Genomic DNA, 134,524 nt, shown 5'->3' on the forward strand with positions numbered 1-134,524 from the left:
CCATTTCTAGTTTTCCTGTGATTTCTTCTTATTGCCTTCCTCTTCCCTCAAGTCACTTTTTATCCTTTGTTGAAAAGCTGTTCTTACTGTAGTCTAGAAGCACTGGACAAATGCCAACTGTCTTCCATAGTTTCTAGAATATTCTACATCATTCCTTCTTTTAATATCATTTCTTTTTTGTATGGTTCCTTACTTCTCATTAACAATGTTGTTCTTTTATATAAATTCTATGATATGTAGTAAGGTGTTTTCACCTAGGCCATTACAATTTTCTTAATTGTCAACACTTGGAAATCTCTAGTCATTCATCCAGAGCTTTTATTTTGGCCTCTGGCACTGTGCAGAAAGAGATTCAGGCTGTCACATGTAATTATGATTAACCCTTAGTAGACCCAACAAAACTGAGTTAATGTTGTAATTTAAGAAAAGTGATGCTTGGGAGACAGATGCCATGTGACAAGGTTCAAGCAGAGGGTTTTTTTTATTAGGGAAAGGGGAAAGGGAAGAGGTGAGATCAGTCTCTGGAAACAGGAGCCAGAGAAGAGAGGAGAAAGGAAAGAGGGGAAGAGAGAAGAAAGAGAGGAAAAGAGAGGGAGAGGGGGGAGAAAGAAAGAGAAAAGGATGGGAGCTAGGCAGGGTCCTTTTAAAAGGGAACATAGTGAATGTGCACAGGTGGTGCTTTAGTGGCTGTTGGTGAGGGTGTATTCTGTCAGAACCCCAAGCACAGGCCAGTACAGAAGCCTGAATACTAACAAATGCCTCCTGCTTGCTTTGTAATAACAACAGAACAGTGCACCTAAATTCTCAAGGTAAATTCTAAAAGACCTTCTATACAGTTACCAAATATTTTACTCCTACTTTTATTAAACATCCAGTTTATATCTTAACACAGCACATAGTATGGGCTCTATATCATGAAGCATATCCAATTTATCCCTCCGTCCTCATAACACTTCCCAATGTCCCCTTACACACAATAGTTAGCTTCAAATGAATTTAAAAATCACCTGGAGACGATTTAAAAGGTAGATCATTGTTTATAAATTACTGAACCAATATCTGTAGTTACATCTCTTAATATTTTTTTCTTTTTTTGGAACACAGTTTACTCTGAAACTTAATTTTCTTAAGAGGATCTTGCAATAGGGACGATATAACCTTTGTCTGTCCCACCCACCCATAGGCCTATAGTCTAACAGGGTAGGGGAGCCTAGTAATTTCTTGAGACTAAAACCCTGCCAGCACTATGGCTAATACACTGCAAAGTCAGCCTTCAGAGGGCCATAAAGGGAGGCATGCCTTTTCTGATCTGTATGCTATTTTACTTATTTCTTTTCACTTATTTTACAACCTGATTACAGTTCTCTCAGTCTACTTTTGTGCAAACATTCCCAGACAGCTCTGAAATAAAATCTGCTTTTGGAACTTCTGTATAGCATAAGAACTTCCTATACCTTTGAATCTAGCTTCCTCCCAGAACCCCACTTTATTGCTTCTATATAATTAATTAAAATTAATTAGATATTTCCTCCAACCATTATCTATTATGTTTTCATTGCATCAATGCACTATCTTTTAATTGAATGAAACCATACAATTCAGTTCACTTTATAATTCAGGAGCTTTAAACATCTTTGCAATAACAGGGAGTCAATAATGCAGATACTGAATTTTCCTACAGAACCAATGGATTTTCTACACATTTCATGAATGTTTACAAGGTATCATGTTATTGTTAAATCTATTAAAATATTCACATGTTAAAATTATATTAATGAATTGAAATATTTCTTAAATTTCAAAAATAATTTCCATTTAATATATTCAAACTGAACAAAATTCAAAGGTCATTCTGATAAGTACCAGTGTATTTTAAATACATTATCAAAATTTCACTTTAAGTACCAGTGTATTTTAAATACATTATCAAAATTTCACTTTACGAGTCCTTTGTAAATACTGTCTGAATTTGCTGCCCTTTCATTTCAGGGACATACAATGAGGACATGGGAACAGAGAATGTAACACTGCTGACACAATTTGTTCTCACAGGACTCACTCATCCGCCACAGTGGAGAATCCCCCTGTTCCTACTGTTCTTAGTGATCTATCTCATTACCATCGTGGGGAACCTTGGTCTAATTGCTCTCATATGGAATGACTCTAGCCTTCACATCCCCATGTACCTATTTCTAGGGAGTTTAGCCTTTGTGGACACTTGGCTATCATCCACAGTGACACCAAAGATGCTTCTCACCTTCATAGCTAAGAGTAAACTGATCTCTCTCTCAGAATGCATGATACAGTTTTTTTCATTTGTAATGTGTGCAACCATGGAATGTTTTCTCTTGGCAGCAATGGCCTATGATCGCTATGCAGCAATATGTAAACCTTTACTTTACCCAGTGATCATGACAAACAGATTGTGCGTACGTCTGCTAGTCTTGACCTTTGTAACTGGAATTCTTCATGCTTCAATTCATGAAGGCATGTTATTCAGATTAACCTTCTGTAATTCCAACATAATACATCACTTTTACTGTGATGTTATGCCTTTGCTAAAGATTTCCTGTACCGACCCTTCTCTTAATTACTTAATTGTTTTTATTTTTTCTGGCTCAATCCAAGTATTCACCATTTCAACTATTCTAGCCTCTTACACACTTGTTCTGTGTACAGTCTTAAAAAAGAAATCTGCCAGAGGCATAAAGAAAGCCTTCTCTACCTGTGGGGCCCATCTCTTGTCGGTGTCTTTATACTATGGTTCTCTTCTCTTCATGTATCTGCTTCCTGCATCTCAAAAAGCTCAGGATGAAGACATGATGGACTCTGTATTTTACACTGTCATAATCCCTGTGATGAATCCAATTATCTACAGTCTGAGAAACAAGCAAATCAAAGATTCACTGGAAAAATTCATTAAGAGAAATGTTTAGGTCTCATGTTACTAAATATTGTCTTTTTTTCTAACTATTACAAACTTGTGTTGGCTTAACATGATTGTATTTTGTTCATGATATAAAGTATCTTCCAATTGCACCTGTTCTAGCATTTTAATGAATTAATGTGTAAATGCCAATTTCTTTCAAATATTTTTATGTGTATTTTCAATAATACAAAGATTTATAGTCAAATATTATACTATAATATAGTGGCAGCTTATCAAACTGGTTTTCATGTTCTTCTTTATGACTTTGGCTGCTATAGGAGAGTAAGACCTCTGCAATAGACTTCAATGTGATGGTGTTTCTCAGCTTGGAAGATCATATCACTTTTACCTCTATTGAAATGCAGTTTTGTGTTTCAATGACAGAAGTGTCTAGCATATGACCCAGAATATGAAATGTTAACAGTATAGCAGGAATCTTATTTACTATTAATATGTTACTGATTTATTAATTTGTATATTTAAAATGATTCATTATTTTTCTTTCTTAGTGTACATTTGTTCATATATTTTTCAGTATTCTACTTTTTAGATTATTGACAAAATTATCTTACTTCTTACAAAAGAAATAAAAAACATTATGATTTAGGTATAAATAAACAATCACTGTGTGCTGATTAGTTTTTTGCCAATAGAAGTCAGAGTCACCTGGACAGAGGAAGGCTCAATTGTAGAATTTCCTCCATGTGATTGGCCTGTGGGCATGCCTGTGGGGACATTTTCTGGATTGAAAATTGATGTGGGAGCATCCAACTCATATAGACAGTGCTACCCCTACATAGATGGTTAAGTGTTATATAAGAAAGAAAGCTGAGATGCAATTGAAAGCAGGGTAGTTAACAGTATGCCTCCATGTTCTTGGCCTCAATACCTACCTTTGCTTCACTTGACAATGGACTGTAACCTGTTAAGTTAAATTAAATCCTTTCCTCCACAAGATTCTTTTCATCATGGGTTTTATCACTGAAACGGAAAACCAGATAAGACATGAAGGGACAACAATCAGTTTTGGGTTGTGTCCAACTAAAGCGGAATGTTGTTGAACATCGTTTCAGGGATAAGTCAAGATTCTTAACTGAGTGCAGTTGATTTATTTTATTTGTTGATTTACCCTTTTAAAACAGGCTTGAAATGTTTATTGGGAGTTAAAAGACAGCAAGACAGCTGTGAAAACACAACCTAACTTGCTCTACCTTGATAGTTGTTCATAAAGTTGATCGGGGAACATATTTAGAAATATTACTACTCTAAAATAATGTTTTATAAAAATTTTATATAAAATAAGTATATGTCAATAAAATGAAGTTTTTACAAATTTTCATTAATTATTTAAATTTGACTAAGAGAATATTAAGATTTTACCATCTGCTTTTACTTTCCTATACTTGGTGAGATAGATGAGTATTCAGTATAACATCTATTTCAAAGTATCTGAAGTACAGTAGGCATTTGTTAACATTCTGGGTTTGATGTTGACAGTTTAATAGCTAGTTAAGTCCTTTGGCATTACTTAAGTATAGTTAGTATGAAGATATTATATTAATTACAAAATATTATTTAGCAAGATGAGTCAATTTTGGTTTATAGTTTTCAAAATTAATGTATAAGAATCCATTTTCTTGAAGAATATTTTTTATATTTTTATATTTTTTTATTTAGAAGCGATCTTATTTTACATATCAATGCCCCTGTCCCCTCTTCCTCCCATCCCCCGATGCCCTTCCCCCACTCCCCTAGGATAGTGATTCCATGAGGGAATCATCAAAGTCTGTCACATCATTTGTGGGTGGGCCTAGGCCCTCCTCCGTGTATCTGGGCTAACATAGTATCTCTCCAAGCGGAATGGGCTCCCAAAGTCCATTTGTGCACTAGGGATAAATACTGGCTCCACTGTTAGAGGTCCGATAGACTGCTCAGGCCTCCTAACTGGCACCCACATTCAGAGGGCTTGGTTTGGTCCAATGCTGGTTCCCCAGCTTTACGACTGGGGTCTGAGTGCTCTCACTAGGTCAGGTCAGCTGGTTCTGTGGGTTTCTCCAGCACAGTCTTGACTGCTTTGCTTCCCCCCCCAAAAAAAAACTGAATTCCAGGAGTTTGGCTCAGTGTTTAGCTGTGGGTGTCTGCTTCTGCTTCCATCAGCTACTGGATAAAGGCTCTAGGATGGCAATTAAGGTAGTCATCTATCTCATTATAGGGGAAGGGCATCAAAGGCAGCCTCTCCATTATTGCCTAGATTCTTAATTGAGATCATCTTTGTGGATCTCTGAACATTTCCTTAGTGCCAGATTTCTCTTTAAACCTACACTGGCTCCCTTTATTAAGGTATCTCTTTTCTTGCTCTCCTTTTTTTTTTTATTAGTTCAAGTTAGGGAAGAAGCTTGTTTCACATGTAAGTCCCTTCTCCCTCTCCCTCCCCTCATCCCAACCCCACCTTCCCCACCCCTGACTTACCCCCCCACCCCATCCAACCTCCACTCCCCAGGCAGGGTAGGGCCCTCAACGGGGGCTCCACAAAGTCCACCACATCATCCTGGGCCTGGCCTAGGCCCTTCCCCATGTGTCCAGGGCAAGAGTGTATCCCTTCACGTGGAATAGGCTCTAAAAGTCTCTTCTTACACCAGGGAAAAATACTAATCCACTACCAGGGGCTCCCTAGAGTGCAGAGGCCTCCTCATTGACATCCATGTTCAGGGATCTGGATCAGTCCTGTACGGGCTCCCAGACAGCAGTCTGGGGTCCATGTGCTCCCCCTTGTACAGGCCAGCTGTTTCTGTGGGTTTCACCAGCCTGGTACCCACACCTTCGATCTTCATTCCTCCCTCTCTGCAACTAAGTTCCAGAGTTCAGTTCAGTGTATATGTGTGGGTGTCTGCCTCTGCTTCCATCAGCCACTGGATGAGGGCTCTAGGATGGCATAAAAAGCAGTCATAAATTTCATTTTAGGGGAAGGGCATTTAGGTTATCCTCTCCACCATTGCCTGGATTGTCAGTTCATGTCATCCTTGTAAGTCTCTGGAAATCTCCCTAGTACCAGATCTCTCCTCGGACCTATAATGGTTCCCTTCTTGTTCTCCTTTGTTCCTCCCCTGTTTCAGTCTTCCTGATCCATCTTGTTCTCCTCCCCCTCCTCTTCTCTCCTTCTCTTTTTCCTACCTCCCTACCCTCTCTTTCTCCATGCTCCCAATTTGCTCAGGAGTTGTCGCCGTTTTCCACTTCTTTGGGGGACCATGTATTTCTCTCTTAGGGTCCTCCTTGTTTCCTAGTTTCACTGGAGGTGTGGATTGTATTATTTTTACTTCTTTAATAATTTTCATGTTGCTTGAGATTTATTTGAAGGCAGTAACTTTCAATTATATGACTTTCCTTTTCCTCAAGAGAAAAAGTTTTATCAAATATAACATGAGTTTTACATTAATTGTGGTTATGAATTTGCATATGAACTTTATATGAATATGAACTTACAAGTCCCATATTTGCTATCTACTTCCTAGATAAAAAGGAAGTCCATGTTTTGTTCAAAGTCCAGATAGTATAATAACAAATGGTGTTATCTAGTCTGAATCTGAAGGCCTGGAATGGATGTGTACCCATGAGAGGAAAATGTCAATAACTAAAATGGGTGGATAATGAACTCAACTTTTCTCTAAGTTTCTTTGTCCGAGGCAGTCAGATGACATAATGATGCCTCCACATATTTGGAGAAGGTAAAATAACTTATTTATTCCAACAATTCAAATAGGCAATACCCTTAAGAAAGAAATCCCATGACAGATACATGTAGAAATGATGTTTTACTAGTTACTCTAGGTCCTAGTCCAGTGGAAACAGAAAATTACCTGTTCTTCCCACCATACTCCTACTTCCCAAGGACTCCACATTTTGATACTGATTCAGTTTCCCCTAGTGCTTCCACAGACCATCTCAGCTTTTCTTCAGAGCCTTCTCCACTCTTTTACACTACCTACTACTGCAGAAACACTTCCTAAAAGGAGCAATGCAGCCACCACACTTGCCTAGGGCACATAGAAGGCAACAGCAAGCAAAGAACAGAACATCTACCCAACAAAGACAAAAACCAGATATTGACCCTAAGAAATGCCTCAAACATCATATTAGATGCTTAGATCCTAGAATAAAAACAAATATGTGAACAGAAAAGACAATATGTCTTCACCAGAAACCCAGTAACCCTATTCCAGTAAGCCAAGAAAGGCAATATAGCTGAAGGACCCCAAAATTAAAACTATAAATATGTACAAGGACCTTAATGAGAATATGAATAACTCCCTTAATGAAGACCCTGAAGACACAAAGAAACAGCTGAATGAATTAATGAAAAGAGTTCAAGATCTGAAAGCACAAATATAATCACTAAAGAAAACCCATAGAGACGTTGACCCAAACTGGTGGGAGCTCATGGACTCTAGACTGACATCTGGGGAGCCTACATGGGAGCAAACCAGGATCTCTACATGAAGGCCACAGTTTTGTAGCCTGGTCTATTTGTGGGACTCCTAGAAGTGGAGCTAGAATCTATCCCTAATGCATGAGCTGGCTTTTTGAAGTCCATTCCATATTGCTCAGCCTTAATGTGGGGGAGGAGGAGACTTAGTTATGTCTCAACTGAATGTTCCAGGGTTTGTTGATTCCCCATGACACATAATAATCAAAACACTAACTGTACAGAATAAAGAAAGGGTATTAAAGTTTGCAAGGGAAAAACTCTAATTTATGAATAAAGGTAGAGCTATTAGAATAATACCTAACTTCTCAATGGAGACTCTAAAAGCCAGAAGGGCCTATATAGATGTTTTTAAACTATATACCCAGACTACTATACCCAGCAAAACTATCAACCACAATCCACAGAGAAAGAAACATATTCCAGGATAAAAAACCAAATTCAAGCAATTGCTAGTTTCCAATCAAGTTCTACAGAATGTACTAGAAGGAAAACATCAGTCTGAAGAGGTTAATAACATCCAAGAACATAAAAGAAATAAATAACCCCAGATGAATAAATCAAAAAAGAGGGATACATCCACACCTTAACAACAAAGTAATGGGAATCAGTTAACACTGTTCATTAATGACTCTCAATGTTAATTGTCTCAACTGCCAAATAGCTGAGAGGATATTTCAGTCCTAAACATTTATGCACCAAATATCAGGGCACACAAGCTCATAAAAGAAACACAAATACAACTAAAATCACATACTGACCCTCACACAGTGATGGTGATAATGTGAGACTTCAATGCCCCACTCTGGCCAATAGACTGCTTATCCAGACAAAATTTAGACAGAGAAATTCTGGAGCTAAAAAATGTCATAAATCAAATGAACCTGACAAATAGCTACAGAACATTTCACCCAAACACGAAAGAATATATTTTCTCCTTAGCAGTTCATGAAACTTTATCCAAAACTGGCCACAGTTTTGAACACAATGCACGTCTCAACATATGTAAGAATATTGAAATAATACCTTGCATCCAATGTGACAAAGATGGGTCAACAACAACAAAAAGTATGCAAAACTATGGAAACAGAACAACCCACTGTTGAATGGAAAATGTGTCAAGAAAGAAATCAAGAAAGATACAAAAAAACATTTTAGAATCAAATGAAAATGAAAATACAACATACTCAAACCCATGGGATACATGGAAGGGGATTCTAAGAGGCAACTTTATACCACTAAGGGCCTGCATTAAAAAGGGTGTGGTGGGGGAACCTGTTGTAAGGTGTTTTTTTCTTTTGGGGGATCTTTTGTTCTTTTGACTTTTTGGCCCTTTTAAGGGGCCCACCACCCAGCTTTCAAGTAACTCACACACGGAGGCTAATTCTTAGTTATGAATGCTCAGCCTTAGCTTGGGCAGCTGGCCCCTGATGTCCTGCTCCCCTTGTTCTCTTGTTGCTTCTCCTGTGTATACTCTCTGACTGCCAGCCCCACCTATCCTTCCTTGCTCCTGGCTCGCTATTGGCTGTTCGATTCTTTATTATGACCACTAGGTATTTTACGCAGGCAGAGTAACACAGCTTCACAGAGTTAAACAAATGCAGCATAAACAAAAGTCACACATCTTAAAATAATATTAGTAACATTAGTAACACAAGGGACCTGTGGGTGGAGGCAGGTATAGTGGGGCTGGGATAGACACGAAAGAAAGGTGTCGGATATATGGTTGGATGGATGGAGAAATGACCTGTGGGTTGTGGCAGATACAGTGGATCCAGGGTAGACACCGGAGAAGGTTGTGGGATGTATGACTAGATGGGTAGGTTGGGTACTGAGAAGAAAGGACCTGTGAGTGGTAGCAGGCAGGGCAGGTCCACACTAGATTCTATAGGATGCAGAAGGGAGTGGCCAGACTAGGCTGAGATACTCACTTTTGCCAGCCTGGGCCTATAAGAAGGAATTGTCAGGTCTCTAAATTTTTTCAATAGTTAATATTCAAATCTCTTATAGCATTGGAAATTTATGATGTTTAAGTGTGTGATACTCTGTGGGACCAATTTGGGCATTTCATAGGAGTCCAAATCTACGGTGGCCAGTAGAGCAGACTTACCTAGTTCTCTAGGGAGCCTTTAGTCCAAATGGGAATTTCAGGTCTCTAATCGATCTTCTAGAAAAACCTTGCAGGGGTATAATCTGATTCTTGTATTGAAGGATGGAGTTCATATAAACAATATATTTTGTGCTTGGGCAGTTAAACTTCCAAAATGAATCACCGTGAGAAGACTTGATATCCATATTACTGCCTTGCTACAGCTGTGCTACTGCATTCCTTTATGATTTAGATAGCACAACACATTTTAAGCTTCTCAGCAGATTTTTTCAAGATATGTGTAAGTGAGAAATGAGTTCAATAATATCCAGTATCCTGTCCATAGATGTTCAAGAATACTTTTTATTCCATTATAATTTTATATTTGCCTTTGGATTCTTGCATAACTAGATACAAATGAAAACAACAAACAGCAAAGAATAGCCTGTGTTTTTTAAAACATCGTTACTAAATATATGAGTAAGCAAAGTAACTTGAGCTGTTCTCTTTAATGGTAGTTTTTCAAATGTTTTAATCTTGCCATAATGACTTTTAAGGTCTCATGAAGCTAGTGCTTCAATCCATTTCTCCCTGGTCTGGGATTTATGTATGTTCTTTGTGTAACAACAGGATGTTGCTGTGAAAGTCTGGAGGGTCCTGAGAGTGATGGGCCTAAGGGTTTATTTTTTTTCCGGGGGGGGGGGTGCGGTGTCTATGTGACCTTACTAGCAAACAATTCAAAACAGAGATTTTTATTTGCTAGCTTGTGGTGTCTGGGATTTTGTGCCCTCCCTACTTTAGGATAACTCTATTAATCATGTCTGTCTGTCTGTCTGTCTGTCTGTCTGTCTGTCTGTCTGTCTATCTGTGTGCTTTCTTGCACTTATATTTCTTGTGTTTTTATCACCATAATGTCCACTCCTTCCCCTTATAATCTCCACTTGTTTAGCCTTAGTGGAAAATTAGTGGAAAAGCTCTCTACAGATAATAGGTTACAGCAGCCTATGGGTACTTAATAAATGCCGATTGTCCTCCATATTTCTTAGACTATTTACAGCATTCCTGTGCCATGTAGCCACTTACTGCTGTTTATTTCCTCTAATTTTCTATCATGTGCAGGAAATTGTTTTCACCAAAGCCATTAAAAATTCTTAATATCCAACTTGCAGGGAACTATAGTCAGCTGTACTTCATAATTTTCTTCTATTACCTTTTCTTTTTTTTGTTCCCTATTTTTTGTTTGTTTTTTCCCTCTTATTTTTATTAGAAAGAAAATTATTTTACATGTCAATCCCAGTTCCCTCTACCTCCCCTTCTCCCCTGCCCCCCCCAACTAATGCCCTACCTATCCCATACCCTTTCTGCTCCCCAGGGAGGGTGAGGCCTTCCATGGGGGGGTCTTCAGAGTCTGTCATATTCTTTGGGATAGGGCCTAGGCCACCCCCCTTGTGTCTAGGCTCATGAAGTATCCCTCCATGTGGGATGGGCTCCCAAAGTCCATTCCTTTGCAAGGGATAAGTACTGATCCACTACAAGAGGCCCCATAGATTTCCAAGGTCTCCTCACTGACACCCACATTCAGGTGGTCTGTATCAGTCCCATACTGGCTTCCCAGCTATCAGTCTGGGAAACAAGATCTCTCCCTTGTTCAGGTCAGCTGTTTCTGTGGGTTTCACTAGCCTGGTATGGACCCCTATGCTCATCTGTCCTTCTTCTGTCCATCTGGATTTCAGTTCAGTTGAAGGTTTAGCTGTGGGTGTCTGCTTCTACTTCCACCAGCTGCTGGATGAAGGCTATACAATGGCATATGAATTAGTCATTAATCTCATTATTAGGAGAGGGCATTGAGATCCCTCATTTCAGAGCCTCTCCTCTGTTGCTTAGGTTACCTTTTCTTTCTTAGCAAGCACAACCTTAAACTATCTTTTTTCTTTATTCATAATCTACAACTTAAATACAATTTTTTTACTGAGACAAATGATATTTCTACACATTTTTACAAATGTTCGGAGACATCTGGTTTTCATTCATCTGTTGGTACATTCACATTTACAATTTGGGTAATGAATTTGCATCATTCCTCAATCTCAAGGGTAGTTTCTATCTATCATGATAACTTTAGGTACAATAAAGGGGCATTTTTTATAAGTTTATGGCTGCATCTATAAGTTCCAACACCAAGAAATTCACCTTTCACACTCATAGTGAATGTTGTGTGACTTGCAATGCTTTTCATTTCAGGGACATCCAGTGAGGACATGGGAACAAAGAACATAACACTGCTGACCCAATTTGTTCTAACAGGACTCACTCATCCACCACAGTGGAAAGTCCCCCTGTTCCTGCTGTTCTTGGTCATCTATCTCATTACCATCGTGGGGAACCTTGGTCTGATTGCTCTCATATGTAATGACCCTGGACTTCACATCCCCATGTACCTATTTCTAGGGAGTTTAGCATTTGTGGATACTTGGTTGTCATCCACAGTGACACCAAAGATGCTGCTAGACTTTTTTGCCAAGAGTAAACTGATGTCTCTCTCCGAATGCATGATACAGTTTTTTTCGTTTGGAATCAGTGCAACTACGGAATGTTTTCTCTTGGCAGCAATGGCCTATGACCGCTACATAGCCATATGCAAACCTTTACTCTACCCAGTGATTATGACAAATAGACTCTGTATACGTCTGCTAATTTTGTCCTTTGTGGGTGGATTTATTCACGTTTTGCTTCATGAAGGCTTTTTATACAGATTAACATTTTGTAATTCAAACATAATACACCACTTCTACTGTGACGTTATGCCACTCTTAAAGATTTCATGTACTGACCCTTCTCTCAATTACCTAATGCTTTTTATTTTCTCTGGCTCAATTCAGGTATTTAGTATTTTGACTATTCTTATCTCTTATACACTTGTTCTGCTTTCAATCTTAAAGCAGAAATCTATCAAAGGCATAAAGAAAGCCTTCTCCACCTGCGGAGCCCACCTCTTGTCTGTGTCTTTGTACTATGGCTCTCTTCTTTTCATGTATGTGCGTCCTGCATCTCCACAGGTAGATGACGTTGATATGATGGACTCTGTATTTTACACTGTCATAATTCCTGTACTGAATCCAATTATCTACAGTTTGAGAAATAAGCAAGTAAAAAATTCACTGCAAAAAATTTTAAGGAGAAATGCTTAGGTCTCATATTATCATCAACTATGTTTTTATTAAAACACCACAAAATACTGCATCCTTTGTGTATCTAAAATTTTGTTTACTGTCTAAATTATTTTGTTACTGGTTTGTGTGTATATGAATGTATGGGGTATATATGTATGGTGTATGCACACTTATGTACATAGTTACGTTTGGCAATGCATATATATGGGAAGACCAAAGTAGTTCAACAGGCACCCTGCCTATCGAAGTACTTTCTTGAAAGAGATCTTTCCCTATAGCTAAGTTTGTATCCTGCTAACCCCAGAAATATTCCTATCAGCATCCTGCACCAGTGATATAACAGGCATATGTGAGATGTGATCTTCGCAACACTGAAATCTGCTGCTTTTTCTTACTGACATTTGTATGGTATATTGTGGGGGATGTAAACACAGTTATTCATCGTGTGCAGTAAGTACGCTTACCCACTCAACACATCCCTATTCCCCAGAACTAGCATCCAAAACATTGTCTTTATACTCATTTCCATACAAATATTTGAAATCACATAAAGACTTTTAATAAAATACACCAGTATAAGAAAGTAAATACAGCAGAAATAGAATTAAGACTCTTTAATAACAAATTTGTACTTTATTCATTATGACACTATAAATATATTAGCTATTGTAGTAGTGTAGTCCCTAAGAAAAAGACAGGAATATGATGTCATTGATAGCATGAAGACTCAGAGCACATAGCACAGTTTCATGTGATGAGGAAGTGCTGCATTTCTGTAAGCAGACATAAACTCTGGGGGTATTGCTAGAAATTTGAACAGGTCTTTCACTAAATTCTATTGGGAAATGATGACTTCATTTCTTATAGCAATTCAACTTGCAGTTCCCATGGAGAAGGAAAAGAGACATGAGATTGCAAGAGCAATATTTATGACAATGGGTAGACAGTCAAAAGTTGCTCTGTGCTCAGAGCACTGGACATGCTAAACCACTGGCTAGGCTGCCTCTGAGGCTCTCTCTGGTTCCCCTTATTTTATCACCATCCAAAATGCTTCACCAAATAGGGAAGCTAACCATTTTCATGAAAGAATTAAGTTGGGTAGTTTTACTGTGGAAATATAATTATAAGATCAAGGAAAGGTCTCAATAGCCTATATTTTATAATAGTGAAACGATTTATGTTAAAATCAGTTTGTCTGGGAGTTACTAGAGTGTATAGTTAAGAAAAACCATGCTTTAAATTCTAAATGCACACTACCTAAGACCAAATAGATGCAACATATTGTGAATGTTCATAGGGCCTGGTGACTTTTTGGAACAGACGGGAAAAGGAGCAAAAAATGAGGATTACAGTTAAATCAAGGAAATGGAAATAGGGGAGACTTCTTTAGGAGGGAAGAAGAAAGTGGAAAGAAGATAAAAGGGAATTGAAAGATATAAGTGATCTGACAGGGGGAATAGAAAAGGGGCTAGTTAGCACTGAGGGAGGGAGAGGGAAGTGGTAAAATAACAATACTGATATCTTAAAAAGTGACAAGGAATCATACTATTAACTATTCACCTAAAAAGCTATAACACACACACACCCACGCACGCACGCACGCATGCACGCACGCACACACGCACACACAAACAATTTTAATGAACATTTCTCATCTCAGTGATGGTACTTTTTCTAAGAGCTGAAGAGCACCTAACCAAGACCCCAAAGCCAGGCATGAGAACTCCTTTCCAGAATTGTGGGACAGAACTAAAAGACTCCCAAAACATATAGTCTAGGGCTATTGCTCTTGATTAACCCTGAGAGATAGAAGGTAAGTGGATCATGCTGCAGATACCATACATTCCATAAACATGGCTCAAAACACCTGAGGTGAAACTGACCTAAATGCCTCTTCCCCAAAGACTAGTTTTCGTGGTACCAGAAGATGCCGTAAAAGCTTTCAAAGGAGGGAAGCAGCCAGCAGTCCTACTTAGTTATGATGACTGTGATCCACATCAACAACCAGCGTGGCACGATCATGATAAGGGTGCAGTAATAGCACACATACCTTGGTGGTAACCAGTAGCTCTCTAGTTGGACTTAGCACCTGCTCAACAGGAGGGCAGTCTAGTTAACTACTCAGTGCTAGTGAAGTCATGCTTATTGGAGGAGAATCTAAAACCTCTAATTTACTAAACCAGCAAACACCTAGCAATAATCTATAAAAATCTGTCTTTATGCACACAGATATGCATAGTCTTCACCCCTCATCAAGGAAACTTCTCTCTTTTTATTGTTTTTGTTTCCTTTTTTATACCATTTTTTATTTAAATTAGAAACAAGCCTACTTCACATGTCAATCCCAGCTCCTTCTCCCTCCCCTCCTCCCCCACTCCCCACTAAACCCCCACTCCATCCCCCGTCTGCTCCCCAGGAAGGGTAAGGCACTCCATGGGGGATCCCCAAAGTCTGTCATATTATCCAGGGCAGGGCCTAGACCCTCCCCCATGTGTCTAGGTGAGAGTCTCCCAAAGTCCATTCATAAGCCAGGGATAAGTACTGATCTACTACCTGAGTCCTCATAGATTGTCTAGGCCTTGAAACTTCTCCTTTTTTTAAAAAAACAGACAAAGATCACTACAGGAAACCACAACTAATAAAAAAAATGCAGAGTTTTGTAGCTTTGCTTCTTTTGGTTTTACTGGTGTGACATTATTTATTTCCTGTGTTGTCTTGAGTGTAATTAAGTTCCTTGGGTTGGAGTTTTCCTTCTAGCACCTCTGTAGAGGTGGATTTGCAGATAAATATTGTTTAAACTTGACTGTGTCATAGAATATCTTGTTTTCTCCGTCTATGGTGATTTAAAATTTTGTTGGGTAAAGTAGTCTGGCTGGCATCTGTGGTCTTTTAGATTCTGCAGGACATCTGTCCAGGCCCTTCTGGCTTTTAGAATCAAAGGACCAGGATTGTACTAGAGATAGTCTCTTTTCTAAAAAAAAAAAGTGGGAAGAGACAGAACATAAATTGGGAAGGAGTAGGAAAAGGAGGTAGGTATGGGTTGAATGTGGGTCAGAGTTTTGGAAAATATGATCAAAGTAAGTTGAATAGAATTATCAAAGAATTAATAAAAAATTTTTGCTGAAGTGGATGAAGATGGTTCAAGTGGAAAAATTCTTCCCAAAGAAGTATGAAGACCTGAGGTACAATGCCAGTATCCACTTATAAATCTGTGTGTGCCTGGCAGTGGTGGAACATAGCCTTAAATCCAGCATTTGGAAGGCAGAGACAGGCAGATCTCTTTGAGTTTGAGGCTAGCCTTGTCTACAGTATGAGTTCCAGGACAGCCAGGGCTATTACTCAGAGAAACCCTGTCTTGAAAACAAAACAAAACACAATTAATTAATTAGTTAATTAATTAAATTACAAAAAACTGTGTGAGACAGAACTTACCAATGTGGTAATGGCAGCCATACAAGAATCCAGGGGCTTGCTATCTATCTAGTCCAATCAATCTGTGAACTTCCATATGCATATGCACACATATGTAAGCTCATCCCCCCAAAAATAAAACAGGTATGAACACACACAAACACACAAATAAATATTTCCTTCTTGGTAATGGAATGAAAAATAAGGACAATTTGCTTTTTTTCCCCCATTAGTGTATCAATTTGAAATCCACTAGGACAGGGATATGGGATGCTGACTCTCTTCTCTTTCTTAGAATCATATATTTATCTGTATAAAGTTGCGTATGAACTGAAACTGTCTTGTCTTGCTTGTTGATACATGACCCAAGACCATGCCCATGGTGTGATGGACTTCTACCTGTGACCTCAAAAGACCTATGGGGCAAACTGGGTCTGGGGGAATAGAGAGTGGAGAAGTTTGGCTGGCAGCCTACCTGGTCATATGGCATGGGTGGCCTGGGATTGAGCAAAGGGATCCTATCCCCCTGAATTAGGGGCTAAGATGCAATGATGAGAAGGGGAGGGAACGTAAGTGGGGGATGGTCTGTAGGATCCACAGGAGGCATGGACAGGGAGGAGGGGATGCTGCAGCTGATTTTCTGATGGTCAACCCAGACGGTAGCAAAAAAAGAGTGGAGAAAGTCATTGGGCTGCCTACCTGTGCTACTGGCAGGCATTGTTTGTGTGTCTCCCAAGTTTTCTTACTGGAATTTTGAATTTGTACATTCCATGTTCATTTCGGCTTCAGTCTTCTTGAATATTTTTCTTTTAATGAATTCAGCATTCAAATCCTGAATTATCTGTTTTCTTTTTTTATGATGAAGAGTTTTCACTTTTATTTCAAATTTAAAATTATTTTTAACTTTTTTCAATTATTTTACATACCACTTAGTTTCCCTTCCCTCCTATCCTTCTGTCCCTTCCCCTTTCCCACTACCCTGTCCCCATCCACCCTTACTCTATCCCCATTCAGGAAGGGACAGGCTCTCAATGGACTTATACAAAGCATGGCACATCAAATTGATGACAGACTGAGCCCCTCCCCTTACATTGAGGTAGGTTCAGGTAATCTAGCATGGGGAGCAGGTTACTAAAAGCCTGCTAAGCACCAGAGAGAGGTCCTGCCCTCACTGTTAGAGGCCTTACTAAGAGACCAAGCAACTCGATTGTCACACACATGCAGAGTACCTAGGGTAGGTTCCATTCAGACTCCCTGGCGGTTGGTCCAGCATCCATGAACTCCTGCAGGCTCAGGTCAGCTGTCTCTGTGGGTTCCCCATCATCACTCCTCTGCCTGGTACAGTCCCTCCTCTCTTCTGCAAGACTCTTAGAGCTCAGTGCAGTGCTTGTCTGTGGATCGCTGCCTCTGCTTCCATCAGTTACTGGATAGAGAATCTCTAATGGCAATTAAGGAAATCACCAGTCTGCTTACAGTAGATGACCAATTCAGGCACCCTCTCCACCATTGTTAGGAGTCTTAGTTAGGGTCATTTTTGTTGGTTCTTCTGGCACCAGATTTCTCCCAAACCCCAAAATGCCCCCCATAAAGACATCTCTTTTGTTACTCTCCTGCTCCATCCTGCACCCTGCCTGCCCTACTCATTCCCGACTGATTCCCCATCCTCCCAACCCCCACCCCCAGTTTACCCAGAAGATCTTTTCTACTTCCCCTTCCCAGGAAAATCCATGAATCTTTGGGCCCTCCTTGTTGTCTACCCTCTCTGAACCTTTTTCATTTCATTCAGCCATATATTTTCATTTTTCTTGGACATCACTCAAACATTTATTATCCTCCTCTTGGAGTTCAGTGAAATGTTTGGTTCTTCATTTAATTTCCTGAATTCTTGGATAAAATTTGTGATTATTCTTTTAAATTCTATGTTCTAGGGTTCATAGGTAGTTCTCATTAGAGACTACTTCTATAAGATTAATGAGTTCAACAGGAGTAATGCTGTCTTGGTCATTCATGTTGCTTTGATTTTGCAATTTGACATAGAAATGTTGGCTCCCTTCTTTGGTTGTGTATCTGATGTAATAATATGGCCTTCCTTACATTGGGCCAGTTCATTAGATGAATGACCTGAGCTAGGCCAGGTAAAGCTAGTAAGTGAGCTGTTTAGCTTGGATCAGGAAAAGGTGTCTCTAAAACCATGGGTCTGGAGCCAGGTCTGTAGGCTCAGAGATGGCAGTGAGCATAGGTAGAAGAAAAGGAGTGACTTGCCACTCAAAGAGAGTTCTTGACAAAAGCAGGTTTGAAGGCCACCTGTCTGAAGCTAAGCCTGTGGGTGTTGAGACAGGCATGGCCGATTGGAAGACATGGGGGATGTATAGAAAAGGGAAGAAGAAGCTGCTTACCCAGCACATAAAATGTAGAATTAGTAAAAACAAAAAAGTCACTTGGATAAGTTATTTTGGAAGTGTCCAGTTCTTGTTCTTGGGAGGAATTATAGAAACTCAGAAACAGGTTCTTATGGCTGAGAGCTAGAAGTGTGTCAGAAACTATTGAGATAATAGCAGAGTGACTCAGTAACAGACTTGGAGTTCTCCAGTTGAGTTCCCACTAGTCAAGGAATAATAGATAATGCTTAAGTTGATAAAACATGTTAAATTCCAGGAATTTATAGTGATCATTTTAAAATATATATATAATGAATATATATTCATTAGCATTTTATATATTATATTAATAGAACCAATTTATTCCAAAAGTTGGGAAAAAAACTTGGTACAGTCAATTTATCTAGGTGAGAGGTGTGTATTTTACACCTACAAGGTTTTCCTCATTGAGTAAATAGAGGTTTAAATATTTAAAGAGAAAGGAGAAAGGGAAGGAGGGGAGAGAAAGGGAGACAAGAAGAAAAGAATGAAAGGGGGAGACAGAGTGGAAAAGCAAAAAGGGGAAGAGGAAGGGGAAGCAAAGGAAATGCAAGAGAGGGAGTGAGGGGAGGAGAGGAGGGGAAAGAGGAAAAGGAGACTAGAAAAGGGGAGGCCAGAGGAAGGAAGGGAGGGGAGAGTCAGGAAGACAGGGAATGAGGGGAAGGAAAAGAGGGCAAGGAAAAGAAAAAAGAAGAGAGAAGAGGGAGGGTAGAGAAGAGGCAGGAAGAGAGGGGAGGAAAGACAGGGAGAGGAGAGGAGGGAGGGAAGAGAAGAAGGGGAGGGAGGGGAGAGAAAAAGACAGGAGGAGAGAAAAACGAGGAGAGGAAACAAGGAAGGAGAGGAAAGTATCAAAATTGATAAAAATAAGTGAAAATATCAAAAATTTGCTCTATGCTTCAGTAAGGCACAGCACAAGGGGAATTCCTCACCATCCTCGCAGAGATAAGCACCATAATAAAGACCAGTTGTTAAAAGCAAGCATGGCTTCCAACCTTAAGGGAAGGACAGTCTTCTAAACAGATTCCACTGCTGTTCTGTCTAGTGCTCACCCACAGGCCCCATTCCCACAGATGCACTCACTTCCCCAAAGACTGAATCGAGTGTGCATTTTATGTCTGATGTTACTAAAAAATCAAGTCCCTTTCAAAATATTTTTGAGATTATAATATTGTTTCATCATTTTCCTTTTCCTTTCCTCCATTCAAACCCTCTCATGTATACCACACTGCTATCTTTCAATTTCAGATCCTGTTTTTTCATTAATAGTTGTCACGTTATTTGCTATCAATCTGTCTATTTATCTATCATCTATCTATCCATTCATCCAACTCTCATCTAACCATCTAATCTATCTAATCTTTCATCTATCTTTCTATCCATCCATCCATCATCTAACCATATATCATCTAGCTATCGAATCTACCCACCTATCATCTATCTGCCATCAATTTATCCATTCATCCATCTATCATCTGTCTGTTTGTCATCTATTTATCATACATCAATTGATTGGTCTGTTTATCAGTATATCATCTATCTCTGCATACATGTGTTGAGAACTATGACTATGTGTATTCTTAAGTATATAATTTAAGGTGCTTAGTTTGTTTACATTTGTGTGTATATGCACATTTGTTATTGTGTGTGTGTGTATGTATGTGTGTTCATATAATTTTCTTTCAGGACTGACCATTTGGTCCTGGAAAACCAATTGGTGTCTTCTTCTGTAGGGAAGACAATTTCTCCTGTTCTCAGCTTTTCTTAGTTGCCTGTAGTTCTTTGTATAGGTTTGAAACATTTAAAGAAAATCTCCATTTTCCCAGATTTCAAGCATCTAGAGGAAAGGCAATAGTGACTCAAACTTTTGAAAGCTCAAACACTCAGTAAAAAATAAATATCAAAAGCTTAGTACAATCAGTAGTACATTTTGTGCAATTCTTTTCTGGTGAGTAGATTTTTTTTTATTAGTTCAAGTTAGGGAACAAGCTTGTTTCACATGTAAGTCTCTTCTCCTGTCCCTCCCCTCCCCTCCATCTCTCCTCCCCCACCCCCAACCTACCCCCACCCCATCCACCCACCACTCCCCAGGCAGGGTAGGGCCCTCAATGGGGGCTCTGCAAAGTCCACCAAATCTTCCTGTGCTGGGCCTGGGCCCTTCCCCATGTGTCCAGGGCCAGAGTGTATTTCTTCATGTGAAATGGGCTCTCAAAGTCCCTTCTTACACCAGAGAAAAATACTAATCCACTACCAGAGGCTCCCTGGAGTACAGGGGCCTCCTTATTGACATCCATGTTCAAAAAGCCCTTCCCCTAAAATGAGATTGATGACTACTCTTTATGCCATCCTAGAGCCCTCATCCAGTGGTTGATGGAAGCAGAGACAGACATCCACAGATATACACTGAGCTGAAATCTGGAATTTAGTTGAAGAGAGGGAGGAATGAAGATCAAAGGGGTCTGTACCAGGCTGGAGAAACCCACAGAAACAGTTGGCCTGAACAAGGGAGAGGTCATCCACCCCAGATGCTGTCTGGGAGGCCAGTACAAGGCTATTTTTATTTATTTAGAGTCTTCATTAGTTTTCTGCTCTGACAGGCTTGAATGACATTTGATTTTAAAATTACAAACATATCAATTATTTTCATTTGAGTTGGTGAAGGGGTGGTTATTCCTAACAACCAACAAACAATAATAATATCATGGAGGAAAAAAAATCTTAATTTAATGGATATATTTGGGAGTTGAAGGGCCGTACATGATGGATGAATGACCAAATGAAGGAAAAATCAAAATACATAGATATTTCACTGCAGTAGAATCATTCTGAAGCACAGACTGATAAGCCTTACATATATACTATGGTTCAGAAAATGTGAGAGTAAAAATTACTAATATTGAATATGAAAATATGCTTGCTAGTGAATACCTTTTTGATGAATACATATTAAATTATAATATCTTGAAAGAATTGAAAATCAAGTTGAGCCATAAAGATTTTCTTCCACTGATGGAATTGATTATTATAAATAAAAGCTTGTAATTTCCTTGAAATTTTAATGTCTGAAAATGAAAAACTTGCAAATTTATTAAATGGATACTATCATTAGTAATAACAACTTAATTCCTAAAATTAATTAAATGTATTGAAAACTGTGTCTAGATATATTCCAATACTTCAGCAGTTCTTTAACTTAATACCGAGAATTTCAAACATATTTTAACACAATTTATTTATTATGAACTAATTATATTCAAATGTTCTTAGACTTTGATAAAATTATCAAGTTTTTTTTTTTTTTACATTTTACCATATTTTTTATTGTGTGTGTGCGTTTAGGAAAGGGCATTTTCAGCTTTAAATCTGTTTTCCAAAGAAGATGGTCCTTGTTTTCTAATGTTGCAGAATCATCTCTTCTTTATAAGTCTCTTCATCACATTTATTACTTCCTTGTTTCTCAGACTGTAAATGAAAGGGTTTAATAAAGGAATTACTAGGGTATAAAAAATAGCTACAGGTATATCTTTATCTCCTTCATTGACTGAATGTGGTTGAGCATACATGAAGAGAAGAGACCCATAGAACATTGCTACAGACAAAAAGTGGGATGCACAAGTTGATAAGGCTTTGCCTCTACCATCTTTAGATTTCATTGTGAATATAGTGAAAAGAATATAGAAATAAGACACTAGAACAATGGTAATAGTAAAGATTTGAATTGACCCTGCCAAAGTAAATAATATTAGCTCATTGATATGTGGATTGGTACAGGAGATTCTATATAACGGAAGGACATCACAAAAAAAATGCTTGATTACATTAGACCTACAGAAAGTTAACCTCAACAACAGCCCCACTTCAATCATAGGATGCAGGTTTCCTGCTATGTAGGCTCCTGCGGTCATCTGAAGGCAGAGCTTCTTGGACATCATGGTGTGGTACTGCAGTGGGTTGCATATGGCCACATAGCGGTCATAGGCCATTGCTGCCAGAAGGAAGCAGTCTGTAGTTTCAGCAAGACAAAGAAAATAGAACTGTACCATGCATTCATAGAGAGAAATCCTTCTGTCCACAGAAAAGAAGTTCTGTAGCATCTTGGGAGTGATGGCACAGGAGCAGCAGGAATCCATGAGAGCCAGGTTGCCCAGAAAGATGTACATGGGTGTGTGAAGACGGCGCTCCATGTAGATCAAGACCACCAGCCCGAGATTTCCCACCATGGTGACCAGATAGATAACAAAGAACACCAGGAACAGGAGGGTGTTCAGGTCTGGGTGATCTGAGAATCCCACCAGGATGAATTCATTTGTCACAGAGTAGTTATTCTCAGCCATCTTGGCTTGTCTGTGGCCACTGTAATTACAAAGATAAAATTGTAATGCTGAGAATATAACTTTCTCTTTATGTTTTCTTGTATATGAGGGAAATTTCTTCTTTGTAAAGCTGCTCTTTTCTCTGGGATGCAGCTAACTATGCTTCTTTATAGTAATTAATCACATACAGTGTTGGCATCTATGACCTCCAAGTTTAACTCAATTTTACAGAGATACTTTTATTATTACAAAACTGAACTTTTTAATTTGGAAGAGGTTTTTATTTATGAATTTACATAATTATATCAAAATTTAGGGCACGCGCATTTGACTTATTACTCAAAAACAATTTTGATGTCAGGTTTGTTAACGATCATTGAAATAAATTTAGAATAAAATTTTCTATAAATGTGTTTTATTTAACTAAAACTTTTAAATATTTCTTCAGCGGAAGAAGAAATGCTTTTGAAAATATATTGTCAACATTAAATTTACTTTTATGAATTGAATAAAGATTACTAATAACTAATGAATGTATAGTTATCTGTGAATAAAATTACCCCAAATTTAAAGAAATAACATATTTGTAAACAATGAGTTATCTACGCCATTGTTTCCATTTAGTTTTTGAAATATTTAATACCTTCCTCTGCTTCATAAGGATAGTTTATATATGATGTTAATTACAGTTGTACCCAACTGTCTTATCCACCACTGAGCTGTTTTTCCCAGTCCATTATTTTTTAAATGAACCCTGAATTTTGAGACAATCTCATTGGTATCCCTTCTTTCCTTGAAGATTCCCTTAAGCTCAAATGAACTTTCAATTTTCAATCCTCATGCCTTAGTTTCCTATATATCAAGGATTACTGACCCACACCAGAAGGCTCACCTAAAATTCACATTTTATTATATATAATCTACATTGCTTTATTTAGCTATTTGTATTTGGACACTTCTACCATTTGAAAGCATTTTGAGCTTAGGTGTATACTACTTCTGTGAAACATGGTATTGAATGTTTGAGGAGAGATAGGATTATTTACATTCCCAACCGCACCCTGATGACCTGGCATGGGTGATTTTTCTTTTAGTATCCTAATGGACTTTTATCAATTCTTTGTTTCTGCATAGTCTCTAATGTGAGGAAGTATCTGCAAAGTAAATCTTGATTTCACTATCTTGTCAAAAATGTTACCTTAATGATTTTTATCTTGATTCTCTAAAACCCATGCAAAGTCTTAGACTTTGTGTGAAGCAAAAAAGTTCACCTTGTGTACCAAAAGGTACAAAAAACTAGAACATGAAATAGAATAGAATATAAAAGTTTTGTTAATATAAGGCCAACTGTTCAAGTCCACCTTGGAAAGCTATAATGGATACTTAAATAATACATGAAAAGGCATCTTTAATATTCTTTTTAAAATCATTTGAAGTGATTAGCTATGAGCGTGTGTAAAAAAATTCCCTTTCAGGTCACCTTGTCATTTGAAGGAGGAAGGGTGATGGGGAGGCAGACAGGCCACATGGTTTAGGCTTCAGCCAAGGGTAGGCTTTGATGGAGGGCTTTCTGAGGTGGCCATAGCCATATAGGAGCTCCTCCCAGGCTTCATTGTCTTAGGAGGCAATAGTTATGAGGAAAGCAAGTCACCAATGCGGTGCAGTTTGAAGTCTGACTTAGCTTTGTATTTAAATAGCAAGCAAAACTTGAAATTATCTTGAAACTTACTTGTCATCATGAGAAACTAAAAATAAAATATTAAAAAATTAACTTTACTTTTCTGATTTTCTGTTTCCTTAGAAAATTATGCTCTCTAATATGGGCTATGTCACATTAGAGTCTCAGAAAGATAGATTTATTGTTTTGAAACCTTAAAAATAAAAAAGCTTAGATTCTAGAATTTTGAATCCAAATTTGATTTTGCCTATGAGTGCTACTAACTCTCAGTACTTAAATGATTCACTAGGACACATTGACTGACAGATTGAATTATATACCTCTATGGCCAAAGGGATTTTGTTTTCCAGTAATCAAAACATTGAAAGAAGATAATATAAATTCTTAAGACTATTTTATATGACATGTTTGAGTCATTACTGAAAATTACTTTAACATGTGCCTGAATTATTTAAGTGATTCATTTGCTATCTTACCTATATATTTTGACATTCTACCTTATAATCATAAAGTAAGGAGGATTGTAGTATGGTACTTCAAATTGGTTCCATGTTTCTTTGAATTTTGAGATGGGCTACATTGTCAAAAGGAGTCCAGATTTATGAGAAATTAATGCTCATTTAAAAATCAGAAAAGCAGACATTTGACATGCAGATATTTAAGGTTAAAAGTTAGAGTAGTTGTCTTACCTGGATTTCACTGAGGAGCATGTTCTGAAAGAGCATATTAGCCCTATAGTCAAGGTCTCAGAATTTAAGAATACTTATGTACCTTGATCTTACAACAACTGAGATGGTAGAAATGAAGATCATTCATTGACTACCCACAGGAAATAATAGCTATGTACCTTGCACTGCAAACTTAAAGCCCTCTGTCAAATCCTGAGAGGATTTTCCATCACTGACATCAGTATTTTTCTGTAGAGAATTTAAGTCCTAACAAAAATGAACCCTATGAAATTAATTAAGACTGCCCAATAAGAACATGGTCTTTACTAAAGTGAGCTTGAAGATTATCTTGCTAGTTTGAGTGTAACTGACCTAACTCTTAAAATTCTCCTCAACTTGGTGCATATAATCTAATATATAGGATAAGAAATAGTCTGGAGGATACTTTAATGGAGGATATAAAATTAATGTGAGTTATGAAAATAATTAGCACTGAACAGAATAAATGTTTCAGCAGCAAAAGTGTTGCCTAAGTATGGGGATCTGAGTTCAAATCCAGAACCCACATTTAAAAGGTGGGTGTGCCCTCATGCACTTGTAATCCTATATTGTGGGGAGGAGTAGAGACAGGAGGATAACTAGAACTTTCTGGACATCAGCATAGCTCCTAGGATGAAGAGTGATAGAACAGGGCAGCCAATGTCCTTTGCTGTCCTGTGTGTGCAAGTATGTGTTCACACAAAGAATTAATGAAATTTTGGTAGAAGTGGACAATGGCGGTAAAGATGGTTCCTGTGGAAAAATTCTTGCCAAAGAAGTATGAAGATTTTAGCTCAGATGCCAATATCCAAGCAATAAGGAGGACTCTAAAAGAGACATACATGGTCCCCTGGAGAAGGGGAAAGGCACAAGATACCCTGAACAAATTGGGAGCATGGGGGGAGGGGAGAGGAAGTAGGAGAATGAGAAGGGGAGAAGAGGAGTGATGAGGAGGACATGAAGGAGCACAAAGGTTGAGTCCAGGGAAGAATTGAAGAAAACAAGATAAGAGATACCATTATAGAAGGAGACATTTTAGGTTTAAAGAGACATCAGGCATTCGGGAAATGTCTGGAGATCTACAAAGATGACAACAACTAACAATCTAAGCAACAGAGGAGATTGATGACTGACTTATATGCCATCCTATAGCCTTCATCTAGCAGCTGGTGGAAGTAGAAGCAGACTCCCATAGCTAAACACTGAACTGAACTGGAATCCAGTTGCAGAGAAGGAGGAGTGATGAGCAAAGGGGTCCAAAATACAATGGTGAAACCCACAGAAACAGATGACCTGAACAAGGGGGAGCCCTTGGCCTCCAGACTGATCACTGGGAAACCAGCATGGAACAGTTCTAGATCCCATAAATGTGGGTGTCAGTGAGGAGGCCTCAGAAAGCTATGGGGCTGTTTGTAGTAGATCAGTGCTTAACCCTAGTGTAGGAATGGACTTTGGGAGCCCATTTCACATAGAGGGATACTCCCTCAGCCTAGACACGAGGGGGAGGGCCTAGGCCCCATCCCAACGGATATGACAGACTCTGAAGACCTCCCCATGGAAGGCCACACTCTCCCAGGGGAGCAGAAATGGTATCGGATAGATAGGGTGTTGGTGGGGGGCAGGGGAGGAGGGGAGGGAGAGGGAACTGGGATTGATATGTAAAACAATCTTGTTTCTAATTTAAATAAAAAAATTAAAAGAAAAAGCTGTGTGGGTCCGACAGTGGTGACACACACCCTTAATCCCAGCATTTTTGGAGGCAGAGGCAGGCTGATCTCTGTGAGTTCAAGGCTAGCCTGGTCTAAGGTGTGTTCCAGGACAGGCAGGGTTTTTATACAGAGAACCCTTTCTTGAAAAAACAAAACAAATCAATCAATTAGTTGATTTATTAATTTAAATTATTTAATTTAATTTATTAATTAAAAACTGTTTGGGACAGAACATGCCTGTAGTTAATACCAATGTTGAAATGGCAGCTATAGAAAAATCCTGGGGCTTGCTTTTTAGCTAGTCTAACCAATCTGTGAACTTCCACATGCATATGAGCACATATATAAGCTTATTCCTCCCCCCCAAACACAGGTATGAACACAAATGCACAAATATTTCCTTCTTGGTAAGGGAATGAAAAATAAAGACAATTTGCTTTTTTCCCACAATTGTATTGCTTTGAAATCCACCAGGACAGGAATGTGGGATGCTGACTCACTTTCTCAGAATCATACATTTACCTGTATAAGGCTGCATATGAACCAAGCCTGTCTTGTCTTGCTTGTTGATGCATGACCCAAGACCATGCCCACTCTCGTGATGGACTTCTACCAGTGACCTCCAGGGACCTTTGGGGCAAACTGCATCTGTGGGAACAGAGAGTTAAAGCTGATTATTGAGGGTTCAGCTCCCCTCAGTATCTGGGTATGTAAAAAACTAATCCAGGAATTCAGGAATATCTTAGGAAAAGTTCTTAACTATAAAATAGTTGGACCTTTTTTGTTTCTTTTTAATCTGAGGGGAAAAATAAAGAACAAATGATTTCTGTTGGCAACTTTCTCTAATTCATCTGGAAAAAAAATCCTCTCTGAATAATCTCTCCTGCTCTCCTCCCAAAAGCTCTGTTTAACAGTTTCCTTCTAATTAGTGCCACATTTTTCTCTCTCTGCCTTTGGACTGCGGCCCTGCTGCTTCTACCTTTTGCTCTCTGCCTCCCTCCATTGCTGCCCTCTGCTCTCTCACTCTCTTCTGCTGCCTTCCCTTCTTTGCTCTCTCTCTTTCTCACAGACACACTCTGGAATTCATAATCCAACCACAAAGAAGGCTCAAACATCCGAAATCTTTGAGCTCTAGACAGAGGACACTTCAGGAAGGAGCTGTGAGATACAGCAGTCTGGGAGAAGAGTGTGCAAGATGTGTGCATACTACACACATGTGTGAAATTCCCTCCTACTAGGACCAACTTCTAGCTCCCACATTGCAACAAGGTTACAGATTTCTCAATGGTAACTTAAAAGATAGGATAGTTACTCAGTGTGTGTGTGTGTGTGTGTGTGTGTGTGTGTGTGTGTGTGTGTGTGTGTGTGTGTGTAGTCTAGACAAAAAACAAACTGAGCTTGGAGTAGAGAAAAGAGAAAGCTTGCATGTAGCAAAAGGGGATCTCTTTTCATCTCCCCTATTGCTCTCAGTAGTTGTAAAGGTCCCCAAAATATTGTATCTATGGTGCCATTACACAGCCATTTGGATTATCTAAGTGGTATTGTGGTCAAATTTCATTGCAAAAGTGAGTAAGTTTAGGACCCTTCAGGTCAGGTGCCAGGTGTAGAGGTTGGAGGTTTCTAAGAGGCATCAAGGAGAGAATGAGAGGGTTAGGAGGACACCATTCCCATGATGAGACAGGAGAAGGAAAATTCCACTGCTGACTATACTCCTGGATGTCTCCAGGTCTCAGAGAGAACAGTTGTTCATTGGATCATCACCACACTCAGCATAGTGCATGATGTGAAATTCCCAAAGAATAAATAAAAATGTGTTAAAAACAATGGTCATTGTTTGGTTTACCTTCAAAAATATTTTAGTTTTTAGAAACTTTTTTTAACAAAATAAAATATAATGGTAAAACAAAATATAATGGTAAAACAAAAATTATCACATTGGAGAAGGCAAGCTAACAGAAATGAAAGAGCCCCAAAATATGGCACTAAAATCAAAGACCTACTAATTCACACACACAAGAATCTCATAAAAACACAAAACTTAAATCTATAATACATAAGCAGAGTTACTGGTTCAGACCTGTGTTGGTTCTGTGCTTATAGCCTCACACAGTGCCTGCAGATATAATGTATTCAATAAGTTACCTTTATTTTATACTTGCAACATTGATGACTAAATACTGTGTTTTAAATCAATCCACTAATTTCCTGCCTCATCAATTATTTGAACATGGCATCACTATCTTGAACTCATGCTATCAACATAGCAATATTTCCTGCCAGTTTTATGTTCTTTTAATCACAGGAATAAAAAGAATCAGTAATAACAGCAGAAAATTTTTTGTTAATTATTATATTTAATAAATGGAATGCCACTACAGGAAAAATAAAGTCCTTAGGAATTTCATCATAAAGAGCATCGTGCGTGACTGCGTGTGTACATGCGTGCGTGCGTGCGTGCGTGCGTGCGCGCGCGCGCGTGTGTGTGTGTGTGTGTGTTGAGGGGGGGTTAACAAACCAGGCTGTCTGGATTCTAGAACCCCACTAGGGTGAGAGGGAAGCGGGATCTCATCACATCTTATGTGTGACTCCACCGAGCCCTTACGTTTTAGGATGCCTTCCAGTTCTGCTTAGCATTCCTATGTCTGGAGACTATCACAGGTTTGCCTCTCAGTCATTTGCTAGCATGGAGAGACAGATTGTCACCCATCTGTGTCAGCTAAGCCAGAGGTCCAGGGGCAGAGGTTTAGCTGCTTTATAGATATTTAACCAAAGCCTTTCTGTCACAGATTCAGCCTTCTTCTGGCTTTTATTATAGGGTCTTGCTGGCTCCTGTTAGGGCAGCACTGCCTTGCAATTTCTGCATGTGGCGGGGCATTGGTTAGAACAGCAGTGTTTAAGATGTGGTCTTGGAATCTCTGGGGTCTGGAAAGTCAAAAAAATTTATAGTAATAGTAAACCACTTTTCATTCATTTAAGTTTTATTTTCCTATGAGTATACTAGGGAACATGACATGCGCTATCACCACAGATGGAACGCAGAAGTACAGGTGAGACTCTAGCTTGCTTCTGTTAAAGAAGGTATTTGAAACCTCTGCTCTGGTACAGTCCCCACCAGCCTGCAAGCAGGTGAGAGACTTGCCTCCAGCCTTTCCACCTCCTCTTCCATGGAGTTCCTTGAGTTCCAAGGGGAGGAATTTGATGGAGAAATTCCACTTCCAGGTGTGTTTAAATGTCCGCCCCTCTCTATATTATGTCTGGCTGTGGGACTCTGTATGTGTTCCCATCTGCTACAGGAGGTAGCTTCTCTGATGAAGGCTGAATAAGGCATTGTTATATGGGTATAATATAATAACACTAAGAGTCATTTTATTATTGTTACTATTTTTTTACATAAATAGTATTTGCTTTTATACATATATCAGGGCTATTTGGTCTCTGGTTCTGGCCATTTAAGCAGGTTTGGGTATGAGTTCCAAATTGTGGAATGGATCTTAGGACAAACTAGACATTGACTGGTTACTCTCACAAGCTTTGTGCAAATTAATGGTTAATTATTAAATGCAAAAGGTTGAGCCCTCAACAACAGAAAGGAGGAATCTGTATAAACAAGAGTTTCCTTTTATCTTTGGTATGGATTTTATTTTTAAGATTTAAGATTTTCTTTGTCTGGGTGATAGAAATGTGAGTGTTTGGTAAAGGATTTCTGTTAACTAGCTGTTGTCAAGAGGAGCCAAAATGAAATGCTGACTTACAGTGGTTTCAAAGATGAGATGACAGAGCAGAAGAAAATTATACACAAAACATTGAAACATTGAAGTCTACTAGTACAAACTTCATAAAATAACATTGTCTTGCAATATCAAGTATGTTAGTGTGATTGTTAATAGCATGGGAAAAATGAATATATATATATATATATATATATATATATATATATATATATATAATTGCCTGTGGGAATTTAAATTTGAAAGCTTATTTTGAGTGAAAGTTCTGTTGTAGAATGAAGCCAGGTTATTTGGGAGACAATGACAATGTTCCATTTCCAATTTTGATGTTTACTTCGAACAGGTTTCCTAAAAGGAGCTTATCAACACAGATGAAAAGCATTGGGACCCAGATAATTCACACACTTTCAATATGTCACCTTTTAGACTAATTTTTGGTCAACCAGAAAACAAAATGTCATTTTGAACTGTGAATATCCAATTAGCAGCATATTAAGAATGATTAAGAAACAGGATTGCCACTAACAGGATGAATAGATCTTATGAGTTGCTATAGATACAAATGGACAACAATTTTCCTAGCATTACAGAAAAATTAACTTTATCAAATCATGAGGAAATGTCAGAAAACTCAGGTCAAAATATTTTAGAAGATATGTGAACTATATGTATATAAACATGTATAGTATGTATTTATAATATTATATGTAAATATGGCTTGTATTATAGGTATGTAGTTTAACTTATGGATCTTAACAAATTAATCAAATTGGATATTAAAACTCTGAACTGAAAAAAATCTTAGTTGGGTTTAATTAACATTTATTAATCAAACACATATCAGAATTACAAAAAAATTTCAGAAAACTCCTGACATGCTAAATGTTAAAGCATTCATGTTCAGAAAACATGATATGCAGAAATAGGTTAATTCATTACAACTCAGTATTTCATGTAATTTAATCAGTTTGATGCCTGTGAATCAATGAATGTTAGTAGTTATAGCTAACAACAATAGATATTTGCAGTGGAAGTGTAACCCTAAGTTAGCCGCAGGGGCTCCACAAAGCTCTTCTGGTTATGGCTATTGCTATTGGTTGTTCTCCAGAACTGCATAGATAGAAACACCAGGTTGCCGAACAAAGGGAAACCATGCTGGAAGTGTTTTTGTTTGGTTGATTTTTTTTTTTTTTAATTTTTGTTCCCAGCCATCTAACTTTCATAGTGACAGAATTTTCTATACAGGTATCTAGTGTCAAAAAGCTTGCAAAAATAGCCTTTCTGAGATTTGACCCTTCCATGCTATAATACCAAGTTTCCAAATAAGATGTATCTCCTAGTAGAGTAGTGGCTGGCCTGTGATTAGGTCAGCAAACAGCTGATTGGGACTGAGGCTCATTGTGTTAAAGGGAATTCATCCCTAGTAGTGTGGATCTATTCAAAGGCCCATGGGTGGTCATAGAAAACTGTTTCATTTTGTGTGAGTTTAGAAAAGGGCATTTGCAGCTTTAAATCTCTTTTCCAAAGGAAATGGTCCTTATTTTCTAATGTTGCTTACTAATCCCTTCTTCATGGTTCTTTTCATCACATTTATTACTTCTTTATTTCTCAGACTGTAAATGAAAGGGTTTAATAGAGGAATTATTACAGTGTAAAAAATAGCTACAGGTATATCTTTATCTCCTTCATTGAATGAATGTGGTTGAACATACATGTAGAGAAGAGACCCATAGAATATTGACACAGACAGAAAGTGGGATGCACAAGTTGATAAGGTTTTGCCTCTACCATCTTTAGATTTCATGGTGAATATAGTGAAAAGGATATACAAATAAGATACCAGGACTACAGTAATGGTAAAGGTTTGAATTAAACCAGCAAAGATGAGTATCATCAATTCATTGAGATAAGGGTCAACACAGGAGAGTCTATATAATGGGAGGAAATCACAAAAAAAGTGTTTGATTACATGAGACCTACAGAAAGTTAACCTGAACAAGAATCCTATGTGAATCATGGAATGCAGGTTTCCTGCTATGTAAGCTCCTGCGGTCATCTGAAGGCAGAGCTTCTTGGACATCATGGTGTGGTACTGCAGTGGGTTGCATATGGCCACATAGCGGTCATAGGCCATTGCTGCCAGGAGGAAGCAGTCTGCAGTTTCAGCAAGACAGAGAAGATAGAACTGTGCCATGCATTCATAGAGAGAAATCCTTCTGTCCACAGAAAAGAAGTTCTGTAGCATCTTGGGAGTGATGGCACAGGAGCAGCAGGAATCCATGAGAGCCAGGTTGCCCAGAAAGATGTACATGGGTGTATGGAGACGGCGCTCCATGTAGATCAAGACCACCAGCCCGAGATTCCCCACCATGGTGACCAGATAGATAACAAAGAACACCAGGAACAGGAGGGTGTTTAGGTCTGGGTGATCTGAGAATCCTACCAGGATGAATTCATTTGTCACAGAGTAGTTATTCTCAGCCATCTCGGCTTGTTTGTGGCCACTGCAATTACAAAGATATAAAATTATAATTCTGAGAATATAATTTTCTCTTTATGTTTTCTTAGTATAAGAGGGAAGTTTCTTCTTTCACCTACTGTTGTCTCTGGAATGCAGCTAGCTATGCTTCTTGAGAGTAATTAATCACATGCAGTGTTAGTATCTGTGATCTCCAAGTTTAACTCAATTTTACAATAATACTTTTATTAATATAAAACCTAATTTTTAATTTGGAATAGGTTTTCCTTTATGAATTTATGCAATTAAATATCATAAAATTTATGGCACACACATTTGATTTATTACTCCAAAATAATTTTGATGTCAGATTTGGTAAAGAGCATTGAAATAAATTTAGAATAAAATTTTCTATAAATGTGTTTTATTTAACTAAAACTTTTAATATATCCATCAGGAATAAGAAATGGTATTGCAAATATACTGTCAATATATTAAATTTACTATTATGAATTACATAAAGTTTACTAAGGACTAATGAATGTATAGTTATCTGTAAATAAAATTACCTAAACGTTAAAGAAATGAATTTTTTGTAAACACTGAATTGTCTATGCCATTGTTTCCTTTGAGCATTTGAAATATTTAAAACCTTCCTCTGCTTTGTATGGGTCATTTGCATATTATGTTAATTACAATTGTACCTGATTCTCTTGTCCACCACTGAGCTATTTTTCCCAGTATTTTAATTTTTAAAAAGAACCCTGAGTTTTAAGACAATCTCATTGGTATCCCTTCTTTCCTTGAAGACTCTGTGAAGCTCAGGTAAACTTTCAATTTTCTACCTTCATGCTTTGGTTTCCTAAGTAACAATGATTATTGACATGAACTAGAAGTATTACCTAATTTTACAAATTCTTGTGTATAATCTACATTGCTTTAATTTCTATTTGTATTTTGATACTTTTACTATTTGAAAGCATTTTGAGCTTAGGTGTATACTACTTCTGTGAAACATGTTATTGAATGTTTGAGGAAAGATAGGATTATTTACATTCCCAACTTCATCCTGATGACCTGGCATGGGTGATTTTCTTTTAGTATCCTAATGGGACTTTTATCGGTTCTTTGTTTCTGCATAGTCTCTAATGTGAGGAAGTATCTACAAAGTAAATCTTGATGTCACTATCTTATCAAAAATGTTACCTTAAAGTTTTATCTTGATTTTCTAAAACATGTGCAAAATTTTAGTCTTCGTGGGAAGCACAAAAGTTCACCCTGCTTGCAAAAGGTACAAAAAGCTGGAATATGAAATAGAATAGAATATAAAAGGTTTGTCAGTATAAGGCCATCTGTTCAAGTCCACCTTGGAAAGCTATAAGAGATATTTAAATACTATGTGAAAAGGCATCTTTAATATTAATTTTAAAATACTTGAAGTAATTAGCTATGAGTAAGTGTGTAAAAAATTTTTTCTCCTTCAGGTCACCTTGTCATTTGAAGGAGGTAGGCTGGTGGGAAAGCAGGGAGGCTATACAGTTAAGGTTTCAGCCAAGGGTAGGCTTTGATGGAGGGTTTCTGAGGTGGGCATAGTCACATAGGAGCTCTTCCCGATCTACAATGTCTAAGGAGGCGATGATTATGAAGAAGGAAAGCCACCAATTCCATGCAGTTTGCAGTTTGGTATTCCAGTTCCCTTGTTTACAGAGACTTGAGTCAGGGTTGTAGGGGACAGTGTAAGCCACACGTGCTAGAAGATGTCTACATGTCTGCCTGACCATGCCCTGGAGTGGCTTACACTGTCCCTTACACAGGGTGGGCAGTCAGACTGGAGGAGGGCCAAGAAGAAACATTCTTCTGCCCTAGTCTCTTGAAACTTCACTCATTCAGTATAGAATTTTGAATCCAAATTTGATTTTGCCTTAGAATGCTACTAACTCTCAGTGCTTAAATGATTCACTAGGACATGTTGACTGACAGATTGAATTATATACCTCTATGGCCAAAGTGATTTTGTTTTCCAGTAATCAAAACACTGAAAGAAGATAATAGAAATTAATCCCAACACTCGGGAGGCAGAGGCAGGCGGATTTCTGTGAATTCGAGGCCGGCCTGGTCTCCAGAGCAAGTGCCAGGATAGGCTCCAAAGCTACACAGAGAAAACCTGTCTCGAAAAACCAAAAAAAAAAAAAAAAGAAATTCAGTATGTTCAAAAATATTTTATATGACATGTCTGAGTCATTATTGAAAATTACTTTAACATGGGCCTGAATTACTTAAGTGATTCATTTGCTATCTTATCTATATGTTTTGGCATTGTACCTTATTAATCATAAAATGAGGTGGATTGCAGTATTGTACTTCAACTTAGTTCCACGTATCTTTGAATTTTGAGATGGCTACATGACCAAGAAAGGAGTCAATATTTAGGAGAAATTATACTCATTTAAAAATTAGGAAAGCAGACATTTGCCATGCAGATATTTAAGGTTAAAAGTTAGAATAGTTGTCTTACCTGGATTTCACTGAGGAGCATGTTCTGAAAGAGCATATTAGCCCTATAGTCAAGGTCTCAGAATTTAAGAATACTTATGTACCTTGATCTCACAACAAATGAGATGGAAGAAATGAAGATCATTGGCTACCCACAGGATATAATAATTATGTACCTTGTACTGCAAACTTAAAGCCTTCTGTCAAATCCTGAGGGGATTTTTCAGCACTGACATCAGTATTTTTCTGTAGAGAATTTAAGTCCTAACAAAAATGAACCCTATGAAATTAATTAAGACTGCCCAATAAGAACATGGTCTTTACTAAAGTGAGCTTGAAGATTATCTTGTTAGTTTGAGTGTAACTGACCTAACTCTTAAAATTCTCCTCAACTTGGTGCATATAATCTAACATATAGGATAGGAAATAGTCTGGAGGATACTTTAATAGAGGATGTAAAATTAATGTCAGTTATGAAAATAATTAGCACTGGACAGAATAAATGGCTCAGCAACAAAAGTGTTGCCTATTTATGAGGATCTGAGTTCAAATCCCCAGAACCCACATTTAAAAGGTGGGTGTGCCCTCAGGAACTTGTAATTATAGCATTGTGGGGAGGAATGGAGACAGAAGGATAGCTAGAAATTGCTGGACATCAGCATAGCTCCAGGTTAGGTGACAGAGTTTGTCTCAAGCACATACAATGGAGAGTGACAGAACAGGACAGCCAATGTCCTTGGCTGTCCTGTGTGTGCAAATATGTGTTCACACAAAGAATTAATAGAAATTTTGTTGAAGTGGACAATGGTTGTGAAGATGGTTGAAGTGGAAAACATTCTTGACAAAGAGGTGTAAAGATCTGAGCTCAGATGCCAATATCCATTTAAAAAGCTGTGTGGGCCTGACAATGGTGGCATATACCTTTAATCCCAGCATTTTTGGAGGCAGAGGCAGGCTGGTATCTGTGAGTTTGAGGGTAGCCTGGTCTAAGGTGTGAGTTCCAGGACTCACAGTGCTGTTATACAGAGAACCCTTTCTTGAACAAACAAGAAAAAATCAATCAATTAGTTGATCGATTCATGAATTAATTAAAATTAATTTATTAATTAAAAACTGTTTGGGACAGAACATGCCTGTAGTTATTACCATTTTTGTGATGGCAGCTATAGATGGTTGCTTTTTAGCTAGTCTAGCCAATATGTGAGCTTCCACATGCATATATGAACCTCTGTAAGTCATATGAACCTCAAGCAAACACAGGTATGAACACAAATGAACAAATATTTCCTTCTTGGTAAGGGAATGAAAAGTAAAGACACTTAGGTTTTTTTTTTTTTCACAAGTGTGTCACTTTGAAATCCACCAGGTCAGGGATGTGGGATACTGATTCACTTCTCTTTCTCAAAATTATACATTTATCTGTATAAGGCTGCATATGAACCTAGCCTGTCTTGTCTTGTTGATGCATGACCCAAGACCATGCCCACTCTTGTGATGGACTTCTACCAGTGATCTCCAGGGACCTATGGAGCAAACTGCATGTGTGGGAATGGGGAGTTATAACTAAATATTGAGGGTTCAGCTCCCAGTCAGTATCAGGGTACATAAAAAATCCAGGAATTTGTTAATACCTCAGGAAAACATTATTATTTATGTAATAGTTGGAATTTTTTAATCTGAGGGGAAAAATAAAGAACAGATGATTTCTGCCGGAAACTTTCTTTTTATTTCATCTGGAAAAATCCTCTTTGAATAATCTCTCTTGCTCCCCTTCCAAATGCTCTGTTCAACAGTTTCTCCCTAATTAGTTCTATATCTTTCTCTCTCTGCCTCTGGGCTGCGGCCCTGCTGCCTCGGCCCTTCACTCTCTGCCTCCCTCCATTGCTGCCCTTTGCTCTCTCACTCTCTTCTGCAGCCTTCCCTTCTTTGCTCTCTCTCTTTCTCACACACACACTCTGGAATTCATAAGCTAACAAAGAAGAAGGCTCAAACATAAGAAATCTTTGAGCCATAGACACCGACAGAGGACACTTCAGGAAGGAGCTGTGAGATGCACCCGTCTGGGAGAAGAGTGTGCAAGATGTGTGCATACTATAGCTGGCATACTCCTCTTCCTCCCCTCCGACTAGGACCAACTTCTAGCTCCCACATTGCAACAAGGTTACAGATTTCTCAATGGTAACTTAAAAGATGAGATAGTTACTCAGTGTGTGTGTGTGTGTGTGTGTGTGTGTGTGTGTGTGTGTGTGTGTGTGTGTGAAGTCTAGACAAAAAACAAACAGGGCTTAGAATGGAGAAAGGAGAAAGCTTGCATGTACAGAAAGGGAATCTCTTGGATCTCTTTTCATTTCCCCTATCACTCACAGTAGTTGTAAAGGTCCCCAAAATATTGCATCTATGGTGCCATTACACAGCCATTTGGATTATCTAAGGGGTATTGCGGCCAAATTTCATTGCAAAGGTGAATAAGTTTAGGGCACTTCAGGTCAGGTGCCAGGAGTAGAGGTTGGGGTTTCTAAGAGGCATCAAGGAAGAATGAGAGGGTTAGGAGGACACCGTTCCCATGATGAGACTGGAGAAGGAAAATTCCACTGCTGACTATACTCCTGGATGTCTCCAGGTCTCAGGGAGGACAGAGTGAGGACCAAGTTGTTCATTGGATCATCACCACACTCAACATAGTGCATGATGTGAAATTCTCAAAGAAGCAATAAAAAAATTGTGTTAAAACAATGGCCATTGTTTGGTTCTCTTTCAAAAATCATTTCATTTTTTAACAAAATAAAATATAATGGTAAAACAAAATTATCCCATTGACGTTGGAGAAGGCAAACAAACAAAGTAAAAGAGGCCCAAATATGGCACTAAAATAAAAAACCTAGTTATTCACATACACAGGGATCTCTTAAAAGTAGGAAAGTTAAAGCTATAATACATAAGCAGAGTAACAGGTTCAGACCTGTGTTGATCCTGTGCTTGAGGCATCTAGGAGGTCATATGAATGTTGGTCAGTTGATTCCCAGGGCTTTTCTCTCCCGGTGTCCTCCATGGCCTCTGAGTCTTACACTCTTTCCATCTCCTCTTCCAAGGAGTTCCCTGAGCTTCAAGAGGAGGAATTTGATGGAGAAATTCCATTTACAGGTGTGTTCCAATGTCTGTCCATCTCTGTATTTTGTCTGGCTGTGGGTCTCTGTATGCATTTCCATCTGCTGAGAAGGAGGCGTCTCTGATAAAGGCTGAATAAGTAATCCGTATATGGGTATAACATAGTATGAATAAGAGTCATGCTATTATTGTTACTATTTTTTATATAAATAGTATTTGGTTTCATACTATGTATCAGTGTTACCTGGTCTCTGGTTCTGGCAGGTTTGGGTATGAGTTCTGAATTGTGGAATGGATCTTAGGACAAATCAGACACTGGCTGGTGGCTCCCACAAGCTTTGTGAAAATTAATGGTTAATTATTAAATGCAAAATGTTGAGTCCTCTGAAAATAGCACCCCCTGCTCCCCTACAAACACATGCACAAATTCCCAGAAGTTATGCAATAGAAATTTATGGCTTTGTGATTGAAGTAGTTAGACTAGTCTCAAAACTTAGCTACATGCAAGCTCTAAAATCAGACTCCCATTGGTTTTGATACATTCATAGAAGGAGAAAGTCAATTGGCTCATGATTATCTGGATCTCTAGAAGAAAATGAAACAAAACAACAGGGCAGAAACAGTTTTCTCCTCCACAGAATCATCAACTCTCCTCCAAGGAAGCAATATCCTTAATGCTAGAAAACATTCAAAAGCTGAAACTGAAAAAAAGAGGGACATGAAACATACTTGAAAAAACACAGTCCCTCAACAACAGAAAGGAGGAATCTGTATAAACAAGAGTTTCCTTTTAAACAGAGACCCTGCAACCAGGGAGGAGGAAGTGAAACACAGACATGGAGACTTCAGCTGGGCTGCTGTGTGTCCCATGCTGTAATCCTGGGAATTCTTCATTTACTCCAGATCTTCTGTCTATACAATGTGATATCAATATCTGAAAACAATGAAGAGATGAATCTGCAAAAAAGGGGAACATTTGAGAGGGAAATAAGCAAATTATACAATTAAAATCGAGCCTCTAAACTCTTCAAGGGGTATAGGAAATTCTTAAGATATTCCCAGGGAAGGAAAAAGGCCATATGAGCTGTTTAGAAGGAAAATTCAATGGCATAGTGAAACTTCTTAAGAGGTGGTGAACTAATGGGAGTGACTGCAGTTACCTGTCAAAGCTATTCCTGTAAATTGGAATTGGCCATGGAAGAAATATGCCATTCATTTACTGTAGTCTGGGTATATGAATCCACTCATAAGAATAGAATATAGAAGAGAAAAAAGTGCACTGTGGTGTAGAACCAAATGCAAGCCAGCTGATTTCTTCTACTATGAAGAGTTATGAGCCACGTTGATGATATTTACGGTTGATATACAGTGAATAAAATGGTAGTTTACTTCATGCTGTTCCAACCCTCAAACCTGTAATGAAATCATCAGAAAAATACACTTGATGAGTGTATGCCCATTTCTTATAAAAATTTTCAAGGCCACAAAAATATTTTTAATGTGTAAAGGTGTAGTGTCTCTCAAAAGCCACCATCTGAAGACCTGGTTTTCAATTTCTGGTGATGTGATGAGACTGCTGAACATTTCCGAGGCCCAGTGAGAGGAAGGGAGAGCATTGCAAATGGCCTTGAAAGGAACATTGAGTTTCCCGGAGTCATCTCTTCTCCCTCTGTTCCCTGGCTCCCACAAAAGAAACTTTCTAATATATAATTTATCCATGATGCATTGCATCATGACTCCACTAAAGCAAACTGGGTTAGCTGACTATGGGTTAGAAAAAAATAACTTTGTTTATCTTTGGTATAGTTTTTATTTTTAAGATTTAAGATTTTATTTGTCTGAGTGATAGAAATGTGAGTGTTTGGTAAGGGACATCTGATAACTAGTTGTTGTCAAGAGGAGCCAAAATGAAACACTGAGTTACAGTGGTTTCAATGGTGAGATCACAGATCAGAAGAACTTTATACACAAAGCTTTGAAATTCACGAGTACAAACTTCATAACATAACATTGTCTTGCAATATCAAATATGTTAGTGTGATTAGTAAGGTGTTAATAGCATGGGAAAATGACTATATATTTTATTATATATTAATTATATATATTATTAAGTTCCCAATATATATAGTCATTGGGAACTTAATTTGAAAGCTTACTTTTAAAACACAAGATTTTGAGTTAAAGTTCTATTTTAGAATGAAGCCTGGTTATCTGGGGGACAATGACAACTTTCCACAGATTTATTAAAATACTCTGATCACCATAGATAAAAAGCTTTGGGATCCAGAGAATTCACACACTTTCAACATGTCATCTTCTAGACTAATTTTTGGTTAGCCAGAAAACAAAATGTTATTTTGGAATGTGAATATCCAATTAAAGCATATTTAAAAAGATTTAAAAACAGCATTGATCTAGGTGTTGGTATCAAATGACTTTAATCCCAGTAACTCAGGATGCAGAGGCAGGCAGATCTCTCTGAGTTTGATACCAGCCTGGTCTACAAGAGCTAGTCCAGGACAGCCTCCAAAGTCACAGAGAAACACTGTACTGTCTGGAAAAAAAAAACAACAACAAAAAGCTTTGCCTCAACAGGATGAATAGAATATAAATGGACAACAATTTTCCTAGCATAACAGAAAAATTAACTTTATCAAATCATGAGTAAGCATCAGAAAATTCAGATAGAAATATTTTAGAAGATATGTGATATATATGTATATATGTTTTTATAATATTATATATATATGGACTGTATTACAATATGTAGTTTAACTTATGGATCTTAACAAATTAAACAAAGTGGATATTAAAATCTGAACTGAAAAATCTTAATTAATTTTAATTAACATTTCTTAATCAAGCACATATCAGAGTTACAAAAAGAAATTCAGATAACTCCTGAGTTGCAAAATGTTGAAGCATTCATGTTCAGAAAACAGTTGTGATATGCAGAAACAGATTAACTCATTACAACTCAGGGTTTCACATAATTTAATTAGTTTGATACCTGTGAGTCAATGAATATTAGTAGTTATAGCTGACTAGTATAGCTATTTGCTGTGGAAGTGTATGCCTAATTTAGCACCAGGGCTCCACCAAGCTATTGCCCTTGGTTGTTCTCCAGAACTGCATAGAGACATCAGGTTGCAGAACACAGGGAAACCTTGCTAAAAGTGTTGGTTTTTTTTTTCTTTTGTTTTGTTCCCAGCCATCTAGCTTTCATAGTGACAGAATTTGATATATAGGTAGTTAGTGTCAAAAATTAGCAAAAATAGCCTATCTGAGATTGACCCTTCCATGCTATATTACCAAGTTGCCAAATAAGATGTATCTCCTAGTATAGTGTGGCAGGGCTGTGATTACAATAGCAAACAGCTGATTGGGACTGAGGCTCTTTGTGTTAAAGGCACTTCATCCCTAGTAGTGTGGATCTATTCAAAGGCCCATGGGTGGTCATAGAAAACTTTTTCATTGAGTATGGCTTTAGAAAAGGGCATTTTCAGCTTTGTATCTTTTTTCCAAAGGAGACGGTCCTTGTTTTCTAATGTTGCTGAAAAATCTCTTCATGATTCTTTTCATCACATTTATTACTTCTTTATTTCTCAGACTGTAAATGAAAGGGTTTAATAAAGGAATTATTACAGTGTAAAAAATAGCTACAGGTATATCTTTATCTCCTTCATTGAATGAATGTGGTTGAACATACATGTAGAGAAGAGACCCATAGAATATTGACACAGACAGAAAGTGGGATGCACAAGTTGATAAGGTTTTGCCTCTACCATCTTTAGATTTCATTGTGAATATAGTGAAAAGGACATACAAATAAGATACCAGGACTACAGTAATGGTAAAGACTTGAATTAAACCAGCAAAGATGAGTATCATCAATTCATTGAGATAAGGGTCAACACAGGAGAGTCTATATAATGGGAGGAAATCACAAAAAAAGTGTTTGATTACATGAGACCTACAGAAAGTTAACCTGAACAAGAATCCTATGTGAATCATGGAATGCAGGTTTCCTGCTATGTAAGCTCCTACAGTCATCTGAAGGCAGAGCTTCTTGGACATCATGGTGTGGTACTGCAGTGGGTTGCATATGGCCACATAGCGGTCATAGGCCATTGCTGCCAGGAGGAAGCAGTCTGCAGTTTCAGCAAGACAGAGAAGATAGAACTGTACCATGCATTCATAGAGAGAAATCCTTCTGTCCACAGAAAAGAAGTTCTGTAGCATCTTGGGAGTGATGGCACAGGAGCAGCAGGAATCCATGAGAGCCAGGTTGCCCAGAAAGATGTACATGGGTGTGTGAAGACGGTGCTCCATGTAGATCAAGACCACCAGCCCGAGATTCCCCACCATGGTGACCAGATAGATAACAAAGAACACCAGGAACAGGAGGGTGTTCAGGTCTGGGTGATCTGAGAATCCTACCAGGATGAATTCATTTGTCACAGAGTAGTTATTCTCAGCCATCTCGGCTTATTTATGGCCACTGCAATTACAAAGATATAAAATTATAATTCTGAGAATATAATTTTCTCTTTATGTTTTCTTTGTATTAGAGGAAACTTTCTTCTTTGTTCACCTACTGTTGTCTCTGGAATGCAGCTAGCTATGCTTCTTGAGAGTAATTAATCACATGCAGTGTTAGTAACTGTGATCTCCAAGTTTAACTCAATTTTACAATAATACTTTTATTAATATAAAACCTAATTTTTAATTAGGAAGAGGTTTTCCTTTATGAATTTAGGCAATTACATATCATAAAATTTAGGGCACACACATTTGATTTATTACTCCAAAATAATTTTGATGTCAGATTTGGTAAAGAGCATTGAAATAAATTTAGAATAAAATTTTCTATAAATGTGTTTTATTTAACTAAAATTTTTAATATATCCATCAGGAATAAGAAATGGTATTGCAAATTTATTGTCAATATATTAAATTTACTTTTATGAATTACATAAAGATTACTAAGGAGTAATGAATGTATAGTTATCTGTAAATAAAATTACCTAAACGTTAAAGAAATGAATTTTTTGTAAACACTGAATTGTCTATGCCATTGTTTCCTTTGAGTATTTGAAATATTTAAAACCTTCCTCTGCTTTGTATGGGTCATTTACATATTATGTTAATTACAATTGTACCTGATTCTCTTGTCTACCACTGAGCTATTTTTCCCAGTATTTTAATTTTTAAAAAGAACCCTGAGGTTTAAGACAATCTCATTGGTATCCCTTCTTTCCTTGAAGACTCTGTGAAGCTCAGATAAACTTCCAATTTTCTATCTTCATGCTTTGGTTTCCTAAATAACAGTGATTATTGACATGAACTAGAAGTATTACCTAATTTTACAAATTCTTGTGTATAATCTACATTGCTTTAATTTCTATTTGTATTTTGATACTTTTACTATTTGAAAGCATTTTGAGCTTAGGTGTATACTACTTCTGTGAAACATGTTATTGAATGTTTGAGGAAAGATAGGATTATTTACATTCCCAACTTCATCCTGATGACCTGGCATGGGTGATTTTCTTTTAGTATCCTAATGGGACTTTTATCGGTTCTTTGTTTCTGCATAGTCTCTAATGTGAGGAAGTATCTACAAAGTAAATCTTGATGTCACTATCTTATCAAAAATGTTACCTTAAAGTTTTATCTTGATTTTCTAAAACATGTGCAAAATTTTAGTCTTCGTGGGAAGCACAAAAGTTCACCCTGCTTGCAAAAGGTACAAAAAGCTGGAATATGAAATAGAATAGAATATAAAAGGTTTGTCAGTATAAGGCCATCTGTTCAAGTCCACCTTGGAAAGCTATAAGAGATATTTAAATACTATGTGAAAAGGCATCTTTAATATTAATTTTAAAATACTTGAAGTAATTAGCTATGAGTAAGTGTGTAAAAAATTTTTTCTCCTTCAGGTCACCTTGTCATTTGAAGGAGGTAGGCTGGTGGGAAAGCAGGGAGGCTATACAGTTAAGGTTTCAACCAAGGGTAGGCTTTGATGGAGGGTTTCTGAGGTGGGCATAGTCACATAGGAGCTCTTCCTGAGCTGCAATGTCTAAGGAGGCGATGATTATGAAGAAGGAAAGCCACCAATTCCATGCAGTTTGCAGTTTGGTATTCCAGTTCCCTTGTTTACAGAGACTTGAGTCAGGGTTGTAGGGGACAGTGTAAGCCACACATGCTAGAAGATGTCTACATGTCTGCCTGACCATGCCCTGGAGTGGCTTACACTGTCCCTTACACAGGGTGGGCAGTCAGACTGGAGGAGGGCCAAGAAGAAACATTCTTCTGCCCTAGTCTCTTGAAACTTCACTCATTCAGTATAGAATTTTGAATCCAAATTTGATTTTGCCTTAGAATGCTACTAACTCTCAGTACTTAAATGATTCACTGGGACATGTTGACTGACAGATTGAATTATATACCTCTATGGCCAAAGTGATTTTGTTTTCCAGTAATCAAAACACTGAAAGAAGATAATAGAAATTAATCCCAACACTTGGGAGGCAGAGGCAGGCGGATTTCTGTGAATTCGAGGCCGGCCTGGTCTCCAGAGCAAGTGCCAGGATAGGCTCCAAAGCTACACAGAGAAAACCTGTCTCGAAAAACCAAAAAAAAAAAAAAAAGAAATTCAGTATGTTCAAAAATATCTTATATGACATGTCTGAGTCATTATTGAAAATTACTTTAACATGGGCCTGAATTATTTAAGTGATTCATTTGCTATCTTATCTATATGTTTTGGCTTTGTACCTTATTAATCATAAAGTGAGGTGGATTGTAGTATTGTACTTCAACTTAGTTCCACATATCTTTGAATTTTGAGATGGCTACATGACCAAGAAAGGAGTCAATATTTAGGAGAAATTATACTCATTTAAAAATTAGGAAAGCAGACATTTGCCATGCAGATATTTAAGGTTAAAAGTTAGAATAGTTGTCTTACCTGGATTTCACTGAGGAGCATGTTCTGAAAGAGCATATTAGCCCTATAGTCAAGGTCTCAGAATTTAAGAATACTTATGTACCTTGATCTCACAACAACTGAGATGGAAGAAATGAAGATCATTGGCTACCCACAGGATATAATAGGTATGTACCTTGTACTGCAAATTTAAAGCCTTCTGTCAAATCCTGAGGGGATTTTTCAGCACTGACATCAGTATTTTTCTGTAGAGAATTTAAGTCCTAACAAAAATGAACCCTATGAAATTAATTAAGACTGCCCAATAAGAACATGGTCTTTACTAAAGTGAGCTTGAAGATTATCTTGCTAGTTTGAGTGTAACTGACCTAACTCTTAAAATTCTCCTCAACTTGGTGCATATAATCTAACATATAGGATAGGAAATAGTCTGGAGGATACTTTAATAGAGGATGTAAAATTAATGTCAGTTATGAAAATAATTAGCACTGGACAGAATAAATGGCTCAGCAACAAAAGTGTTGCCTATTTATGAGGATCTGAGTTCAAATCCCCAGAACCCACATTTAAAAGGAGGGTGTGCCCTCAGGAACTTGTAATTATAGCATTGTGGGGAGGAATGGAGACAGAAGGATAGCTAGAAATTGCTGGACATCAGCATAGCTCCAGGTTAGGTGACAGAGTTTGTCTCAAGCACATACAATGGAGAGTGACAGAACAGGACAGCCAATGTCCTTGGCTGTCCTGTGTGTGCAAATATGTGTTCACACAAAGAATTAATAGAAATTTTGTTGAAGTGGACAATGGTTGTGAAGATGGTTGAAGTGGAAAACATTCTTGACAAAGAGGTGTAAAGATCTGAGCTCAGATGCCAATATCCATTTAAAAAGCTGTGTGGGCCTGACAATGGTGGCATATACCTTTAATCCCAGCATTTTTGGAGGCAGAGGCAGGCTGGTATCTGTGAGTTTGAGGGTAGCCTGGTCTAAGGTGTGAGTTCCAGGACTCACAGTGCTGTTATACAGAGAACCCTTTCTTGAACAAACAAGAAAAAAATCAATCAATTAGTTGATCGATTCATGAATTAATTAAAATTAATTTATTAATTAAAAACTGTTTGGGACAGAACATGCCTGTAGTTATTACCAGTTTTGTGATGGCAGCTATAGATGGTTGCTTTTTAGCTAGTCTAGCCAATATGTGAGCTTCCACATGCATGTATGAACCTCTGTAAGTCATATGAACCTCAAGCAAACACAGGTATGAACACAAATGAACAAATATTTCCTTCTTGGTAAGGGAATGAAAAGTAAAGACACTTAGTTTTTTTTTTTTCACAAGTGTGTCACTTTGAAATCCACCAGGTCAGGGATGTGGGATGCTGACTCACTTCTCTTTCTCAAAATTATACATTTATCTGTATAAGGCTGCATATGAACCTAGCCTGTCTTGTCTTGCTTGTTGATACATGACCCAAGACCATGCCCACTCTTGTGATGGACTTCTACCAGTGACCTCCAGGGACCTTTGGATCAAACTGCATCTGTGGGAATGGGGAGTTATAACTAAATATTGAGGGTTCAGCTCCCAGTCAGTATCAGGGTACATAAAAAAATCCAGGAATTTGTTAATACCTCAGGAAACGTTCTTATCGATGTAATTGTTGGACTTTTTTTAATCTGAGGGGAAAAATAAAGAACAGATAATTTCTGCCTGAAACTTTCTTTTTATTTCATCTGGAAAAATCCTCTTTGAATAATCTCTCTTGCTCCCCTTCCAAATGCTCTGTTCAACAGTTTCTCCCTAATTAGTTCTACATCTTTCTCTCTCTGCCTCTGGGCTGCGGCCCTGCTGCCTTGGCCCTTCACTCTCTGCCTCCCTCCATTGCTGCCCTCTGCTCTCTCACTCTCTTCTGCAGCCTTCCCTTCTTTGCTCTCTCTCTTTCTCACACACACACTCTGGAATTCATAAGCTAACAACGAAGAAGGCTCAAACATAAGAAATCATTGAGCCATAGACACCGACAGAGGACACTTCAGGAAGGAGCTGTGAGATGCACCCGTCTGGGAGAAGAGTGTGCAAGATGTGTGCATACTATAGCTGGCATACTCCTCTTCCTCCCCTCCGACTAGGACCAACTTCTAGCTCCCACATTGCAACAAGGTTACAGATTTCTCAATGGTAACTTAAAAGATGAGATAGTTACTCAGTGTGTGTGTGTGTGTGTGTGTGTGTGTGTGTGTGTGTGTGTGTGTGTGAAGTCTAGACAAAAAACAAACTGGGCTTAGAATGGAGAAAGGAGAAAGCTTGCATGTACAGAAAGGGAATCTCTTGGATCTCCTTGCATTTCCCCTATCACTCACAGTAGTTGTAAAGGTCCCCAAAATATTGCATCTATGGTGCCATTACACAGCCATTTGGATTATCTAAGGGGTATTGCGGCCAAATTTCATTGCAAAGGTAAATAAGTTTAGGGCACTTCAGGTCAGGTGCCAGGAGTAGAGGTTGGGGGTTTCTAAGAGGCCTCAAGGAAGAATGAGAGGGTTAGGAGGACACCGTTCCCATGATGAGACTGGAGAAGGAAAATTCCACTGTTGACTATACTCCCGGATGTCTCCAGGTCTCAGGGAGGACAGAATGAGGACCAAGTTGTTCATTGGATCATCACCACACTCAACATAGTGCATGACGTGAAATTCTCAAAGAAGCAATAAAAAAAATTGTGTTAAAACAATGGTCATTGTTTGGTTCTCCTTCAAAAATCATTTCATTTTTAACAAAATAAAATATAATGGTAAAACAAAATTATCCCATTGACGTTGGAGAAGGCAAACAAACAAAGTAAAAGAGGCCCAAATATGGCACTAAAATAAAAAACCTAGTTATTCACATACACAGGGATCTCTTAAAAGTAGGAAAGTTAAAGCTATAATACATAAGCAGAGTAACAGGTTCAGACCTGTGTTGATCCTGTGCTTGAGGCATCAGTATCTGGGAGGTCATATGAATGTTGGTCAGTTGATTCCCAGGGCTTTTCTCTCCTGGTGTCCTCCATGGCCTCTGGGTCTTACACTCTTTCCATCTCCTCTTTCAAGGTGTTCCCTGAGCTTCAAGAGGAGGAATTTGATGGAGAAATTCCATTTACAGGTGTTTTCCAATGTCTGTCCATCTCTGTACTTTGTCTGGCTTGGGTCTCTGTATGCATTTCCATCTGCTGAGAAGGAGGCATCTCTGATAAAGGCTGAATAAGGAATCCGTATATGGGTATAACATAGTATGAATAAGAGTCATGTTATTATTGTTACTAATTTTCTTTATATAAATAGTATTTGGTTTCATACTATGTATCAGTGTTACCTGGTCTCTGGTTCTGGCAGGTTTGGGTATGAGTTCTGAATTGTGGAATGGATCTTAGGACAAATCAGACACTGGCTGGTGGCTCCCACAAGCTTTGTGAAAATTAATGGTTAATTATTAAATGCAAAATGTGGAGTCCTCTGAAAATAGCACCCCCTGCTCCCCTACAAACACATGCACAAATTCCCAGAAGTTATGCAATAGAAATTTATGGCTTTGTGATTGAAGTAGTTAGACTAGTCTCAAAACTTAGCTACATGCAAGCTCTAAAATCAGACTCCCATTGGTGTTGATACATTCATAGAAGGAGAAAGTCAATTGGCTCATGATTATCTGGATCTCTAGAAGAAAATGAAACAAAACAACAGGGCAGAAACAGTTTTCTCCTCCACAGAATCATCAACTCTCCTCCAAGGAAGCAATATCCTTAATGCTAGAAAACATTCAAAAGCTGAAACTGAAAAAAAGAGGGACATGAAACATACTTGAAAAAACAGTCCCTCAACAACAGAAAGGAGGAATCTGTATAAACAAGAGTTTCCTTTTAAACAGAGACCCTGCAACCAGGGAGGAGGAAGTGAAACACAGACATGGAGACTTCAGCTGGGCTGCTGTGTGTCCCATGCTGTAATCCTGGGAATTCTTCATTTACTCCAGATCTTCTGTCTATACGATGTGATATCAATATCTGAAAACAATGTAGAGATGAATCTGCAAAAAAGGGGAACATTTGAGAGGGAAATAAGCAAATTATACAATTAAAATGGAGCCTCTAAACTCTTCAAGGTGTATAGGAAAGTCTTAAGATATTCCCAGGGAAGGAAAAAGGCCATATGAGCTGTTTAGAAGGAACATTCAATGGCATAGTGAAACTTCTTAAGAGGTGGTGAACTAATGGGAGTGACTGCAGTTACCTGTCAAAGCTATTCCTGTAAATTGGAATTGGCCATGGAAGAAATATGCCATTCATTTACTGTAGTCTGGGTATATGAATCCACTCATAAGAATAGAATATAGAAGAGAAAAAAGTGCACTGTGGTGTAGAACCAAATGCAAGCCAGCTGATTTCTCCTACTATGAAGAGTTATGAGCCACGTTGATGATATTTACTGTTGATAAATAGTGAATAAAATGGTAGTTTACTTCATGCTGTTCCAACCCTCAAACCTGTAATGAAATCATCAGAAAAATACACTTGATGAGTGTATGCCCATTTCTTATAAAAATTTTCAAGGCCACAAAAATATTTTTAATGTGTAAAGGTGTAGTGTCTCTCAAAAGCCACCATCTGAAGACCTGGTTTTCAATTTCTGGTGATGTGATGAGACTGCTGAACATTTCCGAGGCCCAGTGAGAGGAAGGGAGAGCATTGCAAATGGCCTTGAAAGGAATATTGAGTTTCCCGGAGTCATCTCTTCTCCCTCTGTTCCCTGGCTCCCACAAAAGAAACTTTCTAATATATAATTTATCCATGATGCATTGCATCATGACTCCACTAAAGCAAACTGGGTTAGCTGACTATGGGTTAGAAAAAAATAACTTTGTTTATCTTTGGTATAGTTTTTATTTTTAAGATTTAAGATTTTATTTGTCTGAGTGATAGAAATGTGAGTGTTTGGTAAGGGACATCTGATAACTAGTTGTTGTCAAGAGGAGCCAAAATGAAACACTGAGTTACAGTGGTTTCAATGGTGAGATCACAGATCAGAAGAACTTTATACACAAAGCTTTGAAATTCACGAGTACAAACTTCATAACATAACATTGTCTTGCAATATCAAATATGTTAGTGTGATTAGTAAGGTGTTAATAGCATGGGAAAATGACTATATATTTTATTATATATTAATTATATATATTATTAAGTTCCCAATATATATAGTCATTGGGAACTTAATTTGAAAGCTTACTTTTAAAACACAAGATTTTGAGTTAAAGTTCTATTTTAGAATGAAGCCTGGTTATCTGGGGGACAATGACAACTTTCCACAGATTTATTAAAATACTCTGATCACCATAGATAAAAAGCTTTGGGATCCAGAGAATTCACACACTTTCAACATGTCATCTTCTAGACTAATTTTTGGTTAGCCAGAAAACAAAATGTTATTTTGGAATGTGAATATCCAATTAAAGCATTTTTAGAAAGATTTAAAAACAGCATTGATCTAGGTGTTGATATCAAATGTCTTTAATCCCAGAACTCAGGATGCAGAGGCAGGCAGATCTCTCTGAGTTTGATAACTGCCTGGTCTACAAGAGCTAGTTCCAGGACAGCCTCCAAAGTCACAGAGAAACACTGTACTGTCTGGAAAAAACAACAACAACAAAAAGCTTTGCCTCAACAGGATGAATAGAATATAAATGGACAACAATTTTCCTAGCATAACAGAAAAATTAACTTTATCAAGTCATGAGTAAGCATCAGAAAATTCAGATAGAAATATTTTAGAAGATATGTGATATATATGTATATATATTATGTTTTTATAATATTATATATATATATATGTGGACTGTATTACAATATGTAGTTTAACTTATGGATCTTAACAAATTAAACAAAATGGATATTAAGAATCTGAATTGAAAAATCTTACTTAGTTTTAATTAACATTTCTTAATCAAGCACATATCAGAGTTACAAAAAGAAATTCAGATAACTCCTGAGTTGCAAAATGTTGAAGCATTCATGTTCAGAAAACAGTTGTGATATGCAGAAACCGATTAACTTGTTACAACTCAGGGTTTCACGTAATTTAATTAGTTTGATGCCTGTGAGTCAATGAATATTAGTAGTTATAGCTGACTAGTATAGCTATTTGCTGTGGAAGTGTATGCCTAATTTAGTGCCAGGGGCTCCACCAAGCTATTGCCCTTGGTTGTTCTCCAGAACTGCATAGAGACATCAGGTTGCAGAACACAGGGAAACCTTGCTAAAAGTGTTGGTTTTTTTGTTTGTTTGTTTGTTTTTTGGTTTTTAATTTTGTTTTGTTCCCAGCCATCTAGCTTTCATAGTGACAGAATTTGATATATAGGTAGTTAGTGTCAAAAATTAGCAAAAATAGCCTTTCTGAGATTTGACCCTTCCATGCTATAATACCAAGTTGCCAAATAAGATGTATCTCCTAGTAGAGTAGTGGCTGGCCTGTGATTAGGTCATCAAACAGCTGATTGGGACTGAGGCTCATTGTGTTAAAGGGAATTCATCCCTAGTAGTGTGGATCTATTCAAAGGCCCATGGGTGGTCATAGAAAACATTTTCATTGAGTATGGGTTTAGAAAAGGGCATTTTCAGCTTTGTATCTTTTTTCCAAAGGAGATGGTCCTTGTTTTCTAATGTTGCTGAAAAATCTCTTCATGATTCTTTTCATGACATTTATTACTTCTTTATTTCTCAGACTGTAAATGAAAGGGTTTAATAAAGGAATTACTACAGTGTAAAAGATAGCTACAGGGATATCTTTATCTCCTTCATTGACTGAACTTGGTCGAATATACATGTAGAGAAGAGACCCATAGAATATTGACACAGACAGAAAGTGGGATGCACAAGTTGATAAGGTTTTGCCTCTACCATCTTTAGATTTCATTGTGAATACAGTGAAAAGGATATACAAATAAGATACCAGGACTATAGTAATGGTAAAGGTTTGAATTGAACCAGAAAAGATGAGTATCATCAATTCATTGAGATAAGGGTCAACACACGAGCGTCTGTATAATGGAAGAACATCACAAAAAAAGTGCTTGATTACATGAGACCTACAGAAAGTTAACCTGAACAAGAATCCTATGTGAATTATGGAGTGCAGGTTTCCTGCTATGTAGGCTCCTACAGTCATCTGAAGGCAGAGCTTCTTGGACATCATGGTGTGGTACTGCAGTGGGTTGCATATGGCCAAATAGCGGTCATAGGCCATTGCTGCCAGGAGGAAGCAGTCTGCAGTTTCAGCAAGACAGAGAAAATAGAACTGTGCCATGCATTCATAGAGAGAAATCCTTCTGTCCACAGAAAAGAAGTTCTGTAGCATCTTGGGAGTGATGGCACAGGAGCAGCAGGAATCCATGAGAGCCAGGTTGCCCAGAAAGATGTACATGGTGTGTGAAGACGGTGCTCCATGTAGATCAAGACCACCAGCCCCAGATTCCCCACCATGGTGACCAGATAGATAACAAAGAACACCAGGAACAGGAGGGTGTTCAGGTCTGGGTGATCTGAGAATCCCACCAGGATGAATTCATTTGTCACAGAGTAGTTATTCTCAGCCATCTCAGCTTGTCCATTGACACTGTAATGACAAAGATATAAAATTGTAATTCTTAGAATATAGTTTTCTCTTTATGCTTTCTTTGTATAAGAGGGAAAATTCCTCAGTGGAAAAAAACAATGGAATCTTGAAATTTGCATGAAAATGGATGGAACTACAAGAAACCATTCTGAGCGAGGTAACCCAATCACAAAAAGACAAACATGATATGTACTCACTCACATGTGGATTTTAGACCTAGAGTAAAGGATTACCAGCCTACAACCCACACTGCCAGAGAGTCAAGTAAACAAAGAGGACCGGAAAAGAGACAAACATTGTCTCCTGGAGAAGGGGAAAGGGTCACCATTCCCTGAGCAAATTGAGAGCTGGGGGAAGAGGAGGGGGGCAAGGAGCTTCGAGAATGAGAAGGGAAGAAGAGGAAGGATGCAGAGGTCATGAGGAAGCAGAAAGGTTGAGTCAGGTGAAGAAGAAAGGATATGTGATAGGTAGGGTTTTAGTTGGGCGGTGATAGGGGAGGATGGGAGGGAGAAGGGAACTGGGATTGTCATGTAAATCAATCCTGTTTCTAATTCAAATAAAAAAAAGATAAAAAAAGATTCACAGAGTATAATGAAATAAACAATTAAAATATTACATAGTAAAAAAGGGGAAATTTCTTCTTTGTTGCTTTTAACTTAAAATTTTTACTGTATTCACCCAGAATAAGGAAGTATTTTTAGAAATATATTCTCAATATATTAAATTCACTTTTGTGAATTGTGCAAAGAATACTAAGGACTGATGAATGTGTAGTTATATTTAAATAGAATAACCCAAAAGTTAGGATGGGATAGGGGGGCAGTGGGGGACAGGGGAGGAGGGAAGGGAGACCAAACTGGGATTGACATGTAAAACAGAAATGTTTATAATTTAAATAAAACTTACTTAAAAATTCAAAAAGGGAATAACCCAAAATTTAAAGAAATAATGGTTTTCACTTTTTAAAGCCATGTTCATACACATTTTTGTATTGAATTTGTTTATGCCATTATTCCCATTGAGTTTTTCAAATATTTAAATCCTTCCTCTGTTTTGTAAAGCTAGTTTACATGCAATACTAATTACAGCTTGCCTAACACTGGGCTGTTCTTCCAGTCCTTTATTTAAAAAACAAAACAAAACTATGCATTTTGAGACAATCTCACTGTTATCCATTCTTTCCTTGAAGTCTCTCTGAAGCCCAGTTAAACTTTCAATTTTCAATCCTCATGCCTTAATGTCCAAAATAGTGAGGATTTCAGTCCTGCCCTGAAAGTCTTACCTAAAATTCATAGCTTGTGTGTATAATTGATATTACTTTATTTCCCAATACATATTTGAACACTTTTGCTACATTGAAAGCCTTCTGAGGATAGATAAGATTATTCATACTCCAGACTTGATCATGATGATCTGGGGTGGGTGACTTTACTTCCAATATGCTGATGAACTTTTTATTAACTTTTTGTTTCTGCATAGGCTCTAATGTGAGTGATTATCTACAAAGTAAATCTTGATGACACCACCTTTTGAAAGAGCTATCTTAAGAAAGTGATTTTGACTTTTTGATTTCTATTTCCCTGAAAATATATGCTATCTAAAGTGTGCTATGGCACATTAGAGCCACATTAAGATAGATTCTCTTCAGATGTTTTAAACCTCAAAAGTATAAGAGCTTAAACCCTAGAAATCACTTCTTTTTTTTCGAGACAGCGTTTCTCTGTTGCTTTGGAGGCTGTCCTGGAAGTAGCTCTTGTAGACCAGGCTGGTCTCGAACTCATAGATATCCACTTGCCTCTACCTCCAGAGTGCTGGGATTAAAGGTGTGTTCCACCAACGCCTGGTTTAGAATTCCCTTTTTTAAAAACAAAAATATTATTATTGGCTTGGCTGGCTGGTTTGTGTAGATTTGAGATGATACTCTATTCTAATCAAAAGGTTTCGTAGTGGGACCAGAAATTAGGTAGCCTATGCTATCCCCTCCCCAAATATCTCTACCTGTTGACAAGATTCCTTGGAATCTCATGACGATGCTGCATCCCAGGACCACCACCAGATCAGACATCAGACTTGTTTGGCACTGGTGTACCTGTCAGCTAGCAAGGCTTAGGAGCCAGAGAACCACGATGGTGGTTAATTTTTACCTGTGATAGCAAGAGTAGGTGGCTTCCTTCTGCCTCCATGGGGAGGACTAATTCTCACCCTTCACCTTCAGTCCAGGGACTGGCGCTCAGGAGCCAGATATGCCAACCTATCATTTTCTCAATACCTCTGTCCATCCCCCAGCCTTGAGATGAGCTACCCGAGAAAGTCTTCCCCTTAATAATCCAGTCAACGGTCAGATGTAGTGGAGCATCCAACAGGATAGTGTAACTCTGAGACAGAATGTCTTGGATGTAGCTGTTTGGGGCTATGTTTGTATTTAAGTGGCAAACAAGAAAAGGAAATAAAATCGAAGCTTATTTGTCATCATAAAAATAAAGCAAAAATTTAAAATACTAAAAATCTTGACTTTCCTGATTTTTCTGTTTCCTTAGAAAATTATGCTCGCTAAGGACCATGGCACCTTAGAGCCTCGTGAAGATGTATTTACTTCTTTTGGTTTTAAATCTTAAAGACAAAAAGCTTAAATTCTAGAATTTTGAATCCAAATTTCATTTTTCTTTAGAATGCTACTAGCTCTCAATGCTCACTGACTCATTGGGACACAGTGACTGAGAGATTGAATTATATACCTCTATGGCCTAAATGATTTTGATTCCCAGTAATAGCAGTAGCTATTCACTTTTTTCAAGAATATTAATTATATTGTATGTCTGTTTCATTACTAGAAATTATTTTCAACATATTCCTGAATTATCTAAGTGATTAATTTGCCCTCTTACCTATATTTGGGGGTTCTACCTTACAATCACAAAGGGAAATGGATTACATCATTGTACTTCAACTTGTTTCCACAAATCTTTGAATTTTGAATGTGCTGCATGGTCAAGAGAGGAGTCATGATTCAGGACAAATGAAAATTTATTTAATAATTAGAAAAGCAAATATTTGTTCTCTTACCTGGATTTTGCTGAGGAGCACATTCTGAAAGTGCTTATTTGTCTTATAGTCAAGATCTCAATTTAAGAATACCTATGTACCTAGATCTCACAACAATTGAGATGGAATAAGCAAAGATCATAGGCTACCCGGAGGAAATAATAGCTATGTACCTTGTGTTGCAAACTTAAGCTTTCTGTCAAATCCTGAGAGAATTTCTCAGCACTGACATCAGTATTTTTCTGTAGAGAATTTAAGTCCCTACAAAAAATGAATCATTTGAAATTAATTAAGACTGTTCAATAAGAACATGGTCTTTACTAGGGTGAGCTTAAGATTATCTTGCTAGATTGAGTGTAACTGACCTAACTCTTAAAATTCTCAACTTTTGCGCATACAATATAGGAAATAGTCTGGAGAATACTTTAATGGAGGATGTAAAATTAATGTGAGTTATGAAAATAATTAGCACTGGGCAGACGAAATGACTCAGCAGCCAATGTGCTGCCTAAGTATGAGGATCTGAGTTCAAATCCCCAGAACTTGAATTTAAAAGGTGGGTGTGCCCTCGTGTATTTGTAATCCTAGTGTTGTGAAGAGGTGTGGAGACAGGAGGATTGCTAGAGTTTGATGACCATAAGCATAGCTCCAGGTTTAGTGAAAGACAGTCTCAAGCATGTAGTATGGGGAATGATAGGATAGCCAATGTGTCCCTCTGCCCTCTGTGTGCATATATGTCTTCACATACTCCTGTAAAATAAGTAGATGTAAGTGGAAAATGAGTGGAAAAATTTTTTGCCAAAAAGTGTGAAGATAGGAGTTCACATGCCCAACATCCATTTGAAAAGCTCTGTGCAGATGCAGCATAAAAGAATGCAAAAAAAAGGTCTGTGTGGGATACCAATGCTGGAGAGGCAGCCATAGAAGGACTAGAAGGATCTTAGGACTTTCTATCTAGCTGGTCTAGCCTATTTCTGAACTTTAGTTTCCGTGAAAGATACTGACACAAAAATAGGGTGAAGAGGTGTTTGAAGAGACAGCACTTGCATACATGTGTATGCTCAGCCTCTACCCCCTACAAAACACAGATATGAACAGACAAATGTTTCCTTCTTGGTAAGGGAATAAAAAATTGCCTCACTTTGAAATCCACTAGGACAGGGATGTGGGATGCTGACTCACTTCTCTTTCTCAGAATCATCCATTTACCTGTAAAAAGCTGCATATGGACTTAGCCTGTCTTGTCTTGCTTGTTGACACATGACCCAGACAATGTCCACTCTTGTGATGGACTTCTATCATTGATCTCCACTGCCCTATGGACCAAATATCAGATATTTCCTCCAACAAGAGGCACTGTTCCTTGGTTTCTTCTTCCTCTGTGGATTTTCAGAGAGTGTGTTGGTTGTGTATTGCTTGTTTTACTGGCTGCCTGGCTGGTGTGTTCAAGGGGATTTATTGCTGGATTAAAGGCTGTTAGAAGAGGAGGCCAGTGGGAGAGTATCCCTTGCAGAGCTATGAGATATCCTGAGAATTGGGTCTTGGGGAACAGAGAGTGGGGAGAGGGTTCTTTGGTCAGCTTAACGGGTCACCTAGCAGAAGTGGCCTGTGGTTGAGCAAGGTATGCCCACCTGAGTAGGGGTTGCGACACAGTAGCAAGTAGAAGAGGGGAGATGAAGAGGATGGTCTGTGAATTCCACAAGAGATGTGGACGGGAGAGGGGAGGTTGAAGCAGTGTCCTGTTTTTGCCCTAGGGGCAACCCCTGAGGGTCTGGAGGAACAGAGAGGGTAGAAAAGGACCATAGTACCCTACCCAGTCTTCTGGCAGGTATGGCCTCATATACAAATAATTTCAAATATTATTTTTGATAACTTCAACAAGATTAATATACCTCACTCCACAAAAGCACTAAAACATTTTCTTATTGTCCCTACATCATATCTTAACTTGCACATTTTCATTTTGACTTTTTTTTTTTACAAAATGAAGTCGTAGATGCTTACTATACTTTGCAAAGTACAAGCTATAAAACAGTGATTTTATATGAAGATGGTTTCAGACAATTCAACTGAATCTTCCAGCAAAAGTATATAGAATACAATAAATATTCTGCTTCTAATTATGCAGAAAACCCAGAGTTTACCCTCTAGGAATGAATGGATCCTGCCTATCACTTTGAATCGCTTTCAAAACAATCAAAAGTATCACAACCTGAAACTCGTATTCTCTTAATTAGACCAGTTGTTTTATATGCCGACTGCAGCCAATATCAGACAAACTACTTATTTCTGACTATCAAAGATTAATACACATATATTTAAAAATATTGATGTCATGTGAATTTGAAATGCCATATTCATATGATTAGAGCAGATCCTATGGTTCTTAAGTGATATCCTCTGAACCATAGGAATGAATGGATCACAGTCCGCCTGTTATTATTTTTCTATCCAAAAGCTTGTCACTACATATGTCTGTTGTTTTCTAAGTGTCAGAGATAGACAACAAGCCTGTTAATGAGGTGATTTCTTTACGACAGTCTAGACATTTAGTTTATTCATTCAATGTTATGATCTTAATCATTGACCCTATAAATAAAAATAAGGAATATATATTTGCCATAAAAAGTTTGTTACCTATCCTATATTCATCACTTAATAAATGAGATATAAAGGCTATTTATGAAGGATCCTTTATGATACAAAGGTGGATAAGGTATAGAAATGTTTACCTAATTATTTCAAGAATTTCATATGCTGAATTAAACCACTAGCAAGAATATTAAAAGCATAGTGAAAATAGTATTTACTATAAAGGTATCTATGTTACTAACATGGATATATGGATAATTCACAATTGTTCTTTGTATGCAAATATAATTTTCAACATTCTACTTTTTAGGATTGTTGACAAAATTATCTCATGCCTTACTAAGGGATCAAAACATGATTAGAATTTAAGAAAATAAACATCAATCAAAGCAACAATTGTGTGTGTGTGTGTGTGTGTGTGTGTGTGTGTGTTGTGAATTAGCTTTTGTAGAATGTTATTTCAAAATGATATACCTGTATGTAAAAAATTCTTTTTTGATCATAACCTTTACTCTCCCCAAATATCTCCACTCATATAACTATGTTCTTTCTTTCTTTCAGTAAAAAACCCACTAAACTAAATAAAATCACAAAAACATGGAGTTCATTTTGTTTTGGACTAGTAATGCTGAGCATGAAGCCTGCTCTAGAGGGTGACTTATAAACTCAGAATTGCTCCATTGGAAAAAGCTGTTTTCATTCCCAGGTAGCTATAAATTAAAAACAGCTTCTTAGTTACACATGGAACATTTAGTCACTTCCCCATCTCCATGCAGGGATTTGATCTTGATTAAACTGGTGAAGGCTCTGTGCATGCTGCCATAATCTCTGTGAATGCACATGAATATCAGTCTTCTTGTGTGTAGAACACCACATTTTCTTGTAGACATTTATCACCTCTGGCTTTTACAATCTTTCCACCTTGGCAATCCCTGGGTCTTAAAAAGAGGGATTTGATAAAGACATATCATTTAGGGATGAGTGCTCCATGGTGTCTCACTGTCAGGATGCTCTCTACTTGTTGGTCTCTCTGTTAATCAATAGCTATGATGAGTGATGAGTGATGAGTGATATTAGGAGTTTTTTTTTCAGTGTTCACTTAACAGAATAGTTGTAGGTTTTTCCCTTCAGGCCCACAACCTATCTAGTATCAGGTTCTTGCCTCACTAACAGTGTCAAATGTTGGTTCCATCACATGGAGTAGGTCTTAAATCTAATCCAAAAGTGTTTGGTTACTCCCATAGCATTTGGGCCATTATTTTACCAGTATATATGAATCTTGTTGTCAGATAATTGTAAGTCATAGGCTTCATAGCTGATTGAGATTGATTATTATTTTCTACATAAGTAGCATTTATAGTACCTTTCAGCATTATGAATGCTAATCAGTAGGGGCAAAACTTCTACTTGGGAAGCAGCTCCATATCTCCATGTTCCATGGAATAAGCAAGTTGTAACTTTGGCAATAGGTCTTTGAGTCAGATTTTTGAGGGTCACCAATCACATTGGCAATGTATTCTATGTCGGGGGCCAAATATTGATTATGATATTTTGGGTACAGGCCTCAGCTTGATTCCAGGAGCTTGAATCTCCCATTGTCTTTTAGATGTTGGTTGGTTACCCCTAGATGGCTTGACCACAGTGGAGAATAGCTTCTAGTTTGTGTAACAATAAACCTAGGACCCTGGGTGGACCCATGCCTATCTTGGGGGCTGATGGGACATGCCTAGGGACTAGTGAGACATGCCATTGTGGAATGTCTGAGGGCTTGTGCATGTGCCCATTCTGGGACCATTCCCTAGTATTAAAGGAAGCATTTCCTAGTTAGCCCTTTATATATGATAATAGATGTCTTCTGTTATTACTCCCGTTTTTGGAAAACTACTTAAGAGGATACTTCAATAAACTGTGACTTCTCAGTATTTACTGGGTGCCCTCCTGAGATGATCTGGTGTTCCTGTCTCATCTTTACGTCATTGAGTAATTAGCTTCCCTGAGTCCACACACACCCCCACTCAGAATAGGACCCAGGGCTGCTCTGGTTCCATTCATAGCCCTGAAGACAGCAGTCAGGAAAAACTGTAATGTTTGGGGGAATCTATGTATCAACTTTGGCCAAAGATTCAACAAGAAGTAATACATTTCTTCAAAGAATTGAAAAAAAAAAACAATATTTGCTTCATATGGAAACACATTTACATACTCACTCACCAGAAAAGGGTAGATAAAATGATCCTGAATAACAAAAGGATTGCTAGAGATATGAACATCCCAGATTACAAGTTGTGTTATGAAGAAATAGCTTGGCAATGGCATAAAAAGACACATTGACCAATCAAATCAAATTACAGATTCACATATAATTCAATACATCCAAAGATACCTGTTTTTTGACAAAGAAGTATAAAATATACAGTGGGAAAAAGGTATCATCTTCAGCAAATGGTGCTGGCTGTACTGGATATCTGTATGCAGTGTGAAAAAAACATTCATTTCCATAACCTTACATAAAACTGAACTCCAAATAGATCTAGGTCCTTAATATAAGATCAGATACCCAAATCCTGATGGAAGAAAAGGAGGATACTATCCTTGAAGTCATTGGCACAGGAAGACTCTCTGAACAGAACACTGATAACACAGGAAGTAAGATCATAATTAAGAAATGTGACCCTGTGAAGCTGAGAACCTTCAGGATTCCAACAATCCCCATCACTTGGGAAAAATGGCCACATGCAGAAACAGAAAAGATCTTTCTGAATTATACCTTGTGTAGAGAGTTAATATCTAAAATGTATGAAGAATGTAAAGAAACATCTGAAACACCAAGAAAAAATAACCCAAATTTAAAATGGAGTACAGAACTAAGCAGAGAGTTCTCAACAGATGTAGCACAAATACCCGAGGAACACTTAAATGCTCAAATCCTTAGGCATCAGAGCAATCAAAGAAGAGCAAATTAAAATTGCTTTAGGGGTTTTATCTTACCCCAGTCATGATGGCCAAGATTGATATGACAAAGGACAGCACATGGAAGGGAGGGTGTGGGGAAGGGGAAACACTTATTCATTGCTAGTAGCAATGTAAACGTGTAAATCCTTCTATTTCCAGGAGTAGCAGAATCCATAGATGTGCTCTATGTTACAGAGACAGTCAGTTAATTTGTATCATCGATGATACTCTCATCGATATTCTATTACCCCTTACTATCTGCAAAGCTCTCTTTGTCATCATGGGCATTTGATGGTCAGAGAACCTCATATCCAAGTATATATATATATATATATATATATATATATATATATATATATATATATCACAAACAGGATATGATGGGTAAAATCAAAGAAAAAAGAACACAAAATTAGATGAAGTTGAGTGAATAGCAATGGGGAAAGGAACTGAGGAACTGAGAGGAGTTGGAGGAAAGGTTTGACTATCATTAAAACATGCTGCATGAAATTCTTGAAGAACTTATAAAACATATTTAAGAAGAAAAAAAAGTATCAGAATGCATTACTGCTCAGTTAATCTTCCACTAGAACAGACTTCTAAATTAGGAACTCATACACACTGCGACCTGCCTCCAAGTCCTGTGTGATCGCAAATACACTGACTCACTGACCACATCTTCCTCCTTTCTTTCACTGCAAGAAATTCACATTTACAACTTTGGCTTCTCTGATAATGTTTCTCTTTCAGTAATGGCCTGTGCGCAGACCACAGGTTTCTTCAGCCCACCCACAGCTACTTAGCAGAATGAGCATTTTAACAAAGTCTATGGGGAATTTAGATTCCAGGCTTTGATGTTTGGGAACCACAGTTATAATCCTCTCTCTACTGCAATCCTGTGTTTTTATTTTCCTTTCTTCATTTATATTTCTTTCCTTTCTCATCCAATTTTAATAAGCCACTATTGTATTTGTTTTAAACATATCTTTGATATGCATGAAGTTTTATGAATTATTAAAGAAGAAAGCAAAGTTCACTAATGATGAGATGGGCATACTTGATTGCTTTATAAGTGTTGGCTGAATATTTACAACTGCAATGTGTAGATCATCTTCAACACTTTTCAGAATTCAGAATTACTATTTTGATTGTATCACCTTCAGTGCAGGGGAATGTCAGTTTGAGCAACCATGTAATCCAAAATGGCAAAAGTATGTTTAGGGTCATTTCAGAAACTGATGGAAATTCTATCATAATTCCAAGGAAAAGTTTATTTAATAATTTTCATGAGAGTAGTGCTAGTGACAACATTTTTAAGTCTTCAAATTCCCAATTTTAAAAATGCTACACAAAGACAGAATACTATGATATTGTTGCAAAATGACAATAAGAAAAATTTTATTGTCATTGGCTTTATCTATTTTAACCAGTGTGTTCATGCAAACTCAAAGAAAAAAAGTATTGTGTATACAGGAAAAAGTGCAATTCACAACCCACAGTAACCTGGATTCTGAATCAGATATTTGAAACAGTGTTGTATTGCTTAAAGCAATGGCATTTGCAGTGCAAACTGCACTTGTGTGCTCACCAAAACTGCAGTGAAGTCCAAGTGCAAGAGGGTTAAGGATGCCAGAGCCACCTCAGATTCATCACATTCTATTCTCAGTGAATTTTATGGTTTTTATACAAACCATTATCACCACCAAATACTTCACAAACCCACTTGGGAATCACAAGTCAGAGTTGAAGAAATTGACACTTGATCATTGACATTAATAAAGTCATGTTTGATGAGCTCAGAAAAAGCATACCATTCAAATCCCTCAAGGTATAAAATTGTGTATTAGTTTGGCTGACACTGTCAGAAATTTTAATATATTTACTTATGTTTAATATATTGTTATTTTATACAATCAGAAATAGTATGCTATCATAATATCTATAGTTAAAATTAGAGTCTCTAACAGCAGATGATTACTTATGGTTGGGAAGTCTGCAGTGCCCCATGGAACCAATTTAGACTTCTATCCAAACCTACAGTGTCCAGTTGAGAAACCTTTTCTTTACCTCCAGTGGAACCTGAGGCTCCTGTGGGAATTCCAGTTCTTCAGCCCTTCCCTCTATGGAAAAGGCAGATCAGGGTATAAAGGTTCTTGCATTGAAGGAGATGTCACATAAACTGAATTTGCTGTGCTTAGACATGAGACTTCCAAAGGAATTGTCATGAACAGAATCAACACATGTGGTCCTGCAGTCTTGTAGCATTGTACTCTTCCTGCTTTAGACCACTGATGCTTTTTAAGGATCTCTGCATTTTTTCCTGATATAGGTAAGAAGCAAATGAGGCCTGTAGTATCCATCATGCTTTCAGCAGAAATTAAATAATGTTCTTAATTAATAATTATATATATATATATATATATATATATATATATATATCTGGGTATAAATGAAAATAGCAATGACAAAAAAATTGCCTGTATATTTTCATTCATGGCTAAATATAAATGGGCAAACATATCTAGAATTATTATGTTTAAGAATGTTTCATAATGTAATTTCTTTATTGGGAATTTCATATCATGCACCCCAATTCTAATCATCTCCCAGCCCCACCATACTCACACTTGAACTGTATCCCCCAAAAGAAAATTAAAAAAAAAAGAAAAAATTAAAACAAAGTCAAACAAAACCAACCAAACAAAAGCCCTCTTTGCTCCTCTGTCTCCCCATCTCTCCAACACCTGTTCATTCATCCTAGTAGCACTGGGAGCTGTGGTGTGTCATGCTGTATAAAACCTTTGTACCTTACAATAATGGTTTTAGATAAGTCCAGCATTTAACAGCTGGACTATATTTCCAGCCTTGACATTAATGCCTTTTATGTTCTCCTGAACTACAGTGTTAATTCTAAATTCAGTATGAAACCTTAATGATCCAAATAATAGAAATTACTCTAATGATGTCAGTAGAAAGACAATTCTTTAGTCACATTCCTTCATAAGACTTCTAAGAGCAGTCACTTAGAAGTAAAAGACTAAATTATATCTTCTACTTATAAAGAAATACTTATATTTTTCCTATTTATATTTGCATATTTTATATAATTTATAAATGTATGCAGAATAGACTGCAGGTATATATTATGATTCATTGAGGACAATACCTTGATATATATCTAGATATATGTTTAAGTACCTAAAAGTAAAAACATATTGAAATATGTCAAAGATGTTCCCATTACTCTTTTTTGTGTTAATGGTTTGGTACATCTCCACATCTAATGTAATATAAGAATTTGCATTTCTTGTGTGTTTTGGTTTCTGTGGAAGGAAAAGCATTCCCATTAAATTTGCCTTAAATATGAAATATTGGCATGGTGTATATCACAAAATTGATCTGACCATTTTATTCTACTAATGTAAAACAAAGTGGAATGTAACCTAGACAATTGTTAGAGAGCTATATGAATATGTGTTCTCAAACTGAGCCAGTGATATTTGCATTAAAATATTTTATAATTGTTTTGACATAAAAATGCATCATAGAAATATAGGAGTAAATGCAGGATATATATATATATATATATATATATATATATATATATATATATATATATCCACAATAGATAATAAACTAGAAAGTTAAGACAAACATTTAAAGCAAACACAGAAACTTGTTCTTGTTTCTAGTGTAAATTTAAATAAACTTTTATTTACTTATTAATTTTTAATGTGGGAAGATTTTATTCATACAATCTCTCTCCTTCCCTCTCTCCAAACAGTCCCAATCATTCAGGTTTGTATATAACAACTATATTAAAGAAAGAGCTGTTCTAGATTTTTCAAATTTCTTTGCTACTTCCTTTCTATTCTTTCTCTTTCTTTTCCTTCATGAATCTGTATGTCTTTGCTCAGCACTACCTGCTTTGCTTCCTCTCTTTTATTGCTTTTTATGTACCAAAGTTTCCCATTTCATGTTGATTGTGCCTTCTCCTTTTAGTGTGTTATATATTTCTCCTCTCACTTTTTAATACTTTGCTTAAAAGCTTTTCCTTAAATGTTTTACAGGTAAGAGACTATGATAGTCTATGACCACAAAACAAGCATCAACCTTACCCCACAATTCTCAGAAAAACACCCAATGTCACTGTGTGGCTTCCCTTCCCGTCATTTCCTGTTACTTTCTAATTACATGCATGGAACTATTTTCACCAAGACATTAAAATTTTCTAAATTTCAACACCCAGAGAACTGTTGTCATTTATCCCCAGAAATCCTTTATTTTGCCTTCTGGAATTATATTAGTTGGTTTCCTTCCCATTATCTTTCCCCCATTAAAACCACAAACCTCAAATATCTGGTTGCATCAATACTTGCCTTTCCTTTGTATTTCTTTGAAATAACATAGGTTCTTGAAGTGACTGTTTTTAACACAGAAATTCTGAGAGTATCAGAAAAATAAGCTGGAAAAGCATGGTTGTAAAAGGAAGGGGGTTAAGCAGTCATACATGGTCATTAGTGTTAAGCCTACAATAGACCAATACTATTAAGTATGTACTTTGGAGGTTCAGGGACCAACAGACTAGTGTATCTTCATTGCAAAAAAAATTGAAAAACCATATCTGTAGTCAACAAATGATACTTTCATTCCATTGAACACCACTTCCAACTGTGAAGATCACTATACAATAGTCGCTCAATATTACAAATCCTATCCAATTTATATCTGTCTTCCTAGTATTGTCAATGTCCAGTCACACATGTTTCAATAACTTCATTTGCATTGAATATTATCTGGGAAAATTTTGTAAAGTTTGTCCATTAGATTCTTCTTGATAAACTCCTATGCCAATTATACCTAATTCTTATGATCTACAGTTTGAACAAATGTTTCCAGACAATTCTGCTGTACATAGGACACTCAGGGTACATTAAGAGTTTTCTATATCATGACTCCTGTTTACCCTACCAGAAACTGAATTCATCCACTTCTGCATAATAACTTTTGAAAAAAATTCCAGGGCCACTCTGTACAGTAATATTTCATTTTATTAAATTAGGGCATTTGAATTGACTAAGACTCTTCTGTTGAATTCACTGTATAAAGTAGATGCTTAAAATATCTTTTACCTTTATTTGGATATGTAACACAGATAAAGAATTTTCACACCAATTTGTAATTTCATTTTTTTCACACAAATTTGCAAGTATCTTTTCTTTAAATATGCTAATGCATACCCAATGTTTATTGGAATAATGAATTGAAATAATTTCTTCACTCTGAAGAGATGTTTTTATCTTATATAGGGATATTAAGTGAAATTTGTGGTTGATTTGATGAATACATAGTTGTGTTTTAAATTCTACTACTCAAAATTTTACTTCACAAGTTTTCATGAATGCTGTTGTGACATAAATTATTTCTCATCTCAGGGACATTCAGTGAGGACATGGAAACAAAGAACGTAACTCTGCTTACACAATTTGTACTCACAGGACTCACTCATCCGCCACAATGGAGAATCCCCCTGTTCCTGCTGTTCTTGGTGATCTATCTCATCACCATGTTGGGAAATATTGGTCTTATTACTCTTATCTGTAATGACCCTGGCCTTCACATCCCCATGTACCTATTTCTAGGGAGTTTAGCATTTGTGGATACTTGGTTATCATCCACAGTGACACCAAAGATGCTATTAGACTTTTTTGACAGGAGTAAGATGATCTCTCTTTCAGAATGCATGCTACAGTTTTTTTCATTTGTAGTAAGTGCAACCACAGAATGTTTTCTCTTGGCAGCAATGGCCTATGACCGATACATAGCCATATGCAAACCTTTACTCTATCCAGTGATTATGACGAATAAACTCTGTACATGTCTGTTAACATTGTCATTTGTAGGTGGATTTATTCATGCTTTAATTCATGAAAGCTTTTTATTAAGACTAACATTCTGCAACTCTAATGTAATATATCATTTTTACTGTGACGTTATGCCACTGTTAAAGATTTCCTGTACTGACCCTTCTCTCAATTACCTAATGCTTTTTATTTTCTCTGGCTCAATTCAAGTATTCACTATTACAACTATTCTTGTCTCTTATACACTTGTTCTGCTTTCAATCTTAAAGCAGAAGTCTATCAAAGGCATTAAGAAAGCCTTCTCCACCTGCGGAGCCCACCTCTTGTCTGTGTCTTTATACTATGGTCCCCTTCTTTTCATGTATGTGCGTCCTGCATCTCCACAGGTAGATGATGATGACATGATGGACTCTGTATTTTACACTGTCATAATTCCTGTACTGAATCCAATTATCTACAGTTTGAGAAATAAGCAAGTAAAAAAGTCACTGCAAAAATTCTTAAAGAGAAATGCTTAGGTCCCATATAATTATCTGTTGGATTTTTTGTTGTTTTTATGGTCTTATGAACTTTTTTATAATTTAGTTATTCTTTTAATTTTCATTTTACATTCCAACCAAAATTCTACCTCCTACCCCTCCTCCCACCCCCTCACTTCCCCTTCAGCCCACTATCACAATATTATGTACTCTTATTGTGGCTGTATTTTGTACACTGCTAAAAAAACATTTTGAAAATTAACCTAACCGAGAATTGTGTTGTTTTTGTCGCATTGTGCGTATATGTTTCTGGTGTATGCAAACTTATGTATGATTAGTTACATTTTGTCATGCAAACTTTGCAGAGGCCAGAGGGTGCCAAGTGTCCTGCTTAAACACTCTTCAACTTATTTTCTTGAAAGAGTGACTTTTACTGAACATGGAGCTAGGATTTTAAACTGTTAAACTCAACAATCCCTTTTCTGCACCCCACCCCACCCCACATTACTGATATTACAAGCATTTGTGGGGTCATGACCTTCTCAACAGGGGAATTTGAAGACCTTTCCTTCTGACATTTGATTGCTGTATTGCTGGGGCAGCAAACACAGCTATTCATCTTTTGCCCCAACTGATCTTACCCACTGAACATATCCCTGTTATCCAGAGCTAGCATTGAAATGGGCTGTTGTCTATGCACTCTTTTCCAAATTTTAAATTATATAAATGCTTTTATGAAAGCGTTTCAATGTAATATAATAAATACAGCAGAAATCAAGCTAAAACGGGTTTCTATGTCATTCATTATGTCATTGCAAATACATTAGCTGTTATGGTAATGTAGTTTTTATAAAAAGAAAATGAATATGATGCCGTTGTTAGCTTGGAGAATCATAGCCCATTTACCTGTTCTGGTGAGGCTGTAGTCTATTTCTCTAAATAGACACACTTTGGAAATTCTTAGAAATATATTTCTTTTATTGAATTCACTTGTGTGAAATAATGATTCTCACAGCATGTAAAAAAAAAAGACATGGGAGTGCAAGTGCAAGATTAATCCAGCGGGAAGACTGTCAAAGAATGCTCTGTGGTCAGTGTGCTTCTGAGAGTGAGGAGAGGTAGAGGTCCATTACACTCACCATCTAGACTGAGTTTGTGCTTCTTTCTAGTTCTACTTTGTGATTTCTGGCCATACAAAAAGTGTCAGTAAATCAAGATGTTAACAATATTTATGAAATAAATCAATTGGGGATCAGGAAGTAGTTCTCCACAGCCTAGATTTTTTAAGTGAGATGATTGGGGATTAAACGGATTATTAAGATTTATTATTAGAGTATGTATTTGAATAAACTGTGTTTTAAATATATATAACATAAGCTCAAATAGTATTATTAAGTTTTTGTGATGTCCCCGTCCCTGGTTATTTTCTGGGACACATGTGAAAAAGAGCAAATTCTGTGTGCATCTATTTGGGGTGGCCTTGACTGCAGACTTCACGCACAGGATGAGTGCAGAATCTTCAGCTCCACCTACGTTTCTTCTCCATATACTGAAATTGGCTGTTGAGAATCCCACGCTAGACACTACTGCAATCGTGTATACATTGCAAAGCTTTTTCTATATTCTCTTCCTTTCTAAAACTTTTCACCATGTGGTTTTGGGACTAAACCTTTCTTGAAATGTTAATGGAATATTATTGCTAGTATCTTATATGTTGAGAGATATAAAGATATACATGTACATTCGCATGTATTTGTGTGAATTCATAGTTTATATGTGATGTGAGTTCATCTGTGTGTATGATTGTATTTGTAGACATATTAAAACATATTGTTTTCCCACATCCCATATTAGTTTACCCTGGCATTATTTGAGGTCCTTTTATAAAACATAAAGGCTCGTTATGCCTTTTGGGACTATTGAAGGGATTTCAAACATTAACATGTAGGTTATGTGGGAGATTTTGTCAATAGAGGCATCCTTTAAAAAAGATTGGGAGACTCTGATCCCATCTTCTTGCCATGTTTTTTGTCCTTTAGACCAGAAATGATAAGTTTTGTTCTACAATGCAGTTTACAATGATTACAATAATACACTATGACCTTTAAATTGTGAGCCACATAGAGCCTTTCTCTTTTTATGAGTTGACTTATCTGGACATTTTTTTTATGCATGTGAAAAATGGAGTCTAATTTACAACTGAAATTGTACACATTTTAAAATAAATAACCAATTTGATGAATTTTGTACTATTTAGTATAATCTCAGAGAAAAATACTAATCTAGAATCTTTAAAAGCCATTCATTGTTCTTGGATCACATTTGAACTTGTATAATACTTAATTTTGGCTACACACTTGTTTTTCTTTTTGAGACAGGGGTTCTCTGTATTGTTTTTGGAAGCTGTCCTGAAACTTGCTCTGTAGACCAGGTTGGCCTCACACTCACAGAGATCTGCCTGCCTCTGCCTCTTGAGTGCGGAGATTAAAGGCATTCACCACCAACACCCAGCCTGGCCACACACTTGTTAACATTACAGTTTAAGTCTTATTTCACTTCATCTCTTTTACAATAGACAGCAAGGTTGTTTTTAGACAAGAAGCACAAAAGAAGAATTTGTAAAATTGAAAAGAATCTTAAAGCAAAACATATACAGAATGAAGTGAGGATGGATTACTCCTCATAAACATACAATGAACTCAGAATGACTGTTTGCTTTCAGTAGATGCTTCCAGTCAACTCATCTTTAGTCTTCATGGCAATCAAAAGCAGCATACACTAATAAAATGATGTTGCACTTATAATTAGATGTGGCTTCTTGTATTTAGATTATTTGAAAATATAATAAGAAACCATTTGATCTTGAATATTGAATAATAAACAATATTTTAATCAACACTATTTTTGTCTTTAATTTGGAATTCAGGTTCACAGATTAGAGCAGGTCTTCTAGTCCCTAATAGAAGCCCCATCAAAGGAATATCCATACTGCTATGAATTCATATGTGCAACTTCCTTGTGTTCAGAAAATACTGTGACCTTGAAGTCATCCACCACCTCTGGCTCTTTAGTCTACTTGATAATTATTATTGTTTATTAAATATTATGTAATGATAATAATAATGATAATAATGTCTCTGCAAACCAAGAAAGGAATAGAAATCCTGGAAGCAATACCATTCACAATTGTCTCAATTATTGCCACTCTCTTATGGAAATTTTGGCATATATTTCCATAAATAATACCAATAACCTAAATATCCCTTAGCCCAGATGTAGCACCTCATTACAATGTGCAACTTATGTCTTGTGTGTCAGACAACCCCTGATTCATGAGTGGACTCAGGTCACATGGTCACATGGTTGCCTAAGTTTGTACATTTAGCCTCTGTGAAGGTACATTATGCGTGAATGTAATATTTATCAAAATCTGAGCATTCCTATGGAGGATTTCAAGACTTTGCTTCAAAGTTTTAACAACCTAGACTGTTCTTTATTTAGAGACTTGTAAATAACCTCAAATAGTGCTTCCTTCAGTTGTGCCCTTTCGTAGTAACAATGGAGTTGCTAAGCCACAGGATCACAACAGTTTGCAAAGCAGGTTATGCTTGTTCTACACTTGTTTTCTGAGCTGTATATGAAAACAGTGGCTTTTCTATCACTTTTCAACTGGCCCAGTGTAACAAGAACAATTGTGTTTCCATATTTAGTACCACTTCTGTGGACTCTGTTCCTTCTTGACTCTAGGAATTGCTAAATGCAGTATGCTATCTTCCCCCTTAGGACAGTGGCTCTGTCTCTGTCTCTACCCCTGTCTCTTTCTGTCTCTGTCTCTGTATCTATCTCTTTCCTTCTCCCCCTCTTTTTCTTCTTGCTCTCCCTTCAATCCCCACTCCTCTCTTTCTTCTCTTTGACTCCCTCACTCCTTTTCTCTCTTTTCCTTCCTCCCTTTCTTCCCTCTTGAGTTCTTGACTACAAATATGTAATAATAAACTTCTGTCTGCAGTATATGTTTTTGTTCTCTGAATTTCATTCTTTGAATTTACCAGCCCCACACCTGAAAGATCAAGGCAGATTTGGGGAGCATCAAGATCTCTGTGATGCTAGACCCTCAAACCAGGCTCAACAGGGGCTGAGAAGGTTCCTTGCCTCATATAGACACACCATGATTACCACATCATTTCTAAAATGACCTCAAAAATAAATTGTTTGCCTGAACTTGTCAGAAGTGTAACTTGTGATCAGAAATCGTACTAGTAGAGGTAATTTTCAAGTTGGGTTTGGGTCCTGTGAGTAGACATTTAGAGTGTAAAAGTTTGTGATGCTCCACAGAGCCATCCAGACAGACTCCTCTCATGTGTCCAATCTGCATTGCCCTGCACAGCAGCTGCCCTGTGTCCTGAGGGAACACTTGTGAGCTCATGTGAGAATTTCAGTTCTACTCTCAGGGCTGCAGTTGGTTGACCTCAACTCAAAAGAAATATGCAGACACCATTTCTTCTGTGTTTCAGGGATGAAACATCCCAAACAAATCACTGCCATAAGAATTGCCACCAGCCTTCCCTCATCCCTGTAGTGCTGAGGTTTTTAATTGCTTTCAATATCCCAATACCTCTTAAGGACCTCTAAAACATATCTTACAATACAGGTAAGAGGAAAATGGTTTTTGTAATAATATGCATCTGTTCTCTGAAGAATGAAATGCTGGTTAAGTTATAGTTGTTTTATATTTAACTTACCAGATTCCTGCTTGCTGTAAAATAAAATGAAAAGAGTGTGACTAGAGTATTGGTAAGGTGTGGATAGTTGAGGACATTGTGTGGACCATGCTGCTTACTATACTAAAAGCATTTGAAGGAGCTATGTGAGAGATTTTTTAAAAGGTATATATGTCATTATATTATTAATTTCTGATGCTTTTTCTACTTCATGGATCTTGGCTACAGACATGTTCTGTCTTATAGATTTGTTCACTCAATCCCATGCAACTTAGATTTTGTTATGGAGAGATGGAAATGGAAACACATTGATTTTAAAAAAGAATAAAAAATAGTTTAACAATAATTGATTTTGCTTGTGGTGTCATATATTTAACAATGAATTTAGTTCTGTTGAACTAAAACATTGATTTAAAGACCAAACTAACAATTGTTCTTATATATGAATTTTGTCTAAAAGTTACAGTAATAATGTTAACTGTCTGTTTAATCATATTATGTAATTAAAATCTTTAAGGTTGATTACATAAATTTAATTCTTATGTATTAAATTTTGTTATATTGTACTGAGATTATTTATCTATATATATACACATATACATACACATATTAAATAATGCACATATGAGGGAAAGATAGAAAAGATGTATGTTTCATGAAGTCATAAATATTGATATATAAATATGAGCGTTCATGATTGTATGAAATAACAATCCTATATAATAATACATTTAATCACTGAAAATGTTGACAGTCTATGTATCACTTGTATAAGTATTAAATGTTTGACACCACTTTACTTTGCCAGGAAACATTAAGCTAATATAGATGAAAATGTTATCAAATAAAACCAGAAAGATGGAGAAAATTAGTTCTAATTTCAGTCATAACAAACATGAAATAAGATTTTAAGTATGCAAAGAGCTATCAGTAAAACATGCATCTGTGTTCCTGCAGCATAAAATTTGTGACATTAAATTTAAAACCAATGAGTTCAGTGTTTAGCTGTGGGTGTCTGCTTCTACTTCCACCAGCTGCTGGATGAAGGCTATAGGATGGCATATTGAAACAGGTTTGTAGGAAAAAATATATTAATGTTTCCAGAAGGGAAATAGAAACATGCAGAACTGGCAGAAAACAGGCAATCAATGAACATCAGGGAGAACACAGACTTCAACCTGGGCATGGGGGACATGCCCCCATTTAGTTTCCATCCTTTCTCTGGCAGCCCTTTCTTGTGACTTCACACTTTGTTCATTGTATATTTTCTGAGACTCTACTTCTCTTCCTCCTTTTTGTCCTCTTTGCATACCTCCTAAGTTCCCTTTCCTGTACTTTTTCTCCTCTTGATAATGTTTGTTTTCCCTTTGGATGTATTTATCAAACATGTTCCACAGAAACAGAAAATAAATTACGAATGGGCAAAAAACTGTCCACACTCCCACTATCTTTGACTCCTCCAGAATGTTTTTCTTCACTGTGGAATTCCTGCTGCCAGTCAGTTCCTGTTACTCTTTTACATCACCTTTGTCTCATTGAGGGAACCATTCTCAGCAACTTCCATAAGTTTCTTAAATACAGCACTCAGAGATCTCTATTGCTTATGTTATTAGAGCATTGATATTGACTTCTGACAGTATATTTGTCTTTGGTAATTCTTAATATTTGTCTTGTCTTTAGGATCACAGTTCTCAACTCTCTACTTGAACTTTGCTTGGTATGGCTTTCTGTTTATTTTTTAAAACAAATTTGTGACATGGTACCTTGCTACATGTTCCAGGCATGCTTTCCACGTTGCATCATTTGAGAGAGGGGATCGTGGGTATGTATGACTTTAGTCAGGAGTTTCTTTTTCTTATCTTTCCTTTAATTGCACCTCAAGCCTTTTACAGAAATTGTTAGGATGCAACAGGATGACATGAAAAGACCAAAAGGAATCACGGAGCTCATTCAAGGGAAACTACACACCTCAACTGTTAATAGATGAGAGCTGTTACTACATTTATAAAATTCCACTCTGGAAGTTGCAGTGCACAGGGGCTGGATTCTCCACATTTTTACTTGGAGGCCTTTTTGTCTATGTGTTTTCGTTTCCATCTCTCTAAAAGAAAATCTACATTGTGTGTGATTGAGTGAACACATTTCTAAGACAACACAGGTCTGTAGTCAAGTTCCAAAAGTTAGAAAATGGGTCAGAAATTAATAATATACATCTTTTAAAAATAAAGCCTTTTACATAGCTCCATCAAATGCTTCTAGACAGATACATAGTCCACAAACTGCCATCAATTATACATACCATATTAATAGTTTTGTCATGTTGTGATAGAAACATTACTTAGATGTTCAGAGGGTGCTCATACTACAAAGTTGTAAATGTGTCTACATGTTCAAGTTAAGTTTATTAGTATAAACCTAGGAGACAAGGCATGCTTCTCTCCTTTACAGACTCTCATGCCAACACTAAATATGTGGAAAAAAGCCACTAACATGGTAGTGTAAATCTTTAGAACCTTTACTTTTATTCCAATCATTACTCACAAAGTCATTTCAACTGTTGATTGGCCATTTTACTCATGTTTTAATTATATGAGCAACATTTTTTAAAAAAATATAATATTTCATCACACTTTTATTGTTAAAATCCTTGCGTATTTTAGTTTTTTTCCAAACACATTCCATAAGTTGAAGTAATAAAAATACAATTAAACTGCTATATTGATATAGTTATTATTATACATCAAATGCACTCTTCTGGTATTTGATTTATGAATCTTAGTGAACATTCTTTTTTGATGTGCTTCATTTCAGGAGACACCCAGTGAGGACTCAGAAATGAAAAATTCAACTTTGCTGACAGAGTTTGTTCTTACAGGACTCATTGGTTCTCCAGGGCCACAGGTGTCCCTTTTCTTGTTATTCCTGGTGATCTATCTCATCACTATTATAGGGAACCTTGGTCTAATCATTCTTATCTGGAATGACCCTCACTTACACATCCCAATGTACTTCTTCCTTGGTCACCTGGCCTTTGTGGATGCTTGTCTATCATCCACAGTGACGCCAAAGATGTTACTCAATTTCTTACAGATGAGTAAGATCATTTCCTTCTCTGAATGCATGATACAATTCTTTTCCTTTGCAGTCTTTGTTACTACAGAGTGTTTCCTGTTGGCAGCTATGGCTTATGATCGCTATGTAGCCATATGCAAACCTTTACTTTATCCACTGATTATGACTAATAGACTATGCATATGTCTGTTAGTCCTGTCTTTTGTAGGTGGCATTCTTCATGCTTCAGTACACGAGGGATTTTTATTTCTATTAACGTTCTGCAATTCCAACATAGTACATCACTTTTACTGTGACATTGTTCCATTGTTAAAGATTTCATGTACTGACTCTACTCTTAACTTTCAGCTGGTATTTGTTTTGGCTGGTTTAATTCAAGCCTTCACCATTATGATTGTTCTTGTGTCATACACACTGGTGCTCTTTACAATTTTGCAAAGGAAGTCTGTCCAAGGCATAAGGAAGGCTTTCTCCACCTGTGGTGCCCATCTCTTATCTGTGTCTTTATACTATGGACCTCTTCTTTTCATGTATGTCCTTCCTCCATCACAAGAAGCAGATGATCAAGATATTGTAGACTCTGTGCTTTACACAATCATAATTCCTATGTTAAATCCAATTATCTATAGTCTGAGAAACAAGCAAGTCATGGATTCCGTGAAAAAAATGTTACACAAAAAGGCTTAGAACTCATGTAATTATTTTTTTTATTTATTATTAAAATATCCAATTTTTTCTCTGTGTAAATTGTTTCTGTTTTATTACAAAATTGCCTAAAAATTTTGAATTTTACTTTTCTTGTCTTTCTTTGACTCAGTCTAAATAAAATTGTCAGTCATCACTTACAGCTTGACTTGTTTAATAAAATCGCTAAAATATTGGTTCCTCTGGTGGTTTGAATAAGAAATGTCCCTAACAGATCATGCATTTAAGGATGTGATATCCATCTGATTTGCTGCTTAAAGACAGTGTGTAATTTCTAGGACAACAGATTTGCTGGAGGAAGTACATCACTGAATATGGGTTTGGAGAGGTTACTGTCTTGTCCTACTTCCAGTGTGCTCTCTCTGTTTCCTGCTATGCTGACAAAATGCGATCAGTCAGCTTCCTGCTTCAGTTGCCTGTTATTATACCATCTAAGTCATTTATGTTATGTGACCTTTTGGAGCAATAAGCCATTTCTGTTCTGAGTCATGGTGTTTTATCACAACAGATAAGTAACGAACAGACTATGCTACCAGAAATGGGGTACCCATATAAAGAACCTGACTGTCTATATTTTGGAGAGAATATGGAAGAACTTGAAACTTTTGAATATAAAAGGGATGGAATGATCTAAGCAGAGATTAGCAGGTTATGGTGGGAGCCTGGTGCATTGATTTAACAAATTAACTCTGAGTCACCAATAATGTAGCACTGTCACATGATGGAAAGAGTTACAAGCACTTCTGCCTGGAGTTATTCAATCAAGAACAAGTCCAGATTTGAATTCTTGATGTCATGCTCCTCATGTCTTCCATCCTCTGTCTTTTGTGGGAGTTTGAATTGTCTATGTGTGTTCTGTCTAACTGTGTGTCTGTGACTATATGTCTGTGTCCATCCATCCATAACAAATGACTTCGCTTTCTTTTATATTTAACAGTGTTGAAAATATATATTACATACCAACTATAGGGAGACACTGTAACCATACTTCCTAAGGGTTGGCTACAGGTATACCCAACCAAGCCCGACAGGGTGTGGTCAAGGTGATGTCAGGGTAATGTGGGAGAGGTTTTTAAGGGACGGACAAGGCACATGGGAGCTATCTCACCTTGCTTCTTGGGCAAACTCTGGCTTGCTCTTGGCTGGCATTTATCCTAACCTTATGGACAACGTATCAGTTATTCACTGCTTTAGCTGGTGCCCAATGGACTGGGGGAAAGCCCACGGCCTTTTAAAGATAAAAGAATACTTTTATCTTTAAAGATCAGATCACCTCCACTAGAAGAATGGGTTTTGCATGCAGCCAACATTGACTATAATGTGCAAGATACTGGAACTTGGGTAGGAGAAGCCATGTGGAAAGGTTTTAAAAGGCAACAGGAGATTAAAAGTTCTAGAGGTGAGGACAAAAGGGCTTGGGAAGGAGAAGCAACTTACAGAGGTCAACATAGGTTCCAAGAGGCCAGAGTTTATCACTACTATGAACCAGAACCTCAGGTAGGAAGAGCCTTCTTCAGGAGACCACGAAGGCGCCAGGAACCTAGATGTTTCAACTGTGGTAGAATTGGGCATATTAAGAGAAATTGTAGACAAGGGAATTAATACAATGCCTTAGACAATTGTGTAGAAGATGTGGTAAAGGCAGACACTGGACCAATGAATGTAGATCGGCCAGAGATATGCAAAGAAACCTGTTAAGTCTGGGAATTCCAAGGGGGGACTCAAAAAGGCCCCCACATCGAGAAAGGTCTGGTCATTCCAATGGAAGCATAGCAGTGGAAGACAATCTCTCATGGGACGAATAGATAGTTCTTTTCCTATTGTATAAACTGATACTGCTCTAGATGGTAGTTTGGCTAGTGATGAAGAATCAAATAAGACAGGACAAGACAAGAAACACATATTTTGGCCGAACTCTATCAGTGATAAAACTGCCCATTTGAAGGTAAGGATTAATAATAAGGGGCTGAAGTGAATATTATTACACAAAAGTCCTGGCATCAGAGATGGCCTCTTAGATAGGTGAATGTACAATTTTTAGGAATTGGAACTCTATCTAGAATTCCACAGAGTAGTCACTCGGTAGTCAGCATTGGGCCAGAATGACAGAAACGGAGACTGAAACCATATGTGGCAGATATAGCTATAAATCTCTGGGGTTGTGATCTTTTACAGCAATGGAATACTCAGATTAATATTCCTCCAGTGTCAGATATGAATTATGTAAAATCTTTAGATAATAGAAAAGATCTGATAAGATGCTATGGAAAATGGTTATCAACCACCCAGGCTGTACAGAAACTAGGTACAAATGATAGACCTTCAGAGGAGCCAAAGGCCCTGCCATTGAAGTGGCTTCCAGACGAACCTGTTTGGGTAGGACAATGGCCTATGACCTCTGAGAAGCTAGAGGCTTTAGAAAAGTTAGTAGAGGAATAGCTAGAGGCTGGACACATAGAGAAACTGCCAGCCCTTGGAATTACCCTGTATTTGTTATCAAAAGAAGTCAGGTAAGGGGAGAATTCAGACAGACCTGAGAGCCATAAATAAGGTAATTCAACCAATGGGCTCTCTGCAACCTGGAATGTCATTGCCTTCCTTGATTCCTAAAGTATGGCCGATCATAATAATTGATCTAAAAGCCTTTTTTCACAATACCATTACAGGAAAATAATAGAGAAAACTTTGCATTTACTGTACTAACTCTTAATAATTCACAGCTGGTTAGGAGATATCAGGGGAAAGTTTTGCCACAAGGAATGCTAAATAGTCCTACTTTGTGTCAGCACTTTGTACAGCAACTTTGGAAGTAATTCGCAAGAAATTTTCGCAATCTCTTGTTTATCATTGCATGGATTCTAAAAAGGAGACTTTGGAATGTATGTTTGAAATGGTGAAGGAAGTTCTGCCCTGTTGGGGGTTACAGATTGCCCCAGAAAAGATACAAAGAGGAGATTCTATTAACCATTTAGGTTACAAGATAGGCTTAAAAAGAATCAGACCTCAAAAGGTACAAATTAGAAGGGATAGTTATCAAACTCTTAATAGTCTTCAGAAGCTGCAAGGGGAAAATTTTTAATTACAGAAGATTATTGGTGTAGAATGACATGACTTAGAGCATTTAAAAATGGCCCTTGAAGGTGATAATGACCTAAACAGTCAGAGAATATTATCTGCTGAGGCAGAAAATGTATTACAATGGGTAGAAAACAGAATATTGGATGTGCATGTAGATCAGAAAAATCCTGATTTAGACTGTATTCTAGTTATCTTGCTGTCCACAGAATACACTTTTGGGATTCTGATGCAGAGGGAAGATATCATATTGGAGTGGATATTTCTGCCACATAAACATAATAAAAAGTTAATGATATATATAGAAAAGATTTCTGATTTGATTCTAACGTGCAAATTAAGACTCTGTCAACTGACTAGAAAAGATCCAGCTGAAATATAGTACCTTTATCAAATGAGGAAATGTCCTCCTTATGGAAGGAGAATGAATATTGCCAAATAGCCCTTACTGACTCTTTGGGATCGATTAGCAACCATTGTCCCAAAACTGACAGAATTAAATTCATAAAAATCACAGTGTGAATTCTTCCACGTATTTTAAGACAAACTCCCATTTCTGGAGTTCTTACCTTCTACACTGATGCCAACAAATCAGGTATGGAAGGTTATAAAGCAGGTGAGGTAAGTAAAGTAGTTCAAAGTCTGTATGCATCTGTACAGAAGGCAGAATTATATGCAATTCTCATGGTACTAATGGATTTCACAGAACCTTTAGTATAGTTACTGATTCTCAATATGCAGAGAGAGTGGTGTTACACATTGAGACTGCAGAATTCATTCCTGATAATACAGAATTACCTTCACTGTTTATACAATTACAGGAAACAATCAGGAACAGAAGTAATCCTCTATACATTACACATATCAGATCCCATACGTGTCTGCCAGGCCCACTAGCAGAAGGCTATGATGAGATTGATCACTTATTAATAGGAAGTGTGCTAGAAGTCTCAGAATTTCATAAAAAACACCATGTAAATAGCAAAGGTTTAAAAAGGACTTCTCTATCACTTGGCAATAAGCCAAGGAGATAGTGAGAAACTTTCCTACTTGTTCCTTTTATAATCAGACTCCATTGCCAATCCTAGATTGGCAATCTAGGATTGTAGATTGTAATCCTAAGGGCATTCAGAGAAATGAGGTTTGGCAGATGGATGTCTTTCACTTTGCAGAATTTGGAAATTTGAAATATGTGCATCATATGATAGACACATTCTCAGGGTTCCAATGGGCTACTGCTCTCAACTCTGAAAAAGCTCATTCTGTTATTACACACCTGCTAGAAGTGATGGCAGTTATGGGTATACCTTCACAAATAAAAACTGACAATGCTCCAGCATATGTCTCCACAAATTGGAACAGTTTTTCCAATATTATTACATAAAGCATGTTACCGGTATACCACACAATCCTACAGGACAAGCAGTGGTTGAGAGATCTAATAGAACACTAATGGAGATGCTCCATAGACAGGTTTGGAAAACTAAACCCCCAAACATAGATTGCATAATACTTTATTAACACTAAACTTTCTTAATGCCAGTAAGAAGGGATAAACAGTGGCGGAAAGACACTGTACTATGGAAAATACTGCTGAACTGAATCAGCCAGTATACTTCAAAGATGTATTAACCTCTGTATGGAAACCAGGACATGTGTTATGGTGGGGTAGGGGTTTTGCATTGGTTTCCACAGGAGAAGAAAAACTTTGGATACCATCAAAGTTGATCAAGATTCGAGTTGAAAATGAAAATCCTCTCGATGAGGAGAACTGACAGGTATTCTATTAAGGTATAACTCATAAACTGAATAGACACCTCCCAAAGGAAAGGGAAGTGATTTGCTTTTATCTTTACAGGAAAATTCATCTCCAGATGTCAAAGTACACTGCATGGGTAGATACTTAAGAAGAGAATGTAGTTATAACCATAAAAAAAAGGGAACATGCCATGAGGTAAACTTTACAGCTATCTGTCAGAGAAATCTATTTCTCTTTATTTCCTAGTCCCTATTCAATTATACCAATGCTGGATTTAGAGGTGGATTTGGTTTTCCTCCTCTAAAATCCAAGAACGTTTTCTTTTTTCACTAAACTTTAGAGTTTCTGTATTGTACCAAGAAGCCAATTAATGTAATACAGAATAAGAGAAGAATTTGGGGACTGTCTTTGTCTTTCTTGGCTCTTTCCTTCAAGGTGTATACCCTTTCATAATTGTTATTTTCCCATGGTTGCCTTTCCAAGTAGGCAAACATATGCAACCAAACACTTCTCTGCTAACACTTATGTTTGATTCCCACACAGCCAATGAAGACCTGACTGACAGCAATCCCTGGATGCTCCAGAAAGAAATTGGGTCATACCTCCTCAACTGCAATGGATCCAACTTACTCTGTTTCAACTGACACTCCAACCAGAGCTTTGGGTTGAAAGACCCCCAAAGAGGTACTTTCGTAGGAGGAGACCCCCGTACTCAGGAACCAACGAGACCACGATCTTGGATGCAAAACCGCAAGAGGCTTTATTGGAGATACGGGTACCCGGGCGACTTAGCTTCTGTGAGGCCAAGCGCCCCGAGCCAAGGGAGAGGTGCCTTTTTATAGAAAAAAACGCAAGCGAGGAACAGGGATTCTATTGGATGGTTCAAATGAGGCACAGAGCCATTCCAGATCAGCATATTCTCAAGGTCTGGTGTCTGGTACAACAGACTTGATTCCTCCCTCCGCGCCCAGGTGGCTGACCTTGGGACGAAGGTTCCCCAACGGGGGGGGGGCGTGGGGGCGAGGGGTGCCCTTTTCCCGCTCGGCCCCAGCCCCGGGGCGTGGTGCCAGGGCAGCCCCGCCTGGGTGAACCGGCTTGGGAGGGAAAACGGCATCGGGGGCGTGCGGCGGCGGGGGAAGTGGAGGCCGGCGGGGGCAGGGACAGCGGGATGAAGGGGCGGCTCCGCGGCAGCTCGCAGCTCCCGGACAAGCATCGCCCGCGCTGCACTCTCCAGCCCCTGGCCACATCCTGGCTCTGCCCTGCTCAGTCCCCGACGCGCTGCCCTCGGTCAACTGCTCTTCCCAGCCCATCCCGGCTGCTCCAGAGAGAACACCCAGCATCAGCATAGGCGGGGGGAGACAGAGAGGCAGCGGGCCTTTCAGGGTAATGACTTTAATCAAGTCAAGGATTTCACCCTAGATCTTCAATCAAACAAATCCCATCTAACCTGGACTGGATACAATCCATTCAAGACTTTCACTATACCAACAATTTCTGCCTACAGGACCCCACAAGGCTATCACCATCCCACTTCAGCAGGAAGTATCTTGGAGGATGCTATACCCCCTTTCCACAATCGTTGTCACTTAGCATAGTGTATACCTACTTAGGGATAACTTCCTATTTTTTATGGTTGGGATTGGAAAGAGGTGTTCAGGCTTGGACACCTCCTTCAGATGACTTTAGGGTGTAGTTAAAATAGACATAGTTAGAATGTGACACAAGCAGATTGTTGTGTCTTCTTATATTTCACCTTTATGATTGTTAATTTTGGATACTTTACACTGTTAAGTTTTAATCCTCTCTTAGATTAAAAGGGAAATTGTAGGGAGACACCATAACCATGCCTCCTAAGTACTGGCTACAGGTGTGCCCCACCGTGCCCGTCAGGGTGTGGTCAAGGTGATGTCAGGGTGACGTGGGAGAGGTTTTAAAGGACAGACAAGGCACATGGGAGCTCTCTTGCCTTGCTGCTTTGGCACGCTCTGGCTTGCTCTTGGATGGTGTTTATCTATTAAAAGTTATCCTAACATTACAGATCTCGTATCAGTTCTTCACCACTTTAACCAACCCCTGTTTCCCCCCTTTCCCCTTCTCTATTTCCCCACATCCCACACTTTCACACCCCCATCCACTCCCCAGAGGATGTAAGGCATTCCTTGGGGAGTTAACAAAGTCTGGAATATCAAGTTGAGGCAGGATCAAGTAGTTCCTCCCTGTATCATTATTTAAGTATGAAAAACAATATAGGTGTCTGTTTGGGCAGCAGATGAAACTCTACCAGTCCTTTGAAGTTCTCTCCAGAGTTATTGAGAGCTGTTAAAACTTTTCTCTTTATTGGATGATAAGGGAAAATAATATATTAGGAAGAGGGGAAGAGAGGGGCAGAGGAGAGAGAGAGAGAGAGAGAGAGAGAGAGAGAGAGAGAGAGAGAAAGAAAGAGAGAGGATACACTTAATTCAGTCCATTTCCATGAAAAATGAAAGGCAGTGCCTTTAGATGTTTTGAATGACTTTTTCTATAGACTTTATTCATACAGTATTAGGTGATGTGTTTGTGAGGAAGGCAGAAGAAACAAATGGCAGTATAGGAAATAAATGGTTTTGATCATCTAGAAATTAAGTAAATGAAGCCAATAGGAAAAGTAAATCATTAATATGTTAATATTTACTAGAATATTTTATCATAAATAAGTAGATTTTAATGACAAGAAGTTATTGTCAAAAAAGATGTTGCTAAGGAGATATAATTTTGTAATTCCCAGTATGCATATTGAAGAGATTAAAAACAATACACGTTTTGATGTTTTATGTGTGACTCCTCATATCCATATGCCTTCAAACTGATGAATGACAGCTTAGGAAGACATTCCCAGCTCATGTGCAGGTCTAGCCAGCCAGAAGAACAGGTAGGAAACTGGCTCAGGGAACTCGCCTGCTTCCTCTTTTTGGTCCCATAGACCCAATTTGCAGTTATCCCTTCCCTACCCACTGCCATTGTTCTGTGCCAGGCCCCACCTGGAGTGGACATCCCCTGCTCAAATGCAAGACTGAAGAATAGTTAGGAGAACTTAGATGGAAACTCTAGACTGTTCCAGAGGCCAGGCCAGCTGCTAGAATACCAGGTATGGCACCAGTGTGAACCTCCTCTACTCTTTTGTTGTACCCCAACACTATCTCAGTCCCACTTTCCCTCCTGGTGTGTCCCAGCACCCATCTCAGTCGGGGAACGCCTATTCGAAAAGAGGCCATGACAACTGCCAGAAGTTCATTCTCCAAGTTGAGTAGAGAACCCCTGCTCAACCACAAGTCACAGACTAGAGCACCAAAGAAGAAAACAAACCAAGAAACAAAACACCCATCCAAATTAACATAAAACCAAGCAAATTATTATTATAATTTTTTGTTTTTTTTCTCAGACAGGGTTTCTCTGTATTGTTTTGGAGGCTGTCCTGGAACTCACTCTGTAAACCAGGCAGGCCTCAAACTCACAGAAATCTGCCCGCCTCTGCTTCCTGAGTGCTGGGATTAAAAGTGTGCGCCACCATTGCCTGGCTACCCAAGCAATTTTTAAAAAAGAAAACTTTAAACAAGAGTAAATAAATGCAACAAAATTGAAAAACACAAAGAAGAAAAGAAAGAAACGAAGGAAGGAAGAAAAGAAAACAAAGAAGAATGAAAAAATTAAACCCAAGGAGTCCAATTTGTTCTGGCCAAGTATTTCTGGTCATGAGGCTTGGCTCTGGAGTGTGGTTTATATCTTCACTATGTGTCCTCTTTTTATTCAACCTTCAAGCACAATTTACTTGTGCTGAAATTTGTAGCCCTTCAGCAGAGTATGGTTCACCTACCAGAGGAAACATCCTTAGAGAAAACTAACTCTTCCTCCCCCAGCAGTTATCAATCACCACAGTATGGACTCATATAGGATCTGTTATCTTGTCTATCCATGGGTTCTTGGCCCTATGTTGATGATAAATATAGGTTTTTTTTTCTTTTTCAGAGAAGGACTTAAATCCAATCAGACACTGGTTATTTATTTCCATGTTAAAAAGAACATCAAGCCATGAGGTCTGCACTCACATTATAATTTGATTAAGTAAGGAAACTTCACATAGAGTTTTGTGCATTTTTTATTTTTCAGTATAAACAGAGAAAATATGAACCAGAAGCTTATAAGACCATTTGGGAAACTGTCTAATTCTACTTCAAGGCTTTACACATTATCCCAAATTCCCTATATACAGGGCAAGAACTGTATAGAAAATATTGAGTTTATATTAGACACCCTTAGAAACATACAAAGTTTCAGGTTGAGTTTATCCTTACTCAAAGCATAATCATTAAAACTTATAATTTTAGAAAATATGCTAAATCCTATGACCTTATGATACTGATATTCAAAATATCAATAATTTCATATTATATTCATAAAATGATATGTTCTAAAAACTAGTAATTATATTTATATGTATAATTTTCTGTATTAGTTGCATTTGTCTTGCAACCTCAGAGTGTTCCTTTTTGAGGAAGTAAAACTTTAAAATGTTCAAAGACAAAAAAGGAATGACAGAAGGGAAGGATAAGGAAAAGGAACAACTGCTGAATAATAACTCAGTTTTTGACTGGAATTTTAAAAAGTTTTGAACAACGGAAACCTCACACCAAGGTGTTCAATTAACTAGACAATGTTAATCAAAAGATACTCTGAAACTTTCTAACATCTGATAATGACGTGGTATTAATGCACTGAAGCAATACTATTGATAGTATTGGAAAATTCCATGGAGGTAACTAGAGTCGACTGAACAGTTTTTAAATTTACATTGACTTATTAAGGTTAGATAATTCAGATGACTAATTAACAAATTACTTTGGAATTACACTAATATATTGTTTAATATGTAGCTAACGATTTAAAGACTAATACTTTATATGAACATTTTTATTTTTTGTATTTCACATTCATAAAATGATTTTAATGAATTTAATTAGTCAGCTGTAGATGTTGAAGATTTTTTTAAAGTACTGTAAGTATTTACAACTTTCTTAACAGCATTTAAAACCTCCTTATTCCTCAGGCTGTAAATAAAAGGGTTTAACAAAGGAATTATTATTGTATAAAATATAGCCACTGGTATATCTTTATTTCCTTCTTCAAATGGTCGAATATACATGAGAAGGCAGATGTAGAATATTGACACAGAAAGAAAGTGGGACCCACAAGTAGAAAACGCTTTTCCTCTCCCATCCTTGGATTTCATCTTGAAAATAGTGAAAAGAATGCAAAAGAGACCAAGACTGTGGTAATAGTAAAGACTTGAATTGGCATTGAAACAATATATATCATTAGTTCATTAATAAAAGGCTCTGTACAGGAGAGTCTAAATAGTGGAAGAACATCACAGAAGAAGTGATCAATGCGATTTGATTTACAGAAAGTTAAATTTAAGAGACAGCCTACATGAACCATAGAATTCAAGTTGCTGGCTATGAAGGTGGCTATACTCATCTGAAGGCAGAGCTTCTTGGACATCATGGTATGGTACTGCAGTGGGTTGCATATGGCCACATAGCGGTCATAGGCCATTGCTGCCAGAAGGAAGCAGTCTGCAGTTTCAGCAAGACAGAGAAAATAGAACTGTGCCATGCATTCATAGAGAGAAATCCTTCTGTCCACAGAAAAGAAGTTCTGTAGCATCTTAGGAGTGATGGCACAGGAGCAGCAGGAATCCATGAGAGCCAGGTTGCCCAGAAAGATGTACATGGGTGTGTGAAGACGGCGTTCCATGTAGATCAAGGCCACCAGCCCCAGATTCCCCACCATGGTGACCAGATAGATAACAAAGAACACCAAGAATAGGAGGATCTTCAGGTCTGGGTGATCTGAGAATCCCACCAGGATGAACTCTGTTGTCAAGGAGTTATTCACCTTCTCCATTCTCATTTCTCTGCTGAGAAAAATTTATTAACAAGTTTGATATTATAGGCAGAATATGTCTAAATCTCCCTCTCTTGTTATAGTGAGCAGCTGAGAATCTCTTCAATTTATCTGAGCAGTCAATGCCCTGAAATATGTCATGGTAGGATAAGTTATATGAGAAGAAATCACACATAGGTTGTGCATAGAAGTGCATATACACAGATTGTGCATATAAATATGAGTGTAGTCTTGAGGTTTCTGTTTAACTCCTAGATGGTTCACGTGGATTATTATGTATAAATTCATGGTTAGTGTGAGTGATTTTCTAGTTTTACATATTGAAAGAATCACTGTGTATCTTTCTTTTCAAAGAAAACTCTATAGCATCAATGTGATCTTTAAAAACAAATTTCCCTGTAAATATTTACTAACTAATTGATAAAAATGTCATAGAATAAGAGTTTGAAAACCATTTTTCTCTCTTAGTTGTTTATTCCAGTTGATATTATTATGGGATGTTTTAAATGAAGGCTCATTTAACTTTGGATAAGATTGTGTAATATTAATTTTTTCTCTTAAAATTATTTCTCTACTGATTTTAACATATTTGGAATCCCACTCTATCTTGTTAGATAAATTTTCCCAACAATGCCTCTACTCTTAATTATGCCTATATCCTCACATTTTCTGTGTAGTTTCCAGTGTTTATCACGTATTCTTTATTATGCATATTAGCTCACAGTATACACATTCATATGCAAATGTCAAATATCTGCTGCATACTCACCAATATTGTCAGAATGAAGCAATGTTTTCCATTCATTGAGTTCAATAGAGGTTTTATATTTATATGATTATTTAAACTTTAAATTATTTTCCTCCTAGTCCACATGTCAGAAATCAACAGCCACCCTACCTTGTTGGATTTTAGTTTGTTAAGTAGAACAATGAAATGTTTGAATCCAGAAACAACATATTTTTTGCTGTTATGAACACTTCATTTTCCTAGAAATTGCTACAATTCTTCTGTCTTTAATAACACTTAAGAGGATAATTTTTTAAGAACAGAATGCAATAGTTATTTTAATAGCATTGCTTTAAGACCACACTATAATTAACATTTCCTTGATTTTTATTGTTGTCTAGAAAGAGCTTAATACACTGTTTCCTTTTTCACTTCCATAACATGGAAATGTTTCCTGATGCTATTCACTAATGACTTATAAATAAATGAATAAAATACATTGCTGCTTATAATTTAAATATATAACACTATACTATCTCTCAAATTATGTTATTTTTAAAACTGCTTTTAGCCCTATAAAATGTTGCTTTTATCATCATAAACCAGCAGATCACAAAAGGTATATTCATATTATAAATGTAGCCATTGAAAATATATTTTAAAAATATTCTATCAGCACATATTATGTCAAAACAATTTTTCTCTCCAGGACTAAGCAAAAATTTTCAACCAAATCTGAAACAACTTTCCTAACCATCCTAGAATTATTTTTCAGAGTTGCAGAAAGCTTTTTTTTGCTGACAGAACTATGGTGCTTTGAGCTCAGAATGGACAGCATAACCTACCTACTGCTTCATTGTATCTTTTCAGTAGATCTTCAATTCAGAGACAAAGGAAACATAAGTGGATAAAATATAAACTAAATGCTGAAGTATTTTAGATATGCATCTCCATATTTAGAAATGAATTTGAAACACATCCACATACTGTGAACTCTCTACCCACCATCTATATAGCCAAACAGAGTCTCACCTGATGCATACAGAGGCCTTAAAGCATTGGGGAATAATTTATGGGAACCTAGGATACTCTCTATACTCAGGTCATTGGTAATTCTAAAGGGAGTGCCTTGGCATTGACATTAGGTATTTCTGCAGAGACTCTAGTTGGAGAGACTGGTTCCCCAAACACCATTAAACCGAACACCTTAATTAAAGGTAATGGAAACGAGACTTTGAGGTTAAATCTAATAGCCATCAATAAAATTGACTTTAACACCATCTTTATTGTTCACATATTTGATTACTTGTGCCTCATTCATCTTGCTTACACAGAATGATAATGTCAGATAAATAATCTGGATCATGTGGTGACAAACGAATTTGAAAAGAAATTTGGATTTCTGGATAAGACAACAAAACCTTTTCTAATCAATTGGAATCACATTCTTGTTTTTTCACAACCTACAGTAAACTTGACCACATCCAACAGATGCATTTTTGGTTTGTTTTTTGAGACAGGGTTTCTCTGTGAAGCTTTGTCAACCCAGCTGGCCCCGAATTCACAGAAATGTGCCTGCTTCTGCCTCCCAGTTGCTGGGATTAAAGGCATGCACCACACCATTTCCTTATTATCAAATTTCTAATATCGAAATCATTGAAGTCTTTATGGTATAAAAATTCTTAATTAGGTTGTATTTGTATATTCTTCCAGTTATAGGATGGAATAGGAAGAGTAATATTCCATCTTATAATAATTTCCTTTTTAATTTACATATGACAAGCCTCTCATTATTTCAGATACTCTGGGTAATTCATGACTGTTATTTAAAATTATTAAAGATATTTTAATTACATTAAATTCAAATTTTATAAAAAATTATTAAACAGAAAAGAGGAATCCTCAGTAACTACTGGGTTAATTAGAAACTTTATAAATAAACAAGAAATGTCTTCACAGTTATCCACATCAAGTATAAAATTATAAAGAGTAACATAGATTAAATATTAAAAAATAAAAATATCCATTGTACTGAGAGCAGTAAGAAGGACAGAAAAACAAGTTCTGTATGAGCTCAGTTTGGGAATCCAGTGACATCACAGAAGCTGGGAGCAGAACTGTTGTTGCCAGAGCCTGGAGAGAAAGCAGTGAGACAGTGAGAGGTGAGTGAATAGTCAGCTGAACTGAGCAGCAAGGAGTTTGGAAGGTGAATGCAGGTAACAGTCACATCTTCTAGAGTTCTAAAACTGAAAGGATCTTGAAGGTTTTCACAACATGAAAGTGAGAAAAGCTCTTGCCAGAGTGTAAGTTGAAAGGGAGCAAGTTGGATCCAGTGCAGTCTAGGAGGTGTAGCCCAGTTTCTTTCCAGAGCATCCAGGGAATGCTGTCAGGCAGTTCTTCATTGGGTGTGGGGGACTCAATTATAAATGTTAGCAGAGAAATGTTTGCTTATGTAAGTATGTATACTGGGAAGGCAACCATGGAAAAATAACAATTATGAGAGGGTGTACACCTTGAAGGAAAGAGCCAAGAAAAGACAAGGACGGTCCCCAAATTCTTCTCTTACTCTGTATTATATCAATAAGCCAATTGATGTAATATATAAACTCTAAAGTTTACTTAAACAACATGCTTGGATTTTAGAGAAGGAAAGCCAAATCCACCTCTAAATACAGGATTGATTTAATTGGATATGGACTAGGAAATAAAGAGAAATAGAGTTTTCCGAGGGACAGATGTAAAGGTAACCATATGGCACATTATTTTTGTTTGATGGTTATAACTACCTTCTCTTTTGTGTATCTACCCACGCAGTGTCCTTAGACTCGTGGAGATGAAGTTTCCTGTGGAGATAAATGGAAAACACTTCCCATTCCTTTGGGAGGTTTCTATTAAGTTTTTGAGATACATCTTAGTAGAATACCTGTCATTTTTCCTCGTCAAGAGGTTTTTCCGTTTCAACTCGAGTCTTGATCAACTTTAATGGTATCCAAAGTTTTTCTTCTCCTGCATTGGTATCCCTGAAATTATTAAGAGTTGGTACAGTAAATGCAAATTTTTCTCTATCATTTTCTTGTAATGGTATTGAGAAAAAAACAGTCAGTCTTTCAGAGCAATGACTATGATCAGCCATCCTTTAGGTATCAAGGAAGGCAATCACATTCCAGGCTGCAGAGAGCCCATTGGTTGAATTACTTTATTTATAGCTCTCACAGCTGTCAGCATTCTCCAGTTACCTGACATTTTTTCTTTTTTTTATTCAGAGATTACTTTATTATTTTTGTAATCAAACCCACGTAGATAAGACCTTACATATTTAATAGAGTGTGTTACCCCTGTACAAATGGAAAAAAAAATAAGTTCAACATTTCAAGACCAATATGGCTGTTAATTTCTGTGCAATGCCAACTCAACACAGTAAACTGGAATACTTTTTTTCCAAAGTTGACAGCACAGCTAAAGTTTCCAAAAATTATATATTATATATATATATATATATATATATATATGTTTGTATTTATATAAAAAGACCAATAATAGCAGTATGTTATGCATCAATACCAGCAACAGCTTTTCCAGGATCTGCAGTCATTCTAACAAAATTTTAGAGACATCCAGCACACTCCATTTAAAAAAAAAACGAAAAAAAGTAAAAAAACTAAGCTCAGAAAACAGCACAGTTCTGTTACTCTTGTGGTACCTGGCATCATTTTTTTAAAAATTAGCTTCTCAGTCATCATCTAGAAGGAAACCATTCTGAGTAACATCATTAAAAACAGCTATGATAAAGCACGGTCACTACTATGTATCATAAAGCAGATCCACATATGAGTGAGTACATATCATGTTTGTCTTTTTGTGATTGTGTTACCTCGCTCAGAATGGTTTCTTCGAGTTCCATCCATTCACCTGCAAATTTCAAGATTCCATTGTTTTTTTCTGCTGAGTAGTACTCCATTGTGCAAATGTATCTCATTTTTTTCTATCCATTCTTCAGTTGAGGGGCGTCTAGGCTGCTTCCAGTTTCTGGCTATTTAAATAATGCTGCTATGAACGTGATTGAACAGATGTCCTTGTTATATGAATGTGCTTCTTTTGGGAATATGCCTAGGAGTGGAATTGCTGGATCTTGTGGTAGACTCATTCTCATTTTCTTGAGGAGTCTCCATACTGATTTCCAAAGTGGTTGTACAAGTTGGCACTCCAAGTTGGGACTCCCACCAGAAGGGGAGGAGTGTTCCTCTTTCTCTGCATCCTCTCCAGCATAAACTGTCATTGGTATTTTTTATTTTATCCATTCTGACAGGAGTAAGATGGTATCTCAGAGTTGTTTTGATTTGCATTTCCCTGATGGCTAAGGACACTTTATGTGTCTTTCAGCCATTTTAGATTCCTCTATTGAGAATTGCTTATTTATTTCTGTTTCCTATTTTTTAATTGGATTGTTTGGTGTTTTCGAGAATAGCTTCTTGAGTTCTTTGTATATTTTGGAGATCCCTCTGTCAGATGTGGGGTTCGTGAATATCTTTTCCCAGTCTGTGGGCTGTCGTTTTGTCTTGCTGACTATGTCCTTTGTCTTACAGCAGCTTCTCAGTTTCAGGAGGTCCCATTTATTAACTGTTGATCTCAGTGTCTGTGCTACTGGTGTTATGTTCAGGAAGCAGTCTCCTGTACCGATTAATTCAAGGGTATTTCCCACTTTATCTCCTAGTAGGTTCAGTGTGGCTGGGTTTATGTTGAGGTCTTTGATCCATTTGGACTTAAGTTTTATGCAGGGCAAAAGGCTTGTGTCTATCTGTAGTCTTCTACATGCTTGCATCCAGTTATGCCAGCACCATTTGATGAAGATGTCCTCCTTGTTCCAGTGTATATATTTGGATTGTTTGTCAAAAATCAGGTGTTCGTAGGTGTGTGGGTTAATATCAGGGTTTTCAACTCTATTCCATTGGTCTACCTGTCTATTTTGTGCCAATACCAAGCTGTTTTCAGGATTATAGCTCTGTAATAGAGCTTAAAGTTAGGGGTGGTGATGCCTCCAGAAGTTCCTCTATTGTGCACGGTTGTTTTGGCTATCCTGAGTCTTTTGTTTCTCCATATAAAGTTGAGAATTGTTCTTTCAAGGTCAGTGAAGTATTGTGTTGGGATTTTGATGGGGATTGCATTGAATCTGTAGATTGTTTTTGGCAAGATTGCTGTTTTTACTATGTTTATCCTGCCTATCCAAGAGCACGGGAGTTCTTTCCATTTTCGGGTATCTTCATTAATTTCTTTCTTTAGAGACTCAAAATTCTTATGGTACAGGTATTTCACTTTTTTTGGTTAGTGTTACTCCAAGGTATTTTATGTTGTTTGTGGCAATTGTAAAGGGTGATGTTTCTCTGATTTCTTTCTCCACCAATGTGTCATCCGTATATAGTAGGACTACAGTTTTTTTTTTTTAGTTAATCTTGTATTCTGCCACTTTGCTGAAGGTGTTAATCAGCTGTAAGAGTTCCCTGCTTGAGTTTTTCAGGTCACTTATGTAGACTATCATATCATCTGCAAATTGTGAGAGTTTGACTTCTTCCTTTCCAATTTGTATTCCTTTGATCTTCCTGACTCCTTTTTTATAGCAAATACAGAAGAATTCTTCTATATGTCTACCCTCTAGTTGTTCCTGTACTAAGTTTTCCAAAGGCTCTAACTACTCAGATGTCATAGGCCATTGTCCTACCCAAATAGGTTCTTCTGTAAGCCACTTCAATGGTAGGGCCTTTGGCTCCGCTGAAGGTCTATCATTTGTATTTAGTTTCTGTACAGCCTGGATGGTTGACAACAGTTTTCCATAGTGTCTTACCAGATCTTTTCTACCATCTAAAGATTGTACATGATTTGAATCTGACACTGGAGGAACATAATTTTTCCATTGCTGTAAGAGATCACAACCCCAGAGATTTATAGCTATATCTGCCACATATGGTTACAGTCTCCCTTTCTGTCCTTCTGGTCCAATGCAGACCACTGAGTGAACACTCTGTCAAACTCTAGATAGACTTCCAATTCTTAAAAATTGTACATTCACCTCTCTAAGAGGCCATCTCTGAGGCCAGGACTTTTGTGTCATTATAATCATGCCATCCCTAGTGTCCAAGATCCAGTTAATAACCTTATTATTAATCCTTACCTTCAAATTGGGACTTTAATCATTGATAGAGGTCTGCCAAAATATGTGTTTCTCATCTTGAACAGTCTATTTGATTCTTCATCGCCAGCCAAACTGCCATCTAGAGCAGTATCATTTTTCACAATAGGCAAAGAACTATCTATTCATCCTTTGAGAGATTGTCTTCCACTGGTACTGCGAACGACTGGACCTTTCTCGATATGGGGGACTTCTTGAGGGCCCCTCAGAGTTTCCCAGGCATAATGGGCTCCTTTGCATGTCCCTGCTGGATCTACATTCATTGTTCCTGTGTCTGACCTTACCATGTCTTCTACACAATCCAGAAGGCAGTGGCCTTCCGTATGAGGCATTGTAAGAATTCATTTGTCTACAATTTCTCTTAGTATGTCCCATTTTACCACAGCTGAAACATCTAGGTTCCCTGGCGCCTTCGTGGTCTCCAGGGGCTCTTCCTACCCAAGGTTCTGATTCATAATAGTAGTAACCTCTAGCCTCTTGGTACCTATGTTGACCTCTGTAAGGTGCTTCTCCTTCCCAAGCCCTTGCATCCTCACCTCTAGAACTTTTAATCTCCTGTTGCCTTTTAAAAACTTTCCATACAGCTTCTCCTACCCAAGCTCCAGTATCTTGCACATTATAGTCAAGGTTGGCTGCATGCAAAATCCATTCTTCTAGTGGAGGTAATCTGATCTTTAAAGGCAAAAATATTCTTTTGCATATTGGGTTTGCATTGTCATAAGCTATTGTAAGTATAATTGAATGTCTTATTTCTGAATCTGTTACTTGTAATTCTACTGCCCTATTTAACCTTTGTAAGAAGTCCTGGAACTGTTCTGTCTGTCCCTGTTCTATTCCTGTATAACCTTCTAGTCATTCTCCTGGCTCAAATCATTATCCCAGGTGTTTAATGCTGCTTTCCTGCATAGGGACAAAATATGGTCATCATATTCAGCCTGAGCCTTCTGGGTTAGCATAAATACCCTCACCAAGAATCTTATTGAGGGAGGCTTCATAACCTTCCTTTATGCCTTGATGATCAAGGAGCATCTCCACTTCCCTGACCAATGCCTTCCACTTGATTTGGCATGAATTCTCAAGTACAGCTGCCACCAATCATTCCCAGTCTGTGAGCATCACCCTGTTAAAGGTTCCCCAAGAATGTAATAGCTGCTTTACATATGGGATATGGAGACCATATAAGACACTTGATTCTTTAATATTCTTAAGATCCTTCAGCTGTATAGGTTGCCATACATAAGCCCCTGAGGGTGTTTCTTAGAAGGTGGCTTTTCTACTATGGTAGCTGGGATCACTAATTGTTTATTCGTAGCAACCTTAGGAGATTAGTCATGATGCCTGGGTGGAGTAGGTGCCTCAGATTGGAGTGATTCTACTTCTGAGGCATCCCAATGATCTTTAAGCCTAGTAATGTTATCCTCATGAAAACTTTTTATTTTCTGCATCATAAAGGATTCCAAGCATGATGTCGAATCTGTAAATTGCTCTAACTGCTCCTCTACATATTTTTCTAGGTCTTTAATACTCTCGTCCTTAGACAGCATCTGGATGGCATGGAAATTGCCTTCTAAAATTAGAGTCTAGACTCAAGGTCATGATTTGTTGATTTTGGAGGCCGCAGCAATCGACCATATGGACCTATCTAATCTGTCAGCCCTGTTCTGTAAATTATCTTCCAAACATTCAAACCTAGACTCAAACCTAGAACCTGTTGCCTTAGAAGCTTCCATAAATGATTAAATGGCATTATCCAATTCTTCAACCATATCCTGGGTATTTTGCACCTTTGCATCTAATTTCTGGGACACAGACCCTATCTGAGTTTCTAGTTGGCTGCAGATTTTCTTTAGTTCTTCACAGTCCTCTGACAGCCAAGCCTCTAATGCCTCAGACATTGAACATCTCTCTGTGTTTATCTTATCATAAATATGCTGGATAACAGACAGCTTTGTCTTTAGTGTATTGGACAGAAAGCCAAGCTTATCATCTAATTTCTATTCCTCGTGCTGTACATATGTGGCATTACTTAATCTATTCTACAAAATCTCATTTCATAAAGCTGTTATTTCCTGCAATCAGGTGATGAGGTTATCTATGTCCCTGTTCCCAAGGACTCTGACTAGTAATGTTATTTGTACCAGCAAGCTAACTGCCATTACTGCATATAGGCAGATAATTGGCAGATTAGCATCCTCCTCGAACATTGAATTCACATAATAAGCCAAGATATTGCCAATTGAAGCAAATGATAAATATTCTGCCATGATTTTACCTGGTAGCTTCTATTCCAGAGGCAGTAACTATGTTTGACCAGCAGGTGGTGCAGGTGTTCAGCTAGTCCACACAGCTTTTGGCAGTGGCCTGTCAGGCAAGATGGCATCTGTGGTGGGGCTGAGGTCACACAGGCAGCTGTGCTTAGCTGAGAGCATGTAAGGCCTTTTGGCCTGAAACCACTGATAGATGTGGGGCTTTACAGCCACTACAGCCAGGGGAAGCCACAGATCCTGTAGAAAGCTGAGGCCTACTCCGGAGGCCTACTGGGATCAAGGGCAGGAGGCTTCCAGGTGCTGGCAGGCCACAATCCAGGCTGGTAGAGTGATCGCACAGCTAGAAACTGTGACAGTAAAACCGTGTGGAGATCTGTAGAACTCTCTTAGCTGGGCGGACTGTTCTGAGAGGATCAGAGGCAGTGGAAACACACTTGTGTCATGCAGCAGGTCAGCTCTGTAGCCTAGAGCACCTGTTGAGAGAGTGTGCTTTCCTGGCCAGCTAGTCCACTGTCCCAGTGGGACCCATGGGCACTCCCAAACAGGGCCTAGGTTTAGAAGATCCAGCTCCTGACAACCAGATAATGTGGGAACTCCCAATACAGAGTCAAGTAAAAGTACAAGGGAATTTATTAGGGAAAAGCCTTACAGAGCGACCTAGCCAGCCAGCAGGGCAGCAGTAAGTACAGCAACCCAAAGATGAAAACAGAAGAAAGGAAGTCCACATGCATACCCCTCACTCTTAAACCTTCCCTAAGTTACCTTGACCATTCCCTTGAAGGCATGGTCAGGCATGCCTGTAGCCATCCCCTAGCAGGCATGGTTAAGGTGTCCCCTACAATCTCCCTTCCACTTCCTGGTGCACCTTTATCCTCAAGTTATACATTTTGTAACTTTCCTTCCTCACCTTACTCCTTTTCATTATAGGTCTTTGAAAAAGTTAACACTAATAACCATATGACAGAGTCAATACTAGCCTGTTTTGAAATTTCTGCCAGCACAATTATCCTAAAATCCTCAAGTCAGTGTCAAGCAGACTTTTCAGACAATGGCAAAAAGCAGCCCCATTCTCTAGGCCTCCTACTAATAATTTTATCCTTGGAATCCTCTTGAACCAGGCTCCTATAGCTCAATTCACCCTTCATTCCTTCAAGCAAAATCGTAGTCAGGCCTATCACAGCAATACTGCAGTCCCTGGTACAAATCTCTGTCTTAGGGTTTCTATGGCTGTGAAGAGACACCATTACCACAACTCTTACAAAAGAAAACATTTCATTTAATTGGAGTTGGCTTACAGTTTATAAGGTTTAGTCCATTGTAATCATGGTGAAAAGCATGGTGACATGCAGGCACACATGGTGCTGGAGAAGAAACAGAGTTCTACATCTGGGTCCACAAGCATCAGGAACAGAATGCCACACTGTGTGTGGTTTGAGTTTCCGAGACCCTGAACCTATGCCCTGGGGACACACTTCTTCCAAAAAATACATACCTACTCCAACAAATCCACACCTCCTAATGGTGACACTATATATGACCAAACATTCAAACACACGAGTCATTCCTATGTAAACCAACACTAAGGCTAAACAATGAAGTTAAAAATTAAGAAACTAATAATATGACACAAAAATGCAAAGGGGATATAAAATAGGTAAGGGCAGTAAAGATTTGGGATGAAAATATCAAAATAATAGTAAGAGAATCCTAACAATAAATATATAATAAGATTTTAAAAATTAAGAACAAGTGACCAACACTTAATTCTTTATAAAGATATACAGTATAAGATACTTGGATTTTTCACCTGAAGACACTAGCTTTGAAGTTTAAAGGAACCAAAATGGGGGCGGCACAAATAACTGCTTCAATGTGCCAGGCATTAACGCAAAGAGGGATCCAAGGTAGTTAAGCCTTGCTCTGCCTGGCCTGCCTTGCCCATGAGTAAAGACAACAACCACAATAGGTATGAACTTGTATTTCCAAATATGATCCTGACAACAGAGTGAGTATAGAAGCAATTTTAAATGCATTCCTGCCAGCCAAGAGAGAGGAAGAACCTTTTGATATTCACTCAAAAAAGTGGCCTTTGGCCTGAACGGGGATGTAAGGGATGCTTGAAGAGCACAAGCTTGCATGAAAAAAATCAAAGCAATCTGTACTGGTGGTACAAGCCAGAGAAATTGAGTAATCCTGGTTGTCCAGTCATGCTGGTCTCTGCCCCTCTACTACCCACACATAGTTGAGGTCATTCATCTTCCTGCAAGTGGAGCCATTATTTCCAAATAGAAGCATCCTCCACTTTCCTCTGTTAACAGAGTCCCACTTACCACCAAATAGACTTGTGACCTTGATTCTGCATCCAAGTCTCCATTAGTTTCCTGACTTCACACTGATACTGTGTATGGTCCCATGCCTTGATACTAAGAAGCAGAGGAGATATAAAAATATACCTTTCTGACCCATTCACCCTAGCCACAACTTTGTCACTAACTCCTCGCCAGCACCAGTGAACAAGTTAACAGCCAGAGAATTCTTTCTTCAGTGCCTTCTTGCTTCAGAGAGAAATTGTAGGTCTCCCATTATTATTTTACTTTACAAAGTCAGACTCTGCTAAATGGCACTGACAGAAACCTTACTTTCTCTTTTGCTTAAGGTTCAGCTGAGGGCAGGGGTTGAGTGGAGGAGAAGAGGAGAAGGGTGATCTTCCTGCTCTGCTCTGGTGTCGAATGTTAGGTTCTGTTTTCTGTTGAAAATCTATACTGTCTTCTGTTTATTGTCTTCATAAGACTGATTTTCTTCACAAGTCTATTGTTTCTGTCTCAGAAGCATCACACACCCCACACACACAACCCCATGGAGATGACAGAATGTACTGTGTGTCTCTAATCTGGCATTTTCATTCTCACAAGCATTTTTCTTAATGGCTGATCTGTTATTTAAAAAGTTATTCTACAATGTATGATGCTCTTCCTTCTATGAAATGAGTCATATAAGTTCTTTATCTTTAACTTTTATCTATAATTGTTTTTCTTTTGCTTTCTAATGAATGGTATGGAAATTTGATAGACAACTTCTAATAGTGAAACCAAGTGTACTTACTTTTAGTCAAACAAGCTAAGCAATGAACAACAGCAGTAAGTCATGTTGATGCAACTACCCCCAAAGGAATAAGCATACTTAAATTCTGTGACATTCTTCTCCAAAAGATAAACCTAATGATGCAAAAATATGAGAAAGATCCAATTAAGAATGATATAAAATATATGGCCAGTACTCTTCTCAAGTGTCAAGGTCATTAATGACATGGACACTCTAAAACTGTCACATTCCATAAGACAGCAAATAGAGTTGAAAACTAAAGGCAAATTGGTTTCTTAAACTGAATAATTGTCAGAAATTACATTAATAGAAGATGCATTAAAATTCAAAAGTAAGTCTACAGGTAATAGTATTGTATTGATGTAAATATCTTAATAAGAATGCCATGATAGTACAAAGCTGCTCATTTTAATGAATTTTGTTGAAGTGTACCCCAATCTCTACACTATTAATTTGTTTCCTCACAGCCTAATGTCATTATTAAAACAACAAAGTTAACATGGATGTGGAAAAGGCTAGGAGACCTCAACCCTATGCAAAGAAACCATAAGCAAATAAGGAGTGATGAGAATTAAAAATTAGTTTTACAGAGATAACCAACTGGTTATCTAGTAGATGATGGCCATCCCTGAAAGCATACATGCAAGTAACGTAACAAAGACTGAACAGGATGTACTTATGTGTTTATATATATATTATATATATACCATATATATATATATATATATATCATACTAATAGATACACAGGTATGTATATCATAGGCAAACAAACTTTTATGTATGTGAAATAACAATTAATGTAAAAAGAAGCCACAAACTTAAGCTAGAAGTTTAAGTAATCTAACACAAGCTGAGAAAAAGAGTAAAAAACATATAAATTTATATGATGATTTACAAAATATTATTCATGATATTAATAATAATATTCTAAAGGAATGCAATTATGCTTATACAGTAGGTTTTCTCTATTGCATTTGCTTTAAAAAGGAGGAGGGAAGAGATGGAAATTGTTCTGAAAAAGTTAATGCCTAGAAATTTTAGATTTGGATATTCTGGAAAAATAACACAAAATTTCTTCCATTAGCTAGACAACATTAATTAAAGAAGAAACTTTCACATTAACCATTCAATTTTGGAATTTATTGGTTTATTGAGTTCAAAATTACAGTGCTAAAGAAAAATCTCTTAAGAATATTGAAAGTACATAGAAGAGTTAATTTTTTTCTTGTTTATGAAGCAGATTCATAGTTGACAAATTATTTTGGAATTGATTTGTATACTGTTTAATAAATACAATCCAACAATTTAAAGACTAATACTTCATGTAAGCCATATTTTACTTTCTATATTTCATATTCATAGAATTAATTTAATGATATGCAATTAATGTGCTGCAGATGATGAAGATTTTTTTAAAATATTATAAATTTTCATAACTTTCTTAAAAGCATTTAAAACCTCCTTGTTTCTCAAGCTGTAAATAAAAGGGTTTAGCAAAGGAATTATTACTGTATAAAATACAGCCACTGGTATATCTTTATTACCATCTTTAGATGGTCCAATATATGTAAGAAGACAGATGTAAAATATTGATACAGAAAGAAAGTGGGACGCACATGTAGAAAATGCCTTTCCTCTCCCATCCTTGGATTTCATCTTGAAAATAGTGAAAAGAATGCAAAAGTAAGAGACCAAGATAGTGGTAATTGTAAAGACTTGAATTGGCATTGAAAAAATATATATCATTAATTCATTAATAAAAGGGTCTATACAGGACAGCCTATACAGTGGAAGAATGTCACAAAAGAAGTGATCAATACGATTTGATTTACAGAAATTTAATCTTAACAGACAGCTTGTCTGAATCATGGAATGCAAGTTGCTAGCTATGAAGGTGGCTATACTCATCTGAATGGAGAGCTTCTTGGACATCATGGTGTGGTACTGCAGTGGGTTGCATATGGCCACATAGCGGTCATACGCCATTGCTGCCAGAAGGAAACAGTCTGCAGTTTCAGCAAAGCAGAGAAAATAAAACTGTGTCATACATTCATAGAGAGAAATCCTTCTGTCCACAGAAAAGAAGTTCTGTAGCATCTTGGGAGTGATGGCACAGGAGCAGCAGGAATCCATGAGAGCCAGGTTGCCCAGAAAGATGTACATGGGTGTGTGGAGACGATGCTCTATGTAGATCAAGACCACCAGCCCGAGATTCCCCACCATGGTGACCAGATAGATAACAAAGAACACCAGGAACAGGAGGGTGTTCAGGACTGGGTGATCTGAGAATCCCACCAGGATGAACTCTGTCAAAGAGTGATTTTCCTTTGTCATTCCTGATCTGTGATAAGACAAAATTAAAAAGTAATTGAGCTGCAGTTACAAGCAGAAAGTATCTTCTTATCCAACTCTAATTTCAACAGGAATATAGAAGAAGCTCATCACACCATTCTCTGCTATCTCCTGAAGAGCAGTACACCCAGCATAGGTCATTGTGAGAAGTTACTCATAGACAGTGCACAGGGCTATCCTGAAACATCCTGGCAACTCCTAGAGTGAAAGAATTAGCTGCATGCGCTAGCCGGTATCCAAGAAGAGGCCCATGGTCTGTCAATTGGCATTTCCCAACTTGATGGAATCTTGTAAGAACATTCTCTGGGCAAAATCATTCTAAGTGTTGTGTTTTGGGATCCAAGTGATGCTGAAAAATTAATTATCTCTTGAATCTAGTAGAGAATCTTTAAAATCTACACAGAATAAGGGTGGTTTGGGACAAATGAGTTTCTCTGTTTACAGTTTTCCCAGATAAAGTAAAAGTTGGATATTTTCAGAAGAATCGCTTTAAGGCAGGATAAAAATATACAGCATCATTATATCTTCTTAGTTTTGAATCACTTTTATTCTCATTTTCGCATAGTCTGGTTCCTACTCTTCTAGTCTGGCAGGCTTCCAAACTATTTACTACTCCTTAATTATTTGGCTGTCCTAAAAGTTGGTCCAGTTTTAAGCCTCTTGTAGGTATAGCTAACATGAGATTCCGTGACAAAGTGTCCATTCACCATTTAATCATTGATCATTCTAAATACCCAAATTGTATAACTCCTATTCATTCAGAAGAAATCAACACCTTCATGTTTTGGGTCTGGTTGTTAGAGGATTTCCACTTAGCTGATTATTTTAATCCTCATGTGAGGTCATCTGTTTCTAATCTGCTGTATTTCAGAATTCAATGATCACTCTGATCTATTGAATTCTGTTACAGTGTGACCAGGATAATATTGTAGTGTATCAAGTTAAGAAACCATATGGGATTCAAAAATGATGCCATTATGTTTTTCCATCAGAAGGAATAAAAGACTCTGGGTTTAGCACACCATAGGTAGAACATTTTGTAGATAAGCGTACAGTACTTACCCCACATGCATTTTACTTTTCTTATTCTACAAATTACCTAATTTTAATTAACTCACAAATAAAACCATTACACAAGTAGTGTAAGAACATTCAAACCCTTTTCCAGACCCAGACTCTACATGCCACTGACCTTCTATACATTTAGAATAACCATAGAGAAGCAAAGGTTTCTAAAATGCATTTTTAAAAAAGGAACACATTTCAGTTAGTATTTAATTGATCATTCTTCTAAAATTAACATATTATTTTTGCTGCTTATTCACATAATGTGATTTTGTTTTCTATAGTTTTATATTAAAAGATATAATCAAATGAATAAAACAAGTAGACATTTATATTTCAGATATGTAACATTTTATAATATCCCTTTGACTTAAAAAGAAGTTTGAAAATATATTTGAAGAACTTCAAATAAATATTTTTTTATTATTTAAGCACAACAGAATAGGGAAATCAACTGGAAATATTTACATGTAATTTTCAAAAGTTATTTCTCATTTAGAAGGTCTAATAGAACGTAGTAAGCCAAAACTCATTTTCCCCTCTCCACTATAAATACAATTATTTTGCTGAATCAGAAATCTATATTACTGTCCATATTCAAATTATTTTATAGAGTCATTAATATCTTACCTGGATATTTGCTGAGAAATTCTACTACATTTGAACACAGATTGACTGGATGAGTCATTTACTGTCTCATTATATCTTGTCAGGATATGTTCAGTTTAGACACAGAAAAATTAAGTAGGTAAATTGTAAAACCAACAAAAACACTGAAATGCTTTAGGGATCTGGATTTCTTCATGTTTGTAAGTAAATTAAAAATCCACACTCATATTTTGAGTTCATGAACACACATTTTATATGATTGGCTTCTCAAATGATGATTATTATTTTTAGAGAATTTGGAATAAATATTGGGTCTTTAAAACATTGGGGAATAAATTGTGAACATCTAGGACCATTAATTAGCTAGCTTCAGGGCAGGGTTCTGATGATTCTATGGAGATTTCCTGGTGTTAGACTTTGTGCATTTCTGTAGAGACTCCTTACCTGAGAGCCTGTTTCTCAAATCTTCATTGAACCAAATGGTTTTAATTGAAGATGGAAATATAAATGAATAAGATCTTGAAGAGAAATCAAACACCCATTATTAGAGTCAATTTGTAGATATTATTGGTTTGTTCCACACTTGATTACACAATCATCTCTTATTTGACCTAGTTGAGAATTGTAATGGATAAAATATATCTATATGACTCACATGAAGTAACAGATTTATAGATATCTGGATTTGTAGATGAGGAGGAAAAATCTGGTTCAATCAACTAGCATCCCTTTCATTCCTTTCACTACCTACAATGTGCCTGACCACATCCTACAGATCCATTTTCTGAAACAACTCTGATAAAGTGTTCCTTGGGACATGTGTCAGAAGATAAACAGAGTGAATTTGTAGATAGTGGAAAAAAAGACCATGGTTCTTATCAGTTTATTCCTGATCACCCCATCTAGAGAGTAAAGTCACTTATCTTATTCTTTATAGACAAACCTATATTTTAAAAATGGAACTATACTACCTTGTGTGTGAAAGAGGCTAGGCACAGAATGAGAAGGACTGTTGTTATTACTTGTAGAATCCAAAGAAGGTGATGTCACAGACGTGAACGTAGAATAGTGGTTACCAGAGGCTGGTAGAGTTTGGTATATGTGGGGAAAGTTAGATCAATGGGTAATGAGTTACAGTTAGATAGGTTCAGGAGATTCATTTTGTTATTGCAGAATGAATGGACAAAGAAAACAATATGTGCTTTAAGGTTCAGACTATGGAAGGGAATCTAAATTCTTTTTTGTTTTTTTGCTTGTTTTTTGAGGCAGGGTTTCTTTGTGTAGATTTGGCTATCCTAGAACTAGTTCTTTAGCCTAGGCTGGACTCTGACTCAAAATGGTTTACCTACCTCTGCCTTCTGAGTGCTAGAAATAAAGGCATGTGTCACCATTTCCTGGATGGGAATTTGAACTTTTTTTTGTTTTTTCGAGACAGGGTTTCTCTGTGTAGCTTTGGAGCCTATCCTGGCACTTGCTCTGGAGACCAGGCTGGCCTTGAACTCACAGAGATCCGCCTGCCTCTGCCTCACAAATACTGGGATTAAAGGTGTGCGCCACCTGGCGGGACTTTGAACTTTTAATGTATACAAATGATAAATATCTAGTATCTTTAACTTAATTTAAACATGACACATATTGAAACTCATTATGATAACCCATTAATACATGCCATTTATGTTTTATGTTAGTTAAAATAAACATTTGCCTCATTGCCATGTTGCTTTTGTACATTGTTATTGGCAATTTGTAAACCTTGCAATTTTTGAGACATGTTCTCACTATTTATATAGCTCAGTCCAGCCTCCTATTCCACCATCATCTCCCTAAGTTCTGAGGAATGGAGTACTCCTACTGAGGTCCTATCCTTGTTTTCTTTCTCCTTTTCTTTACTCCCAGGATTCTTGATCTGACTTAGAATTAGATTAAGGGATCCTGACATGTCAGTAGTTCAATCTGCAGTTTTTATGAGAACAGCTATGCGTGGCATGAATTTGAAGTAATTTAGATAGATTGACGAATCACCAGGGTGGCTTGTGTCGTTCTCACTTGATCCTTGCTTGATAAAAGCCATTGGATCTTGTTCTGACTCACTCATGTGGAATATGCCTATCAAAATCAGCTTCCCAGCACTTTGCAATCACTTCATGCTGGGACGGTGCCCACCTGCTCCTGCTCCATAGATCTGCTTCCACCAGCAACAAATCTGCTTTTTTGTTCGCTGATGGCTTTGCCTTCCGTCCAATACCAACAATTGGGTCTCTGGTGGAGCTATTGACTTCTCACAATTCCCCTGGACGAGGGGCTTCCTTTCTCAAGCACAGTCCTTTCCTCAGCTTTTCGCTTTTCTCAGAGTCCTGGTACCAGGTGACTGTCTCTCTCTCTCTCTCTCTCTCTCTCTCTCTCTCTCTCTCTCTCTCTCTCTCTCTCTCTCTCTCTGTCTCTCTCTCTGTCTGTCTGTCTCTCTCTCTCTCTCTCTCTCTCTCTCTCTCTCTCTCTCTCTCTCTCTCTCTCTCTCTCTCTCTCTCTCTCTCTCTCTCTCTGGCTCAGAGCCTTTGGCCCCCACCCTTTGAGCAACTACTCACTGGGTAGCCTGTGCCTGTCTCCTTTCTATTGACATTCATTAGTACAATTTCCCATTAGATGTAATCTTGAACTGGTGGGGTAAGCTGATTTGAACTAGTGTTTTCTGCCAGCTCCATCTGAGGTTGGCACCAGAAGGGCATCTAGAACCAGAAGGACCTTACTAAAATCACAGTTAAACTAGGCCAGAAAGAACACATTTTATACATAAATGAAAATATGTCTAAACGTTTTCTACTTAAGGTAGAAAATGTGAAAATTTGTCAAGTCTTCTTCTAATTTCTACCTTGAAGTAGAAAACAATAACAACAAGAATAATTTTATGTACCTGGGTATAAATGAAAGTAGTAACAACAAAGAATTGTCTGTATATTTTCATTCGTGGCTAAGTATAAGTGGGCAAATTATCTATTTTTTACATAGGAAGGATAGGGGAGTGGGGGAAGAGACAGAGGGAAGAAAGAAAGGGCTAGAATTATTATCTTTAAAAATGTTTCTTAATGTAATTTCTTTATTGATTCTTGGGGACTTTCATATCATGCACCCCAATTCCAATCATTTCACAGTCTCACTATACTCACTCACTCTTGCAGTGTACCTCCCAAAAGAAAGTTAAAAAAAGGAAAAAGTTTAAAACTAAATCAAATCAAACTAAATGAACAAAAGCCCTCTTTGCTCCTCTGTCTTCCCCGTCTCTCTAACACCTCTTCATTCGACCTAGTAGCACTGGGAGCTATAGTGTGTCACACTGTATACAACCTTTGTACCTTACAATAATGATTTTAGAGGTAAGTCCAGCATTTAACAGCTGGACTATATTTCCTGCCTTGACTTTAATGTCTTTTACTTTCTCCTGAACTAGAGTGTTAATTCTAAATTCAGTATGAAACCTTAGTGATCCAAATAATAGCAACTACTCTGACGATGTCAATAGAAAGACCATTATTTAGTCATGTTCCTCCATAAGACTTCTAACATCATTTACTTAGATGTTAAAGATTAAATTATGTCTTCTATTTATAAACTAGTACATCTATTTTTCCTTTTTATACATGCATGTTTTATATAATTTGTAAATGTATACAGAATAGACTGCACATATACATTATGGTTCATTGAGGATTATACCTTGACATATATTTATATATGTATTTGAGTACCTAAAAATAAAAGCATATTGAAATATGTCAAAGATGCTCCCATTACTCTTTTTGTGTGTGTTAATGATTTGTTATATCTCCACATCTCAAGTAATATAAGAATTTGCATTTCTTGGTGTGTTTTGGGTTCTGTGGAAGGAAAACCATTCCCATTAAATTTGCCTTAAAATGAAATATTGGCATGGTGTATATCACAAAATTGATCTGACTCCATTTTATTCTACTAATATAAAACAAAGTGGAATGAAACCTAGATAATTGTTAGAGAGATATATGAATATGTGTTCTCAAACCAAACTAGTGAGATTTGCATTAAAATATTAACTATATATATGTTTAAATATATCAACCACAAAACTTCAATAAAGTTAAATTTAATGTCTATTTTAAAAATGTATTTCAGTAGAAAATATATTTTGACTTTTACAAAAGGAAAATACATTTTTTCAAAATTCACAATAGTCACTAAGCAAGAAAGTTAAGACAAATACTTAAAGCAAACATCAGAAACTATATATATATATATATATATATATATATATATATATATTTCAAGTATAATTTAGAAAAACTTTTATGTACTTACTTATTAATTTATAATTTGGGAGGACTATGGTCACACAATTTTTCTTCCTTTCCTCTCTCCAAACAGTCCCACTCATTCAGGTATATATATGTAACAACTATTTTTTTTCTTTTAAATTAGAAACAAGTTTGTTTTACATGTCAATCCCAGTTCCCTCTCCCTCCACTCCTGCCCTGCCCCTCACTTACCCCCATCCCATCCCCTTTCTGCTCTACAGGGGGAATGAGGCCTTCCATGGGGGAATATGCAAAGTCTGTCATATCATTTGGAGCAGGGCTTAGAACCTCCCCGGTGTGTCTAGACTGAGAGAATATCTCTCTATGGTGAGTGGGCTCCCAAAGTCAATTCATGTACTAGGGATAAATACTGAGATCTGTTCTAGATTTTTCAAAGTTCTTTGCTACTTCCTTTCTATTCTTTCTCTTTCGTTTCCTTCATAAATCTGTATGTATGTCTTTGCTCAGTACTGCCTGCTTTGCTTCCTCTCTTTTATTGCTTTTTATGTACCAAAGTTTTCCATTTCATGTTGATTGTGCCTTCTCCTTTTAGTGTGTTACATATTTCTCTTCTCACTTTTTAATACTTTGCTTAAAAGCTTTTCCTTAAATGTTTTACAGGTAAGAGACTATGATAGTCTATGACCACAAAACAAGCATCAACCTTACCCCACAATTCTCAGAAAACCACCACCCATCACTGTGTGGCTTCCCTTCCCGTCATTTCCTGTTACTTTCTAATTACATGCAAGGAACTATTTTCACCAAGACATTAAAATTTTCTAAATTTCAACACTCAGAGAACTGTTGTCATTTACCCCCAAAGATCCTTTATTTTACCTTCGGGAATTAGATTTGTTGGTTTCCTTCTCATTAGCTTTCCCCCCCATTAAAGCCACATTTCTCAAATATCTGGTTCAGTTCTGGTTTGCATCAATACTTGCCTTTCCTTTGGTTTTCTTTGAAATAATATGGGTTCTTGAAATGACTGTTTTTAACACAGAAATTCTGAGAGTATCAGAATAATTAGCTGGAAAAGCATGGGTGTAAAAGGAAGGGGGCTAAGCAGTCATACATGGTCATTAGTGTTAAGCCTACAACAGACTAATACTACTAAGTATGCACTTTTCAGGTTCAGGGATATTGACCAACAGACTAGTGTATCTTAATTGCAAAAAACATTTAAAAAGACCATATCTGTAGTCACAAATGCTATTTTCATTACATTGAACACCAAGTTCAACTGTGAGTATCACTATATAATAGTCACTCAATATTACAAATCTTATCCAATTTATATGTCTTCCTAGTATTGTCAATGTCCAGTCACACATGTTTCAATAACTTCATTTGCATTGGATATTATCTGGGAAAATTTTATAAGTTTGTCCATTAGATTCTTGTTTATAAACTCCTATACCAATTTATAACTATTATGATCTGTTAGATCATATGTTAGAACAATGTGTTAGAATCATATGTTAGAACTGTTAGAACAAATGTTTCCAGATAATTCTGCTGTACACAGGACACTCTGGGTACATTAAGAGTTTTCTTTATTACTAAAACCTGCTTACCCTAACAGAAACTGAATTTATCCACTTCTGTATAACAAATTTTGAAAGAAATTCCCAGGTCACTATCTATTGTAACATTTCACTTTATTAAATTAGACCATTTGAATTGACTAAGGCTCTGTTGTTGTATAGTGTAGATGCTTAAATCTTTTTGCCTTAACTTTGAATATGTAACACAGATAAAGAATTTTCACACAAAATCAATGTGTAATTTGATTCTTTTCACACAAATTTGAAAGTATCTTTTCTTTAAATATGCTAATGCATACCCAATTTTTATTGGAATAATGAATTGCAATGATTTCTTCACTCTGAAGAGATGTTTTTATCTTATATAGTGAAATTTGTGGTTGATTTGATAAATACATAGTTGTGTTTTAAATTCTACTACTCAAAATTTTGCTTCACAAGTTTTTATAAATGCTGTTGTGACATCCATCATTTCGAATCTCAGGAACATCCAATTAGGACATGGGAACAAAGAATGCAACACTTCTGACACTGTTTGTTCTCACTGGTCTCACTCATCTGCCACAGTGGAGAATCCCCCTGTTCCTTCTGTTCTTGGTGATCTATCTCATTACAATCATGGGGAACTTTGGTCTGTTCACTCTCATCTGGAATGGCCCTAGCCTTCACATCCCCATGTACCTATTTCTAGGGAGGTTAGCATTTGTGGATACTTGGTTATCATCCACAGTGACACCAAAGATGCTGCTAGACTTTTTTGACAGGAGTAAGATGATCTCTCTTTCAGAATGCATGCTATAGTTTTTTTTTTCATTTGCAGTCAATGGAACCATAGAATGTTTTCTTTTGGCATCAATGCCTATGACCGATACATAGCCATATGCAAACCTTTACTCTACCCAGTGATTATGATGAATAAACTCTGTACATGTCTGTTAATATTGTCATTTGTAGGTGGATTTATTCATGCTTTAATTCATGAAGGCTTTTTATTAAGACTAACATTCTGCAACTCTAATGTAATATATCATTTTTACTGTGATGTTATGCCACTGTTAAAGATCTCCTGTACTGACCCTTCTCTCAATTACCTAATGCTTTTTATTTTCTCTGGCTCAATTAAAGTATTCACTGTTACAATTATTCTTGTCTCTTATACCCTTTTTCTGCTTTCAGTCTTAAAGCAGAAGTCTATCAAAGGCATAAAGAAAGCCTTCTGAACCTGCGGAGCCCACCTCTTGTCTGTGTCTTTATACTATGGTTCCCTTCTTTTCATGTATGTGCGTCCTGCATGATCCATGAGTAGATGATGAGGACATGATGGACTCTGTATTTTACACTGTCATAATAAGGAAGTAAAATATTCACCAGAAAAATTCTTCAAGAGAAATGCTTATGTCTCATATAATTATCTGTTGTATTCTTTTTGCTGTTTTTATTGTCTTATGATTTTTTTATAATTTATTCTTTTAAATTTCATTTTATATTACAACCAAAATTCTACCTCCCACCCCTCCATTTGCCTCACTCACCTCCCCGTAAGCCCACTATCACAATATTGTGCCAACTTAATTTGACTCTATTTGTATACTGTCCAAAATATTTTGAACTTAACCTAACCTAGAATTGTGTTGTCGTTGTTGCATTGTATGTATGTTTTGGTGTATGCACACTTATGTGAAGGTAGATTTGGTCATGTAAACAAGTGCAGAGGCCAGAGGATGCCAACTCTCCTGCTTAAGCACTCTTCAACTTATTTTCTTGAGTGATTTTCACTGAACACGGAGCTAGAATTTTTCTTTAATTTTTACAAAATTATAATTTCACATGTCAATCCCTTCTCCCTCTCCGCCTCTCCCCCCAACCTCACACCAGCCTCCTCACCCCTCCCTGCTCTGCTCCCCACAGAGGGTAGGGCCCTGCACAGGGGCTCCCCAAATTCCACATCATCATTCTGGGCTGGGCCTAGGCCCTCCCCCATGTGTCCATGGCAAGAGAGCATACCTTCACATGGAATGGGCTCTCAAGGTCCCTTCTTACACCAGGGAAAAATACTAATCCACTACCAGGGGCCCCATAGGGTGCAGAGGCCTCCTCGTTGACATCCACTTTCAGGGGTCTGGATCAGTCCTGTGATGGCTTCTCAGACAGCAGACTGGGGGCCATGTGCTCCCCCTTGTTCAGGTCAGCTGTTTCTGTGGGATTCATCAGCCTGGTCCTGACCCCCTTATCTTCATTTCTCCCTCTCTGCAACTGGGTTCCAGAGTTCAGTTCAGTGTATAGCTGTAGGTGTTTGCCTATGCTTCCATCAGCCACTGGATGAGGACTCTAGGATGGCATATAAAGTAGTCATCAGTCTCATTATAGGGGAAGGGCATTTAGGGTAGCCTCTCTGCCATTGACTAGATTGCCTGTTGGTGTCATCCTTGTAGATCTCTGGAAATCTCCCTAGTGCCAGATCTCTCCTCAGACCTATAATGGCTCCCTCTGTTATATCTCTCATCCTGCTCTCCTCTATTCTTCCCCCAACTCAACCATTTGAGTTTCCTCCTCTCCCCCTCCTCTTCTCCTCACATTCTGGCAGCTCCCTCTCCCCTACCCTCATGCTCTGAATTAGCTTAGGAGATCCTGGCACTTCCCATTCTCCAGGGACCATGCATTTTTCTCTTAGAGTCCTTCTTGTTTCCTAGTTCCTTTGGTGAAAAGGATTGTAGGCTGACAATCCTTTGTTCTATGTCTAAAATTCATATATGAGTGAGTACATACCATGTTTGTCTTTTTGTGACTGAGTTACCTCACTCAGGATGGTTTCATCTCGTTCCATCCATTTGCCTGCAAATTTCAAGATTCTGTTGCTTTTTTCTGCTGAGCAGTACTCCATTGTGTAAATAAATGTACCACATTTTCTCTATCCATTCTTCAGGTGAGGAGCATCTAGGTTGCTTCCAGGTTCTGGCTATCATGAAGAACGCTGCTATGAACATGGTTGAACATATGTCCTTGTTATATGAACGTGCATTATTTGGGTATATACCCAAGAGAGGAATTGCTGTATCTTGAGGTAGACTGATTCCCATTTTTCTGAACAACCGCCATACTTATTTCTAGAGTGCTCTTACAAGTTTGCACTCCCAACAGCAATGGAGAAGTGTTCCTTTTCCTCCACATCCTCTCCAGCATAGATTGTCATTGGTGTTTTTGATTTTAGCCATTCTGGCCAATGTAAGATGGTATCTCAGAGTTGTTTGAGTTGCATTTCTCTGATGCCTGAGGATTTTGAGCACTTTCTTAAATATCTTTCAGCCATTTCAGATTCTTCTGTTGAGAATTCTCTATTTAGTTCTGCACCCGACTTTTTAATTTTATCGATTGGTGTTTTGGTGGCAGAGAAACATCACCCTTCACAATATCCACAAACAACATAAAATATCTTGGGGTAACACTAACAAAAAAGGTAAAAGACCTGTACCATAAGAATTTTGAATCTCTAAAGAAAGAAATTGAAGAAGACACCAGAAAATGTAAAGATCTCCCATGCTCTTGGATAGGTAGAATCAACATTGTAAAAATGGTGATCTTGCCAAAAGCAATCTATAGATTCAATGCAATCCCCATCAAAATCCCAACACAGTTCTTCAGAGACCTTGAAAGAACAATACTCAAATTTATATGGAAAAACAAAAAATCCCAGGATAGCCAAAACAACCCTGTACAATAAAGGAACTTCTACAGGCATCACCATCCCTGACTTCAAGCTCTATTATAGTGCTATAGTCCTGAAAACAGCTTGGTATTGGCACAAAATAGACAGACCAATGGAATCGAATTGAAAATCCTGATATTAACCCACACACCTATGAACACCTGATTTTCCACAAAGATGCTATGTTACGATAAATGTTACAATAAATCTTTCTGCCAAAAGCAGCTGAGCCCCACTGTCACGTGTAAGCTTTATGCCAGCCACCTGCCCAAGTTAGGCCCAAATGAATACACAGAGAGACTTGTATTAGGTACAATGCTGCTTGGCCAATGACTAGGATTCTCATCTGTTAGCTCAGTATCAATTATCATACATCTATATATTTTATAAGACTTATCTTATCAGACGCCTTATTGGCGTCCCTCCTAGCTGGTGGATCACATCGTGCCGCTAGAGCAGGAGCCGAGGGAAAAGAGAGCGACACTTCCTTTTTCCTCTTCTTAAATATGAGTCTCCTTGCTATGTCACTTCCTGTCTGGAACACCATTTCTCTACTACATTTCCCAGAATCCTCTTTGACTCCTAGTCCAGCCTAACCTGCTGTCACATTGGCCAAGCAAGTACTTTATTTATAAACATACGCAGAAGTATTTCCCCCATCAATGCTAAATCTATACAATGGAAGAAAGATAGCATCTTCAACAAATGGTGCTGGCACAACTGGATTCAGACATACAGAGGTCTGCAGATAGATCCATATCTGTCACCATGCACAAAACTTAAGTGCAAATAGATCAAGGATCTCAACATAAATCCAGCCACACTGAACCTTCTAGAAAAGAAATTTGGATACCCTTGAACGAATTGGCCCAGGAGACTGCTTCCTAAACATAACACCAGTAGCACAGACATTGAGATCTATAATTAATAAATGGGACCTCCTGAAACTGAGAAGCTTATGTAAGGCAAAAGACACAGTCAGTAAGACAAAACGACAGCCCACAAAATGGGAAAAGATCTTCACCAACCCCACATCTGACAGAGGGCTGATTTCCAAAATACTCAATAAACTCAAGAAGCTAGCCACCAAAACACCAATCAATGGAGCTAGAATTTTAACCTGCCAAACTCAACAATACCTTTTCTGCACCCCACATCACTGATATTACAAGCATTTGTAATGTGGGATCATGGCCTTCTCAATGGGGGAATTTGAAGCCCTTTCCTTCTGACATTTAAATGCTGTATTGCTGGGGCAGCAAACATAGTTATTTATCTTTTGCCCCAACTGCTCTTACCCAGTGAACATATCCCTGTTACCCAGAGTTAGCACTGAAATGGGCTCTTGTCTATACATCCTTTTCCAAATTTTAAATTATATAAATGCTTCTAACAAAACATTCCAATATAATAAAATAAATACGGCAGAAAAAAACAAGTCAAACGCTTTAAAGAGTTTCTATGTCATTCATTATATCATCACAAATATATCAGCTGTTGTTTTAATGTACTTTCTATAACAAGAAAGCCAATATGATGTCATTGTCAGCTTGGAGAGTCATAGCCCATTTATTTGTTCTGGTGCTCTATTTCTGTAAATAGACACACCTCAGAAATTCTTAAAAATATATGTCTTTTATTGAATTCACTTGTGTGAAATAATGATCTTTATAGCAATTCAACTTGCATTTCTCACAGGGAGTAAAAAAGACATGGGAGTGCAAGTGCAAGTGCAAGTTTAAGCCAGGGGGAAAGCTGTCAAAGTATGCTTTTTTCCCCTTTCTCCTTTGCTTTCCTCTTGAGTTCTTGACTACAAATACACAATAATAAACTTGTCTTCCCCACACCTAAAAGATCAAGGCAGATTTGAGGAGCACCAAGATCTCAATGATTCTAGACTCTTAAGCCAGGGTCAACAGGAGCTGAGAAGTTTCCTTCCTTCTAATATATACTCCAACATTATCATGTCATTTCTGTACTGAACTAAAAATTTAATTGTTTGCCTAAATCTGTCATAAATGGATCTTGTGGTCATAAACAGTACGATAAGACGTAATTCCACATTTTCAAGCTGGGTTTGGGCCCTGTGAGTAGGTATTTATAGTGTAAAAGTTTGTGATGCTCCACGTAGCCATTCGGACTCCTCTCATGTGTCCAATCTGCATTGCCATGCACAGCAGCTGCCCTGTGTCCTGAGGGAACACTTGTGAGCTCATGTGAGAATTTCAGTTCTCCTCTCAGGGCTACAGCTGGTTGACCTCAGCTCAAAAGAAATATGAAGACAGCATTTCTTCTGTAATATAATGTGTAATATAGCATCCATAACTAACCACTGTCATAAGAATTGCAAACAGCTTTTCCACATCCCTGCACTGCTGATATTTTTTTACTGCTTTCAAAATCCCAACACCTCTTAAAGACCTCTAAAACATGTTTCAAATTAAGGATAAGAGAGTTATTATTTTTGCAATAATATGCATCTGTTCTCTGAAGAATAAAATGCTGGTTAATTTACAGTTGTTTTATATCTAGCTTACCAGATTCCTGTTTTCTATAAAATAATTTAAAACAGTGTGACTAGAGTATTGGTGAGGTGTGGATAGTTGAGGACATTGTGTGAGCCATGCAGCAGAATATACTAAAAGCATTTGAAGGAGCTATGTGAGAGAAGATTTTCAAAGTTATATGTCATTATTAATTTCTGACCCATTTTCTACTTCATGGATCTTGGTTACAAACATTCTGTCTTATAGATTTGTTCACTCAATCCCACACAAGTTAGATTTTGTTATGGAGAGATGGAAATGAAATTACGTCTAAAGTTTCTTATTCTCCGTACTTTGGCTGTGTTGGGGGTCACAGTGTTAATCACCATCTACTTCAAATAATGGCTTCTCTGAAGAAAGGTGAGAGATGCATCAATCTAAGGGTATAACTATAAGTCATTTGGACTCAGTTAAATACCATGTCTATTTAGTAGAATAATAGTAGGGGCTCCTTTGGGGCATGTCATCTTGTCTATCCATAGTTTCTTGGACCTATATTGAGGATAGGTATGGCTTGTTTTTTTTTTTTGTTTTTTGTTTTTTGTTTTTTTGGAGAAGGATTTAAATACAATCAGAAACTGGTTGGTTAATAGCCTGTTTAAAAGAACATCAAGCCATAAGGTCTGTAGTCACATTATATTTGGTTAAGAAAGGAGATTTCATGAAGCATTTTGTGCATTTTTTATTTATCAGTATAAGTAGAGAAAATATATACCAGAAGATTATAAGACCATTTGGGAAAAATGTCTAATTCTATTTCAAGGATTTACACATTACTGAAGATTCCCTATATCCAGGGCAAGGACTATACAGAAAGTTGAGATTTTATTAGACACCCTAAGAAACACACAAAGTTTCTAGGTTGAGTTTATTCTACTCAAAGAATAATCAATAAAATGTATTAATCTTAGAAAATATGCCAAATCCTATGACCTTATGGTATTGATATTCAAAATATCAATACTTTCGTATTATATTTATAAAGTGATATGTTCTAAAAACGTAATTTATTTATATGGTATAGTTTTTCTGTATTAGTTGTATTTGTTTTACAGCCTCAGAGTGGTGGTGAAAAACTTTAAAATGTTCAAAGACAAGGAAAGAAATGACAGAAGGGAAGGAGAAGGAAAAGGAACAACTGGAATTTTTAAAAGTTTCAAACAATGGAAACCTCACACCAAGGTGTTCAATTGACTAGACAATGTTAGTCAAAAGATACTCTGAAACATTTAAACATCTGATTGTGGTGTGGTATTAATATACTGAAACAATACTATTGGAAAAATGTATGGAGTTAACAAGAGTAGATACGACAATTTTTAAATTTACGTTGAAATATTTAAGTTATAGAATTCAGATGGATAATTATCTAATTATTTTGGAATTGTACTAGTATATAAATAGTTTAATAAATAAATAGTTTAATAATTTAAAGACCAATACTTTATATTTTATATTTTACATTCATAAAATCATTTTAATTAACTATAATTAGTCAGCTGTAGAAGCTGATTTTTTAAAAGTACAATAAGTACTTGCAATTTTCTTAACAGCATTAAAAACTTCCTTATTTCTAAGGCTGTAAATAAAAGGGTTTAACAAAGGAATTATTATTGTATAAAATACAGCCACTGGTATATCTTTATTCCCTTCTTCAAATGGTCGAATATACATGAGAAGGCAGATGTAGAATATTGACACAGAAAGAAAATGGGACCCACAAGTAGAAAATGCTTTTCCTCTCCCATCCTTGGATTTCATCTTGAAAATAGTGAAAAGAATGCAAAAGTAAGAGACCAAGACAGTGGTAATAGTAAAGACTTGAATTGGCATTGAAAAAATATATATCATTAGTTCATTAATAAAAGGGTCTGTACAAGAGAGCCTATACAGTGGAAGAATGTCACAAAAGAAGTGATCAATGCGATTTGATTTACAGAAAGTTAACCTTAAGAGACAGCCTACATGAATCATGGAATGCACGTTGCTGGCTATGAAGGTGGCTATACTCATCTGAATGGAGAGCTTCTTGGACATCATGGTGTGGTACTGCAGTGGGTTGCATATGGCCACATAGCGGTCATAGGCCATTGCTGCCAGAAGGAAGCAGTCTGCAGTTTCAGCAAGACAGAGAAAATAGAACTGTGCCATGCATTCATAGAGAGAAATCCTTCTGTCCACAGAAAAGAAGTTCTGTAGCATCTTGGGAGTGATGGCGCAGGAGCAGCAGGAATCCATGAGAGCCAGGTTGCCCAGAAAGATGTACATGGGTGTGTGAAGACGGCGCTCCATGTAGATCAAGACCACCAGCCCGAGATTCCCCACCATGGTGACCAGATAGATAACAAAGAACACCAGGAACAGGAGGGTCTTCAGGTCTGGGTGATCTGAGAATCCCACCAGGATGAACTCTATTGTCAAGGAGTGATTCACCTTCTCCATTCTCATTTCTCTGCTGAGACAAAAATTATTAACAAGTTTGATATTATAGGCAGAATATGTCTAAATCTCCCTCTCTAGTTTACAGTGAGCAGCTGGGAATCTCTTCAATTTATCCGAGCAGTCAATCCCCTGAAAAATGTCGTGGTAGGATAAGTTATTTGAGAAGAAATCACACATAGGTTGTGCATAGGAGTGCATATACACAGATTATGCATATAAATATGAGTATAGTCTTGAGTTTTCTGTTTTCTCCTAGATGGTTCACATGGATTAGTACATGTCTCTGTATGAATTCCTGTTTAGTGTACGTGATTTTCTATATTTCCATATTGAAAGAATCTCTGTGTATACTTATCAAAGAAAATTTTTTAGATTCAATGTGATTTTTAAAAATAAATTTCCTTGTAAATATTTTAGTGACTAATTGATAAAAACTTCATAAAATTAGAGTTTGAAAAATGTTTTCTGTTTTAGTTATTTTTTCCAAATAGCATTATTATGGGATATTTTACATGAAGGCTCAGTTAAGTTTTACGTTTGGATAAGATTGTTTAGTATTATATATTCTCTTAAAATTACTTCTCTGTTGATTTTAACATATTTGGGATCCCACTCTATCTTGTTTGATAAGTTTCCCAACAATTGCTTAGTTATCCCTATATCCTAATATTTTCTGTGTAGTTTTCAATGTTGAACATGTATTCTTTATTATGAATCTTAGTGACAAGGTATCTCCTCACATCATACACACACATATGTAAATGCTAAATATTTGTTGCATACTCACCAATAATTTTAGGATGAAGCTATGTTTTCCATTCATTGAGTTCAATGAAGGCTTCATATTTATATGATTATTTAAAGTTTAAATTATTTTCCTCCTAGTCCACATGTCAGAATTTAACAGCCACTCTAATTTTCTGGATCTTAGTAAGTCAAGTATAACAATGAAATGTTTAAATGTAGAAACAGCATATTGTTTACTGTTATGATCATTTTATTTTCCTAGAAATTGCTACAATTCTCTGGATCTAATAGAGCTTAAAATGATAATTTTTAAGAACAGGTTACAATAGTAATTTTAATAGCATTGTTTTAAGACCTAACAGTAATTACCATTTCTTTGATTTCAACTGTTGTCTAGACTGAACTTAATACACTGTTTCCTTTTTCACTCCCATAACATGGAAAAGTTTTCTGGTGTTGTATCACTAATGGCTTATAAATAAATGAATAGAATAAATTGCTGTTTAAAATTTAAATATATAACACTATATCTCTCAAATTACGCTATTTTAAAAAAAATGCTTTTAGCCCTATAAAATATTGCTTTTATCAACATAAACCAGCAAATCAGTATATTCATATTAAAAATGTAAACAAATAGGTATATTCATATTATAAATGTAAGCAATGCAAATATATTTTCAAATAGTGTATAAGAGCATACTATGTCAAAACTCATTTTTTCTCTCTAGTCCCAAACAAAATTATTCATCCAAATCTGAAACAATTTTCCTACCCATCCTAGAACTATTTTTCAGAGTTGCAGAGAGATTTCCTGAGTATTTGCTGAGAGAATTATGGTGCTTTCCAGCTCAGAATAGACAGAATAACTCACCTATGTCTTCATTCTATCATTTCAGTATATCTTCAATTCAGTGACAAGGTAAACATAAGTGGATAAAATGTGAAATAATTTCATAAGTATTTTAGATTTGTGTCTCCATATGTAAAAATGAATTTGAAAGCCATCCACATACTGTGAGCTCACTACCCATCATTATATATAGCCCAATAGAGTCACCTGATGCTTACAGAGGTCTTAAAGCATTGGGGAATGATTTAAGTGAACTTAGGACACTCTCTTTACTCATAGGTCAGTGGCATTTCTAAAGGGAGTTCCTTGGCATTGACATTAGGTATTTCTGCAGAGACTCTAGTCAGAGAGCCTGGTTCCCAAAACACCATTAAACCAAACACCTTAATTAAAGGCAACAGAAATGAGACTTTGAGGTTAAATCTAACAGCCATTAATATGGTGGCTTTAACATCATCTTTATTGTTCACATATTTGATTACCTGTGTGTCATTGATCTTGTTTACCTGGAAATGATAATGCTCACAAAAATACTATGGATCACTTGGTAACATTTTTGAAAAGATATTTGGATTTCTGGATAAGACAATAAAACCTTATCTAATCAACTGAAATCACATTCTTGTTTTTTTTTTTTTTTTTACAACCTACAGTGAACTTGATCACATCCTCTAGATGCATTTTTTGGCTTGTTATTTTTTTGTTTTTTTTTTTGAGACAGGGTTTGTCTGGGTATCTTTGTAGACCACAAGCTCACAAGATCTTCCTGCCTGCCTCCCAAGTGCACCACACCACCTTTCTTTTTCTTTTTTTTATTATTAGAAACAAGCTTCTTTTTCATGTCAATCCCAGTTCCCCCTCCACCCCTCCTCCCCTGCCCCACCACTCCCATACCAATACCTTTCTGCTCCCCAGGGAGGGCAAAGCCTTCCATAGGAGATCTTCACAGTCTGTCATATCATTTGGAGCAGGGCCTATACCCTCCCCTGTGTATCTAGGCTGAGAGAGTATCCCTCCTTGTGGAGAGGGCACCTAAAGTCCATTTGTATACTAGGGGTAAATACTGATCCACTACCAGAGGCTCCATAGATTGCCCAGACTTCCAAACTAACATCCTCACTCAGGATGTCTGGAACTGTCCTATGCTAGTTTGCCAGCTATCAGTCTTTGGTGCACGAGCTCCCCCTTTTTCAGGTCAGCTGTCCCTGTAGGTTTCTGCAATCTGGGTCTGACCCCTTTGCTCATTCACTCATCACTCTCTGCAACTGGATTCCAGAGTTCAGCTCAGTATTTAGCTGTGTCTGCTTCTGCTTCCATCAGCTACTGGATAAAGACTCTAGGATGGCATGTAAATAAGTCATCAATCTCATTATCAGGGGAGGGCATTTAAGGTAGCCTCTCAACTATTACTTAGGTTGTTAGTTGAGATCTTTTGTAGATCTTGTAGATCTCTGGACATTTCCCTAGTGACAGAATTCTCTTTAAACCTATAACGGCTCTCTCTATTGTGGTATCTCTTCTTGATCTCCACAGTTCTTCCCCTGACTAAGTCTTCCTGCTCTATGTTCTCTTGCTCTCTTTCTTCTAGCTCCCTCTCCCCTCCTCCGTGCTCCCCATTAGCTCAGGAGATCTTTTTTCTTTTCCACTTCTCTTGGGGACTATGCATGTTTCTCTTAGGGTCCTCCTGGTTTCCTAGCTTCTCTGGCGGTGTGAATTGTAGGCTGTTAATCCTTTGCTCTATGTCTATAATCCATATATGAATAAGTACATACCATTTTTGTCTTTTTGTGACTGGATTACCTCAGACAGGATGGTTTCTTCCTGTGAATTTGAAGACACTATAGTTTTTTTTTTTCTACTGAGTCATACTCCATTGTGTAAATGTACCACATTTTCTCTATCCATTCTTCAGTTGAGGAGCACCTAGATTGCTTCCAGGTTCTGGCTATTACAAATAATGCTGCTATAAATATGGTTGAGTAGATGTCCTTGTTGTATGAATGTGCTTCTTTTGGGTATATGCCTAAGAGTGGAATTGCTGGGTCTTGTGGTAGACTGATTCCCATTTCTTGAGCAAGCACCATATTGATATCCATAGTAGCTGTACGAGTTGGCACTCTCACCAGCAGTGGATGAATGTTCTGCTTTTTCCACATCCTCTCCAACATAAGCTATCATTGGTGTTTTTTATTTTAGCCATTCTGACCATAGTAAGATGGTATCTCTGAGTTGTTTTGATTTGCATTTCCCTGATGGCTAAGGATATTGAGCCCTAGCTTATGCATCTTTCAGACATTTTAGATTCCTCCATTGAGACTTCTCTATTTAGTTCTGTACCCCAGTTTTTAATTGGATTAGTTGGTGTTTTGGTGACTAGCTTATTAAGTTCTTTGTATATTTTGGAAATCAGCCCTCTGTCAGATGTGGGGTTGGTGAAGTGTACCAATTGTACCAATTGTACCAATTCGTTTGAGGGTACCACCTGCTTTATCTTGTAAGGGGTTAAGTGTGGCTGGATTTATGTTGAGGTGCTTGATCCATTTGGACTTAAATTTTGTCCATGGTGATAGATATGGATCTATCTGCAGTTTTCTACACACCAGCATCCACTTATGTCAGCACTATTTATTGAAGATGCTTTCTTTTTTCCATTGTATAATTTTAGATTCTTTGTCAAAACTCAGATGTTTGTAGGTGTGTGGGGTAATATTGGGGTTTTCAATTTGATTCCTTTGGTCTAATTGTCTATTTTTGTGCCAAAACAAAGCTTTTTCAGGACTGAAGCTCTATAATAGAGCCTGAAGTCAGGGATGGTGATGCCTCTGGAAGTTCCTTTATTGTACAGGGTTGTTTTTGCTATCCTGGGTCTTTTGTTTTTTCATATAAAGTTGAGAATTATTCTTTCAAGGTCTGTGAAGAATTGTGCTGGGATTTTGATGGGGATTGCATTGAATCTGTAGATTGCTCTTAGCAAGATTGCCAGTTTTACTATGTTGATCCTAGCTATCCAAGTGCATGGGAGATCTTTCCATTTTCTGGTATTGTCTTTAATTTCTTTGAAGACTCAAAATTCTTATGATACAGGTTTTTCACTTTTTTTGGTTAGCATTACCCCCAAGGTATTTTATGGTTTTTGTAGATATTGTAAATGGTGACTTTTCACTGGTTTCTTTCTCAGCACTTTTATCATCTATATATAGTAGGGCTACTGATTTCTTTTGAGTTAATCTTCTATCCTGCCACTTTGGTAGAGTTTTCAGGTCACGTATGTAAACTATCATATCATCTTCAAATAGTGAACGTTTGGATTCTTCCTTCCACTTGGTATCCTTTTGTTGTCTTATTGCTCTAGCTAGAACTTCAAGGACAATATTGAAGAGGTATGAAGAGAGTGGACAGCCTTGTCTTATCCCTGATTTTAAATTGAGTTTGTCTCCATTTAGTTTGATGTTGGTTGTTGGTTTGCTTTTATTATGTTCAAGTATGTTCCTGTTATCCAGGATCTCTCCAAGAACTTTATCATAAAGGGGTGTTGGATTTTGTCAGAGGCTTTTTCATCATCTAGTAAGATGATCATGTGATTTTTCTTTCTCAATCTGTTTTTATGGTGGATTACATTGATGGATTTTCATATGTTTAATTGTCCTTGCATCCCTGGGATGAAGCCTATTTGATCGTTTGATGATTTCTCAGATGTGTTCTTGGATTCGATTTGCTAGTGTTTTATTATTAAGTATTTTTGCATCAATGTTCATGAGGGATATTGGTATGTAGATTTCTTAGTTTTGTATTTGTGTGGCTTGGGTACCAAGATTATTAAAGCCTCATAAAAGGAGTTTGGCAATGACCCTTCTGCTTCTATTGTGTGGAACACTTTGAGGAGAATTAGTATTAGCTGTTCTTTGAATTTCTGGTAGAATTCTGCACTGAAGCCCTGGGTTTTTTGTTTTGTTTTGTTTTGTTTTGTTTGTTTGTTTGTTTGTTTTGGTTGGAAGACTTATGCTTACTGTTTCTAGTTCATTAAAGGTTATAGTCTATTTAAATTGCTTGTCTGTTCTTGATTTAATTTTGGTAAGTGATATCTATCCAGAAAATTGTCTACTTCCTTTAGATTTTTGAGTTTTGAAGAGCACAGGTTTTCAAAATATGACCTAATGATTCTCTGGATTTCCGTAGTGTCTTTTGTTTTGTCCCCCATTTCATTTCTGATTTTATTTATTTGCATGTTCATTCTCTGTCATTCGGTAAGTTTGGATAAAGGTTTGTCTATCTTGTTGATTTTCTCGAAGAACCAACTCTTTGTTATATTTTTTTCAGTCGATTGTTTTCCTAATTTCTACTTTATAGATTTCTGCCCTCAATTTGATTATTTCCTGGCATTTACTCCTAAGGAGTGAGTTTGTTTGTTTTTGTTATAGAGCTTTCAGTTGTCCTGTCAATTCTCTAGTGTGACTTTTCTCCAGTTTCTTCATGTGGGCACTTAGTGCTATGAACTTCCCTTTTAGCACTGCTTTCAAAGTGTCCCTTAAGTTTGGGTATGTTGTGTCTCCATTCTCATTGAATTCTAGGAAGTTTTTTCTTTCTTTTTTTATTTCTTCCTTGACCCAGGAATGGTGCAGTTGTGCATTGTTCAATTTCCATGAGTTTGTAGGTTTTCTGCAATTTGTGTTGTTGTTCAATTCTAACTTTAAATCATGGTGGTCTAATAAGATACAGGGGGTTATTCCAATTTTTTGTACCTGTTGACGTTAGCTATGTTGCTGAGTATGTGGTCAGTTTTAGAGAAGGTTCCATGTGATGCTGAGAAGAAGGTATTTTCTTTTGTGTTTGGATAGAATGTTCTATAGATGTCTGTTAAACCCAGTTGGGTCACAACTTCTGTTAGTTACTATTTTCCTTTGTTAAATTTCTACCTGGTAGTCCTGTCTAGTCTTGAGAATGGGGTGTTGAAATCTCCCACTAAAGCAGTGTGAGGTTTTATATGTGATTTGATTTTTAATAATGTTTCTTTTATGAATATGGATGCCTTTGTATATGCGGCATAGATGTTCAGAACTGAGACTTCATCTTGAAGGATTTCTCCTTTGATGCATATAGAATGACCACCTTCATTTGTTTTGATTATTTTTAGTTTAAAGTCTAATTCATTAGATATTTAGGACTTCTGCCTCTGCTTGTTTCTTGTGTCTATTTGATTGGAAAAATCTTTTCCCAACCCTTAACTCTGAGGTATCATCTGTCTTTGTAGTTGGGGTGTATTTCTTGTATGCAACAGTAGGATGGTTTCTGACTTCTTAACCATTCTGTGAGCTTGTGTCTTCTTATAGATGAATTAAGAGCATTAATATTGAGGGATATTACTGACCATTGATTGTTCATTCTCTATTGTTGTGCATTTCATGGTGGTGGTGTAATTGTGTGTGGATTTCATCCCCTATTTAATTTTGGCTGTTGGTAAAGTGGGATTATCTAGTACCTGTGTTTTTCTGGTTATAGTTAACTTTCTTGGTTTGGAGTTTTCCTTCCAGTACTTTCTGTAGGGCTGGATTAGTAGATATGTATTGTTTAAATCGGGTTTTGTCATGGAATATCTTGTTTTCTCCATCTATAGTGATTGAAAGCATTGCTGGGTATAGTAGTTTGGGCTGGCATCCAGGGTCTCTTAGTGTTGGTAGTAGTATATCTATCTAGGACCTTCTGGGTTTCAGAGTTTCCATGGAGAAGTCAGGTGTAATTTAATTCTGATAGGTTTGCCTTTATATGTTACTTGACCTTTTTCCTTAGCTGCTCTTAATACTCTTTCTTTATTCTGTATGTTTGGGGTTTTGATTATTATGTGGCAAGAGGACTTTTTGTGGTTGATTCTATTTGGTGTTCTGTAAACTTCTTGTCCTTTCACTGTCATGTCTTTCTAGGTTGGGAAAGTTTTCGTCTATAATTTTGTTGAATATGTTTTCTGCACCTTTGAGCTGGGTTTCTTCAGCTTCTTCTATACCTACTATTCTTAGGTTGGTCTTTCATGGTGTCCCATATTTTCTGGGTAGTTTTTGTTAGGGATTTTTTGGTCTTAAGATTTTCTTTGGTCGATGAATCTATTAACCTTAGTGTATCTTAAATGCCTGAAATTCTCTCTTCCATCTCTTGTATTCTGTTGGTTAAGCTTGCATCTGTAGTTCCTGATCACTTACCCAGGTTTTCTGTTTCCATCATTCCCTCAGTTTGTGTTTTCTTTATTGTCTCTATTTCAGTGTTCATGACTTGAACTGTTTGAATTGTTTCCTTCATCTGTTTGATTGTTTTTTTCTTGGCTTTCCTTGCTTTCATTCAGAGATTTGTCGATTTCTTGTATTTTCTTTGGTTTGCTTTTTCTTCCATTTCTTTATTGGATTGTCTCATATCCTCTTTAAGCCTCTATCATTTTCTTGAAGTTGTTTTTAAAGTCATTCTCTCATGCTTTGTCTGAGTTGGAATGTTCAGATTGTTGGTGTAGAAGCTCTAGACTTTGGTGGTGTCATATTGGTTTTTCTGTTGTTTAATGTGTTTTTATATTGTCTTCTTCCCATCCCTTCTTCCAGTGGGTGCAGAAGGAGTAGCTTCCTCTCCTAGTGTGTATGGGACCAAGGTTCCCTTCCAGTGGGTGCAAACAGGTCTAGATGTCTCTTTCTTCCTAGTCCCTTGGGCAGAGAAAGGAAGTAGGGCGCTGGCTGGCAGTCTCTGGCTAGGTTGGGATGGGATCCACAGTCCCCAGCCCTCAGGTGGCTCTTAGCAGGATACCAGAGGGCAGGCTGGAAACAGGCCCAAGCTTACCTCATCCCATGGGCAGAGAAAGGGATTATGGAGCTGTATAGCAGAGATGAGCTTCTTTGGACCCTGCCTTGGGCTCAACTCCAGCCTGCCCACCCTGGAGAATCAGTCCCTGAGGACACTGGGAGCCTGACTCTACTGAGATTGCTGGGCTACTCCGGCCCCCACAGAGTGCAGAGAGTGCAGAGGTGAGCTGCTTCAGCCCCTGACTTGGGCCCAACTTCTGCCTGCCTATTCTGGGAACTCTTGTCCAAGGGTCTGCAGACAGGACAACTCAACCCCTGAGGACCAAGCAACCCAGAGTCAGCAGACATCTCTGTGCCAGTGCTGCTCTCACCCACCTGGAAACCAAGTGCTTCAGACCTGCCTGCACCCAACTTGAGACCCATTAGATGACCGGAGCCAATTGCACCCACCTGAAGAGAACACCAGAAACACCACCAGGCCCATACACACCAGAAAATGAAGTGACACCAACTGTACCCACTGGAAGAAGAGATGGGAAGACTACAATATAAGAACACATGCAACAACAGGAAAACCAATATGGCACCACCAGAGTCTAGGGACTCTACACCACCAAGACATGAACATCCCAACACAGAAGAAGCAGAAGACAGCAACCTTAAAAACAACCAAAAGAGGCAAGAAATCAATGAAATCAAAGGAAATACAATTAAACAGCTGAAGGAAACAGTTCAATACCTAAAAACTGAAATAGAGACAATAAAGAAAACACAAACTGAGGGAATGCTGGAAGTGGAAAAGCTGAATAAACAATCGAGAACCACAGATGCAAGCATAACCAACAGAATACAAGAGATGGAAGACAGAATCTCAGATGCTGAAGATAAACTGGAGGAAATAACTCATCAAGCAAAGAAAACCTGAAGTCCAACAAATCCATAACACAAAATATCCAGGAAATACGGGACACCGTAAAAAAGACCAAACCTAAGGAAAATAGGTATGGAAGAAGGTGAAGAAACCCAACTCAAAGGTACAGAAAACATATTCAACAAAATCATAGAAGAAAACTTTCCCAACCTAAAGAACGACATGCCAATGAAAGTACAAGAAGCCTACAGAATGCCAAATAGAGTGGACCACAAAAGAAAGTCCCCTTGTCACATAATAATTAAAACACCAAACATACAGAATAAAGAAAAATATTTTGAGCAGCAAGGGGAAAAGGTCAAGTAACATATAAAGGCAAACCTATCAGAATTACACCGGACTTCTACATGGAAACTCTGAAACCCAGAAGGACCTGGATAGATATTCTACCAACTCTGAGAGAACATGGATGCCAGCCCAGACTACTATACCCAGCAAAGTTTTCAATCACTATAAATGGAGAAAACAAGTTATTCCATTACAAAACCAGATTTAAACAATATGTAACCACTAATCCAACCCTACAGAAAGTACTGGAAGGAAAACTCCAACCTAAGAAAACTAACTACACTCACATAAACACAGGCAATAGATAATCCCAATTGGGATTAACAGACATCTATAGAACTTTCTATCCAAACACAAAAGAATATACCTTCTTTTCAGCATCACATGGAACCTTCTCAAAAATTGACCACATACTCAGCAACATAGCAAACCTCAACAGATACAAAAAAATTGGAATAATCCTCTGTGTCTTATCAGACCACCATGCTTTAAAGTTAGAAATAACAAAACAAAACAAAACAAAGTGCAGAAAACCTACAAACTCATGGAAATTGAACAACACACAATGGCACCATTCCTGGGTAAAGGAAGAAATAAAGAAAGAAATTAAAGACTTCCTAGAATTCAATGAAAATGTAGACATAACATACCCAAACTTATGGGACACTTTGAAAGCAGTACTAAGAGGAAAGTTCATAGCTCTAAGTGCTCACATGAAGAAACTAGAGAATAGCCACACCAGAGAGTTGTCATCACAGCTGAAAGCTCTAGAACAAATGGAGGCAAATTCACCCTGGAGGAGCAGAAATAATCAAACTGAGGGCAGAAATCAATAAAGTTGAAACAAAGAAAACAATTCAAGAATCAATATAACAAAGGCTTGGTTCTTTGAGAAAATCAACAAGACAGACAAACCGTTATCCAAACTAACCAAAAGGCAGAGAGAGTACATGCAAATTAATAAAATAAAGAATGAAAAGGGGGACATAACAACAGACTCTAAGGAAATTCAGAGAATCTTCAGGTCATACTTTGAAAACCTGTACTCCACAAAATTTGAAAATTTAAAGGAAATGGACAATTCTCTGGACAGATATCACTTACCAAAATTGAATCAAGAGCAGATAAGCAACTTAAACAGACCTATAACCTCTAAGGAAATAGCAGTCATCAAAAGTCCCCCAACCAAAAAAAAAGCCCGGGGCCAGATGGATTCACTGTAGAATTCTACCAGAAATTTAAAGAAGTGCTAATACCAATACTCCTCAAATTGTTACACACAATAGAGGCAGCATGGACATTGCCAAACTCTTTTTACAAGGCTAAAATAACCTTGATACCTAAGCCACACAAAAACACAACTAAGAAAGAGATCTACAGACCAATATCCCTCAGTAATATTGATGCAAAAATTCTCAATAAAATACTGGCAAATTGAATCCAAGAACACATCAGAGAAATCATGGTGAATGATGGGATGCAAGGATGGTTCAAGATATGAAAATCCATCAATGTAATCCACCATATGAACAGACTGAGAAAAAAAATGATCATCTCACTAGATGCCGAAAAAGCCTTTGACAAAATCCAACATCCCTTCATGATAAAGGTCTTGGAGAAATCAGGGATAAAGGGAACATACCTCAACATAATAAAAGCAATATACACCAAGCCAGCCCAACATCAAATTAAATCCAATTCCTCTAAAATCGGGGACAAGACAAGGCTTTCCACTCTCTCCATACCTCTTCAATATTGTTCTTGAAGTTCTAGCTAGAGCAATAAGACAACAAAAGGAGATTAAGGATATACAAATCAGAAAGGAAGAAGTCAACCTCTCACTATTTGCAGATGATATGATAGTCTACATTAGTGACCCGAAAAACTCAACCAGGGAACTCCTACAGCTGATAAACACCTTCAGTAAAGTGGCAGGATACAAGATTAACTCAAAAAAATCTGTGGCCCTACTATATACTGATGACACATTGGTGGAGAAAGAAATCAGAGAAACATCACCCTTTACAATTGCCACAAACAACATAAAATACCTTGGGGTAACACTAACCAAAACCGTGAAAGACCTGTACCATAAGAATTTTGAGTCTCTAAAGAATTTTGAGTCTCTAAAGAAAGAAATTAATGAAGATACCAGAAAATGGAAAGATCTCCCATGCTCTTGGATAGGTAGGACCAACATAGTAAAAATGACAGTCTTGCCAAAAGCAATGTACAGATTCAAAGCAATCCCCATCACAACCCCAACACAATTCTTCACTGACCTTGAAAGAACAATTCTCAACTTTATCTGGAGAAACAAAAGACCCAGGATAGCCAAAACAAGCCTGTACAATTAAGGAACTTCTGCAGGCATCACCATCTCTGACTTCAAGCTCTATTACAGAGCTATAGTCCTGAAAACAGCTTGGTATTGGCACAAAAATAGACAGGTAGACCAATTGAATAGAGTTTAAAACCCTGATATTAACCCACACACCCATGAACCCTGGATTTTTCATAAACAATCCAAATTTATATGATTGAACATAGAGGACATCTTCAACAAATGGTGCTGGCATAACTGGTTGCAGACATGTAGAAGACCGCAGTTAGACCCAAGCCTATCTCCTTGCACAAAACTTAAGTCAAAATGGATCAAAGACCTCAACATAAACCCAGCTACACTGAACTTATTAGAAGACAAAGTGGGAAATACCCTGGAATTAATTATTACAGGACACAGCTTCCTGAACATTACACCAGTAGAACAGACACTGAGGTCAACAATTGATAAATGGGACCTCCTGAAACTGAGAAGCTTCTATAAGGCAAAGGACACAGTCAGCAAGACAAATCAACAGTCCACAGACTGGGAAAAGATATTCACCAACCCCACATCTGACAGAGGGCTGATCTCCAAAATATACAAAGAACTCAAGAAACTAGTCTCCAAAATACCAAACAATCCAATTAAAAAGTGGGGTACAGAAGTACATAGACAATTCTCAATAGAGGAATGTAAAATAGCTGAAAGACACATAAGAAACTGTTCAACATCCTTAGCCATCAGGGAAATGCAAATCAAAACAACTCTGAGACTCCTATCAGTATGGCCAAAATCAAAAACGCCAATGACAATTCATGCTGGAGAGGATGTGGAGAAAGGGGAACACTTCTCCACTGCTGGTGGTTGTGCCAACTTGTACAGCCAGTTTGGAAATCAGTATGGTGACTCCTCAAGAAAATGGGAATCAGTCTACCACAAGATCCAGCAATTCCACTCTTAGGCATATACCCAAAAGAAGCACATTCATACAACAAGGACATCTGTTCAATGATGTTCATACCAGCACTATTTTTAATATCCAGAACATGGAAGCAGCCTAGATGCCCCTCAACTGAAGAATGGATAGAGAAAATGTAGTACATTTACACAATGGAGTACTACCCAGTGGAAAAACAATGGAATCTTGAAATTTGCAGGAAAATTGATGGAACTAGAAGAAACCATTCTGAGCGAGGTAACCCAATCACAAAAAGACAAACATGGTATGTACTCACTCATATGCGGATTTTAGACATAGATTAAAGGATTACCAGCCTACAATCCACACTGTGCCTGAGAAGGTAGTAAACAAGGAGGACCCTAAGAGAGACATACACGGTCCCTGGAGAAGGGGAAATGGTGAAGATCTCCCGAGCAAATTGGGAGCGTGGGAAGAGGGGCGAGGGAGCTAGGAGAATGAGAAGGGGAGAAGAGGAGGGACGCAGAGGACATGAGGGAGCAGAAAGTTTGAGTCAGGGGAAGAATAGAAGATAACAAGAATGGAGATACCATAATAGAGGAAGATATTTTTGGTTTACAGAGAAATCAGGCACTAGGGAAATGTCTGGAGATCTACAAAGATGACACCAGGTAACAACCTAAGCAACAGAGGAGAGGCTACCTTAAATACCCTACCCTGATAATGAGATTGATGACTAACTTATATGGCATCCTATAGCCTTCATCCAGCAGATGGTGGAAGTAGAAGCAGATACCTACAACTAATCACCGAACTGAACTGGAACCCAGATGCAGAGAAGGACAAGTGAAGAGCAAAGGGGTCCAGATCAGGCTGGTGGAACCCCAGACACAGCTGACCTGAACATCGGGGAACTCCTGCTCCCCAGACTGATAGCTGGAATACCAGCATGGGACTGATCCAGTACCCAAGATCATGGGTTTCTGTGAGGAAACCTCGGAAATCTACGGGACCTCCTATAGAAGTTCAGTACTTATCCCTAGCATAGGTATGGAATTTGGGAGCTCATTCCATATAGAGGAATACTCCCTGAGCCAAAACACACGAGGGTGGGCCTAGGCCCTATTCCAAAGGATACGATAGACTTTGATGACACCCTATGGAAGGCCTCACCATCCAGGGGGAGTAGAAAGGATATGTGATAGATAGGGTTTTAGAGGGTCTAGTCGTGGAGGACGGGAGGGAGAAGGGAATTGGTATTGTCATGTAAACCAATCCTGTTTCTAATTCAAATAAAAAAAAAGTTGAAAAAAAGAAAACACTTAATTGGGACTGGAATATGGTTTCAGAACTTTAGCACATTATCAGCATGGCAGCATGCAGGCAGACATGGTACTGGACAAGGAGCTGAAGTTCTGCATCTAGATCCACAGGCAGCAGGAAGAGAATGCCACAGATTTTGATACTTCAAAGCCCACCCCTAGTGACACACCTTCTCCCACAAAACCGCACCTACTCTAATGAGGGCACATCTTCTACTAGTGCCACTCCCTATAACCAAATATTCAAACCACCTTCCTATTCATACCACCACATTCCATTCCCTGGCCCACATTGATCTGTAGCCAAAACATAATGCAGAAATGCATTCAGCCCAACTTCAAAAGTCCCCATAATCTATAGCAGACTCGGTGGGAAAAAAATCAAGTCTTGAAATTCGAAGGCAAATGGATGGAACTGGAAGAAAATATCCTGAGTGAGGTAACCCAATCACAGAAAGACAAATATGGTATGTACTCACTCATCTATGTATACTGGACATAGAGCAAAGCACTACCAGCCTACAGTCCACATCATGAGATAAACTAGGAAGCAAAGTGTACCCCAAGAGAAAAAAATGCCTGGCCACCCAAAGAAGTGGAAAGGGATAAGAATCCCTGAACCAATTGGGATCAATGGGTGTGAGGAGGGATATTAAGAAATAAAAGGAGCTTGGGATAAAGATATCCTTTATTAGAAAAACACTAGCCAAATGCAAGCCAGAGCATGCCAGGGGCAGCAAGGCAGGCAGGCCAGAGAGAGGGGGGCTCCCATATGCCTTGCAGCCCCTTAAAACCCTATCATACGTCATCCTGACCTCACCTTGACCACACCCTGACAGGCGTGGTCAGGCACACCTGTAGCCAGCTTCTAGCTTACACTGTCCCCTACAGAGGGAGGTAGAAGATAGAAAAGAGGAGAAGAGGAAGGGGGGGAGAACAAGAGGGATCAGGAAGACTGAGACAGGAGAAGAGTAGAGGAAAGCAAAAAAGGAGATACCTTGATAGAGGGAGCCAGTATAGGTTTAGAGAGAGTTCTGGCACTAGGGAAATGTTCAGGGATCCACAGGGATGACTCCAACTAAGAATCTAGGAGTAATGGAGAAGCTGCCTTTGATACCTTTCCCCTATACTGAGATTGATGACTACATTGGTTGCCATCCTAGAGCATTCATCCAGTAGCTGATGGAAGCAGAAGCAGGTAACCACAAGCTAAACACTGAGTCATACTCCTGGCATCCAGTTATAGAGAGGGAGGAGGGATGAGCAAAGGAGCCAAGACAGTGCTGGAGAAACCCACAGAAACAGTTGACTTGACATAGTGAGAGCACAGAGACACTAGTCCTAAAGCTGGGGAACCAGCATTGGACAGAACAAAGCCCTCCAAATGTGGGTGCCAGCTAGGAGACCTGGGCAGTCTATGGGAACTCTAACAGTGGAGCCAGTGTTTATCCCCAGTGGACAAATGGACTTTGGGAGCCCATTCCCTATGGAGGGATACTATTGCAGCCCAGAAACATGAAAGAGGGTATAGATGATTACAAAGTGGAGTCAGAGATAGATTGATAACCGGTAGTTTATTGGGGAAAAATACTAACGCAAGGGAGCCAGTAACCAGGTTTGCACCTGAGCAGGACTGACCCAGATATGCTTCCCAGTTATCTCAGGCAAGCAGAGCAGCATGCTTCCCTCTCTGATTCTTAAACCTCTAGACCACACACACTTGGGATGGGAGGGTGAGGGAATGGGGGATTGACCTGTAAATAAGATTGTTTCTAAAAAAAAATGAATGAAGAGTATCAGTAAATAGAAAAACTGAAAAAAAAGTTCAAAGTGTGTAGAAGACTGCTGATAGATCCATTATCTATTGCCATGAACAAAACTTAAGTCCAAATGGATCAAAGAGCTCAACATAAATCCAGCCACACTGAACCTCTTAGAAGAGAAAGTAGGTGGTACCCTTGTATGAATTGGTACAGGAGACTGCTTTCTGAACATAACACTAGTAGCACAGATGCTGAGA

The 134,524-nt window shown here is 37.5% G+C and overlaps 11 protein-coding genes and 1 pseudogene across 12 annotated transcripts; 5 read left to right on the top strand and 7 right to left on the bottom strand.

Moving 5' to 3' along the window:
* Positions 1-2,003: 2,003 nt before the first annotated feature.
* Positions 2,004-2,936, top strand: LOC100751765 (olfactory receptor 187-like). Its single transcript, XM_027413336.1, has one exon. It carries the CDS (start codon positions 2,007-2,009, stop codon positions 2,934-2,936), a length of 930 nt encoding a protein of 309 aa, XP_027269137.1. The 5' UTR covers positions 2,004-2,006.
* Positions 2,937-10,060: 7,124 nt separating this feature from the next.
* On the top strand, positions 10,061-12,686 carry LOC100753848 (olfactory receptor 5H2). Of its 2 annotated transcripts, XM_027413338.1 has the most exons (2): positions 10,061-10,069; positions 11,769-12,686. In XM_027413338.1, exons 1-2 carry the CDS (start codon positions 10,061-10,063, stop codon positions 12,684-12,686), a joined length of 927 nt encoding a protein of 308 aa, XP_027269139.1. The 2 variants fall into 2 exon arrangements, with proteins under 2 accessions (XP_027269139.1, XP_027269138.1); XM_027413337.1 differs by lacking the exon at positions 10,061-10,069 and having other exon boundaries at positions 11,757-12,686.
* A 9,214-nt stretch (positions 12,687-21,900) lies between these two features.
* LOC100752051 (olfactory receptor 5K3) lies at positions 21,901-22,827 on the bottom strand. The gene has a single exon (XM_027413339.1). It carries the CDS (start codon positions 22,825-22,827, stop codon positions 21,901-21,903), a length of 927 nt encoding a protein of 308 aa, XP_027269140.1.
* Positions 22,828-27,642: 4,815 nt separating this feature from the next.
* On the bottom strand, positions 27,643-33,113 carry LOC100754148 (olfactory receptor 5K1-like). The gene is made up of 2 exons (XM_027413249.1): positions 32,217-33,113; positions 27,643-27,696 (listed from the first exon to the last, which is right to left on the bottom strand). The coding sequence occupies exons 1-2, from the start codon at positions 33,111-33,113 to the stop codon at positions 27,643-27,645; spliced, it is 951 nt and encodes a 316-aa protein (XP_027269050.1).
* Positions 33,114-42,170: 9,057 nt separating this feature from the next.
* On the bottom strand, positions 42,171-43,166 carry LOC113835374 (olfactory receptor 5K1-like). The gene has a single exon (XM_027413250.1). It carries the CDS (start codon positions 43,164-43,166, stop codon positions 42,171-42,173), a length of 996 nt encoding a protein of 331 aa, XP_027269051.1.
* Positions 43,167-52,271: 9,105 nt separating this feature from the next.
* Positions 52,272-53,266, bottom strand: LOC100766661 (olfactory receptor 5K1-like). The gene is given in 2 exon segments (XM_027413251.1): positions 52,272-53,092; positions 53,095-53,266. Coding segments are annotated over 2 exon segments (993 nt in total).
* Positions 53,267-67,320: 14,054 nt separating this feature from the next.
* Positions 67,321-68,253, top strand: LOC100766954 (olfactory receptor 187-like). Its single transcript, XM_027413340.1, has one exon. The coding sequence runs from the start codon at positions 67,324-67,326 to the stop codon at positions 68,251-68,253; it is 930 nt and encodes a 309-aa protein (XP_027269141.1). The 5' UTR covers positions 67,321-67,323.
* Positions 68,254-75,758: 7,505 nt separating this feature from the next.
* On the top strand, positions 75,759-76,691 carry LOC100767240 (olfactory receptor 186-like). Its single transcript, XM_027413341.1, has one exon. It carries the CDS (start codon positions 75,768-75,770, stop codon positions 76,689-76,691), a length of 924 nt encoding a protein of 307 aa, XP_027269142.1. The 5' UTR covers positions 75,759-75,767.
* A 9,842-nt stretch (positions 76,692-86,533) lies between these two features.
* Positions 86,534-87,483, bottom strand: LOC100767532 (olfactory receptor Olfr180). Its single transcript, XM_027413252.1, is given in 2 exon segments — positions 86,534-86,829; positions 86,832-87,483. Coding segments are annotated over 2 exon segments (948 nt in total).
* A 13,662-nt stretch (positions 87,484-101,145) lies between these two features.
* On the bottom strand, positions 101,146-102,096 carry LOC100766369 (olfactory receptor 181). The gene has a single exon (XM_027413342.1). The coding sequence runs from the start codon at positions 102,094-102,096 to the stop codon at positions 101,146-101,148; it is 951 nt and encodes a 316-aa protein (XP_027269143.1).
* An 8,062-nt stretch (positions 102,097-110,158) lies between these two features.
* On the top strand, positions 110,159-111,016 carry LOC100767820 (annotated as a pseudogene).
* Positions 111,017-117,397: 6,381 nt separating this feature from the next.
* Positions 117,398-118,354, bottom strand: LOC100768112 (olfactory receptor Olfr180). Its single transcript, XM_027413253.1, has one exon. It carries the CDS (start codon positions 118,352-118,354, stop codon positions 117,398-117,400), a length of 957 nt encoding a protein of 318 aa, XP_027269054.1.
* Between the last annotated feature and the right edge of the window lie 16,170 nt (positions 118,355-134,524).

The sequence above is a fragment of the Cricetulus griseus genome, chromosome 4 (assembly GCF_003668045.3).
Source record: "Cricetulus griseus strain 17A/GY chromosome 4, alternate assembly CriGri-PICRH-1.0, whole genome shotgun sequence".
Lineage (NCBI taxonomy): Eukaryota > Metazoa > Chordata > Mammalia > Rodentia > Cricetidae > Cricetulus > Cricetulus griseus.

Excerpts from the sequence above, each read along its gene's own strand:
- LOC100766369 (XM_027413342.1), bottom strand. The coding sequence starts at position 102,096 with ATGACAAAGGAAAATCACTCTTTGACAGAGTTCATCCTGGTGGGATTC.
- LOC100753848 (XM_027413337.1), top strand. The coding sequence starts at position 11,757 with ATGGGAACAAAGAACATAACACTGCTGACCCAATTTGTTCTAACAGGA.
- LOC113835374 (XM_027413250.1), bottom strand. The coding sequence starts at position 43,166 with ATGGCTGAGAATAACTACTCTGTGACAAATGAATTCATCCTGGTAGGA.
- LOC100767240 (XM_027413341.1), top strand. The coding sequence starts at position 75,768 with ATGAAAAATTCAACTTTGCTGACAGAGTTTGTTCTTACAGGACTCATT.
- LOC100752051 (XM_027413339.1), bottom strand. The coding sequence starts at position 22,827 with ATGGCTGAGAATAACTACTCTGTGACAAATGAATTCATCCTGGTGGGA.
- LOC100751765 (XM_027413336.1), top strand. The coding sequence starts at position 2,007 with ATGGGAACAGAGAATGTAACACTGCTGACACAATTTGTTCTCACAGGA.
- LOC100768112 (XM_027413253.1), bottom strand. The coding sequence starts at position 118,354 with ATGAGAATGGAGAAGGTGAATCACTCCTTGACAATAGAGTTCATCCTG.
- LOC100766954 (XM_027413340.1), top strand. The coding sequence starts at position 67,324 with ATGGAAACAAAGAACGTAACTCTGCTTACACAATTTGTACTCACAGGA.
- LOC100754148 (XM_027413249.1), bottom strand. The coding sequence starts at position 33,113 with ATGGCTGAGAATAACTACTCTGTGACAAATGAATTCATCCTGGTAGGA. Across the intron at positions 27,697-32,216 it reads GAAATAAAGAAGTAATAAAT|ATTAAAAAGAAACAAAAAAG; the intron begins GTGATGAAAAGA and ends TTTTCCCCTCAG.